This window comes from Culex quinquefasciatus, chromosome 1 (assembly GCF_015732765.1).
Source record: "Culex quinquefasciatus strain JHB chromosome 1, VPISU_Cqui_1.0_pri_paternal, whole genome shotgun sequence".
In the NCBI taxonomy this organism is placed as follows: domain Eukaryota; kingdom Metazoa; phylum Arthropoda; class Insecta; order Diptera; family Culicidae; genus Culex; species Culex quinquefasciatus.
The window spans coordinates 8,298,712-8,420,607 of record NC_051861.1 but is presented as its reverse complement, the minus strand read 5'-3'; the positions used below and the strand labels follow the sequence as shown (position 1 = coordinate 8,420,607).

The 121,896-nt window shown below is 38.0% G+C and overlaps 6 protein-coding genes across 6 annotated transcripts in view; 3 read left to right on the top strand and 3 right to left on the bottom strand.

The window, feature by feature from the left end:
* The first annotated feature begins 379 nt into the window (after positions 1–379).
* LOC6036521 lies at positions 380–82,995 on the top strand. Its single transcript, XM_038248223.1, has 2 exons — positions 380–475; positions 77,905–82,995. Exon 2 carries the CDS (start codon positions 77,927–77,929, stop codon positions 82,235–82,237), a length of 4,311 nt encoding a protein of 1,436 aa, XP_038104151.1. The 5' UTR covers positions 380–475; positions 77,905–77,926; the 3' UTR covers positions 82,238–82,995.
* Positions 82,996–86,193: 3,198 nt separating this feature from the next.
* On the top strand, positions 86,194–89,037 carry LOC119765306. The gene has a single exon (XM_038248927.1). It carries the CDS (start codon positions 86,194–86,196, stop codon positions 89,035–89,037), a length of 2,844 nt encoding a protein of 947 aa, XP_038104855.1.
* Positions 89,038–92,378: 3,341 nt separating this feature from the next.
* LOC6036520 (coiled-coil domain-containing protein 124) lies at positions 92,379–93,339 on the bottom strand. Its single transcript, XM_001846513.2, has 2 exons — positions 93,033–93,339; positions 92,379–92,971 (listed from the first exon to the last, which is right to left on the bottom strand). The coding sequence occupies exons 1-2, from the start codon at positions 93,186–93,188 to the stop codon at positions 92,492–92,494; spliced, it is 636 nt and encodes a 211-aa protein (XP_001846565.2). The 5' UTR covers positions 93,189–93,339; the 3' UTR covers positions 92,379–92,491.
* Positions 93,340–97,680: 4,341 nt separating this feature from the next.
* Positions 97,681–98,935, top strand: LOC6036519 (pre-mRNA-splicing factor 18). Its single transcript, XM_001846512.2, is given in 3 exon segments — positions 97,681–97,845; positions 97,905–98,375; positions 98,378–98,935. Coding segments are annotated over 3 exon segments (1,041 nt in total). The 5' UTR covers positions 97,681–97,782; the 3' UTR covers positions 98,885–98,935.
* Positions 98,936–99,040: 105 nt separating this feature from the next.
* Positions 99,041–100,209, bottom strand: LOC6036518 (pyrroline-5-carboxylate reductase). The gene has a single exon (XM_001846511.2). The coding sequence runs from the start codon at positions 99,972–99,974 to the stop codon at positions 99,108–99,110; it is 867 nt and encodes a 288-aa protein (XP_001846563.2). The 5' UTR covers positions 99,975–100,209; the 3' UTR covers positions 99,041–99,107.
* A 3,077-nt stretch (positions 100,210–103,286) lies between these two features.
* LOC6036517 (cadherin-99C) overlaps positions 103,287–121,896 on the bottom strand; it is a 198,336-nt gene continuing 179,726 nt past the window's right edge. Inside the window, exons 8-13 of the mRNA XM_038250705.1 lie at positions 106,195–109,481; positions 105,839–106,135; positions 105,528–105,778; positions 105,204–105,450; positions 104,929–105,147; positions 103,287–104,313 (exon numbers count right to left, since the gene is read on the bottom strand). Coding sequence (XP_038106633.1) covers positions 104,154–104,313; positions 104,929–105,147; positions 105,204–105,450; positions 105,528–105,778; positions 105,839–106,135; positions 106,195–109,481 — 4,461 coding nt within the window. The 3' untranslated portion in view covers positions 103,287–104,153. The remainder of the gene's footprint in view (positions 104,314–104,928; positions 105,148–105,203; positions 105,451–105,527; positions 105,779–105,838; positions 106,136–106,194; positions 109,482–121,896) is intronic.

Below are 121,896 nucleotides of genomic sequence, written 5' to 3'. Positions count from 1 at the left end.
AAAATTTAATTAAGGTGAAATCGGCGCGCGCGCAATCGGAAAGAATCAGCAATTAGCCAAATTTTGACACTCGCGCGTGTGTTTGTGCGCGCCCCTCCAAAATTGACAAAGTTGGCGTTGGCGACATTCCTGACGGAAAGTGACAGCGCGCGTCCGCGCGACACAAACAGGAAGTGCGGTGTGACAGAAGGGAGATGACAAGGTGATCATCCAAGGAGGAAGGTCTACTAGTGAAAGCCAATCAATCGCTCGCTCGCAAGCGCTCGTGAAGGAGAAAGAAATCGAAAACAGTTGACCGAGAAAAGCGGCAAACAGGTTCGTCGTCGCCAGATGACAAATTGAAGTCTCTGGGGCTCTCTGGTCCAGGCAACAACAACAACAACAACAACAAACGCAAGCTTTTTCGCAGAAGAGAGGTGCGCACACGCACACTTGACGCACGCGTGCTGGGAGCAAAGGGAAGCACCTTGAAAAGGTAAGTCGGCGATTGGAATGCAAATAATATATTTTCACACACACATATATACAAAAGGATCACACACATAGGCGTTTATGCTTAAAAATTGATAAGCAGGTGAGATGACGATCAGTTTTAGAAATCCGGCAACTCTCTTGTCATAAATTTGTGTGTCATCAAAGTAAGCCGATGAGAGGGTCTTTCTTTCTTTCTTTTTACCTCGCTTCCCTTTTTGGTGTGGTACCTACCTTGTAATCTCTTCCGTTGAATTAATTTGAATTGAATGTCGCTGGCCAAATTTGGGAAATCGATTCGAGGTGGCCAAGACGAGTTAGGTTGACGGAAATATTGTTTAAATTGAAAATTGATTAATGTTGCCTACTTATTGTATAAAAAATGTTTTGCTGTTTGTTTATTGAAATTCTGATTGAAAAAATCTCTAAATTTAAAACTCTTTTAAGAAGTTGTTCATATAACTTTTTTTTTTGTTTTATTGATCTTGTATTTTAATACAAGATCAATAAAACAAAGAAAAATCATCCCTAATTTTTTTATATTAAAAAAAGAATTAGATCGATTTTAACAATCAAAATGAGTTTATGAGTTTATTTATCCTTGTTCAATTTTTTTCATACATGTTTGGACGTTGATATATGATATTTCTTGGTAATAATTCTGGATGGCCATCTCTAGAAAAACCGGTAAAACCAGAAATATATTATTTTACTTTAGTCAAAATTAAAATAAAATCTCTCAAATAATAAAACAGGTTTTTTGTGTCTGTACGAATATTATTCCATTTTTTTTATTTAATAATTCGGGAAAACTATGTTTGACACTGTGTAGTAGAGTTAAGTAGCTTGGCTTTGGATTGTCTTCTATTGTATTTCTCATGATACAGTGGACTCTCTGGCTGTTGATCTTCTCGATATCAATATTGCTCCAGCTGTCAATATTTTTCAGTCCCTTCCAATAGATTGGATTTGGCGATTGTCTACGCTCCATACGATTAAAAACCATGTTTGATCATTTTTTTTACAAGTTAAGTCATTTTTAAACTGGGTCGCGAAGTTTTTTTTTTTGAATTTAATTAAACATCCATTTTAAATTCTTTGCGGTTGTACAAAGTGTCATTATACTCAGCAAAATAAGCTTTATGAAGAATAATATCACCAATTTATGCTAATTAATTTTAGGACCCAATTGTCCACGAAAGTGGGAGGGGAGTTGAGTATTCCAAAAAAAAAAGCGTCCACGTGGCTTATGGATGGTCCCTAACTACACTAATAATAATTTTTGGAGCACACTTTGAAGAATATTCGCATATTATATCTCGTGTTAGTTTTAAAAAGGTCCTAAGTGCCAACTGTGATCGAAACCGTTTTCAGACCAGTTCTTGATCAATTTACAAATTTTCAAAATCAAAAATGTTTTGTACTACACGCCCATTAATTACTCTTTACAGAAAACAATAAAAAATTGATTTTTTTTCTGAGAAAAAAAATCAAATAAATGTCGGAGGTCGCGATGGCTGAAACGATGTATTGTATACTTATCAGAAATATGTATTTTCATCTTCTCTGCCTAAACTGTGCAGTTTAATCATTTAAAATAATTTTTTTTTCCAAATGTTCTAATAGCTTTGCACATTATTTTCTAAAACAAGATAAAGTTTTTATGATCTTGAAATTGGAAAACATCGTGGGCATGGAGATGGAAAATTCTTTAAATCCTTTGAGTTTAAAAAAATCTTTTGGAAGAAATGAAAAAATATAACAAAACATACCTGCACCAAATTGCATCTATTTTATTGCATGTATTTAAAAAGTATTTTTATTCGTACATCAGCTTGAAACACATTGTAATTTGATTTAAATAAACACCTGAAAGAATCTACAAATCTCTGCTATTTATTTAATAGTCAAACACCAATTAATAATGAATACTCCGTAGTAATTTTTCAAATTAATTTCCTATGTACATAGGACCTTTTGACAAATAAAGTGAGATTTATTCTGAAATTGTAGTGAGGCCGTTGGATATTTTGTGAAGTTTATGTCTCTAACTTTTGAGGACTTTTGAGAAAAAATAGGTACACGGAAAAAAAATGGAAATTATTGCATCAACTTTGTTTTCATAAAAACACAATTTCCCAAAATATGTTTTTATTTTCGAGATTTTTTGATATGTTTTAGGGGACAAAAACCCGCAACTTTTGAGCCATAGAGAAACATGGCGAAAAATCTTCCACCAAGTTATAATTTTTTGAAAAAATAGTGATTTTTGGATTAAATTGAAATTTCATGAAAAACAAATTTTTGCAATTCCGTCGTGAAACTACTTACTTTTCCTGTCATTCTTGAACGACGAAATGGCCTACTTTTCTGTACCAAAAATAACAGAATCGAATAGCAACACTTTTCACAATAAATGCTGAAAAGTTCTACTTTTCAGCACTGAAATGGGTGCTGAAAAGTTGAACTTTTCAGCACTTTTTCAAAAAGCAACACTTTTCAATTTTTTTTAGATTTAAACGATTTATTGACAAAATGCATGAAAATTTTTCTTAAAATTTCACTCAATTGGTGTTTTTCGGAATTGCAAAAAATGTTGTATGGAACTCGTTGCAAAACTTGATTTTTTCAGCACTCTTCGTATTTATCCAACTCGGTGAACCTCGTTGGATAAATGTACGACTCGTGCTGTAAAAGTCCTATTTTTGCAACTTGTTGCATAAACTACTATGGACGTATTTTTAAATGTGAAATTGAATTTCCAATCGAAAAGTAATTCACTTTTTTTATAAAGGGCTCCGTTTTCAAGAAATAGCCACCGAAAGTTTGATTTTAGTGAAATATTTGCAGGTTTTTGATTTTTAAAAATAGTTGCCATGAGTGACCATTCCAATTTTTTTTGAAGGTTCTCAGAAAATTTGCTATAAAATTGTCTAAGAGACATTGAACATTGGACCTCGGGTAGCTGAGATATCTAAAAAAGAAAAAAAAGAAGAAACACGAAAATTTCAGTTTTCTAATTCTTACCCCAAAAAACCCACAATTTTCTAATGTCAATATCTCAGCAAATAATTTTCGATCTTAAAATTTTTCGATCTTTTCAAAAAAAAATACTTTCCTATATTTTGAATCAAGACTAACATTTGAAAAGGGCGTAATATTGAATGTTTGGCCCTTTTGAAATGTTAGTCTTGATTCAAAAATTTGGAAAGTATTTTTAGGAAATTGAGTTTTTGTAAATAAAATGGTAATAAAAATCTGCATATTTTTTTCCGTGTACCTATTTTTTTCTCAATAGTCCTCAACAATACCTACAACTTTGTCAAAGACACCAAATGGATCAGAAAATAAGTTACAGCTGTTTGAATATTTACGTACCATTTTTGTTAGGACAGCTGCCAAAATTGTATGGAGAATGACACAAAATAGCTTCTTTGGTCATAGGAAAGGCTCCTACAAAATTTGAGCCAAATCAAATAATACAAAAAATAAAAATAAACGAAATCAGGCAATTTTGATGAGAATTGCTCAGAATCAAGAAACATTCAAGACTGATTTTTGCTAATAAAAACAGCTTTGGAACTAGTGACATTTGAAAAACATTAATTGAAATAAAAAAAAGTATTTGTAAATAATGAACTAAGAATTCCAGTTTTAGCAGAATTTTTTTAAACTTGTAAAGATATTTGGAAATCCTGGCAATTCCTTAAAAAAAATATTAAACAATTAAATCCAATCACTAATAGCTGTAAATTATGCTTGATTTTTTTAAAACATTAGACTGTTAAAAATGGGGTGAACGCGTTAACCCGTTCTGTACACTTAAATTATGTTTTCACGAGTTTAAATCAAAAGGCAAACAATAAGAATGTTTTACTCATATCAATAATGTTTTATTGGAAACTATATTTATGATTTGAGCACTAAAATATATTTCATCATTTTTGAAAAAGTTTATTTTTGTGTTTGAAATTTTTTTTCGCCCCCTCCGAGGTCGAGGTCAAGGTGCCATCCATAATTGAAGTAGCTTTGTTCGAGGATTGTACAACTCAACTCGAGTCCCAATTTCCTTTACCCCAAATAATTGAATTCTGAAAAAAAATCAGCTAAACTGCAAATCCCTTCACTCCCTTTTTGCAAAAGTGTCATATTTCCGGTGGCCAATCCGACATCGGCCTACCAACCATAATCCAACGAGTTGACCCACTTTGTTGACCAAACCACATTCGTTCGTACTTGGGGCTATAGGCCACACAGAGGCTAGTACGTACTAATAAACGTTTCCACCTTTTTGTGGGTGATAATAAAAGCCACCGAGGTTTCGCATCGCCCGTGTTGGAAAGAAAGCTTTGCCTTTTTTATTTTTTTGCTTTGATTTGATTTGTTTTATGTTAGCTTTTTCTCTCCGATCACAATCTCATACGACCGCAGGAGTGAGGCTAATCAAAACTTTTTTGCGATTAAATCAAATTCATAAAGTTTGATTTACATTGTATTTTTTTCTATTTGAGCTTTTGTGGAAATGTTTCCAACATGAATCACAATTTAGGAAAACGCACCGTCACAGCTTAGGAATTTGGCGTCGAGACGTCTCGTTAGGCGCGAAAGTCCTCCACGCGTAAAGAAGTAATTTGTCAACGAGATTTCATGAAAAAAAGGAGGTTTCGTAACCACCGATTTGACGCATGGGTTAAATTGAATTAACAATGCGTCATTTCGAGCAGCGTCGGATGTGAGATTTGTGGGAGTTTAACTTTGACACAAGGTTTTTAAGCAATATGTTCCGTCATTACTGCTTTATTATTGTTGTTTGTGCCAAGTGTTTGTTTATTTATTTAGATTGAACAAAAAGGCTCTTTTCTCTTTGATAGTTTATCTGAGATCTATCAATAATTCAACTAAATAATAATTTAAGCAGAGATTACATCCATTTTTGCCCAGTCATTATCAGCTTCCAGCAATCTTATCTCATTGCAAAAAATCTCAACACGTTGTGCAACTTCAACAACCGGAACAAATTTGGCACCGAAGGGGGTCCCTCAAGTCCTTGAACTGCCGCACCCCAAAACCATTTCGTTTGGAACATTCCGCGAAACGGAGTGAAACCCCGAATGTTTGAAAAGGCCACTACACCACCACCATCAGAGTGGACACATTTTTCGACCATCTGTTCCTCTCCTCTGGGCGACCACCGCCGAAAAAGGCCGGCTGGATCGCTGGAATGCCATTTCTCCTTAACCCTTGATTGCAATTTGTTACGTTATATTTGCATGCAGTTTTGAATAATTTTTCAAAAAATTAAATTATAAACGTTTTCAACCAATCTTAAAACAAAACAATAAAATAACCAAAATATGGAAAGCGTCGAGGGTTAACGACTGTTCAGCTTCCCTCATCATCATCAGCATCGATGGTGGTGGCTTAAGGGGCCGTTTTTTTTAAGGCGGAAAGAGTGACCAACGCGACGACGCACGACAGACACTGAGGAACACCTGAAGTCACACTCTTGTGCGAGCACACACACACACACACCGGCCACTACTTTCTCTTAATTCCGATGCGATGATTAATAAATAAACATATATGCGCAAGCCGCGAAACTTGAGACAGACCTCGCCTCACCTCCGTCCGACGCTGGGGTTCAGAGCGGAGGTCCAACGAACCACCGACTGGAGGAATTTGAGAATTATAAAATATGCGCAGTAGGCCGCAACCGTGACACGAATGCCGGCAAACAACGCAACACCAAGTGCAAATCCGCGTAGAGCCAGCGCACGAGCCGGAATTCTGGCTGATTGTGTGGGGGGGCGAATCGCATCAGCTGAGTCTGAGTCGATGTCTGTCAGCTGATTCATTCGATTAGCAATGCTGCCAGTTATATACTTCAAACTGAGGGCCTCGTGGCGTGGTGGTTAGCGGCTTCGGCTGCCGATCCCTAAGTTGCTATGGGGCGTGGGTTCGATTCCCGCCTTATCCTCCTGGCCTTCTATCAGATAGGGAAGTAAAACGTCGGTCCATTTGCGTAAAAGAGGTTTTGGGTAACTCACCACACATAACCTTCGGACGCCTAGAAATGAGCAGAAACTAGCAACAGAGCCCACAAAACAACCGGAGGTCGTTAAAGTCGATTGCTTTGCTTTTTTACTTCAAACTATATAAGGAAGTATATAAGAAAATACATTATACTAATATAAATCACCAAAAAATCAGGATCAACTCGGATCGCTTTGAACCTTTCGACAAAGTTGTGAGAAATTAAATTTCCTACAAGATTCTCACACTTGGACAATTTTGAGTATCCCTGATGTCGATTTTTTTTATTGTCTCCCTATTGTGCACCCAAAAAGTTCAAGATTATTTGAAGTTTGACATGCAACTCCGAAAACTTATTGTTCTTTTTTTGCTTTTCGTTTAATGGCTTATCACAAACTTCAATTATTTTTAGGAAATGTTCTTAACATAACTTCTTTTGGCAGTGCAAATCAAGAAGTTTTTCTATGGAGACTAGGTAAAAAATTCAGCAAACAAGTATAATGAAAAACACTTCCTAACATTTTTTTATTTGAAATAAATCTATGCATTAAAAAAACAATAAATTTCAGTATGTGCTTGAATCAGAAATCTTGTATATTTACTACACCCTCAAGAGATGTCAAAAAGAGAGTTCCGGATTCGATATCAAGGATCTACATTTTTCAGTTAAACAAAATTTATCTTCGATGTGGAAAGTTTCTGGAGAATTGAGGGATAAAAATTTGAAAAAAAATCCAAATTAAAAAAATGAAGCATTTAAATTTCTACGACAAAAATAAAAGCTTTAGTATAATTAAAAACTTGATTTATAATTATACAGTTAAAATATCATTTACTCTTTACTACAACCCTGCCTCATGACAGGCTTCATTCAATGGAATCTTTAAAAAAAATCATTTTGCAATCAATTTAATAACTTTCAAAACTAACTTAATCCACCTATGTGGTTGGAGCCTTCCTCACTTATTACCAACGATGGCTGATATGATGGAATTGTACAAAATTTTCATCTATTTTTAAGATCCGGAATAAAAAAGTACATAAATATCACTTAAGTGGCCATATCTCGAGACAGGGTTGCCAGATCTTTAATGTTTTAGACTCGTTGGAAAGGTCTTTTGATAACCCAACCAACGATGGGTTGGATGGTGGATCCGAACATAGTTTACATACATTTAAGTGAGATCCGGCTTCCAAAAAGTACATCAATATCACTTAAGTGGGCATATCTCGAGACAGGGTTGCCAGATCTTCAATGTTTTGAACTCTTTGGAAAGGTTTTTTGATAACCTAACTAACGATGGGTCGGATGGTGGATCCGGACATAGTTTACATACATTTAAGTGAGATCCGGCTTCCAAAAAGTACATCAATATCACTTAAGTGGGCATATCTCGAGACAGGTTGCCAGATCTTCAATGTTTTAGGCTCATTGAAAGGTCTTTTGATAACCAACCAACGATGGGTCGGATGATGGACCCGACATAGTTTACATACATTTAAGTGTGATCATATATGTGAAAACACATTTTTATACATAACTTTTGAACTACTAATCGAAACTTCAATCTGTATAAAACTCGATCTATGGGACCCTAAACCAAGTCGAATGCAACAGGTTTGGTAAAATGGTTCAGCAGTGCCGAGAAACATGAGCAGTTTGTTGGTCACATACATACATACACACACACACACACACACATACACACAGACATTTGTTCAGTTTTCGATTCTGAGTCGATATGTATACATGAAGGTGGGTCTACGACGTTTTGCCTTCCTCACTGAGGTAAGGCTATAATCCTGCTCTAAAAATGAACTTCGTATAAAAACGTCGTAGACTTACCTTCATGTATACATATCGACTCAGAATCGAAAACTGAACAAATGTCTGTGTGTATGTGTGTGTGTATGTGTGTGTGTATGTGTGTGTGTATGTATGTATGTGACCAACAAACTAGCTCATGTTTCTCGGCACTGGCTGAACCGATTTGACCTGAACTTGTTGCATTTGACTTGGTTTAGGGTCCCATAGATCGAGTTTTATACGGATTGAAGTTTCGATAAGTAGTTCAAAAGTTATGTATAAAAATGTGTTTTCACATATATTTGATCTCACTTAACTGTATGTAAACTATGTCCGGATCCATCATCCGACCCATCGTTGGTTAGGTTATCAAAAACCTTTCCAACGAGTCCAAAACATTGAAGATCTGGCAACCCTGTCTCGAGATATGGCCCTTAAGTGATATTGATGTACTTTTTGAAGCCGGATCTCACTTAAATGTATGTAAACTATGTCCGGATCCACCATCCGACCTATTGTTGGTTAGCTTATCAAAAGACCTTTCCAACGAGTCCAAAACATTGAAAATCTGGCAACCCTGTCTCGAGATATGGCCTCTTAAGTGATATTGATGTACTTTTTTTAAGCCGGATCTCACTTAAATGTATGTAAACTATGTCCGGCATCACTATCCGACCCAACGTTGGTTAGGTTATCAAAAGACCTTTCCAATGAGCCCAAAACATTGAAGATCTGGCAACCCTGTCTCGAGATATGGCCACTTAAGTGACATTTATGTACTTTTCTGAAGCCGGATCTCACTTAAATGTATGTAAACTTTGTTCGGATCCATCATCCGACCCATCGTTGATTAGATTATCAAAAGACCTTTCCAACAAGTCTAAAACATTGAAGATCTGGCAACCCTGTCTCGAGATATGGCCCCATAAGTGATATTGATGTACTTTTTTGAAGCCGGATCTCACTTAAATGTATGTAAACTATGTCCGGATCCACCATCCGACCCATTGTTGGTTAGGTTATCAAAATACCTTTCCAACGAGTCTAAAACATTGAAGATCTGGCAACCCTGTCTCGAGATATGGCCACTTAAGTGATATTGATATACTTTTTTGAAGTCGGATCTCACTTAAATGTATGTAAACTATGTCCGGATGCACCATCCGACCCATCGTTGGTTAGGTTATCAAAAAACCTTTCCAACGATCCCAAAACATTGAAGATCTGGCAACCCTGTCTCGAGATATGGCCAATTAAGTGATACCGATGTACTTTTTTGAAGCCGGATCTAAAAAATAGATGAAACTTGTGTACAGCCATTGTTGTGAGGAAGGCTCCAACCACATAGGTGGATTAAGTTAGTTTTTATGCAAAGTTCATTTTTAGAGCAGGATTATAGCCTGAGGAAGGCAAAACGGATAAAAAACAAGAACTAGTGTCTAAAGTTTTTTTTGCAATTCCGTCGTGAAACTACTTACTTTTCCTGTCATTCTTGAACGACGAAACAGCCTACTTTTCTCTACCAAAAATAACAGAATCGAATAGCACCCCGTTTCAAAACAAATGCTGAAAAGTTCTACTTTTCAGCACTGAAATGGATGCTGAAAAGTTGAACATTTCAGCACTTGTTAGGAAAAGTAATACTTTTCAACATTTTTTTGATTTAAACGATTCATTGACTAAATGCATGGACATTTGACCTATAATTCTGTTCAATGAGTGTTTTTTTTCGGAATTGCAAAAAATGTTGTATAAAACTCGTTGCAAAACTAGATTTTTTCATCACTCGTCGTATTTATCCAACTCGGTGAACCTCGTTGGATAAATGTACGACTCGTGCTGAAAAAATCTTCTTTTTGCAACTTGTTGCATAAACTACTATTTTTGCGTTTTTTTAAGTCCTATAAACAACTTTTTTTTCTTCTCGGGTGTTTTTAAAACCACCTTGAGGTTAGGGTATTCAAAAACACCCAACAAGCAAAAAAACTGATTATAAGACCTTTAACAAAACTCCAGAAGTCTTCAATTTTTTAAAAATATTTTCTGTTATGTTTGACATCTTTTTAAATGTCGAACCAATTTATGGCCTTGTTATTATAAACAACATTTATTCATTATTCAAGTTTTTTTTTCATGTTTCACAAGTTTTGGCTATACTAAATCAAAAATATGAATCTGGATTAAATAAAAATATAACGAAAAAAATCACCTAGACCGATGTTTCGTGCAAAGCGATGCAAACTCAATTTAAAAAAAAAATAATTCAAATCAAATGCTTGTTACGTCATTATAGTTATGCTATTATCAAAAATACCAAAATATCAATGAGTTTATGAACATATTTATTGATCATAAACTAAATTTTGTAACTTTGTTGAAATATTAAAATGTTTTTATTTGATTCAAAACGCTCCATTATGTGTTCTACAGTTTAAATATCAGGGTAATTCTCCGCCAACTCACACAGCAGTTGCCCCGACCCCTCTTCGATTTGCGTGAAACTTTGTCCTAAGGGGTAACTTTTGTCCCTGATCACGAATCCGAGGTCCGTTTTTTGATATCTCGTGACGGAGAGCGGTACGACCCCTTCCATTTTTGAACATGCGAAAAAAGAGGTGTTTTTCAATAATTTGCAGCCTGAAACGGTGATGAGATAGAAATTTGGTGTCAAAGAGACTTTTATGTAAAATTAGACGCCCGATTTGATGGCGTACTCAGAATTCCGAAAAAACGTATTTTTCATCGAAAAAAACACTAAAAAAGTTTTAAAAATTCTCCCATTTTCCGTTACTCGACTGTAAAAAATTTTGGAACATGTCATTTTATGGGAAATTTAATGTACTTTTCGAATCTACATTGTCCCAGAAGGGTCATTTTTTCATTTAGAACAAAATTTTTCATTTTAAAATTTCGTGTTTTTTCTAACTTTGCAGGGTTATTTTTAGAGTGTTCTACAAAGTTGTAGAGCAGATAATTACAAAATTTTAATATATATACATAAGGGTTTGCTTATAAACATCACAAGTTATCACGATTTTACGAAAAAGTTTTAAAAAGTTGGTCGTCATCGATCATGGCTGTTCATGGTCACCCGCGACAGACACGGACGACGAAACAAAGAGAAACGCAAAAAGTAACTTTTTCAAAACTTTTTTTCGTAAAATCGCGATAACTTGTGATGTTTATAAGCAACCCCCTTATGTCTATATATCAAAATTTTTGTAATTGTCTGCTCTACAACTTTGTAGAATATTGTTACACTCTAAAAAATAACCCTGCAAAGTTAGAAAAAACACGAAATTTTAAAATGAAAAATTTTGTTCTAAATGAAAAAATGACCCTTCTGGGACAATGTAGATTCGAAAAGTACATTAAATTTCCCATAAAATGACATGTTCCAAAATTTTTTACAGTCGAGTAACGGAAAATGGGAGAATTTTTAAAACTTTTTTTGTGTTTTTTTCGATGAAAAATACGTTTTTTCGGAATTCTGAGTACGCCATCAAATCGGGCGTCTAATTTTACATAAAAGTCCCTTTGACACCAAATTTCTATCTCATCACCGTTTCAGGCTGCAAATTATTGAAAACACCTCTTTTTCGCATGTTCAAAATGGAAGGGGTCGTACCGCCCCTCCGTCACGAGATATCAAAAAACGGACCTCGGATTCGTGATCAGGGACAAAAGTTACCCCTTAGGACAAAGTTTCACGCAAATCGAAGAGGGGTCGGGGCAACTTTTCCCGATTTCGTGTGAGTTGGTAGAGAATTACCCATCAATTATTTTTTTTATGCCCTCTGATTTTTCGGGAACATTTTGAAGAGACAAAAACTTGAAATAAAAACGTAAATGTTATTTGCTTAAAATAAATAAATTATCGAAACAAAAAGTATTCATTGAAATTTCTCATTTGGTCATAGCTTGAAATAGAGTTGCCAGAGCTTTAAGACTCGTAGAAAAGCTCTCTCGATTACCTAACAAACCTCAGTGCGAAAAGTTGTTTTGTTTTCCTCATTTGGGTAAGGAAAACAGTAGTTTTCTTCTTTTTAACAGTAGTTTTTTTGCTAGAAATTGATTGATTATGGTTTTCTTCAAAAAGAATCAGTTTTACTACAAGGTGCATGCAACATTTTTGCACTGTTTTTTTTTTTTTTGGTGATGAAAAGTAGGCAATTTTGTCACCATATAGTCACAAGAAAAACTCAGAATCAAAAACATATTAAATGTAAAAATTAACTTTAGCTCTGTTTACTGTTTGAGAAAAGGTTTTAATATTTGTTAAAAAAAACATCCCCTGCGATCTATAAAATAACCTTCACGCTTCAGTTCCGTAAACAAGCAAGATATATTTTCTTGTTCAAAATAAATAACACTACACACAAGAAAAGGAAACAACACAGCGAGCCTTTCAAGATCACTAACCCGTCCCAAGCAGGCTCGCCTCAAATTGAATTGTTCCAACTAAACTGTTCGAACTGATGGGGTAAAATCAATCTCAAATCGCAAATCAATCAAACACAATCGAGTGGAAAGCCCAAAAACAAACCCAACCTCCGCCTGTACAGGGTGTATAACCATCGGTTTGGCTTTGGAAGGTAATAAAAACACATGATCAGATCAGACCTACCCACCATAGACAATAGAGTGTAGTGTGGTGTGTGTATGGTAATCGATTCGAAATGTGTGCGAGGTTCGTCTTCTTCCGCCCGTCGAGGGGAGATGAAGTCATTTCCCGATGACGACGCCAAAACGGACGATGGGCAAAACTATTCTTTCTTCTTTTCTCACCCACCGCCGATCGATAGCCCCCACGATTTGGCTAAATTCCAGGAAATAATGTGGTAATCATAAATTTTACTTTCACAAGAAAAAAAAAACAACTTTCGCTGATCGTCGTCGTCGGCTTTGTGGCGTCACACCCACAGTCCCAAGTGCCAGCTACAAAAGAAGAAAGGGAGAGAAAGATGATGATGCTGCGCGACAGTGTGGGGTATTGCTCGTTGCTCGTGCTATTGTTTTGCCGCGTCGCCGAAGCCCGCCGATGAACCCTCGCAAAATGCGCGCGCATAACTAATCGTTTGAGCTTGGGGTTGCGACGCGCGAAGATTTTTGTGTTTTGTTTTGCTCTTTCTAATGGCGATTACGCGCGGTGGCGGTGGAACAAACAATAAAACAACAAAAAAAAGCCGGGCCCTTTTTTCACTCTCTCGGAACGGAGGAAAGTCACGTGGTTCGTGGAGGATTGCCGACTCTGGTGAGAAAAGAGGTGTTCTGTGTGTTGGCTTTGGAAGAAAATGCAATGTTTGTAGCTTAAATGAACATGGAGACAGAAAAGTTCAGTGCCAAGCGCACGACAAGCCGAAGTAAGTTTCGTTTTCGTTTTTTTTTTGTTTGTTTCTGTCATACGATCGTTTTCGTTTTTCCTACACCCACAGGAAAGAAATGCCGCAGAAACCGTCATCCATTGAATACAATACTTGCTACTGGGCAATTCACGAAAACCGGATTTTGAACTTATTTTTGTTGTTTGAGCTGAAACTTTTTGAAAAAGTAAGGCGTTTAGTCCACACATCTCGGCAAGGAATTTTCTGGGCGACTTGTTGTCTTCAGCAAAATTGTTGTTTATGATGAGGACATAAGAAAAAAAGCTACACTCTTAAAAAAAAGCAATTTTTAAGTGCGCTTTTTGCAACACAAAGTGCTGTTCCCAAACACGAGATTCAATAATCAATTTTTGTAGTGGACCACACAAGCTAAATTTTAAATATTTTACTTTTTTAAAGATAAAACGTACCGTTTTCAAAATACAACGATTAAAAAGGTCATTTAAGGTAGTTTTTTTTTTTCAAATAATATTGAAATTTTGAGATTATTTTTATTTAAAGGATTGATAAATGCTGGGATTTTACCTTTTAAAAATTAACAATAGGGGCAATAGTTGTCGAGTTATCTTCATTTGAAAAATGATGTCTTATTGGAAAACACCTAAATATCGATTTTTTATTTCATTTTTTATTTCTTTCAATGTAACTATTAGTCCGATTTGCAAAGTTCCATTACACAACAATTAAAAAAATAGCGATAAACATAATTTTATAGAAATTTAATATACTTTTGGAATCTGCAATGCCCCAGATACACCTCTCTATTATTATTTTAGCAATTCAGTCGTGAAACTATTTACTTTTCCTGTCATTCTTGAACGACGAAATGGCTTACTGTTCTGTGTGTGTGTGTGTGTGTGTGCAACCAACCAAACGGGACCACGCGGTCGCTTCTTACAAATTGAGTTGTTTCCATGTATTTTATTTTTTAGATCTACATTCTATACATGCAAATAACTCGCATAGGCATTTGGATGGTGTTAGCTCTGCCGAGCTTCGGTGACCCATTTCTACGCTGGCTAGCCGAGCGCGAGGTCCCTCAGCTTGAGTCGACAAGCCCCGCCCTGAAGAACGTTTGCATCAATCGGATTCAAACGTTATTTAGAACTTCCGAACCCTTGTCAAATGGACAAGGACCCAGCGCGTATATAGTAACAGTAACAGTATTCCTAATTCCAATCATAGCCTACCAGGTCGCGATGGCCTAGCGGTTAGCATTTTTGCTTACCAATCCAAAGGACGGGGGATCGAACCCCGACTCGAGCGACTTTGGTTTTTCGTTCATGTTCAGAGTTTCAAGATTTATATTTCCTATACTTTCTAGTTGGGAGCAGATGGGAATTGAACCCAGGACCATTCGCTTACAAAGCGAACACCGTAACCAGTCAGCCACGGCCGCTCCTACGACGAAATGGCTTACTGTTCTGTACCAAAAATAACAAAATCGAAAAGCAACACTTTTCAAAATAAATGCTGAAAAGTTCTACTTTTCAAAACAAATGCTGAAAAGTTGAACTTTTCAGCATTTGTTTTGAAAAGAAATACTTTTTATTTTTTTTATTTGAACGATTTATTGACAAACTACATGTACATTTGACTTTTAATTCAACTAAAATGGTGTTTTTCGGAATTGCAAAAAATGTTGTATGAAACTCGTTGCAAAACTGAGCAATTCTCTACCAAAACCGGATATGGATTTTATTTGTATTTTTTTATTTGGCTCAAACTTTGTGGGGGCCTTCTCTATGACCAAATAAACTATTTTGTGTGATTGGTTCATCCATACAGGTCTCCATACAATTTTGGCTGCTGTCCATAAAAAATGGTATGTAAATATTCAAACAGCTGTAACTTTTGAGTGAATTTTCTGATCAATTTGGTGTCTTCAGCGAAGTTGTAGGTATTGTTGAGGACTTTTTAGAAAAAATAGGTACACTGAAAAAATTGCAGGTTTTTTAATCAACTTTTTTTTCACTAAAACTCAATTTCCCAAAATACGTATTTTTTGATTTTCGAGATTTTTTTTTATTTGTTTTAGGGGGCAAAAATCCGCAACTTTTGAGCCATGGTCAAAAAATCTGCCGCCGAGTTATGAATTTTTGAAAAAATAGTGATTTTTGGAAAAAATCGAAGTTTCATGAAAAACAAGTTTGACATTATCTTTTAATGCAAAATTGAATTTGCAATCGAAAAGTATTTTACAGATTTTTTGATAAAGGGCTCCATTTTCAATATATAGCCACCGAAAGTTTGATTTTAGCGAAATATTTGCAGTTTTTCAATTTTTAAAAATAGTGACCATGAGTGACCAGTTCTAAAAATATTTTTTTTGAAAAGTTCAGAATTTGCTATAAAATTGTCTAAGAGACAATGAAGATTGGACCTAGGGTTGCTGAGATAGAGCCGCTTCAAGAAAAAGAAAAACGAAAATTGAAGTTTTCTTTATCTCACCAAAACAACCCACAATTTTCTAATGGCCATATCTCAGCAAATAATGGTCCGATTTTCAATGTTAATGCATGAAAAATTCGTGAAATTTTCCGATCTTTTCGAAAAAAAATTAAATCAAGACTAGCATTTTAAATGGGCGTAATATTCAATGTTTGGCCCTGATTTTTTGAGTTTTAGCGAAAAAAAAGTTGATAAAAAAATATGCAATTTTTTTTTTCCGTGTACCTATTTTTTCTCAAAAGTCCTCAACAATACCTACAACTTTGCCGGTTGGTGTCTCCTGATCAGAAAATTCACTCAAAAGTTACAGCCATTTGAATATTTACATACCATTTATGTATGGACAGCAGCCAAAATTGTATGGATACTTGTATGGGTGAACCAATGAAGCAAAATAGTAGAAAGTAGAACTTTTCAGCATTTATTTTGAAAAGTGTTGCTATTCGATTCTGTTATTTTTGGTACAGAAAAGTAGGCTATTTCGTCGTTCAAGAATGACAGGAAAAGTAAATAGTTTCACGACGGAATTGCAAAAACTACTTTTTTAATTTTGCATGGTTACATATTAAATATAACAATTTTCTACCAAGTTCTAAATCTGGCCAAACCCATTTTTTGTATGTCTACATATAGGATTGATAGAATCCTTCACGAGTTATCAGAAATATGCGGGAAAGTTTTTTGACAAAATTTAGATTTTTGTGAAATTTAGTGTTTCAAATATTTTATTCTTTCTGAAAGTTCGGCAAATTTTGCATAACAATGAATCTCTGTACTTTGTTGTGGTTCTGGGTTCTAGGCATTGCTAGAATATGAGTAATTATTATGAAAAAGCTGAAAAAGATTCAGTTTGTTCCTTTATTTTGGAAATTATCAATGGCACGAAAAAGTGTTTGAGTAGCTCAAAAAGTGGAATGGGTGTGCATGGTTGCTTAAAATTATTCCATGGCATTTATACCCGAAATTTACAACTTTATTCTTTGGCAGGATGTTCATTCAAATTTAATTCTCTCGATTAGAACGTGTTCAGGGATCCCAAAAATATCATACTAAGTCAAAACTGAAGCGTTTACTGGTATCAATTCAAAAGATTATGAGTTGTGATTTGTTGAATAATTGTTTCAAAAAGCGTAAATAACTAATTATTTTCAAATAATATTGTAACCCTTTAAAAAATGAGATTGGGGAAAATTTGCACCAGAAAATATTCCTAAAAAAAACTAAAATTTCTCTAAGATTTCAATGCATCCGTCAGCTCACCAAAATGGCCCGCGGATTTAATTGGACTTGGCGCATGCAGCGATGAAGATCGTATCATTTAATTTATACAAATTCCTGCCAAATCGCGCGGTCGTTTTTCATCTCGCTTTGTCGTCTGCGGGTAAAATTCAACTCTGGCGCCGTAAAGCTTTTTTTCATTCCATGAGAGTGACTCGGTAGCAGCAACAGTTGATACGCTACTGCCATATGCTGCCTCAGGCAGGGCGATGCAATTGAACAGGAAACTTTGAGTTGAACTGAGCTTGAAAGTGAAAACAACACGACCGAGTACGGGTTGTGACCAGAGTGCAGCACGTTTCTACCCAGACATGCATCCGCTCTAACTCCTCTTTTAGAAGAACTTGTTTGGCATTTCACGTAGAAGATACCCAGCATGTTGTGCCAGTGATTAGAATACGCTAATTACGCTTGTCTTTTAGGCTCCCGAAGACCCTGAGAGATTATTTTGAAACCCAATCGAGATATAGGTTAAGAACTCTTAATTGCACTCAAAGAGCTTTTAAGAAGTTCTTCTTGAGAGCTTAAGAGAACATTTACATGTAAATATAGCTAAAATCGGATTTTCCAATGAACCAATGTTTTGTACACATTATTCAAGCCAAAAACAAGAGATTTTTACCTAGCAACAAGCATAACATTGCTTTAAACGAAAATGGTAGAAATTCTACCTATCCATGATGCACTTTTGAACTTGAGGGAAAATGTAACAATTTCAATTTGAAATATTTGGATTTATTTGGTTATTAATTAAACTCCACTGCTAAATAAAAGTGTTTTTTGCGATTAACCACGCAAAATCTTGACAAAACGGTCCATTTGTTTTCTTTTTACATTTTTTTGAGTCCGTCAGCTTAATCTCCAACCACAAAACAGAGTGAGAGTTGTTGTCGCGGGTTTTGGCGGATGCGGATATACTTTTACATTACAAGTACTTTTCACCTTTTTAAGACTTCGAAAAAAAAAACACACACAAGTCGAGTCGAGTCGAAGACTTGGACAACGGCGACCACACCAAACCGCCAGCGCCAGCGCTGCCTCGTCATATGGTTTGAACTTCGCGTAGGTCGTTTCGTTGGCCACCAAAACAAAAAGTGGGTCAGCACGACCGAGTGCGTGATGAAATTTGAGTCATCGTTAATATTTTTTTTTTTTTTTCGCTTCGTTTTGTTGTCACCCCAACCTGTGTTTTTTCGATGAGAGAGTTTGGGTTTTTTTTCTGGTGAGATTCCTTGACATTGACATCGCAGTGGGAAAGGTGAGGATATTTTAGCTTAGAAAGTTTTTTCCTCGATTGATTTTTTTTAAATGTATAGTTTTTTTTCGATTTTTGATTTTCCAATTTCTAATTTTTATACAGCCTATACTCGATTATCCGAAGCTTTAAAAAAATACCTAACATTTCAATGTTTTCCAAAAAAACCCATATTTTCAAAAAAATATATATTGGTGGCACCATTTTTTGTCCATACTTCTCTATGGATCAAAAGTTGCGATTTCAAAATATTTCATATAAAAAATACCATAAATAAAAAATAATATGGATCTTGGAAAGTTTGATTATTGTGAAAAAGTTAATTGCAAATTAAAATACTAAATGCATTTTTTTTCTATGCAATGGGACCTTTAAAAAAAGTACGCTAACTTGATTCTACTAGAAATGAAAGTTTTGACATTTTTCCTCATAGACCGAAAAATTACTGAAGCAAAAAAAACTATTATTAAATTCATTTAAAAAGTTAATTTTAGGAAACAAAATATTACAATAAATTTCATCGTGAAATTGCGAAATTATTTTTTGGATTCATAAATTAAAATTTACGGCAAAACTTTTTTTAAAATTAAACATAGTTCGAACCATCAAACTAACATTTTGAGTATTTATGGTATCTTTTCAAATGTTTGGCTTGATGTTGTGTTACTAAGCTAAGATCTTATTTTAATAGCTTCTTATCAAAAGTTCTCAAATGTTCTAATACCAATAGGGTCCTAAAGCTATATCTAAATTTTTATGTACAACGGTAAAAAACTCGATTAAAAATCTTTTTCTGATCACTTTTTTTATTTTACTGCAAAACAAATAATTGACAAGACAACATTTTTTCGATAGATCAACTACGGTCCTCTTGGAACAAGCAGTCAAGTAGGACCTTTTCTGCCAAGAAGGGCCGCGAAGTTAATTTTTAAAAATTGATTTAAACATCCATTTTATATTATATGCGGTCGTACTAAGTATCATTGTACTCAGAAAAATAAGCTTTATCGTTGTGAACAATTATATCAAAAATTTAAGCTAAATTTTAGGACCCAATTCAGATTTGATTATCTGAAATCCTTGCAAGATAGTCACTTCGGATAATCGAACCACGATTTCTATGTCTTATGATGAGTCGTTGAGCTCAAAAATTACCACGAAAATGCTCTCAAGTGAAATGGGACTTGGTATTTCAAGACGGCGGCCTATATGGCAGTTTATTTGATATTTGATTATCCAAAGTTCTATTATTCGAAGGTTTTTTAAAAGCTTAGAATATTCTAATCATGAACAATTTTTTCATATTTTCTTTTTCTCCGTTAATCAAATTTGAGTGGTTCATTGTCTGTACCAGTGCTTACGAAATTTCAACTTTGTTTGTGATAAGAGACAGAACACTCCAATCGTCTTCACCAAGCCAACCTGATTTTGACATTCTACTTTTGTTCGTTTTACACACAAACGAATGAGTGCCACGCAAAGTCACTCACACAATTATTGACATCCCTCTAGAAAAACACTCACTCAGAGAACGGCCGTTTGACATTCTACCGAGATTCCAGTCATCTCTCCAATAATCGCAATCGTATGACTTCTGTCACCGTGCAGCAAACACAAGGAAATAGAAGCAGACGTTATCAAGTCAAAATTCCGATCGAAGCATTGAACATTTTTGGTCGGTTTTTAGAGCATTTCCTTGAATTTTATCCGAAATTATTCTGAAGTCGATCAAGAACATCTTGACTTTTAAATATTAAATATGATTTTGCTTTCCAAAATTTCTTCAAAGACCTTCGGATAATCAAACTTTGTATTATCGAGCCTTCGGATTTTTTAGTCTATGCTTGGGAAACAATTCGGTCAGCCAAGGTCACACGTGCACTCCTCATAAAAAATCTCTGCAATGCAAACACAACCTAAAAAGGCGGCTTCAATTTCATGTTCACACGTGTTTGCGAGTCCAGTGGCACATTTTAGTGCGCACACTTGACCACAAAACACAGCACGCGTGTGCTTTTGGCCATCCACGAGAGTTGGCCATTATGGCAACACTGCCTCAAGTGCCAGCGAGAGAGAGCAAGCTCGAGCTTATCACTGCTCTCGAAAAGGGATCCCGTTACCGTGGCCGCTGGGGCACATCGTGCGGTGGCCACGGCCGACTCCGGAAGGCGTTTTGCGGTGGACGTTTGAAGCGCGATGCACCGTTTATTTTCTTTTCACGCGATGTGTCCGACGACGGAAGATCATTATGGAAAAAAAAAGTGGGAAATTATTAGGCCAAATCATAAACTTTTGTATTTAGTTCGAACACTGCTCGGGGGAGGTGGTGTGTGTGTGTTTGTATGTATGTGTGTGTTATGGTGCGTGTGCACACTTCATTTGTGACGGAGGATGCGTGTCAATAAATTGGAAACGATACCATAAAGTGTAACTGAAAAATGGGGTCAAATGGTTAACAAATTCAATATTTATATTTGTAGCAATGCTAAATTATTGTAATAACCAAAACATTTTTCCCTTCCCCTTTTTTACAGGTAAGCTCAAAACTCATCCCACCTTAGGCTATGCCGTAACGCAGTAAGTGTTTCATCAGCAATATTTCATGTGTCATTAGATACATCTGTTACGTGCACCGTACAGCCCGTCCGTAAAGATTGTCAACCTCTCAATCCCGCACACTTTAGCGGCCAATGTCCTCCCCCTTTCTGGCGAAAGATGTCCAAGCCCGGTGAGGCACAATTAGATTCACATTAATGAAAAAGCCACCACCGGGCATCGGTCACAGCTTCTTCGTCGTAACTTTCCACACCGTCCACACAGCCGAAGATCCGTTCACTTCTGCTTCTGCATATAATTAAAGACAATCAATTTCCCACGTGGATGGTTGTCACCCCTTTCTCTGGCTCTTGGTTGAAGGAAGAAGTGTTGTGATGACGGTTGTTTGATTATAACAATCAATAATTTAAAAAATAACAACATTGTACCGATGAAATCTACGATTTCAAATTAAACAACTGTCTGTTACCCTTCTTAAAGGGCTTTAATCCAAATATTTGCCAAAATCATTACTCATCTTTTTTTTGCTGATTTTGTCAAACAGCACATTTTTGGTGTCAAACACAAAAATCGTGTAATGTTACCCAAAAAATTAGTAAATGTAAATCTTTTGCCATGTAAATCAAACTTTATTCCTGATGTTATTAAAACTATCAAATTTATCAAAATCGGAAATAAGGCGAACTTTTGGAAATGTTGTGATTCTCAACTAAACTGATGTCAAAATACTTTTTTTTTGTAAAATTGCTCGCTCGAGGGAATTTTCTCAATATTTCATATTAAAAAATAGGTTTTTAAAAGCTAGACAAACACGGACATTTAAAAAAAGAATGACTGCGATTATTTTAAAAAAAGTTACCTACAAATGTCTTTAATTTGAAAACGGTGCACCTTATCAAAATTTCACTAATGTTTTTTTATGCAAATTTAAGGCCGATGCAAATATTTAAAAAAGTTTTTGTCCCTCGGCCCAGGCCGAGGTCAAGGGGGAGGGGGGGGGGGGGGGCAAAAAAAAAAAAATATAAAAATTTAAATAACAAGCCATAGTCTTCACATTTAAATGAAAAAAAGTGTTTTAAAATGCATTTTACACTAGTTGAGTTGTTTTGCAATCATTAGTTTTCAAAAAATCTAAGATCTGACAAAAACATAAATTGTATCGAAAAAAAAGATTTTGCATCGAAAATTTTCAAAAAATCTTAGGATTTTTTAATGAACCCAAACATGCTAAAAATGATTTTAAACGCAGGAGAATGTATTTTAATTTGATTTCAGTTGGTTGCACTTGAATTTTCATTGAAATTTTGAAGTTTATTGTAAAAATATTTTTTTTTGCCCCCTGATTTTTCGGACCAATTTTGAAGACGGGGTGACAAAAACTTTTAAAAATATTTGTACCAGCCTAATGCATTATTTTTTGCCAGTTCTGGAAATTTCTGAAAAGTTGGCATTTGATATCCTCTAAAACATATCAGAAAATAAAAAAAAATTTGCAAATCAAAATTTAGTAACTAAAAGTGAAATTAAAAATCTCCCATTTTTTTTTACCGTGTACCATTTTTTTGCAGTGTACTCCTTATCCCATACCTACAAGTTTGCCGAATATGTACACCAAATCGATCAAGAATTCCTTCAAAAGATAAAAATTTTTGATTTTTCATATATCATTTGTATGGACAGCTGCCACTTTTGTATGGATAATTATGGACAAACTAATTATGCAAAATGGCTTATTTGAGTACCGAAGTCCCCAAAAAAGTTTAAATCTCACAGAAAGTGCTCAGTAATTATGCAGTAACATTTTCTTTTTTTTTATTAGCTTATTTTTGATAAATACATTTAGAAATTAAAAAATCAGGTAAAAACAGAATATAATTGTTTCCTAAATTTCAACTGTTAAAACTGATGAAATTTAAGGGGTTCGAATTCTCGGCATGATATTTACAAGTTTTCCACGTTTACAGTGTTTCAACAAATGCAGATCACACAGTTTCAAAAGTTTTGACGTTGTAAGCAAGTTACAAAAGATGGCTGACAGTGTTCCAACTGAGTGATAGAAAAAGCTATCATTTGGTGATCTCTGCACCAAAACATCAGAGAGTATAGCGACCGTCACTATAGCTTGTGAGATCTCTTCTTGTGTCTCGTGATTCCCAGCGATGGCATTCTCTCTCTATCATTCTTCCCCTTATCCTCGACTATGTGCTCTCACGATGGCGATTAGGAGCCGACCACGCATGACGTCCCGTCAAACTGTTCTTGTGAAACTGGTTTTGTTTCGGTCTTTGTGGTGATCATGAAAGCGGAAATGAGTGAGAAAAGGAGAATGTCAAACGCGATTGTGTAACGTTCGGCACTGAGAATATCAATACGGAAAGAAGAGCAGTTGCATTTGGGATATGTGTTTTCAGGCTCGATAATTGTAGTTGCTGAGAGCTGATAGTTTGATACTTTTACAACACTGAAGGCGTGATTTCAAAATTTGGAAATATTTTTTTCAAAGATTTGAGAAAATTTCACACAAATTTCAACCCTCTACAGCCCAATTTGTTTTTTAATTTTTTTCCGTGTTCAGGAGGTCATTTTGAGTAACTTTTGTTCTACGTAAAACTTTACTTCTCTTATTTTATGTTTTTCTTGTTCCATTTTTAGTATTTTAATTTGCATTTATCTTGTTAAGTTTATGTTTGTTTTTGGTAGTATTTGGTCTATTCTACCACCTCTTATCATTACATATTGCTTGTCTAATTTTTCCATGTCTTTAAGTCACTTTTTTCTATTTTTTGCTCGTTTTTCACATTTTCTGCTATAAAATGGCATCATTATTATTTAAATTGTAAAAAATGTGTAGAGGTATAGTCTGGGACCCTAGAAAAATTACTGCATACTTCTTTTATACTTAAAATCTAGGAAACTTAAGTAAAAAACACAGCCAAGGTTGACCCTTAAAAAATGACAATTTTAAAAACATTGGCAAAGTCACATAAAACAAGTAAAACTCCCAACCCATGAATTTTCTAAAATTTCAAGAGTTCTTCTTTTCAATACCTTTTAAAGATCAAACATTGGTTGAAAATGGAGTTTTGCTGATTTTTTAAATCGAAGCCCGTCTAAAGGCGGGGTTGGGTTGTAGAGGATTACCATTACAATTATGATCAATGGTTTCGAAAATATCATCGATTGAAAATTGAGGGTAGAACCTGAAAAATAATCAACAAATCAACAATGCCAAATAAAAAGGCAAATTGTAGAGAATATGATTATATTTTTCAAAGATTTTGAACGATGGACAATATTTAAAAAAAATAAGATTATTTGAATAACTTTACCAAAAAATATATATAATTCAAAAACGGTCAATTTTTTTAAAATTTTACAAAGGTTCTTCACGAGATACAGATTCAGAATGTTTTAATAGCCTTTTTCTATGGACAGCCACCCAATCATGGAGACTTCGAATTAGATGGACAAGGTTTTATACAATTCAAAACATACAAAAATTAAAATTTAGATTTTTTTGACAAAGTACCAGGGAACTGCTTTATTTTTTACTTTTATGAGCGAAGCTCTATAAATTTTTATGAATGAATGTAAAACGTAAGGCAGTGTTGGAATATTTATTTTGTTCAAAAAAAAAAAATGCATGAATTTTTTATTCAATTGTATTTTATGAGACATTCGTTAAACTTTGTTAAAGGTTTATTTTTTCCTTGATTCATACGTTATTCATTTTGTGAGACTTCAAAAATACTAATGGAATCTTTAGGAATGCAGATATGCCGTTTTTATTAGAAGAAGAATCCTATAAATTAATTTCACCATTTCAAAAAACATTAAATTTAGTGAAACATCACAATTTTGAACTTCATAAAACTTTTAAAAAAGCTTGAAATTTCGAATCTAATTCCAACCAAGATTTATGACCATTTGAACAGCTGCCAGCAATGCCAACGATAGCCCCCCAGTGCCATTCATTCCCACGAGAGAGAGAGGCACGAGAGACACACAGAAAAAAGCTCACCAACAATCGGAAGAAGAGTTTCATCACTATTGCACACGGTAGCCCGCCAGCCTTTGCAACGGAGTCGATGACTGATTAACGATTAGGCATTCAATTTCCATTTGTTTGGCGACGGAGCGCTGACGGGATGCACCTGTTAGTTACACCTGGCTGACAATTGACCACCGCACGCCATTCACCGAGAGATGTTTTTTTTACGGCGTCAATCTGTCAACTGGGGACAATTCCGTTGGCACCTGTGGACAGAGGATGGAGCGTCACTTTGATTGAAGGGGATGTTTTATTGATAGCTTTGGGCAATAAATTAATACATTGTTGGTATGAATGTTGAGATAATAAGTATTTGTGGTTTAGAAATTTTTACAGAAAACTAAAATTAAAATAGTTCAAAATTTGTTTTGCTGTTCGGATGCAAAGCACCTTGAAGCAGATGGCATGATGTGATAAAAATGTAAATTTATCGTGAAATGATTCCCTTAATTTACATACCGCAGAAGAAAAAAAATGCATTCCAATTTGCTTTCGCTTTAGTGAGCACCTCATACTGATAATCACATTAAAACTATCGTCTCTATCGCATCCGAATCGCAGATGACTTTTGCATGCAAAAGATCATCGCCGTCTCGCTCAACGAAAGTGAAATTCCCTCCCATCTTCTCACGACTATCAACACAGCTGGTTGGCATCGACTTTTTTTTATCTTCTTCTTCTCCTTCAATTTCATGCTCGTTCCGTCGTCAGTCAGCTGGATGACGAAATTTGTAACCCGTTGTTGATATCACAACCGTTGCTTCATAGCATGTCGTCTTTAGGTTTTCAACTAAATTTATCATGCAAAAAAAGCAAAACGACGAGTGCGTAATGTTGTCGGTCATGTTGATGCTGTGTCGATGTTGTTCAACAACATGCCGGTGGCTTCTGCTGTTGAGCAGTTCTCTAGGATTTCGGTCATTCGATTTTTTTTGTATTTTTTAATCCGACTGAAACTTTTTTGGTGCCTTCGGTATGCCCAAAGAAGCCATTTTGCATCATTAGTTTGTCCAAACATTCAATATTACGCCCTTTTAAAATGTTTGTCTTGATTTGAAAATTCCAAAAATATTTTTTTCGAAAAGATCGGAAAATTTCACAATTGTTTCATATATTAACATTGAAAATCGGACCATTAGTTGCTGAGATATTGACGATAGAAAATGGTGGGTTGTTTGGGTGAAACTTAGAAAACATCAATTTTCCTGTTTTTAAACCTTTGCATTGCAATATCTCAGCAACTAAAGGTCGTATCAACATAGTCCGAATAAGCAAAATATAGAGAATTTTCTCAGCTTTTCAAAAATATTTTTTTCAAAACTGGGCAAACATGTGCACTAATTTAAAAATGAAAAACTGCGACTATTTTCAAAAAGTCACTTAAATATGGCTATAACTTGAAAACGGTGCACTTTATCAAAATTTTAGTAAAGTACTTTTTGATTGCAAATTTGATTTTACATCGAAAAATGAAGTTGAAAAATTTTACGACCAAAATTTCGATTTTTGAAAAATCAGTATTGATTAAAAATTCATAACTCGGTCAGTGATTTTTGCACAACCTGGAAATTTCTGAAAAGTTGGCATTTTATGTCTCTAAAACATATCAAAAAATAAAAAAATTAAAAATAGTGTTTTTGTAAATCAAGTTTTAGTGATAAAAGTTAAATAAAAAATCACCAAATTTTTTTACCGTGTATTATTTTTTCCAGTGTAGTCCGTATCCATACCTACAACTTTGCCGAAGACACCAAATCGATCAAAAATTCCTTCAAAAGATACAGATTTTGAATTTTCATACATCATTTTTGTATGGACAGCTGCCGAATTTGTATGGAAAATTATATGGACAAACTAATGATGCAAAATGGCTTCTTTGGGCATACCGAAGGCACCAAAAAAGTTTCAGCCGGATTAAAAAATACAAAAATTAAAATTGAAGAAAAAAGACCGATTTCGTAGAGAATTGCTCTGTTGTTTTTGTTGTTGTGAATAAACTTTGTGCTGCGTCATCGGAGTTTACGGTTGTTTTGAGAGGGAAGCTGTTTGTCTCAATCTTTTTCTATCCCAAAGACAAGGGTCCTGATTTTCGGCTCAATGATCAATCGCTCTTCGCCGATCAAATCGCCTGAATCAATCAATCGTGAGCTACACTGAAAAAAACCAATTCTCGAAATCGTGAATTTAATTCACGAATGCGAGAACCACGAAGGAATATATTCACGTTTATGGTGCAAATGCACCATACTCAAGAATAAATTCCTTCGTGGTTCTCACATTCGTGAACTTAATTCACGATTACGAGAATTGATTTTTTTCTGTGTACCACGATTCGCAAGCAGCCAGCGATTCGGCCGATCGCTTCACAAATCGTTTCAAACCAGAGAGTGAGAGGGAGAGCAGAAGAGAGAGAGAGAGTATTCAGTAGTTGTTTTTGTGGTAGTGATAAACGTCAGGAATTCATCAGAGCAGGTTTGCATCGCTTCCGATTTGAAATCACGAGTGAAGAGCCAATAAGGTCCCTTTTCACATTTTACACAAGAATTCAACATTGCATGGCAATGGTAAGGTTGCTTGTCAGGGTGGTTTACGTAACAAAGCGGCGTGATTGTTGTTTGAATCATTGAAAATTCCTTCAATGTTTCTCGACTGTATCACTGAAATTGAATGATTGCCTTCTCACCATACAAAGAAAAAAAAAAACCAACCAAAAACCTTTCAAGAAGCAATTTTCGAACCATTTCGTTCACACCATCGCCAAAAATACCATAATTATCCTTCATAATCACTTCACCTCGCTCAACAGAAGCCCTTTAATCGATCCACCCCAGCCCCCACCAAGTCAATCAACCCTGATCAAGAACCCCCGCGCACACACACACACTCGCGAGTGAACTCCGCGTAATCTTGCAATCACCGTTTCATTGCGATTGCGCAACACGCGGTGAAATAATCGCCAAAATCGAACACGGTTCACGCGAAAGAGATGCCATTGCAGGTTTCACTTTCAATCAAACACCAAAAAAAAAACCCCCAACATCAGCCTGCCAGCCAGCTTCTTGTCTTTGCCTCAAAGCGACCATTCAAAAAGCCTCTCTTCTGCGTTGAAATCAAAAGTTTTCAAGTCTACGCACCACCCCTCCCCCCTCCCTCTGGTCCAAAACCATCAATTGTAGGAAAGAAAGGGTGGAAAAGAAAGAAAACGAAAAAAAAGTAACACCATCATCTCAATTACACGTGGTTTTTTTTTCGTTGGGTGGAATGGGTGGATAATTTTTCGGCTATTTTCATTGTCAAATTACCGCCAGCTCGTTGGTGGTGGTGAGGTTCCGAGCCCCGGAAAGAGGTTCTCCCTCTCTTTTACATTCCACGACGAGTAGCAGCCCAACAGCAGACGAAAGCGTCATCGACCGGGTAATTGCCACACAATAACAACAGCAACAGCTGAGAGCCTTTGCAGGGTCTTGTAAGTGGGAAGTTTACGGGAGGAATAATCTATCTAGATTAAAATTTTCAAAAAGTCCTGTGCATAGGAAACCCATGACTCATAGGTTGTTTTGAAAATTTAAGAAATGTGAAGTTCTAGAAAAAAAATACATTGTAATACTTGCTCTCAAATAATCCCAATTTGTTTCATGCAATTTTGTAAATTACAAAAATAATTGCAAAAAGCAGATCTAAAAAGCAGAAAAAAAGAACATAAAAAATGATTCATACCGTCATCAAGGGTGACATTGGGTTTAGGGGGTGAGATTGGATCATACAAATTCCAGCATTTTTGTATCAATTTGACTCATTATTCAACTTGACTCATTATTCATACCATCAGATGGGATAGTCAGATCTTCATATTTCAGGGCACTTATCTGCTTACAACTTGTGATAGGGTAGTCAAATCTCCAATTCAATTTGTGCTCGTTGGAAAGGGTTTTTAATTACCTATCCAAAGATAGGTCGCATGATAGATCCGGACAACGTTTTCATCAAAATATTTGAGATCCGGCCTCCGAAAGGTGCATTAATATCACTTAACCCTCTTACGCCCATGGTTACTCCAGAGCACCACTTATTTTTGGATTCAAAATTAATTTTTTCTGCAACCATTCATTTTTTCAACCTGCATAAGTTAATGTATAATTTTAACTAATGACCATTAAAATTTCTTGGTCGATCCAGTTACGAGTAATGTGGAAAAACGTAAAAAATCTCGATTTTGCTCTGGGCGGGAAGGGGTTAAGTGCTTATAACTTTTGATAGGGTTATCAGATCTTCAATGTTTTGGTCGCTTTGGAAAGGTCTTTAGAATACCTTTCTGAAATGAAAATGTATTTTATTACAAAAAAAAACAAACCATTCTTTCAATCTTCGACTTCAGGACCCAAAAACGGATCGAATGAGATCAAAACGGACAAAATCGGTTCAGCCAATGTCGAGATAACCGAGTGACAATTTTTTTTATCAACATTCCACCACACACACAGACATTTGATTCTGAGTGGGTCTAGGAGGTCTAATTGAGAAGTTCATTTTTCGAGTGATTTTATAGCCTTCCCTCAGTAAGGCGAGGAAGGCAAAAACATTCAATTCTTTTTAAAAATTTGACAGCAATAGGAAAACGCAAAACCAGCCTAAATAGTGGGAACTGGTCAAAACGTGCTGAAAAATGATGATTGCATTTTGAATTGTTTTAAATTTAAAGTTTTTTTGAAATTCTACTCTATGCAACGTGTTGCAAAAAGAAGACTTTTTCAGCACGAGTCGTAGCAAAGTTCAAATTCTCAGTACCCATTTCTATTGAAAGGTATTAATTTTCCATTCTGTTATTTTCGGTAGAGAAAAGTCGCTCGAGAATTACAGGAAAAGTAAGTAGTTTAAGGACGGAACTGCAAAAAAATAAGTTATTTGCATGTTACTTCGAGCACATTTTTTAATTATTGCCATTAGACTGTCTCAAATATTTTTGAAAAAATGCTAAAATTTTCTATAAACTTTAACATAATGCATTTTATCAAAAAAAAAAAAACAAAGTAAAGAAGTTTTAGATTGCAAATTTGATTCAAAACTGAAATTATTTTTTCGGGGTAAGATTTATTTTTTTCAAAAAAAAAACAAATATGGCTGGTACAAATTTCATTTAAAGTTTTTGTCTCTCAGCCTGGTCATCGTCATGGAGGCAAAAAAAAACTAAATTTCACATTAACATTTTCACATCCTATTTTACTAAATTTTGAAGCAAAATCGGACCCAAAGCGCTTAACAATTTATTACATCTATTCCACTAACGAAGATTTGCAAACATCAATGAATTTTTGAAAACATTTTTTACTAAAGTTTATGTCTTTCTCCAATCTATGGGTACCAAAAATTCAAATTTTCGTAAGTCCATAAGTATCCTATTTTATTAATGTTTTAAAAAAATTACAATCAATTGAATAAGCTTTTTCCAAGCTTTTTCGAAGAAAATTTATATTTTCAGTGATATTTTTTGTCTCTTGATGTTTCTAAGAATATTTGAAGAGGGGGGTTGGGGGCAAACAATTTGAAATAGAATGTTTAATGGAAATTTGAAATCCAGGATCATTTTTCAGCATATTTCTCATCAAAGCCAACAATTTCGCTGAGGACACCAAATCGAAATGTAACCCCTTGACCAAACGGTATTAATTGTTTGGCCTTGACTTTTTTCCTGCAATTCTATCGTAAAATTACTTACTTTTCCTGTCATTCTCTAGCGACGAAACTTTTCTCTGCTAAAAATAACAGCATCAGTTTTGAAAAGTATTACTTTTCAAAATTTTGTATTGACGAAATACATGGACAATTGACGTATAATTTTCGTGTTTTTTTTTCGGAAATGCAAAAAATGTTGCATGGAACTCGTTGCAGAACTAGATTTTTCAGCACTCGTCGTTTGTATTCAACTCGGTGAATAATAATATACACGATGGATGATGAAAAAAAAACGAGTTAAGTAACGAGTTCCATGCAACACTCTTCTTTGTTTTACTCGGAAATCACTCTTTGAGCATAACCATTGCAATTCCGTTGTGAAATTACTTACTTTTCCTGTCATTCTTGAATTAATAAATAGACAGCCAGAAAATCGGTTTTGGAATAGTAGTTGCAAAAAGAGGATTTTTTCAGCACGAGTCGTACATTTATCCAACGAGGTTTACCGAGTTGGATAAATACGACGAGTGCTGAAAAATCAAGTTTTGCAAAGAGTTCCATACAACATTTTTTACAATTCCAAAAAACACACACTGAGTTAAATTTTATGTCAAATTTTCATGTTTTTTTTTCAATAAATCGTTTAAATAAAAAAAAGTTGAAAAGTGTTACTTTTCGAAACAAGTGCGGAAAAGTTCAACTTTTCAGCACCCAATTGAGTGCTGAAAAGTAGAACTTTTCAGCATTTATTTTGAAAAGTGTTGCTATTCGATTCTGTTATTTTTGGTACAGAAAAGTAGGCTATTTCGTCGTTCAAGAATTACAGGAAAAGTAAGTAGTTTCACGACGGAATTGCAAAAAGTACTTTTCGGAATCCATTCGAATGCTGAAATGTTCATTGAACTGGTTTTTACTAAATTTTTTTGATGGATTGCGTTTGTTCACATAAACCTAAATTAAATTGAATAATAAATGTTGGATTCGAGCCCTTAACCAGTCGATTTCAAGGCAATTTCATGAATATTATAAAAACTTTGTTTAAATTGCATTAGAATTTTCTGATAAATTTGGTTGATAATTCGAAAAAATCTTTAATTTCAGCAAAACAATGTGAATTGAAATCATCTGGAAATTTTAGATACAGATTTTTATGTAACATTAATCGGCACAGCTGTTTTTGTAAGAAACTATATCTTAAAATTAGAAACATGCAAATCCAAATTCAAGTTTCATTAAAAGTAAATAATTTCCGGGAAACGAAAAAATTTCAGCAAATTTCCGGGGAAATCCCGTGAACGAGAAATATTTTTTATCAAAGATATGGCAAAAAAGACATATTTATCATAAAAACAAATAAGAAACCAGGAAAATCTGCTTCGATATCTACCGTTGCTCCTGCTCATTATTCATCGCGACATTTTGTTTTTTGTTTCTAAAATATACCGCTTATTCCACCGACCATCAGCACTGCAAATCGGTAACGCGTCCGAGTCCGTCCGTTTGTCCAGTGGGGAGAGAAACGGTTCTTTGAATGCGCTTTACGACGTGCATGATAATTTCCAGCCTAGCTTGCTATGTTGAAACATGCTCCCAACATCGTGTCGCTCGTTTGTATGTCAGACAAAAAGACCTGATTTGAGCAATTGCTCTCTCTGTGTGCATGTGAATAGAGCAATAAAATGGGCGGAATGGGCGGGGAAAATGCTGGTTGAGCAAAAATTCGGGAATGGGGTAATTTGACAAGCTTGGAACAATTTTGTATTTTTTATTTGAAACATTTTCTGAATGATTTTCACTATCTAAAAAAAATCTTTTCTGATATTTTATTTGGTGGTTAACATTTTGACAAACTACCCTAAACTAGAAGAAGTGGCCGCACGGTAAACGGCAATGATATTTTCAATTCCCGACCCACTATTTAAGCGCAAATTGCCGACCGTTTGTGCGATAAAACGCGAGAGGTGGAGGTGAGGTTGGCACCTTAACACTTCTCGGAGCTGTTTTTTTGCTGCTGCCGCTACTACTGCTACATTGTTTTACTTTTATTGGAGGCCATTTTTGCGCGTTCCACCCGTTAGTTTTGCGTTCAATTCTCCATTGCTAATGAGAAGAAGGGGGCAGATTATTTGACATGTTTAGACATGGTTTAAGAGGGCATGTCCACTTTGAGCAGGAGTATAAAAGTAAAAGTGATGTTTTGCATTTTTTTATATGGTATCGTTAAAATATCTCAGTTAGTGGGTGAGCAGTGACTGCAAATGGGTCATTTTTTCTAGTTTATAGGAAAGTTCCCTTTTCAGTTAAAGTCATGTTTCAAATGCATCAAAATAAATCTGAAAAAAAACAACCATAACGCGACTACGTAACAGAGAAAGTAACTTAAAGTGTCCGGCCAAAACAACCACTCAAAAAACCCCCTCAAAAAAGCAGACAAAGTTTCGATTGTTTCGCCAAGTGTCGCGCGCTTGTGGACCCTTGAAAAATCGCCATTTCCAGCGTGCTTTATTTTTTTTTTTCGACCATTTTCTCTTCTTCGATGGGGCCCTACTGCGGCTAAGACGACACGCTCGTAAATCATGTCTCTATCGATAGGGCAAACGAACCGTAATGGGTCCAATAAAAATTATAAGCAAAATTATTATGTCCGGCCACGGTCGCTGGGGAAGGAGGGTTCGTCGCTTGACGCTTTCTCTGCGTGACCAAGTCGCGCGCCGGGGCGTTTGTTGTTGTCGTTTGGGCTATTGTGAGTCCGCACTAGTTGGGGCCATTTTTCGATCGTCGTGATGTACTGAAGCGGTTTTGGATTTGTGGGTATTTTGCTTGTTTTATAGGCGAGGTTAATTGAAAATTTAATTGAATTTTGGACGTGAAATGCATCAAAACCATGAAACGTGACTAAAAAATCAGTTTGATTAGTTATGTAACTACTGACGAACTTTCACTGAGCAGAATACTTTGAATTCGAAATCATATTTGGAAAATTTTGCACACAATTATTGCGCAATTTTCACTTACTTGCCTTTTGCACAATATTATTGATATCGATCGCATAGTTGCGACTGTCTCTTTCTCAAAGTGTCTATTTTATTTTAGTGCAAAAAAACTAATAAGACAAAATTTGACGTTAGTTCAACTATGGTCCCGATGGAACGAGCTGTCAAAAATATGATTTAAAATTTAAAATATTTTGCCACACAATTTTCAATAAGTTTGTGATGTGATAGCTTTGAAAAAATCCTTCTTTATAAATATGAATGAATAACAAAATTTGTTGATAATTAAACATTAAGCTGACCAAATCTGTAAAACAAATTTTCAACTTCAGCTCACTTCAGAAAATAAAAACACTTCTCGAATTTGCTTTTCCATTTCTTACGCGTGATAAACATAACCTCAAAAACTAGTTTCCCCCTTGAATGATACACTCAGAGGCAGAGTTTCCACTTTTCGGAGCATTTGTAGTGTCTGTCTGCTGCTTCGCTCCGTGCATCAAAAGTGTTACTCAACTGTTTGCTTAAATTCTTCTTTGGGTCTACGTACACTTGATTTGAGTGGTTTTTTTAAATGTAGAAAAATGACGTCATGTTAGAAACACCAAAAAAAATGAAATTATAAACAATCAGTACTCGATCATCCAACTTCAAAATATCTGATTGAAAACATGACCAAATTATAGAACATAGTTTTATTCCTCTATTTTTGAAATTAACTAAATCCAGATTACATTTTTTATCGAATTTCGATTTGTTTCAAAAAATTGACATTTTTGTTGAATTCTCGGTCCGACTGGATTATCCAAAGTCTTCGCAGAAATTCAGCTTCAGATAATCGAAGCAAAAATAACATTTAATTTGTATTACTGATTTTTTGCAAAGCATGCAAGATTGATTTTTTTGCCTTCCTCGCGTTACTGAGGAAAGCTATAAAATCACTCGAAAAATGAACTTCTCAATTAGACCTCCTAGTCTGTGTGTGTGGTGGGATGTTAATCAAAAATTGTCACTCGATTATCTCGACATTGGCGTCATTCGATCCGTCGTGGGGTCCCATAAGTCGCTATTAAACATTATACAGTTTAGTTAAGTGCTTCAAAAATTAGCTTAGTTTAGCTTAGCTTGGTTGACCGTACTCTAGCCGAGCATAAAGCTCGCAATAGCTAGGTTGGCGCCGATAAGGAAAATAAATGCGTCAGGAATGTGCCGAATGACACATCACAACTCATTTGTCCTTTTGGTCGACTCCTCACGATCAACGGGGGAGGTGGGGAGGAATTTGATGATTGGATACCCTATAGAGATGCCTAAGAACTTAGACGACCTCCAAGATATCCGGATTTGGAAAGGGATACTTCACCGACGAATGAAGTAGTGGGCATTGGTTGATAAATATTATGAACATGAAAATGCAGTAATATAATAAGATATAAATTAGAACGCTCTCACCAAATTCAGTTCCAGGATCATCCAACCAGCTCCCGACTGCGATGTAAACCTCTTCCGTAGTACATTCCAAAAGCACTGCACTTATGATGCCATTATTCAATTATACTAACCAATCACCCCATGCACACAAACAGTGACACAAAAGAGACGAAAATTATCACGAAAAAAACAGGACTGCGCGTCCCCAGAAGCACTACACTTATCTTTAGTTAAGTACTTCAAAAATTATGCTAAAAAACGATTTTAACAAAAGTCCGGAAGGTTGTAAAAGGGTGGTTTTGTAAGAAACCCGTCATGCCGTCATTAGACATTTTCAGAAAGGTATTTAAAAGACCTTTCCAACGCGTCCAAGACATTGAAGATCTGACAAATCTATGAAAAGTTATAATCACTTAAGTGTTATTTACGCACTTTTTGCAATTTAGATAGCACCCTTTTAATGTGAGGAAGGCGCTAACCACCGAAGGGTGGATTAAGTAACGTTTTTATTTTGAAATTGATTACCAAACCATTCCGAACACTTTGCATAAATAATAAGTATAGCATTGCATTTAAACATAGTGGAAAAATACTTGAATTTCTTTGAAATAAGTTCATGTTTATCTAATTATATCTAATCAACTAATGGAAATTGATTTGTGATCATTTTCTATAAAAAAAATAATGGTCTTCGCTAAAAATTTTGAAAAACTAGAGAAAAAAAAATTACAAGAAATTCTTTGAAAAGTTGTATTTTTTTTTTTTCAAATATTTTGCGATTAATAAAAAAAAGTTTTTTTTTTTCAACTACCGAAATTTGATTTCTATACAATTCTGCAACATTTCTGAACATTTTCCATCAACCAAAAGTATGGGTCAAGTCACCGCTGTGAATTTCGAGATAATGAAGGAATATTCGAAAAATACGTGAGTTTGAAATACGCGATTTTTCTCAGAATTATTCACTGAATCAATATTTATTTGTGCTAAAATATTTTTTCAATTACTAGAAATTGATTTATTCATATTTTTGAACATTTTCCGTCTGTAAAAACTACAGGTCTTTGCTTTGAATTTTGAGATATTAAATAAATACTGGAAAAATACTTGAATTTCTTTCAAAAAAATAGATTTCATTACAATATTTTGAACTGAATGATTTTTTTTGCAATTCCGTCGTGAAACTACTTACTTTTCCGGTAACGACGAAACAACCTACCAAAAATAACAGAATCTAATGGAAACACTTTTCAAAACCAATGCTGAAAAGCTCTACTTTTTGCAATTCCGTCGTGAAACTACTTACTTTTCCTGTCATTCTTGAACGACGAAATAGCCTACTTTTCTGTACCAAAAATAACAGAATCGATTAGTAACACTTTTCAAAATAAATGCTGAAAAGTTCTACTTTTCAGCACTCAAATGGGTGCTGAAAAGTTGAACTTTTCAGCACTTGTTTCGAAAAGTAACAATTTTCAACATTTTTTTGATTTAAACGATTTATTGACAAAATACATGAAAATTTAACATAAAACTTCACTCAGTGTGTGTTTTTTGCAATTGCAAAAAATGTTGTATGGAACTCGTTGCAAAACTTGATTTTTTCAGCACTCGTTGAACCTCGTTGGATAAATGTACGACTCGTGCTGAAAAAATCCTCTTTTTGCAACTTGTTGCATAAACTACTATTCTGAACATTCGTGAACCTTTTCCATAAAAAAGTGTATAGGCCATCGGTTTGAATTTTATGATATTGGAGGAATATTTAAAAAAAACTAGAATTTCATTGAATTACTTAAATTTTTTGCAATATTTTGCACTGAATAAGAATTTTTATGTTATGTACATTTCGGAACATTTTCCATCAATAACAAGTTTAAAATATCCGTGATATGATCATCCGAAAGTTCTATGGATAGTTTTGGTTGATCGAATATAATCTAAAAAAAAATCCAATATGATCTCAAAAATATTTGTTCTTGTATTGAGACAATCATTTGAAGCTTATTTTGCTTATTTCATTTTTGTTTGTTTTGTTTTTTTTTTTTTTGGATTAGAATTAACTTTCCACTGCCCACCTCGACAAAAGGTGTGATGATTGAGCTCTTGACGCTTCTCCAAGCGCAGCACCGCTCGGTTAGGACGATTTCCGCGCCACGTGGTTTGGAATTTTAATGACTTAAATTATGGATCCTAGTTGCTAATAACAGTGCACAGCTCTTTATTTGCAAGGAATTTAAGTTGAGTCTCACGTACTTGGGCTCTCTCGGAGCTATAATTTAGAGCTGCAACATGCAAACATTTAGTTCACCACATCTCCTTCGCGATGAAGTGATTTTAACCACACGTTTTCGAGAATGCATTCCAACAATTGAAATGTACGGTGAAAGTGAAATTAAGTTTTAAGTTTGTAAATTTGCTTTTCAAAATATAAAAATTACTTTTCTCATTTCCAAAAAAAAACGAAACTTCTGGTTCCGGGTTCGTCACTTACCCATTCGTTGCGTTCACTTTTATTTGCTTTGGCTTCATTCAGCAAGCAAACCAGCCCGCACCAGCACTCACAGGAAAGGAAACTTGTCCAACTGGGAAGTGCCCGAAAATGGCAGCCACGGCGAGCAGCAGTGTGCAACTGGGGTGCATTACTTTTATGCTTTTGTTGATTTTGCTTCTTTTAGAATCAAAAACGACGAACGTTTCCTAGGGGTGGACAGCTGGGAAAGAGAAATTCTCAAATTTATTTTGGTGCTTCTTGAAAAAAGAGATATTTGAACCAGATTTTTTAGACTTTGAAATATTTAGATTTTGATAAAATCTAAATTGAACGTTTCCGCTCCCCTCCGGAAGCTGCCGGGACCACCCTAGTCGACCTTGCCCTCGCCGCCACAAGTGAAAGAATTCAATTCAAGCGAAATGGAAAGCAAAACCGGATCAACCTCTTGGTCGTCGTCGTCGTCGTAGGGCTGTGACTCGTTTATGGTTGGACCATGGTCTGCCGGTTGAGACTCTCCGTCGCACGATCATATTTCGCCCGTTTGAATCTCTTATCGTCGTCATGCACACATGCAACCTGCTGCTGCTGCGGCGTCGGATCACTCAAACGTAAAGCGGCCAAATTAGGTCAAACAAGAAGTCAATTTCTTTTTTTGCTCCCTCTCTTTTTCCCTTTTCTCACTCTCTTTCTGCAAAACTTCCTTCCAGTCAGCGACTGCGACGAAGACGGCTTAGTGTAAGCTACTATACTTAGTTACAGCGCTTAGCACTACTGACCAGATGAAAACAAGCGAGTCATTAGAGCAAGACGGCTTCTTCACTTACCTCTTCTTCATCTTCTTCATAGGATGTGAGGGAAAAAAATAAGCTCGTATTAAGCTCGCAACGAAAAGGAAGCCGAGGCTATATTTATAGTTTGTGTATCAGCATTTAATGATAATAACTGTAGCACAAAACTGTGAGTATACTTTCGTTTATTCTGCGCACACTTGCTGGTTGTAGTTGTGGTTGTGAGGGTTAGGTTCGTGGAATGTAGCTCATTAGCCTTGATCTCCCTGCTGTGAGGAAAATGATTTTTAATACCAGAGCAAAACATCGCAAGGTTTTGCGCGTGTTTCTGTTGTAATCATTAACATTTATTAAAATGTGGTGAAATTGTGTAATTTGATGCTTGTGATAAAGTAATTTCACTTTTATGGGATGAATTAACTTTCAACTTGTCATGGTAGACGAACCATAACATGAAAAGGGAATCTAGAAGAATTCCTATGTTATCTTAAAAAAAAAACAACCATATCAAAACTTCCCCTCAATTTGTTCTCGACGTTCTTCACATTATTCCACTTCACAACATTCTTCATTCTCAACCCAGTTCAGTTTTCACTTTCCTCACTCAGCATAATTACCAACGATGATGATGCTCACTTCTCCAGCAAGGTCGTTGACCAACAATATCAGCCAGTAGAGATCTCCTCCTCCTCCTCCTCCTCGTCGTACTCACGTAACACTACAAGCATTTCAACAACCTCTTCCCATCATCATCATCCCAGTCCAAGTTCTCCAGACATCGTCATCGTAAGTCTCCCGGTTACACGATTCCCTGGGAAACAACTTTCACTCTTTCGACAATCTCGTCGAGGGTTCGTCTCCTATCCCTCCCCGTTCAGTCAACGAAGTCGTCGTCGTCGTCGTTGGTGTAATAAAAGCAATGCGGCAGAACCAGACCCGAGGTTCCCGGAGCTAGCCGGTTTTGGAGTGTGGTACAATTATCAAGTCGTTGAGAGGTATCCCCCCTTTCTTCAAGTGACTCTGGAACGAATGGGTTACCTTCGGAACGAAGCCTGTGTGGATCGGGAAGGCTTGATAAACTGGTCTATCCCCCTTTGTGGAGTGGCTTTCGCTTTCGGTTTTCAATGTAGTTGTACAATCTGGAGATGCGTCGTTTTGTGTGAGGTGAAGATGGGATGCATCTAGAACAGGTTTCTTAGTTTAAACAGGAAAGAAGAAGAACACAGAAAATGATGCAATCCATCAATATTAAAAAGCATAAATTGAAAATTTCAATAATTTGAATCAATAGTTGCTAGAAGTTTTTTTTAAGAGTTCATTAGCAAATTTTTGTTTGTAAATTGTCTTAATCTTTTTTCCACCTTGTGATTTAACATTTCGTTTGAAAAAAAATCATTAAGCAACAAGCTGATTGATCGTTTAGAATACTTACATTAAGTTTAAACTCTTTAACCAACAAACGCGTGGAAAACCAGATTGCATACTTAAATCTATGTTTTCCGCTCTCTTGGTATTGAAAAAGTTTATGGGAAGGAACCCTCATTTTAATGAATATCATGTTTTAAATAATTATATTTAAATGTCTTCAGAAAGTGAGTGTTGACAAATTTTACTTTTAAATCCATTGAAATTATGATGATAGTTTTTTCATTATGATAAAAGGCATTTTTGCCTTCCTCATTTTACTGAGGAAAGGCTATAAAATCACTCGAAAAATGAACTTCTTAATTCGACCTCGTAGACCTACCTTCACGTATACCTATCCACTCAGAATCAAATTCTGAGCAAATGTCTGTGCGTGTGTATGTCTGTAAGTCCGTGCACCGAAAAAAATGCACTCGATTATCTCCGGACTGGCTGAACCGATTTGGGCCATTCTGGTCTCATTCGATCCGTCTTAGGGTCCCACAAGACCTATATTAACTATTATGAAGTTTTGTTAAGTACTTCAAAAGTTATGCTAAAAAACGATTCTGGCTAAAGTTTGAAAGATTGTAAAAAGGGTGGTTTTTGTAAGAAAACCCGCCTGATCATACATTTTAGAAAGGTTTCTGAAAGACCTTTCTAATGAGCCCAAAACATTGAAGATCTGATAACCCTATCAAAAGTTATGAGCACTTTAGTGTCATTTGTACACATTTTAGAGGCCGGATCTCAAATATGTTGATGAAAAAGTTGTTCGGATCTATCCGGAGATCTGGGTCCCGGGATTTTGTTGATTTGAAACTCCCGGGAAAAATGAACAGATATATTTTTTACTGCCTTAAGGCTTAAAAAAGTTTTAAGTAATATAACTATTGGAAGTGAACAATTTTCATGAAACAGCCCCGTAGGTGTTGTTCTAATATTACGTCCAATGAATTTTGGGATTCTAGACCCCATACTTCATGTAGATATGTTGTAAGAAGTAAAATTTAGATAAAATTTGTAGGTTTGACATTTTTACTACAGAAACAAATATGTACATAATTGTGAGGAAGGCACCAACCGCCATCGGTGGATTAAGTAACGCTTTTTCACAAAAAAAAAAACATTTAGGTTAAAAATGAGCATTTTCTTTTGGCTGAATCTTTGTGGGTACTTTCTAAAGGACTACAGAGGCCATTTAGCATAAGTGGTTTCCTCATGCAAACCTTCACACAATTCTGACAGTTGTCCAAACAAAAATGCTATAAAAATATTCGAAAATCGTTTTCTTGAAATCTAGTTTTTTTAGAAATTTGGTGTCATTTGTAAAAGAAGTAACTAATAAATAAATTTCAGTTACAAATTACAAATTTACTTTAAATAATTATGCAAAATAATCATTTGAAACAAAAACATGTTTAAGATGACTGAAAATGCCATCTTATAACTAAAAATTCATTTTACAGTGTTGCAAATTTATACCAAAAAAAATCCTGTTTTTTCTCAAATGGCTTCATTTTAAGATATCAAAAAAAATTGAATAAATAAGCACGTTTTAGTTTCGATACCGTTGTACCGTTTTCAAGATATAACAAACCTGCTAATGAAATATTATATCAAAAAGTTTCTACACTGTAGAAGTCATCAACAAGCTTGACCAAGTCTAAAAAATTACAAAGAGATAGGTAAATTAATTTCTGTAAATTTGCTTTAAAAGCATAGTGTAGATCGCAAAATTAAGTGGAAAATTGATTTTTCGAAAACTGGCGAAGTTTTGCCGTTTTGGTGTCTTCAGAAGAGTTGTTCCTAATGGAAAGGGGCAACTCTTGGTTTGGTTGAAAATTAGGGTGGTTCGCGATTAGAGTGATTTTCAAAATCTAACTTTTCAGAAATATTTTTGAGAATTTTTTTGTCTTATTGAAAGTTGCTCAGCTTGCCAATCCAAGCAACTTTGTCAAAGAATAAGTTATTTTTTTCTAGCAATCTACGTTTTCTACGACTAAATTTTAAGAAAGCATCGGAACGAATCTTCCAAAATCAGTTTTTTAACGTAAAAATTCAGGGCAAAGTTTAAGAACAAGATGGACGGGCGTGTTTGAGAAATGTCGTGTGTCGGGCGACTTTGTTTCGATTGCGATTTTAAGTGCGAATTTAAAGGATTGGTTCGACTTTATTGGCGGCATTCGGTCGGCCGTGAAAAGTTTGTCGCGAGAGTGATGGAGTTTACGCGTTTTCTGGATTATTGTCGTGTTTTGATCGGTTTATTTTGCGGTCGGTGGTGGCGTTTCTGGCCATTTTTTTATTTTCTATCTTGCTTGCGCCGTCGTGAGTGAGAGCGAAAGCGTTGTGTTAGTGTGACCTGAGCTGAACACCGGTGTTCTACTTGCATGCATGTGTTTTGAAAGGTTGTTAGTGCGTTGACAGCCCCGGTTGAGTGAGATGGTGTTGGTCAGCCGATGACTCCCCTTTACCACCGCGTTGTGTTGGAGGAAGAGAGTGAGGGTGTTTTCATTAGCTGCCTGGCGGACGCAAGAAGTGAACTTCTTTGGACGCGATCCGCGGCGATCGGCTCGGGAAGCGAGAGACAACGACGCAGGCTGGAGAGTGCAACTGGCGAGAGCAGAGCCCAAGCTGTTCCACCTGCTGCTAAGGGGAAGTTTGAAGAAGGGAGCTACTGCCAGAGGAGCGCAGGAAACTGACGATCAGTACTGTTTGTCGTGCGAGGGAAGAGCTCGCGAAGATCAATCTCTCAGCGATGCCTGTCGTTTCATCATCCTGAAAACTTGCCTTAGGGGTTATTCAAATATTTCATTCAGAGTATTTCGAGATTTCTGAACCACCCTCCCTTCTGTTACGCACTTTTCCTATCTTTAACATGGCCTTCACAATCTGCAAACCCCCTTCCCTCCCTTTATTCATGGACTTAATTTGTGAACAACCCCTTACAGTGCTTCCAGATTGTATCCTTTTCAGAGAATTCAAAAAATGTTTCATGGTTGATTTTTTTCCCGCGTTTCTTATTTCCATTTATTCTTCTCTTCTTTATAGTTATTTCTTCTGGAACTATCAAACTTCTCTTTAAATCTTTTATCTCAATTTTTCTTACTATTATTTCTTACAATCTCTACATTTCTTCTAATCAAAAAAATGCTGTGCTGTACTCTACCTTATTTCAATTAATAACGTATAATTTTTCAGCTAATAATGAAGGTAATTCACTATATAAAATATTACTATTGATTATATTCATTGATTATATTTACTTTATATCATTACACTAAACAAACCTTACATAACACCAATGCAACTATAAATCGGAGCGTTTGGTACGGTATGTCCACGCATCCCTCCTCCCCTGTAGATTCTGTGAAATGTGATCCGTTCACAGAATCCTCTCTGCGGTAAACACAACGTAGTAGGGCTGGCCGCTTTAATTTTTGTTTTACATTTTCGGGTGTTCTCGGATGTACTGCAATTATTAATATTGACAAGAAAAGTGCTTGGGGCGTAATCTAATCACAAGACTTTCCAGCATGCTTTCATCGGACTGGCTACGTTTGTGTTAGATTAGATTAGATTAGATTAGTAAAAATTCAGGGCAAAGTTTAAGAGAAAAGTGATGTTAGGGACACTTTTAGAGCTGAGCAATTTTCTACGAAACGGCATTTTTTCTTTAATTTTAATTTTTGTATTTTTTAATCCGGCTGAAACTTTTTTGGTGCCTTCGGTATGTTCAAAGAAGCCATTTTGCATCATTAGTTTGTCCATATAATTTTCCATGCAAATTTGGCAGCTTTCCATACAAAAATGATGTATGAAAATTCAAAAACCTGTATCTTTTGATGGATTTTTTTGATCGATTTGGTGTTTTCGGCAAAGTTGTGGGTATGGATACGGACTACACTGAAAAAAAATGATACACGGTTAAAAAAATTGGTGATTTTTTATTTAACTTTTTGTCACTAAAACTTGATTTGCAAAAAAACACAATTTTTATTTTTGATATGATTTAGAGGACATAAAATGAACACTTTTCAGAAATTTCCAGGTTGTGCAAAAAATCATTGACCGAGTTATGATTTTTTTAATATTGGTCGCAAAAATTTTTCAACTTCATTTTTCGACCTAAAATCAAATTTGCAATCAAAAAGTACTTAAGTGAATTATTGATAAAGTGCACCGTTTTCAAGTTAAATCTATTTTAAGGTGTCAATAGAAATGGTAGATTTGTAGACTAAAACTACACCAATTTGCATCCAGCATCGAAGAAGTAAAACTGGAAGCATTCGCTCCGCTCTGCACTGAATCCATGGCTTACCTTGACCCATTTGTTCAAACGATCCCGCGCCGCCGTTCCGCTCGATCTCATCATCAACGAGTCTTCTCGGTTTTCTTCTCTTCACCACGCGGCGCAGCCCACTTGGATGGATGGAAACAGGTGGAATTTCTCCAGGAGAGCCCGCGCTCGTTCGCTCGCGGTTGTGGATCGTAACCAAATGAACGCAGCGAGGAATGGGATATGAAGTAAAAACTAATGATGGAAAATATGTGGGGAACTCGGTCTCGGTTGGTTCATTGACTGAAGCTGGACTGGACAGCACGAGCAAGAATGGAACGTTTCTTTGGGTTATTGGGTGAACATCGAGGTGATTTGGTTGAGGGAGGAATGAAATGTTTTGTTTTTTTTTTAAGGTTGAAATTTTTTTCTGTGGTTCCAGAACATTTATAAATTTAGATAACGCTAACTAGAACGTTTTTTTTTTAATTGTAAATTTTATTTTTAGTATACCATTCACAGTTCTATTAATAATGAGTTTTTTTTCTCTTTTATAGGTAAAACACGTGAATTCTTGGAATCAACATTATATTTTTATAAAAGAGTGAGTAGAATAAAAATTTGCCTGCAAATATGGAAATATTGCTAAGCAAACTCAAGAAACTTGATCACTATATTTAATCTGCCAAAATTCGATAAACCCCAGAAAAAAAGCTCTGTAATCAATTCTCTTTGCTTAACTGATAACCATGAGTGTGCATAAGCTAAAAAGTAATCTTCGTCCAAAACAACGATACCAACTCGAGTAGTTTCTTCTACAACTCACCTCATCACTTCTATGAGCTTGATGAAATGGAGAAAAAAAAAGTGCGTTGGAGCCAAAAATCGTGCGGCTTTTCGCGTAAAACTGTTACCGACCAGCGAGCCGCGATAATTATAACCTATAAAAGTCCGTAAATTAACGATTACACAAAGTATTCTCTTCGTTTCGAACAACTTTTCGCACCTCGTGAAAAATTAAGAAAAACACATAAAGCAGCGGAAAATTGAGCCGGCGTGGGTGGTCCAGTTGGTGTCGGTTATCGTGGATGCTGTGACTACGAAACTGGTGGTAAAAAACTACAATAACACCTCACCTGTACTCGTTAGATTGACGGTACAGAGGTGTGGCGCCAACACATGGTGTTATTACGCAAGTGATCTACATATTGGCGCGAACAATGGATTTTTGAGGCGAAATTTGATTCAATGACGTGCTTTGTAACTTCATTTGTTGAGAAAAAAAATAGTTTTTTTTAATTCAATATTGATTGTTTTGAACAAGATTATTTGTTTCAAAATAGTTAAAACTAATTTAACTTTTTATACAACATTATCGATCAAAGAAATAAACATCTAAAAGTTTAAAAAAAATGTACTAATTTTTTTTACATTTGTAATCTTTAAGACTACAGTCCAGACTCAATTATCCGAAGCCTCGATTATCCAAAGTTTCGATTATCCAAAGTTCGAATATCCGTAGGTTTGTATGGGACTTCGGATGATTGAATCAAGAATGAAAAAAATCGTATTTTTTTCAATTTCTTACTTAAAACGTCATATTCGATTTCTATGTCTATTTCTTAGTCAAATTTGAATGGTTTTGGATTGCCTGTAAAAAAAATGCATTTTTTTACAATATTTCATCATCGCCATTTTGGCCTCCATCTTGAGGATGATGAGGATGAAATAGAAATCCAATGCCTTTAAACGCGTTTGATAAAAAAAATCCATACCTGACACATTCTTTAAAAGTATCTTATTGGGAAGAATTTATCAATACTGTAAATGTTATTTTGTGGATATTTTTAAGCTTCTAAACAAAAGGGGTTAAGATGTAAAATAGAAAAGGTAAATTTGTTTTCGACTTTGGATTTTATTTTAAACAATAGCGAATCCTAATTTTTAAAAGTTTGCCCAAAATTAGAGTTAAGAGTTATTTTTTAAAGAAATTATCTGTGCACACTTCTAAAAAATAATAGTACAATACAAAATAAGTACAATATTGTCCAATTTTGCTTAGAATATTTATGAATAAAACATGGGTTTTTATTTAATAAAACCACGAGCATAAATTAAAACAGGAACAGTTCATTTATTTTCATCGTTCAGTTTATTTCACAAACTGAAAATAAATATTTTTTTGAATTCTTTTTTTTTTGCTTTTTAATGATAATGATTTTTGGTAAACATTTAATCTAAGATTAAGATATTTGATTTTTTTTCTAAATTCAAGGGGGGGATGAAGGTCTTGAAAATTAGTCAAAGGGAGAATGGAACGATAAAGGTTGAGAACCACTGGTCTGTATGATACAGTGCAGACTCAAATTTGCGATGTTCTCACCAAAATTTCATTACGACAAAAGTTCAGAAGACATTATGTCAAAATGTCAATAGCTCGAATGTGGACAAAATTCCTTTCTCTCTGGATTTTTGAGAATTTCTGTATTGTTTCTATAATTTCGGTACATCTAAGAACACCCGAAAATTTATTACATAAATTAATGAGGCCAGCCCAACTGCAGAATCTTTACTGCAGAGAGGATTCCGAGAACGAAACACATTGCACAGAATCTACAGGGGAGGGAGGATACGTGGACATACCGTACCAAACGCACCTCTTTCGCTTCTTCTGAAAGTTTTTTCATGAGAAAAAGACTGACTTCTAGCATATTTTTTTTTGTCAATTTGCTGTTCTTTCACACAAAGCTATCATTTATTGTTATATTTTGAAAAGTTTTAACTTTTTTTATATCAAGAACAGTTCATTAGCCAGTTTAGTGGGAAATTGTCATTATTATGTTTATAATTTGGAACAAGAGCAGTTCTTTAAATAGAATAGTTAAATGAAATTGCGGAACTGCTTGAAATTTGATCACTGCCAATACATAACAATATATTTTCTTATTTAAGTCTCATAAATGTGGAAAAGCCAGTAATAAATTTTCACTCAAACCAGCAATAAAATGTAAACGATTGCCACAGTTACGACATGTTCTGTCTGTAGCTTATGATCGAAATCAGTCCGATAGATGAAATCTGAATTACATAAACTGCACAAGAAACCACCCTACAACAATTGTCCACTTTGCAGAACTGACCCAACACCGCCACCACCGTGTGTGATTAGGGCCACAACATTCCGTCAATCTTCGTGGAGAATTACGTGAGCCACTTGGCCACAACTTGACCTGGCCCAAAGACCCCCATCATCAGCGCGGTTGCAGTCTTATTTATCTATTATCTGCAATGATTGGCACAATTTCGCACCCCGATGCATGGTCCACTTTTGCATCAATCTGTGCTATTGTCAGATATTTCTTGACACCCATCGTCACTTTTACTCGTTACCTGGTGCAGCACTAAAATTATGTGTCCATAAAAGACGACACACACACACGTGTCTCATTGTTTGCTTTTGGTGGAAACAGTATGTTGGAGTTAGTTTGGAAAATATCAATTTTACTTTTTTTTTTATCTTATTTTTAATTTTTTTTTTCAACTTCAAATAAAATTGTATTAAAGTTACAAAATTACACCACCCTACAAATTTTGCAACAAAAAAAACGCCTTTCATCATCGTCACTCATTTGAGCCAGTTGAGTGCATTAGTGGGTTGCAAATCTGCTTTCCTCACTCTTCTCACTGCAGTAGCAGAAGAGAAAAATAAAGTCGCCACCACCAGTAATGAGGAAATGTTGGGGCACATTTCCTAGGCCTTTTGTCCGTTCGCGGCGCGGTGTACCTCTTAAAATTATCTCACCGTGATGTCGTGGCTCTTTGGAAGAGAATGATCTGAGAAGTGAAGCCAAATTGTGTTGCATTTCGGATGACCTCTGCTCAGAAGAGGTTAATTAGTGGGAACAAATGTGTGGGCATTCGTTGCGAAATGAAGGGGTTTTTTTTGGGAATTTTAAACCGGGATCAAGGTGAAATCAGTTTGTACCATCTTTTGGTTAATTAGTTCCTGTGTCGCTTTTTTAAGAAAAAAATATCTGTGGGGTCAGTTTAAGTTGTCTTTAGCGGGAAGATGCATTCATTTTAAGATATAATTTGTCGATCTACTTTGAAATAAGAAAAAATAACAACATTCAATTTGAAACTGAACTTAATGAAAGAATAAAATTATCTCAATTATCAAAAGTACTTTATCTTAAATTAAAAAGTAAAATTATAATTCCATGACCAAATTTACAACAATTTTACTAAACCAGGCATTCTTGAAACCCGAACATTTCCATGTTTGTGCAAATTTTACAGAATTGTCTAGCATTTGTTTCTTCTTAATATTTTTCAAAAAAAAAAATTGGAACAGGCCCACAGTTTTAGTTTTTCAACTGGAAAAAAATATTAAACAATTTTGCAACATTATTTTTGTTCAGATATGAAAGAAATAAAAATTTATAATATATGGATGATTTGTAATCATAGAATTTTAAATTATTTTTCCAATATTTTTTAAGTGTTAAAACTAGACTCGTGATTAAGACATTTCAATGCCTCTGTGCTCTCTTATGCTTACTAGATAGAATCGACAAAATTCCAGTTTTAATAAAAAATAAAAAAAAAACTTTAATTTCAAATTTAAAGCCTTTTTTCAAAACTTTTAAACAATAAGTATCACTTAAAGCTTTTTAAGGGAAGAGTGGGGAGACTTGGTCCCTTTTTTTGTATCGTACATAACTCTGTCAATTTCTCACAAAACCATAAAATTTTTGCTAAATTGAAAGCTTGAGGTGGTAGAAGGTGTCCTTCACTTTTGGGGCAATGACTGTCTATGATGGTTCTAGATTCAGGGTCCAGAAATAGTAAATTGAAATGAAAAAATATTAAAAATAAAAAAAAAACAAATTATTCGCTCTACAGCATTGCCTTGGCGTTCTCGATTGCAAGATTCCTACTCGAAACTAGGTGTCCGAAGGCTTGATTGTTGAGGCAATAGCAAACCTCTTTTTACACCTAAGCTTCCATCCACCCCGGGATTCGAACTGACGACCTTTGGATTGTGAGACGAGCTATCGACCTATACCTTTAGGTTAGACCGGGGCCAACATTTTCTTCCCCATCCGACGGAAGGCGTGGTCAGACAAATCTCGTCTCGAAAATGCCACCGGGACCGTCTGGGATCAAACCCAAGCCGACTGGGTGAGAGGCAACCACGCTTACCCCTACACCACGGTCCCGGAAAAAAAATAATCACGATATGTAAAACGCTTCTACAAACAATACAAAGAAACCATTTTTGGATTAATACATTCTTATTCAAAATTTGAATGTTTTTCTAAAACAAACATGGCCGCCAAGTGGCCGATCGGGAATGATGCCTTCCAGAGCATTAAACATCCAACAATGTTTGACTGATAAATGTATTTCATCAGATGAACTGTTCGAATTATGCCGAGTGTTATAAACAAATATTTTAAACCGACGTTTTCAAAATGTTAGGGTAACTTGATCCCCTTTCAACATTTTGAAGAAATCTTTAGCAAAATGTTTATCATTCATCCAAACTTTTAATTTTTTATGAGTTACAGCAATTTCACATAAAACTTGTACGTTTGTGTTCAAAATATATCAAATTTAGTAGGTAAAATAATTAAAAACTTAAAATATTCTTTATTAGACCAAACTAGAGCATGTTTACAAAAGCTGGTAATTTTTATTTACTAAAAAAAATTAAATATGGTTCAAACTGCAGTAAGTTATGTACAACTATACTAAAGGAAACTATGTACGAAAACCCAGCCCAATTAATTAAACTTGAGGCTGACTACAGTGACTGCAAAAATGCAGGTATCAAGTCTCCCTAAACGCATTTATTTGTACAATTGATTGTAAAAATATGACGATAAATGCGTATGGGTTTTGGAGTTGATAACTTTATCAAACAATTCGTGTACAAAAAATATTTTTTTTCAATAAATTTTGAGTGTTTTCTACACATATCAAAAGAAAGAAAATAGATCTCTTGGAGGTTTTTGCAGCACTTTTAAGAAAAATGTGTGTAACTCAATCCGAATATTTTTTTTTTCATTTTTTTATTTGTTTTCTACAATGAGTGAATTTCGCACAACTTTCTAGAACAAAGCTAATTTTTTAACCCACATACTGACGAGATACAAGCATGGGATCAAGTCTACCCGCTCTCCCCTACATTATTACATTTACGCTTATTGCAAAATATCAATTAATTCATGATATTTGCTTTATATATTGGTTTTGTTTTTATTTGGCAGAATCTTTTTGGGGTCTTTCCTAGGAGCAAAGTAAGCATTTTGAATCATTGTTTCTTGTATACAAGTCTCCATATAAATTTGTGCAGCTTTCCATACAAAAAATGGTGCGTAAATATTTGAAAAGCTGTATATTGGAAAAGAATCTGCTGAAAAATAGTTACAATCTAAAAAAATCACCCATTTTTATAACTTGTTTCCTCAAAAAGTGGAATTCACAAAAAAAAATATTGTTTTTACCAAAATTTAAAAAAGACATCTAAAGCTGGTACAAAGATTATTTAAAGTTTTGTCCCCCCTTCAAAGTTGGCCCAAAAATCAGGGGTAAATTTTCAAACTTCAAATTTCTATGGGAATTTACGTAAAATCAGCTGAAATCAATTTAAAATGCGTTTCCCTGCGTTCGGAATTACTTTAAGCATGTTTGAGCTGATTTAAAAATCTTTTAAATTTTTGAAATTTTTCGATTTTTAAGTTTTTTTTTTTGCTAAAATTTTTGTTTTTGTCAAATCTTTCATTTCTTTTTTTGAAAATTAATGATTGCAAAACAACTGAACTAGTGTAAAATGCATTTTAAAATACTTGTTCCGTGCAAATGTAGAAACTATGGCTTGTTATTTCAATATTTATATTTTTTTATGATACCATTTTCATTAAGGTTGTAAAAAAATGCGTAGAGGGATAGTTTTGGAGCTATTCCAAAATTACTGCATAAAATATTGAAATAGTTATCCATGACACAGCCAAAGTTGACTCCTGGTAAAAATTACATTTTTAAACATTGACAAAATTGCATAAAACAAGCCAAAACTCCATCCTTGGTATTTTCTGAAATTTTAAAACTATTTCTTTCCAATGCTTTTAGAAGATTCAAAAATTAGTAGAAATTAGTTTTTCAGCTAATTTTAAAATCGAATACCGCCTAGAGGCAGGTTGGGTGGTAGAGGGTTAATTTAATTTCAATTTATCATTCCTCATTATTGTTTTATATTTTTATGTTGAAGAAATTAAACATTTAGAAACTTGAAAAGACTATTTAAATTTGAGTGTTTTTTTTTAATGTGAAAAGATGTCATGGTATTTAATTGCAATCGACAAAGATATTAAAAACAAATTTTAAGCAATAAATATAGAAATAAATGAAATAAACACATTTTTGAAAGCAATCTTTGTATTTCTTTCTTAAACTCAAAATATTTCAATCATATGTATATGCAAAACTAGTTTATTACTTTGTTAACTACAGTGGACTCTCTCGTTGTCGATATTAAAGGGACCGGCAAGAGCGGGAGTTATCAAATAATAGAACGAAAAATAAAAGCAAACTATTTGAAGGGACTGAAATATTTATTGACCGCTGGAGCAATATTGATGTCGAGAAGATCGACAACCAGAGAGTCCACTGTAAAAAGAACCTTAGAAAAATAATTTTATGAGAAAAAAATGCTCACGTTTTCAACTTTTATCAAACATTTCTTCCAGCCACTGCTTTGGCAAAATCAGAACTAGTCCGCAGGGCCAAAAGGTTGAGAAACCCTGATCTAAATCAATTGAAAATTGACTTGTTTGTATAATTATTTTCGGGTTTTAGGTCTTAACGAACAAAAACAATATTTTCATAAAAAAAACTCTTTCCATTAAATTTGGTGTCAACAAACCCCAATAAAACAAAATTTCCAATCCATCCAATTGCCATTCCGCGGCACAATTGAACCAATTGATGAATTGCCATGCCGTGCCGGCTTCAACCTCCTTTTTTTCTGTTGCAGCAGACTTGGATGGCTCTTGTGTTACGAGTCTAATTAATTAATTTAGCATACTTGCCAGAGAGTTACATCTCTGCGCCAAACCACAAAACCAAACCAGAGCACCAGCCACAAACATCGTTTGCCGACCGGCTCCATAGAGCCGCGATATGGTTTGATGATGATGAATTTGGCTGCTGCTGTTTGCGTGAGATTCCTCATTATTCCCCCACGATGATCCAGCAGAATTGAGTAATAATTGCTAATTAGTGTTTAGATGCGTCGATTTTCTCCTCTGCAATTTAAGCTATTTAATTATTTTTTAATTCGAGAAAAGTTCTTTTTTGGCGATTGTAACAAGATTAATATTCACCTCACAATCGAACTAGTCACCTAGAATCCCGAAAAGAGCAATCAAATGCCGGCTAATTTCTAATTTGGGACACACCTTTCCCGTCCCAAAAACCGACGGACAGAACTGGGTGCGACTATGCAAATTCTCACCGGCGGTGACATCCCCTCGCCCAGCTCAACCCAACGGAACATCGCAACAAGGAAAAAGGTGAATAAAGTTTATTCACCTACATTTTATGCTGATGGACAGCACCACCGCAAATTCCACTTACCCGGCTCTGTCCGTTGGCGTGGATGGATGGCGTTGACCATTCGCCCCAAGCGCGCGCGCGCGTAGATCTTTTGATTGTTGTTTTTGCTCACCTGCTTCACCCGTCGTTGGTGGGGTGAGGTGGCGGGGAACATCATTTCTCCAAACTTAGGGTGGGTGAACCTAGTTTGGTCGGGGGTGTAATTTCATCATTACTTTAGAGTTTTTTTTTCTAAATTTCAAGTTTCTTCAAATTTATTGAACTTGTAAAAACTTGTTGGACAACATTATTAGGACACAAATTTTGATTTTGATTATAAAATGAAATTAATCTTGTTTAAGAATGTGTTCTTGACCAAGGAAATGGTTCATGGTCACCAGAACATCTCTGTTTTCCGAAGTTTTCCGGAACCATATCAAAAATCTTTTTGCTGCAGTATTTTTCTTTTTCTTTTTTTCTTTTTTCTACCAGCCAAGTGAAACTTGAAGCATAAGAATTCGTAAAGAATTTGTCGAGATGAGAACCTGCAATAATGGCCATTTACATAGCTTGACCAAATTAGGTCATGGGAGTACTTTTGATTTTGGTAACATTCTACAGAATGAGAGAAATCGTTTCTCACTCTTCAGCAAAATTGTTCCCTGGAAAACGAACTATTAACTTTTAAAGTTTTAGACAAATCCATAAATCTTCAAGAGACTTAAAAATAACAAAAAAAAATAACAAATACACATGTCTAATCCGGATTAAATTTTAAAGCCGGAGCTACGTTATGAACAACAAAATAAAATTCAAACATGTTTTGAGCTGAAAATATCTTTTAATGCATATTTTTGAGGAGGCTATATTTTAAATTTTGTACAAACATTTTGTTTGTCTAAGGCTACCAACTGTAAGGATTTTTGCCTTACTGTATGGATTTTCGACCCACTTCTGGGATTTTCTACAGGTCGGATTTTTGTACGGATTTTTTCATGTAATACGGGTTTTTTACGAAGTTTTTTGGTACAGGGTGCCAATGTTTTTGCTGGCTAGACATTTACATATAACTGTCAGCTTTATTTTAATTTGACGTTTTTATAGTTTTCTGAGTCTGCACAGTTAACTTTCTACAACCCAACCCCGCCTCTAGACGGGCTTCGATTTGAAAATTCGTAAAAAAAATAATTTTTCAACCAATTTTTGATCTTTTAAAAGTATTGAAAAGAAGAACTCTTAAAATTTTAGTAAATTTTTATGTTTGGAGGTTTTACTTCTTTTATGTGACTTTGTCAATGTTTTTAAAAATGTAATTTGGTTGGCCACTAACTTTGGCTGTGTTTTTTTACTAACATTTCCTATATTTTAAGTAAACAGAAGTATGCAGTTATTTTTTTATGTTATTTAAATGATAATTGTGCAATTCTATAGCAGAATATGTGAACAACAATCAAAAGAATGTAAAAGTGACTGTAAAAACATGAAAAAATAGATAGGCAAAATTTAATAATAGTAGGTGGTAGAATAGTCCAAATAATACCAAAAACAAACATAAACTAAACAAGATAAATGCAAATAAAAATACAAAAACATAAACAAGAGAAACATAAAACAAGAGAAGTAAAGTTTTTCGTAGAACAAAAGTGGCTCTAAATGACCTCCTGATCAAGGGAAAAATAAAAAAAATCGAAAAAGATTGGGCAGTAGAGGGTTAAAAATTGATCTTTTCAAATTCCTTACAACACAAAGGCCGAACCCTTTCGAGTCCAGTTAGTTGAAATAATTTTCCTGTTGATCAAAAACTTGTGAATTTCTGTGAAAATCTAAATTATGTTTTCGAGAAAAATAGTCAGAACGATATTATTTGTAAAAGCCAACTTGACAATTTGGAAATTTTTAAAAATTTAACCAAATATTGGGAGAAAATAATGATAAGATTTTGAGGGTCAGTTTAACTTTAAAATAAACCTTATAAAAACAGGTTTTTGATGGTTTTTGGCAATTTCTATATGACAGACTTGATTTTTCAGTATCGAAAATATTTTTACCGGAAAGCTCGTCCAATTTCCCATACGTTTGTCTATGACCACATTTCAAATGGATGTATGGGCTTAAGCTAATTACATTGCTCATAACAGAACTGATCCTTACAGTTGGTAGCCTTAGACATTTTATTTTTTCAGTGTAGTATAGTAACTTGGATAGTAAATTAGCTAAAATCATCAAAAAAACGAGTTTTTTTGAAAAGTGGTCAAAGACAATCTAATGGAAAATGGGACGGCTTTCGGGTAAAAATATTTTCGAGACTGAAAAATCAAGTCTGTCATATCGAAATTGTCAAAAACCATAAAAAACTATTTTTTCAACATTTTTATTTTTAAAACCGCTGTAAATTCACAAGGATTGCACTTAGGCCAATGGTCAATATAGAGACTTTTATGTAAAATTGTCTGGAGAATCGACTCTAGTGTTCGGTTTTTGAAAATTTTGATGTTGTAAACGTAAATGATTTTCGTATTTTTTTAGGTAAGTTGCTCCATCCTGCATTTTTCGTGAGTCTTTTTGTAACATCTTAGGCTATTTTCACAAAAAATTTTGAATGAAAAAAAATCGTGAGCTTGAGGTGACTTTTAAACTTAAAAATCAAAAAATCTCATAAAAGTGTAGTTTTTTTTTCTTTTAGTGTATTTTTTCGGAAAGCCCGTCAAATTTCCTACAAGTTTGTCTTTGACCGCTTTTTGATACGATGCAACGGCTTCAAGATACAGCAATATTTAAATTACGAAATACAAAAATATTTAAAACACTGACGCCCTTCTCAAATGTCATTATCTAGTGAAACTGGCTCCATATACACAAAAATGGCTTATATAAGCGTAGGATAACATGTCTACAAAGTTTCATTGAAATCGGAGAGGGTCGGGTACAACCGATTCCTTATTTGACATGGAATTGCTCAACAATTTGTAAACAGTATTTGCTCAACCATCATTGGATCATATCGACTAAGTGAGCAGTTCTCTACGGAATCGGTCTTTTTTCTTTAATTTTAATTTTTGTATTTTTTAATCCGACTGAAACTTTTTTGGTGCCTTCGGTATGCTCAAAGAAGCCATTTTGCATCATTAGTTTGTCCATATAATTTTTCATACAAATTTGGCAGCTGGCCATACAAAAATGATGTATGAAAATTCAAAAATCTGTATCTTTTGAAGAAATTTTTTGATCGATTTGGTATCTTCGGCAAAGTTGTAGGTATGTATATGGACTACACTAAAAAAATGCTACACGGTAAAAAAACTTTGGTGATTTTTAATTTAACTTTTTGTCACTTGATTTGCAAAAAAACACTATTTTTATTTATTTTTGTTAAGTTTTAGAGGACATGAAATGCCAACTTTTCAGAAATTTCTAGAATGGGCAAAAAATCTTTGACCGAGTTATGATTTTTTGAACCAATACAGGTTTTTTTCAAAAAATCGAATATTGGTCGCAAAAATTTTTCAACTTCATTTTTCGATGTAAAATCGAATTTGCAAATCTTTGGGCATACCGAAGGCACCAAAAAAGTTTCAGCCGGATTAAAAAATACTAAAAAAAATCGAATGACCGAAATCTCAGAGAATTGCTCAATTGTACGAATTTTTGCTTAGCAAGAGTTGGTAGCCTTATGGGCATAAAACCATTGCTCAGAGTTTTATTTCTCATAAAAATCATTTTTCTGAGAGTTTAATTAATAAACACGATTTTTTTATATTTCCAATTACTTATCTACACCAAATTTGAAAAATAAAATATTCAAAAATGTTAAGTTTTTTTAAGCGAATTGTTTCAATTCTGGTTATCTTCTATGAAACGTTTTTTTTTCACATTTTTATTCATTAAAATCATCAAAACCACCTTAATAACAAAACTAACAATTAAAATTTATGTAGTTCTGATGTTTTTAAAAACGTTGTGCATATCTTCACAGGACAAAAAGCACTGTCAAATAACTTGTAAGGCTTAAAAATATCCGTATGTCAATTTGCGTAAAAAAGCAGGTATTTTTTTTGTTTCCTAGCCGACATCACAGTTATTTTAAACGTGAAACTTTTGCACTTTGATTTCCGTTCATGAAGATATGAGAAAGAGATTTTTTTTTGCAAAAGGCAACCATTTTCAAAAATCGATAATAACTAAAACATTTTTTTTCATCGGGTCAGGATTAAAGGAGAGGCAAAACTTAATTTTGTGCTCAATTTTTTTTTTAAGAAAAACGCTTTTTTTCAGAAATGCTTTTGTCAAAAATTAGCTAAATATCAATAAATTCATGAAGATGTACGAATATGTATCTTATTCTGAACTTCAAAATTTGTTTATAAGCATAAAAAAGTCTGATTTAATTAAAACCTAAAAAATTACTTTTCACAATACTGTTCAGAATTTTTATTGAATCATTAGTTTCAATTTATTCATTTCTTTTTTTCATTTGAGTACAGAGCAAAACAATATTTCTTATATTAAGAAGGAAGAACTTTCTTGAAATAAAAAAAAAGTATATGAAATTTATATAATACATTTTTTTTTTTATTTTTAAAAAGGATAATAAAAGATTGTTTTTACAACTCACTGCGGCTTTCACAAGTTTGACTGAACTGATCTGAAATAGTCAAATTTAAATATACTTTTTGGTCCCTTATTTTTGAGACAGATGACGTTTTCAAAAGGAAGCGAAATCCATTTTTTAAATGCAACCGTTTTTTCGTTTTTTCACCAATTAAAAAAATTGTTTGTCCCCACCTTCAATACTGTTTGAAAACAAAATTAAAGATTCCAAAATAGGTGCACCTACCTTAAATATATACCATATAATACAAGTTTATATAAGTCCGCGGACGAACGCCGGACCTGGTCCGCGCATTTAGTTCAAGCGCACACAGGGTGATTATCGTTATCCAGCAGACGCGCCGAGCGCGCTTGCGTATCAAGTTCAACCAAGTAACAGGATACCGATCATTAGCCTACGCGAAGAGATCCGACGGATGGACGGCCGGACAGTGTCAGTGGCCTGTCTGGTGTTTGGTGTTTGTTCCGGTGATTTGAGGAGAATCTGTGACCGATTCGAAGCCTTTTTTTTTGCTTTTATTTTACATACATTTTGTAAAATTTAAATTTGACAAATTTTGTGCCATTTTCAGATGGATCCAAAAATCAAACTTGTTAAAAAGAAGATTTTAAACAAATTTCGCAACCTTGCCACATTAAGTTTGACACTCAAACCATTTCACCCCCATTTCATTCTCGTTGGAAAGTTCGTCGCCTGTCCGCCCATATCTCGGCCGTCGAAATCGCTTGTTTCTACCAGCCGCTCGTTTCATCAAACACCTTTGCGTGAAATCAATGTCACTTCTCTCTGGCGTCGTCACTCGTGTGTGTCGAATATGCTAATTAAGTAGTAGCCACACAGCAGCAAACCTTAATACACTGAACTTTTTATTTATTTACTTTTTTTTTGGAACGCCGCGACACCGCGAATCAAATAACATAGCGGTAAATATGAAATCGTCTCGCGGCGTTCCAATCGATGTGGTGGTGGCGGCGGCGGTTTTGGGGGTCTGAAAATATTTTTCATTTGTTTAACCTGTTAGGGAATCGAAAAAAAAAACCGTGAAAAGAGTTTGTGATGGGAGGAAATAGTGGGAAAGAGTTTATAGTGGGTATCGATTTTAGCAAAAAATAAAAACAATGTTAGTTTTAGCTATATTCTGAATGTAAAACTGCTCAACTTCATTAAACCAAGGCAAATTGGAATGTCTTGTATAAAATAATTTCAACAAATGACGATTCTCCCCTATAAAATTGACACATTTCGATTTCGGTTTGGGCGGCGGAAGTTGTCCCACTTTTCCGGCCACAATGCCAAACCTTCGTCGTCGTCGTCGTCCGGTTATCCGAAAGCGGCGGTGCATTGACGGAGATTGATCTGGAAAGTGGCGATGATTTAATTTGGAAAGTGAAAGCCGATAAAATTCTCGCGTGTGGTTGTTTTTTTTTATGCGGTGAATTTTGAATATAAACATTCGTGACGATTAGCGACGACGAGATGGAAAGCGATCTCCGTCGAAATTGGAAGTTGTTAAAATTTAGTAGCGTAAAATAGAGCCGTTTAGCGCCTTTCGGAGTCAGTTTGAATCTAGCGTCAAGTTCAACTTTGGTACTACCAACCGGGTTACCAATATGTCGAATTTTCAATTTTAATGATAAGGCTAAGAAAATTATAATTTTCATTCGAAAGCAGAGTTATTCTCTACCCGAGCAGACGGTAATAACAAGATTCATGCCATTTCAATAACAAATACTGTTAAAATAACATAATCCTTTTTTGCATAAGAGTTTCATAACAGTTTATGTTATCATTACAAAATTTGTTATTGGTCTGACGTTGGTTGAAGGCCAAAATAAATTGGGAATTATTTTTTTTATTATGGAAAAATACCGCCAACTGGTATTGGGATGATCGGATTAGTTGTTAAAATAACAAAAGATTTGTTCGAAGAATAACTAAAATGTCATATATCATAACGACGAATAACAAATCTTGTTATAAATAACACAAAATGTTATTGGCCTAGTATTTTCAAATATCAAAAATGTTATTCCCAAGTTATACCCGTCTGCTCGGGTACATTTTTCGCAAATCAATTTTTGTTTGTATTTTTTCTATTTTGGTCACACTTTGTGCTTGCATTCACTAAGCTGGAAAAAACAGTTTTCCACACAAGTGCAAACAATTTTGCATGTTGATCATACAAAATGGGTATGTGAATGATCGAAAATCTTTAATGTCTCCGCCAAAGTTGTATGTTATGATTTTGGCTTTCCAGAAAAATAATATGACGGAAAAAAACTACTGATTTTGATATTTCACTAAAACTTAATTTCCCAAAATATCAAATTCTTTTGAATATTAAGGTTTTTTTAATGTTTAATGGGTTACATACATGTAGGAAATCACAAAATATCATATTACAGAATGATATTTTGTTTGGTACGAAATGCTTAATTTTCAAGTTGTAGGCATTTTTTGTTTAACATTTTTAGAAAATATGTTTTGAGATACAGCTTCTTAAACAATAAAATTAGTCGAAAATGAAATTTCCTCGGTGTCTCAATTTGTATGTCTCTAGTTTGATTTTCAATGTTAAAATTGAACACATTATTATTTTTTTTCACTTCAAAATATTACCGAAATTTTAGTAACAAGCCTTACATTGGTAAATGTCTGAAATAAGTTATGCTTGATATTATTTTTATTGAAAATTTATTTTCTTAGCATTGAAAATCAAAACAATAGTTTTCGAGATTCTGAGGCAGTTGGAAAATAAGGGCTAATTAGGTGAAACTGAGGAATACTCATTCTCAGGGGCGCCGACTCTGTGGGGGCACGGTACTTTTGCCCCCTAAAATTTGGCTGGGGGGGGCAGCCCATACATTGTGCCCCCCCAGAAATTTTGGAAGAAAAATATTCTTATAAAAATCACAGAAATAATTTAAAATAATATCTGAAACTTAAATGGAACAATGTTTGTACACACGGATAGTATTGTTGTAAGCGAATCCGTAAAACAGTTCAAAAACATTTGTTGTTTTCGAAATCGCTGAAATTTTTTGAACAAAATCGTTTACAATTTTCTGGATTTACATGCATTTTTTCTAAATCGACAACATTGTATCTTTACCACTGTGCTCTCTAGGCAAATCAGTAAGCTTAGTACAAGAGCACAGAGGCATCGGTAAATGTTTTGAGAGATGTCGTCAACATAGATTTAACGGATTTGCTCATAAGATTTCTATCTGTGCATGTTGTTTCAAAAACAAAACCAATGTACTTTTTCCATAGCACTTCATCTACAATCAAACTTACGCAAACTCTTGCGAAAACAATCATCATGTTTTCAAACACAACATTCTGCGATTTGCCATTGTAGATCAGGATTTAGCGAATATAAACTGACACTTTTCAAAATGGTCATTTGTTGTCTGCTTTACATTTACGAAAATGCTGGTAAATTCGATAATTTTTTGGGTAATTTTAGAAACGATTTGAAAAGATGTCAATACATTCGTTAATCGCTAACAGTTCTATACAATTTTAGCCGAAAAATACAATTGTTTCAAAAAAAGTAAATTACTAGCTTTACAGAGAAACAGACAAATTAAAACCTAATCTGAGACAACTCCACATTATAATCTTAAAAAAACACAAGTGAATCGCCTTTTGCAATTCATGATCGAAAAAATAAATAAATAAAAAGGCTATAAAAATTTTAACTGCTCCCTCAAATCAGGGAGTAGAGAATAATACTAAAAATAAAATAAAAATCAGGAAATCAGAATTATTGAGTATTGGGAATCCATTTTAAAACTTAAATTATTAAATTCTTAAAAAATTAATTGATGAAGTCCTAAATTCTTAAAAAAAAGATTTATTATATTTTTGATTTTTTTAAACATTGAATTTTATTGTTATTTCTAAATTTCTGGTTTTTTTTAGTCTTTTTTTATTTCTTAACATTTTCAAGCCACGTGTTTTTTTCAACCCTACGATTTTTTTAAACTATTAATTTTATTTTTATTTTGGAATGTTGAATTTTGTGTAGAATATGCCTATGAGAAAGAATCGCCTTCCAAACATATAAAAATCCCCCAATTAACATTCTCAATCACGTTTTCATAAATTATCGTTTTCTAAAAAAAAATGATTCCGGATGATAAAAAAATCGTAATAAAATTATTAAAATTCGTGATATACAAGAAACTTTAACATCTAATCGCAACTCTTACCTATCGATTTCGGAAAACAACCGTGCCCCCAACATTTTGGACTAGTCGGCGCCCCTGCTCATTTTAATAAAAAAAATTAAGAGGCTATAGCTTAGCTAACAGCAGTCGAATCAACTATGTCTAAAAAGGATAAATGAATTTTATACTGAAAAAAGTTAAAATTTTCGTATTTTTCGTTTTTTTTTTATTTATAATAGCTTATAATAATCCTAATCTCAAGTTCAAAAGATGCCTTCTTTGTTAAAAATAAAATTTGAAAATTTAAAAAAAAAATTTTTTTTGAGAATTTAACCATTTAAAGACACAAAATGAAATAATTTCAAAAGCAAGGCCTAAATCTATAGTGCTAAATTTGAGCCCAAAATTTGGCTTTGAAGGTTTTTTTTTTCAAAATAAAAATTTTTCCTCGCTTAAAAAAAAGTTTAAAAAAATGTTTGTGCATGGAAAAGAAAAGGTGCCTTGAACTATTTCAAAAAACTTAAATGAAAAAAATACGTGTACCTGAAAGTATTTTTCGCGGATTTCCTGAGAAATTTCACATAAAATACAAAAAAAAAAATGTGAACAAGTCACTATCACAATTCACTATAAAGATAAACCTTTAATAGTAGTTTATGCAACAAGTTGCAAAAAGAGGATTTTTTCAGCACGAGTCGTACATTTATCCAACGAAGTTCACCGAGTTGGATAAATACGAAGAGTGCTGAAAAAATCAAGTTTTGCAACGAGTTCCATACAACATTTTTTGCAATTCCAAAAAACACACACTGAGTGAAATTTTATGTCAAACTTTCATGTATTTTGACAATAAATCGTTTAAATCAAAAAAATGTTGAAAAGTGTTACTTTTCGAAACAAGTGCTGAAAAGTTCAACTTTTCAGCACCCATTTGAGTGCTGAAAAGTAGAACTTTTCAGCATTATTTTGAAAAGTGTTGCTATTCGATTCTGTTATTTTTGGTACAGAAAAGTAGGCTATTTCGTCGTTCAAGAATGACAGGAAAAGTAAGTAGTATCACGACGGAATTGCAAAAAAAATATTTGGGCCACGTGCGTGAAAAAACAAATTGCGAAAAAAAGGCAAAATTCATGACTACTTGACTTCAAATATCCAGAGAAAGTGTGTAATTTTACCTCGAAAAATAAGTAGATTCACCACTATTCCAGTATTTTGACACATTTTCTCAGTCCAAATTGCGGTAACATTACATCACTTTAAAAATGTTTACCATGTAATACAAATTTACAGATCGCTGGCAAGTTTCAGTATGATTTATCACGATATTTAGATTGATTGCTTTTCTGTTAAAACAAAACGAATAATGTACCATTTTTTGTTGAACAAATTATAATTTTATGTCATCAAACTGACTGTTTTACACCATATTATTCAACATCTTATCAACAAACATCTAAGCGCAGAGAAAAGCCACTTCCCAACATTCCAAACATTTCACAACATTACGCTTCAATGACCCAACCCTTAACGATCAGGAAATGAAATCTAAATTAATCGCTAAAAATAGAGAAAATAAAATATTTGCGCTCAACCAAACAACACAACCACAACCATGTAAATTTCAATTTGCATGCACTCTCGTAATTTTCCACCAACATTTTTTTTTTTTTTGCTACCTCTTAATCTGCAATCACCAAGCCCCCAAGTTCCTCATTTCCTTGGTCAGACTTAACAGTAGTGGCAGCAGCAGCAAAAAAAAAGCTCAAGCTTACACAGTACAAACACACAATTCGCGCATTGTTTGTGCTGTGGTGTGAGCCGCGCCACAACTTCCTTAGTCTCTCTTTAGTTGATTCAGACGTCTGCGCGCGATTTCGTCAGTTCCGTTCGCTCCGACCACCCTTTTTTTCTCCTAATGAAGATATTAAGGCGAATGGTCCACGGCAGCTGCAGCAGTAACACGGTGATTGAATCGAATTTGAATGCGCTTTTCTCACGCCTTAGTACAACCGACTAACAATCGTCGACTAAGGGCGTCGTTTTTTTTTTTTATTTCGTTGCTTCATGCTGATGTGGTCATAATAATTGAGTTGAGCGATGTAAAGTGATACTTTGAGGCGCGTCGACTGAATTGGTGCGTTTTGAGCCTTAAGAGAGCCATTGCATCATTGGGTTAGTAATCGAGGGCCGGAACATGGGTTTTATTGTAATTAAACCGACGATTAAAGGTGGTTGGCTGCGCTGGGTGGGATTGAATTGTGTGTGATGTTGCATTTGCCTCTCGAATCGGAAGTGGGTCTCGTAATTTCTCACACGCATTGATCGGTGCTGGGCACGGTGTAAAATTGTATAACCCCAAGGGGTTAGTAATACAACAAACTATGTAACCGGGTAAACAGTGTTGTGTAACACTACATGTTTCAAAAACTATAGTTCATTGAGCATTGAACACTTTCAGATAGGGCTGTTGCAAATAATTGCAAAATATATGAGCACAAAAAATCAACTACATAGGAGCAACTCTTTATGAAATCGGCCGATTTCGACCATTTTTATTTTTTGTATTTTTTTATATGACTTAAACTTTGTGGGGACGTTCCCTATGACCAAATAAGGCTGGTACAAATATTTTTAAAAGTTTTTGTCACCCCCCCCCCCCCCTTCAAAATTGGCCCGAAAAATCAGGGGGAAAAAAAAATATTTTTACAATAAACTTCAAAATTTCAATGAAAATTCAAGTGCAACCAGCTGAAATCAAATTAAAATACATTCTCCTGCGTTTAAAATCATTTTTTGAAAATTTTCGATGCAAAATCTTTTTTTTCGATACGATTTTTGTTTTTGTCAGATCTTAGGTTTTTTGAAAACTAATGATTGCAAAACAACTGAACTAGTGTAAAATGCATTTTAAAACACTTTTTTTCATTTAAATGTGAAGACCAGGGCTGTGGAGTTGGAGTCGGAGTCGGAGCCGGAGTCGGTGGAGTCGGGTCTTTTTGGGGACCTGGAGTCGGAGTCGGAGTCGGAGTCGTCAAAACTCGAACAGCTGGAGTCGGAGTCGGAGCCGGAGTCGGCTAAATTTTAAGAGCTGGAGTCGGAGTCGGAGTCGGAGCCGAAGATTTCTGATAACCCGGAGTCGGAGTCGGAGTCGGAGTTATCTTAAATTCAACAAAAACTGTGTTTTTTTATTGTTCAGTATTTACTATATAACAGCTTGATTTACAAAACTTCTTATGTTTTTAATTGTTTTTTACGTCGCATGCAATGCGTCGCCATTTTTTCATTTATTTTAAGAGATTTATCAGATGCCATTATGTTTTTGAAGCTTTTTATTGTTATTGGAAAGCTCTAATTGTGTTATTTCACTATAATCACTAAATGACAACCTCTTACCCAAATATGTAGTATCATAATTAAAAAAATATATAAAAAATATTGGTTATGTAGTCAGACATATCTAACTGATTCTTGACTGCTTCCTTTTGCCTATATTTATGTGCCCTTCCAATTCAAATTTGACCAAATTTCATTCAGTTCTTTCTGAAAAAAGAACACACACAGCCATCTTTTACCCCGATAGCGAATGTCTTGGAGGTTTTAAGTTAAATCATTTTTTAGGAAAAAAATTACGAGGTACATAAAAAGATTACAAATAGTAATTACTGTTTTTGGAAATCGAAAAAGAGTCACTGACAGTTTAAATTTTGTAACAAAAAATCAACGAAAATAACAATCTCTTACTTGGAACTCAATATGCGCATTTTGTTTATAACTGAGTACAAGAAAATCAAAGTGTTGCATTTAAAATAATTGAAACTAACAAAAAATATCAAAAGAAGTTGCAACTAATTTTGAAATAATCATTGAATATTGATGTTGATGTTGATATTAGGTAAACTATTTTGATATCGTTGCAAATTATCGTTGAACAAATCTCAAGACTTCAGTACAAAAATTAACTAATAAAAAAATGTATAGAAGAAAATGTAGGATTTTAATTTATTTTTCAAATATTACTAAAAAAACGAAATCAAAATATTATCAACCCATAAGAATTTTCTCATACTTTATGTCCCACGCCAATATGACGGAAGGTGATAATCATTGCAAATCAATGTACCTTAAAAAAATGAAATACTTGTGACCTAGAAGATATTTTACTTGTGGATATTTGTTTTTATTACATTTTAAGTTTTTTCATACATTTTGATGGAGGCGCAAGATCATTCATAAAGCTTCGTTTTAGGTGAAGATTCACGAAGTATCGTGCGCCTTCTTTTTAATGTATATTAATTTTTAAAATTAAAATAAATTAAAAAATTCCAGGGTAAATATTTGCCTTGTCACAGATATTTGAAAAGGACCTCTTAAGCGTCTTTTCCACGAAGAAATTGTTCAGATACATTGATTTGCAATAATAATCTCCTTCAGCCATGGCGTGATGTCCATGTACGTCTTAAAAAAAAATCGTTTAAAATTGTCATTTAAAAAACAAGGCGCCTGTCACTGTGCTTCTTATAAATGTCAGCCTCAAAAAGAGCAAATTGAATTTTAATGTTCAATAGATGAATTATTCATGCAAAAATAACAATTTAATATTTAAATTTATAAGCATTGAATACATTATTTGCAATTTTTAGGTTAAGCAAATAATTCCAAATTTATTTACAAAACTGTTCTTCTCAAAATGCCTCTAAAACTGAAAATATTTTTCGATTTCTGTTTCTATAACGCATAAAACTTGTAACCTAGAAACTTTTTTTTCGTTTTGTGATTCGAACTTATTATTTTTGAGAAAAACATGACGCTTAGAGAGTATTTAAATAATTTTATTTATCAATGTTTCAAAAATAATTAACTAATAAAAGTTGACTAACTTTTGAAACATTTAAAAATATGTGGAGTCGGAGTCGGAGTCGGAGCCAACCATTTATTGAAAGCTGGAATCGGAGTCGGAGTCGGAGTCGGCTAAAGTTGGTAGGCCGGAGTCGGAGTCGGAGTCGGAGCCAACCATTTGTTGAAAGCCGGAGTCGGAGTCGGAGTCGGCTAGTCTGAGAAAGCCGGAGTCGGAGTCGGAGTCGGAGTCGTTTAAAATATGACCCGACTCCGCAGCCCTGGTGAAGACTATGGCTTGTTATTTAAATTTTTAAATTTTTTTATTTTTTTGCCCCCCGTTGACCTCGGCCAGGGCCGAGGGACAAAAACTTTTTTAAATATTTGCATCGGCCTAAGCTATTTTGCGTCATTGGTTCACCCATACAAGTCTCCATACAATTTTGGCTGCTGTCCATACAAAAATGGTATGTAAATATTCAAAGCTAGAGCGTCCAATTTCCCGGAGTTACAAAATTCCCGGGAAACGGGAAATTTTCAACAAATTTCCCGGGAAATCCCGGGAATTCCCGGGAAATTTGAATTATGACAAAAATTATTCTGATTCTGTTTCTGGTTAATATTTTGCAACAGAATTGTATAGAACGGCATCATTAATGTCCAAAATCAGTGTGAGGATCAATGAATGGCTTGAATGCTTGTAAAAAATCATGAAGCTATGAGAAGATAGTATAAGTTATTTTTATTTTTTATGCTGTTTTTCAAATCGTATCAAATCAACAAAATATTATTATTATTTTTTTGTTAAAAAGTATTTTTTTAATCAAAGTGTTTGGACAGTGAAAATTTATGCCCCACAAAAATAAAATTGCTTTTAAACTTGTCTCAGTGACCATAAAGTTGAAACAAAAAAAAATATCATGTAGAAATAATGTTTCTTATGGCAAATTACTTATTTCAGAACAAGTATTTTCAACTTGTGAACAAATAGATTATCACTGTTTCTTGATACCAAACTCACAGTTTTACAAAAATTGAAGCGAGTTTTTGAAATAATGGTTGGATTCTTTGGGTAAACTTCATAAGATTTTTCATGGTTCCATTTATGGAACGATTTTAGTTATATGGTTAAATGTCCTAATAAATTAATTATATTAAAATAATTTTCATAGCGTAAAATTGGTTGAAATTAAACGATATTTTTTTCATATTTTAAATTTACCGATTATATCTTGAATACTTTTAAACAAATTCTTTTTGAACAAACCTTTTTGAAAAATTTTATCCTATCAATTAAATTTTCATCCAATTTGGTCAAGGTAAACAAAAATGATATTTTCAAATGATATAACAAAAAAAGTCGTTAAAATAAATTGTCGAAAAAAATAGGCAATATTCATGCCATAATAGCGTAATTTGTGTTGCCCAACATATAACCAAACAATATTCCTAGTTGTGAATGCTTTAGGAATAAATATTATCTGAATTAAAACTTGGCATGAAATTAACAGACATAGTTCAATATGAACATTAAATTGAAATGAATAAAATCAAATAAGGTTCTCTAATTATTAGTGCCAAAAAGGTAGGAAAATGTATACTTCCATTTGTATTTCGGGAATTCCCGGGAAATTTGCAAATTTCCCGGGAAACGGGAAATATTTTTTTCCGGGAAATCCCGGGAATTCCCGGGAATTTTTTTCCCGGGACGGGAAATTGAACGCTCTTCAAACAGCTGTAACTTTTGAGTGATATTTCTGATCAATTTGGTGTCTTCGGCAAAGTTGCAGGTATTGTTGAGGACTTTTGAGAAAAAAAATAGGTACACGGAAAAAAATTGCAGATTTTTTAATCAACTTATTTTTCACTAAAACTCAATTTCCCAAAATACGTATTTTTTTATTTTCGAGATTTTTTTATATGTTTTAGGGGACAAAAATCCGCAACTTTTGAGCCATAGAGAAACATGGTCAAAAAATCTGCCGCCGAGTTATGAATTTAAAAAAAAACTGTTATTTTTGGAAAAAAATCGAAGTTTTATGCAAAAACAAGTTTGACATTATTTTTTAATGCAAGATTGAATTTGCAATCGAAAAGTACTTAACAGATTTTTTGATAAAGGGCTCCGTTTTCAAGATATAGCCACCGAATGTTTGGTTTTAACGAAATATTTGCAGTTTTTCAATTTTTAAAAATAGTGACCATAAGTGACCATTTCTAAAAATATTTTTTTTTAGAAGTTCAGAAAATTTGCTATAAATTTGTCTAAGAGACATTGAAGATTGGACCTCTGGTTGCTGAAATACAGCGGCTTAAAAAAAAAGAAACACGTAAATTGAAGTTTTCTAAGTCTCACCCAATCAGCCCACCATTTTCTAATGACGATATCTCAGCAACTAATGGTCCGATTTTCAATGTTAATACATGAAACATTCGTGAAATATTCCGATCTTTTCGAAAAAAAATATTTTGAAAATTTTTAAATCAAGACTAGCATTTTAAAAGGGCGTAATATTCAATATTTGGCCCTTTTAAAATGTTAGTCTTGATTTAAACATTTTCAAAATATTTTTTTCGAAAAGAACGGAAAATTTCACGAATGTTTCATATATTAACATTGAGAGTCGTGTGGTGTTCGTCGGGGGGATCAGTGTGTGACGTCGCGCGCGAGAATCCGCGAGAAAGTGGTGGAAGATTCTGGAATCATTGAAAAGAAGTTCGCGTCGAGGCCTTGGAAGTTGGGCCATCAGTCGTGTGGTGTTCGTCGGGGGGATCGGTGTGTGACGTCGCGCGCGAGAATCCGCGAGAAAGTGGTGGAAGATTCTGGAATTCATTGAAAAGAAGTTCGCGTCGAGGCCTTGGAAGTTGGGCCATCAGTCGTGTGGTGTTCGTCGGGGGGATCGGTGTGTGACGTCGCGCGCGAGAATCCGCGAGAAAGTTGTGAAGATTTCTGGAATTCATTGAAAAGAAGTTCGCGTCGAGGCCTTGGAAGTTGGGCCATCAGTCGTGTGGTGTTCGTCGGGGGGATCGGTGTGTGACGTCGCGCGCGAGAATCCGCGAGAAAGTGGTGGAAGATTCTGGAACCATTGAAAAGAAGTTCGCGTCGAGGCCTTGGAAGTTGGGCCATCAGTCGTGTGGTGTTCGTCGGGGGGATCGGTGTGTGACGTCGCGCGCGAGAATCCGCGAGAAAGTGGTGGAAGATTCTGGAATCATTGAAAAGAAGTTCGCGTCGAGGCCTTGGAAGTTGGGCCATCAGTCGTGTGGTGTTCGTCGGGGGGATCGGTGTGTGACGTCACGCGCGAGAATCCGCGAGAAAGTTGTGAAGATTTCTGGAATTCATTGAAAAGAAGTTCGCGTCGAGGCCTTGGAAGTTGGGCCATCAGTCGTGTGGTGTTCGTCGGGGGGATCAGTGTGTGACGTCGCGCGCGAGAATCCGCGAGAAAGTGGTGGAAGATTCTGGAATCATTGAAAAGAAGTTCGCGTCGAGGCCTTGGAAGTTGGGCCATCAGTCGTGTGGTGTTCGTCGGGGGGATCGGTGTGTGACGTCGCGCGCGAGAATCCGCGAGAAAGTGGTGGAAGATTCTGGAATCATTGAAAAGAAGTTCGCGTCGAGGCCTTGGAAGTTGGGCCATCAGTCGTGTGGTGTTCGTCGGGGGGATCGGTGTGTGACGTCGCGCGCGAGAATCCGCGAGAAAGTGGTGGAAGATTCTGGAATCATTGAAAAGAAGTTCGGGTCAAGGCCTTGGAAGTTGGGACATTAGTCGTGTGGTGTTCGTCGGGGGGATCGGTGTGTGACGTCACGCGCGAGAATCCGCGAGAAAGTTGTGAAGATTTCTGGAATTCATTGAAAAGAAGTTCGCGTCGAGGCCTTGGAAGTTGGGCCATCAGTCGTGTGGTGTTCGTCGGGGGGATCAGTGTGTGACGTCGCGCGCGAGAATCCGCGAGAAAGTGGTGGAAGATTCTGGAATCATTGAAAAGAAGTTCGCGTCGAGGCCTTGGAAGTTGGGCCATCAGTCGTGTGGTGTTCGTCGGGGGGATCGGTGTGTGACGTCGCGCGCGAGAATCCGCGAGAAAGTGGTGGAGATTTCTGGATTTCATTGAAAAAGAGATTCACGTCGTCGTGTGTATATTCACTTTCATTTAGTTTTGGAAGCCCTTCCCATAGCATCGTTGCTCGGATGGCACGACGGCGGTAGAAGTGAAAAATCGCGATTGAGGAATTGATAAGTCCTTCTCATAGCGTCGTAGCTCGGAAGGCAACGATTATGTTTCCCTGATCTATTTAAAATTGCACGTCGCCGAATAAATCGATAAATACAATAACATTTAATTTTGAAAGTCCTTCCCATAGCATCGTTGCTCGGATGGCACGCCGGCGGTAGAAGTGAAAAATCGCGATTGAGGAATTGATAAGTCCTTCTCATAGCGTCGTAGCTCGGAAGGCAACGATTATGTTTCCCTGATCTATTTAAAATTGCACGTCGCCGAATAAATCGATAAATACAATAACATTTAATTTTGAAAGTCCTTCCCATAGCATCGTTGCTCGGATGGCACGCCGGCGGTAGAAGTGAAAAATCGCGATTGAGGAATTGATAAGTCCTTCTCATAGCGTCGTAGCTCGGAAGGCAACGATTATGTTTCCCTGATCTATTTAAAATTGCACGTCGCCGAATAAATCGATATATACAATAACATTTAATTTTGAAAGTCCTTCCCATAGCACCGTTGCTCGGATGGCACGACGGCGGTAGATGTGAAAAATCGCGATTGAGGAATTGATAAGTCCTTCTCATAGCGTCGTAGCTCAGAAGGCAACGATTATGTTTCCCTGATCTATTTAAAATTGCACGTCGCCGAATAAATCGATAAATACAATAACATTTAATTTTGAAAGTCCTTCCCATAGCATCGTTGCTCGGATGGCACGCCGGCGGTAGAAGTGAAAAATCGCGATTGAGGAATTGATAAGTCCTTCTCATAGCGTCGTAGCTCGGAAGGCAACGATTATGTTTCCCTGATCTATTTAAAATTGCACGTCGCCGAATAAATCGATAAATACAATAACATTTAATTTTGAAAGTCCTTCCCATAGCATCGTTGCTCGGATGGCACGCCGGCGGTAGAAGTGAAAAATCGCGATTGAGGAATTGATAAGTCCTTCTCATAGCGTCGTAGCTCGGAAGGCAACGATTATGTTTCCCTGATCTATTTAAAATTGCACGTCGCCGAATAAATCGATATATACAATAACATTTAATTTTGAAAGTCCTTCCCATAGCACCGTTGCTCGGATGGCACGACGGCGGTAGATGTGAAAAATCGCGATTGAGGAATTGATAAGTCCTTCTCATAGCGTCGTAGCTCAGAAGGCAACGATTATGTTTCCCTGATCTATTTAAAATTGCACGTCGCCGAATAAATCGATAAATACAATAACATTTAATTTTGAAAGTCCTTCCCATAGCATCGTTGCTCGGATGGCACGCCGGCGGTAAGATGTGAAAAGTCCTTCTTATAGCGTCGTAGCTCGGAAGGCAACGATTATGTTTCACTTTCTGGTCATATCATCTACCAAGATGAATCCTGACCTTCCCTTTCCTTCCCCTACTAACACAATTCCCCACTTCCCGTGATGCTTGAAGGAGATGCTGTGGATTCAACGGTCTCATGCGGTGTCAACAGGTATAGAGCGACAAACTCTGTGTCTGATGAGTCTGCAACTTCAACTATCGGACTAACATTCCTACCTTTGTTGAACTGCATCTCCTTGGGGGGGCGCCGGTATTGACTTGAAGCAGAGATCTTCAGGGGTTATACAGTGAGGATGATTAGCTCCCACTAATCATCTGTTGGTTCATTGTGTAACTTCAGCTGATCCGTCAATAACGGAGTAGCAGCTCATTGGCAGTCAACCATGCTCATGCTCATGCTCATGCTCATGCGAATGTTTCATATATTAACATTGAAAATCGGACCATTAATTGCTGAGATATCGTCATTAGAAAAAGGTGGGTTGTTTTGGTGAGATTTAGAAAACATCAATTTTCGTGTTTCTTTTTCTTAAAGCGGCTCTATCTCAGCAACCCGAGGTCCAATCTTCAATGTCTCTTAGACAATTTTATAGCAAATTTTCTGAACTTTAAAAAAAATATTTTTAGAAATGGTCACTCATGGTCACTATTTTTAAAAATTGAAAAACTGCAAATATTTCGCTAAAATGTAATGTCAAACTTGGCGGCAGATTTTTTGACCATGTTTCTCTATGGCTCAAAAGTTGCGGATTTTTGTCCCCTAAAACATATCAAAAAATCTCGAAAATAAAAAAATACGTATTTTGGGAAATGGAGTTTTAGAGAAAAAAAAAGTTGATAAAAAAAATCTGCAAATTTTTTTTCCGTGTACCTATTTTTTCTCAAAAGTCCTCAACAATACCTACAACTTTGCCCAAGACACCAAATTGATCAGAAAATTCACTCAAAAGTTACAGCTGTTTGAATATTTACATACCATTTTTGTATGGACAGCAGCCAAAATTGTATGGAGACTTGTATGGGTGAACCAATGACACAAAATAGCTTATGTGGTCATAGGGAAGGCCCCCACAGTTTGAGTCTAATAAAAAAAAAATAAATAAAAATGGTCGAAATCGGCCGATTTCGTAGAGAGTTGCTCAGTTACGCATTCATATTTTGCAAATTATCAATGAATTTATGCAAATATAAAATTAAAAAAATAGGGGTGGGGGGGGGGATTTAAACAATAAAACTAAATTTCAAGCTTGATTTACAAAAAAATAAAAAGCTAAAAGCGAATTTATGCAAATAAAGCAAATTTATTTTTATTTAAACGTGTCTTCATGTGATTAAAACACATAAATAAATATTAGGCAATGATTTGAATAGTTTACAATCGATTTTACAAGTTTTTTTTTTTTTAAATGTGAATTTTAGTCATTATTTTGAAGGTGACGGGGGGAGGGGGCAAATACTTGAAATAACATTGTCAATGGCCTTTGACATTCAAATTATTGCCTGTAACTAATATTCTCGGAAACACAGAATGTTTTGCAAATGTTTCGTTTTAACAATTTTCAACAACATTTTTTTAAAGCACTCATTTTCAACTATTTTTCTCAAATTTATAAAATATTTGAATTTGTTGTAACTTCTATTTTATAAACCTTCGTCGAAAATTGTATTTAGCAATCATTTAAATTAGGTTTCTTGGGAACGTGCTACAAATGATAAAAACACTTAAAACATGATTTTTGCCTTCCTCACGTTACTGAGGAAAGGCTATAAAATCACTCGAAAAATGAACTTCTCAATTAGACCTCCTAGACCCACCTTCATGTATACCTATCGACTCAGAATCAAATTCTGAGCAAATGTCTGTGTGGGTCCTTTCCAGCGCGTCCAAGACATTGAAGATCTGACATATCTATCAAAAGTTATAAGCACTTAAGTGTTATTTATACGCTTTTTGGAGGCCGGATCTCAGATATGTTCATGAAAACGTTGTCCGGATCTCTTATGCGATCTATCGTTGGATAGGTATTCAAAAGACCTTTCCAAAGCGTCCAAAACATTGAAGAACTGACAACCCTATCAAAAGTTATATGCAATTAAGTGTTATTTACGCACTTTTTGCATTTTGGATAGCACCCTTTAAATGTGAGGAAGGCGCCAACCACATGGGTGGACGTTTTTTTATCATAATTTGCTGATGACATCGAATCGATCGGGAAATTTCTATTCATTTTACACATGTTCATCCATTTCTATGTAAAAAATTACAAGCAAATGTTTAAAAATAGAAATGGCAACGATGTCACTACACAATTAGAGGGTGACGAGCGGGAATTCCCGGGAAATCGACAATTTTTGGACCTCTCGATTCCCGGGAAATTTGGTCGAGAGTACCGGGAAATTTTCTACTTATAAATATCGAAGCAAAATGTTATAAACTAATCAGAAAAACATTTAAAAAATTGAAATGGCTTAGAACATTGGATGTTCAATGTTCAAGTTCGAATAAACTTATGCTTCTCTAATCTTGTTATTTAGAAAGTGTAAATTTTAATTTATCGAAAATTCCAATAACTATAATTGAGAGAAGCCCAAAAAAATGTGGAGCCCAAAATTTATCTTAAAGTAGCAGTTACATCCCAGAAATGAAATACAGTCCAGACTCGATTATCCGAAGTTTCGATTATTCGAAGGTTTGTATGGGACTTCGGATAATCGAATCACAATAAAAAAAAATTTTTTTTTCGTATTTCAACATCAATTTCGAGTTCTGCAACAACACTTTAGTCAAATTTGAATCTTGAATTTAAAAATTTCTTGATAATCTTAGAGTGGTTTGGAGTAGTTTAAAGAATCAAAAATAAGACAGCGAAAATTTTTTTTTGTCGAGATTCGATTATCTGAACTTTTATTTATTCGAAGTAAAATTTTGTTGTTTAAAGTTTTTTTGTTAAATTATTTTTATTTGTTATTTCTAAGAGGGAACACCCTTTTCAATAAGTTCAATTTCCATATCCTCATTAAGTCATTTTGTTTTTCTCATCAACCGATTACAGATACAGATGATTACAGTCGACTCTCTGGTTGTCAATATCCAAGGGACCGTCGAGGAAGAGAATCATCAGTTTACAGAACGATGCAAAATGAAGACTCGATTGAAAATATTGTTTTCTTGATACCCAGCTATGGGAGAGAATTATGGCAACGTCCAACAATCAAAAACGAACTAATGTCAAACACGCTTCAAAGCTTTGTTTCGCAAAGAAAAATGTCTATGCAAGCCATGAGAAAGTGAAATTATTGCCAACTGGAAGAGATTTTTAAAGCAAAAAGAATCCAAGGGACCGTCGAGGAAAAGATCCTTCAAGCAAGAGAAAATATCGAGGAATGAAGAGAATTGAAGTATGCAGATTGAAGGGACTGAAGAATTCATCGAAATATGGAGCAAAATTGATATCGAGAAGATCAACAGCCAGAGAGCCGACTGTATATATAAGAAGAAAAAACTCTAGCATTCTGTAAAGATTGTCTTAGTCTTTGTTAAGGTCCGATATTTGTGAACATTCGCATTTCCTGATAAATGTAAATATTTCTTCAATGAATATTTCCAGTTTACCTTAAAAAGAAAAAAAAACAAGTTCAAATAGTTGTTTTGAGTCGTTATGTATCATATTGCAAAAATATCGATACTGGGAAATTATATATTTGCTATTTTTCAACTTCACGAAAATCTAAACACAAGTTCATGCAACAAGCTTGTGCAACTTTTGAAAAATCACTCAGTGCGAAGTCCCCAAAAGCTCAAAAAACGATCTTGTATTTACAGATTCTAAGAAAAATTCTAAAGGTTGAACTAGTTGAACTGAATTTATTGAAAAGAAACAAATTTATGACCTTTCCTTTTAAAAATATTGGCACTATTGGCATAGTAAAAAAAATCCCGGGTCCCGGGAATTCCCGGGAAATGGCCAAATCCAACTCTCGATTCCCGGGAAATTGAAAATCTCGAGAATCGTCACCCTCTATACACAATAATTTTTCGAAAACATGAAAAAACTCTTACTTAATCGCCTCTAAAAATCTAATTTCGATGATCTCACATCGCCCCACAAAATTTGCATTTCACACTATTACACACACGGTTTACAATGTTGTGATGCTGCTCCTATGATGTATAATAATTACGCACGTATGCCGATCGTATCGGTTGTGCTGTGAAGTCATCACTCGATGACGCGTCGCGACGCCCGAAAGTTGTTTTCTCTTTCGTTTGAAGACGACGAAGCCTCGGGCACGACAATGTTGAAAATTTAAGAAAAAGTTCATTGTTTCCTCCGCCGCGGGAACCGAATGGAAATTAGTTTGTTTTTTTTTTGTTCATGCTTTGTTCCACGAGGCAGAGAGCGAAAGTGAGGGGTTTAGGAGAGGGAGAGGTTGAGGGTTAAGGCGTCGTCAAGTTCAATGTTTCTCGACGGTGTGCAGTTTTCCGAAGGAGAAGAAGTAGAAGAGAAGAGCGGAAAACTTCCCCGCCGTGGAAACAAACAAAATGCAGCGTGGATGTGAAAAAGTGTCAATTTTTAATTATTGTGGTGGAATTGTTGTGAGTGCACACGAATGGAAAACTCGTTGTTATCTCAGGCCATTTTTCGGCGGGTCGATGAACGTGGGCTCGTGTTTTGTTTTTTTTTTCCTTCGTGTACAAAAGTTCAATGATCATCACACTTTGTGGCAATTTACATTTTTAGGGATTGTTTTTGAGTTGTACCCGTAATTGCGTGAAAGTTGGTTATGGACTTAAGTTTAGCTATATTTTCAAATTTGTATCTTTAAAGATTTTTTGACAACGTTCTAAATTAGTTACGAAGATAAAAATGAGCCATCTTAGCTGATAAATTAGATGAACTTTGTGAGAAATAAAACTAACAAAAAAAGGCATTTCAAAATTACCTAAAACTCAAAATAATTAATTCTGCCAAATTTTAAAGATTTTGAAACGCATAACAGTATTTTTTTAAAGATGAGTTTCAACGAATGTGTTAAGCAGATTCCCTCAGAAATCTTTCAACATGTTGAAAATTGACCATTTTAGGAATCTAAACAGTTTGAAGGCGAAGCAACCTCCACAAATCAAATTATTGGTACTTTAATGTTAAAGCTCACGAAACAGCTTTACGATTGAAATCAAATTTAAATGCCAACTGGCGTTAGCTACGAGATGCGTGAGAAAACGCTAATCTTCTTCACATCACAAATCAACGAGTACAAAGTGGTTGTGCCTTCCAAAAGGCGCTAATGAAAATGTCTTAATATCGCGCGCTCTGGTGGTGCTGGTGCACTCTTCTTTTCCGCCTCGTCTACACGGAGAAAAAAGAGTTCCCAAAATTGTGAACAAGCGTTCATGAAATTGAGAACCACGAACAAAGTGTTCAAATTCCATGGTACGTTTTTGAAAATCGTACCATGGAATTGGAACACTTTGTTCGTGGTTCCCAATTTCATGAACGCTTGTTCACGATTTTGGGAACTCTTTTTTCTCCGTGTATGCACTTATTTGCGTTGTTAAAAATTATGAGCACTTCTTTCGTTTCCCCACGCGAACAATAAGAAGCGACTGCTCTTCAATTGATTAGTGACTCGCAGTTAAGTGTCTTTCCGCAGCGCAGATAAGCGCCAAAAACCGCTCATTAGACAAATTGGATCGCGCGCGGCAACTCTGCGGCTTTCGCGATCGACCGTGAAAACGGCCACATTACCGTGATCGGCGTTGTTTTTTACGTAACTAATTTGGCCTTTCTTTGGCTCTTTTGTTGCAGGGTCAGCGACATCTCGTGAGCGATGGGGAAAAGAAATCGGCTCCTGCCGATCGGCGCCATCTGTTGGCTGGTGGCGACGGCAACCTTCGCCAGGGCGTTCAACTTTGACGACGACCTTGAGGATCTGATCGCGGAGGAGTCGACGCTGGACGAGGAGGTGTACGGCGGTGGATCGGTGCTGCCGTCGGCCGTGTTCAACGGGGGTAAGCCGTTTTTGGCGGATCGCGACCCGTCGACCGGGGTCATTGACTTTAGCCACAAGAAGACGATCAACCAGATTGACCTGGACGACAAGACGCTGTACGAGACCAAGGACAGCCACGTGAGCGATACGAAGGACGTCATTTTGACGCAGTCTTCGCCGAATTTTCATGACTTTTTGAACCTTCCGGTTAAGTACACTCCTTCAAAGTTTGTGTACCCGTTGATTTCGAGTTCGTATGCGAACTTGAAGTACCAGGGCAGCAACAAGGTATCGAACCATAAGAATCTGACGGCAGCGATCGCGACAACGACCGTACCGCCCAAGTTCCAGTTTACACGACCGGCTTATACGAACGCACGGTTGAACACGACGCGTCAACAACCGACCACGACAACTTCGGTGTCTTCGGCGTCTACCCGTTACACATATCCGACCACATCGGGACGACCGATCACGACGACGACGACGACAACCACGACTACAACCGAAGTCCCTCCGACGACACTTCCTCCGAAGCAACTCTTCACCCGATACCCCTACAAGAGTACCATCAAGAACAAGTACCTCGAGACGACCAAGAAAAACTTCTTCCCATCGACGCTGTCGATGCCGACGACCACGACCCAGAAACCAACCGCAACCGAACAGCAAACGACCCCAATCCGATCGTCAACGTACTACTCCCCCTCCATCCGACCCTGGACCAACCCTAGCACCTACACGACCACCACCACGAACCAACCCACCATCCCACCCCGACCCGCCCACCCAATCCGCTTCGTCGAAGACGGCGACTACGAAGACGAAGAAGAGGACACCACCCCGAAGATCAACTTCACCATCCCGGCCCTCAAGTACGAAGGCAATCGCCCAGCTCCCTTCCGACCCCTTCCCTCGACCCACGTCCAACTGCTGAACCGCAAGAACGAATCCAGCAACAAGATCGAGTTGCCGAAGAACCCGAACGTGATGTCCCTGTCGGACATCTTCAACTCGATCGGACTGGACGACCAGCAGCGCGAAGATCAGCTGCAGCAGCAACAGCAACAGGAGCAAGAAAATACGATCATCTTCGAAACGACGCTGGCCGCGGCCACAGACCGAACCACTCCGCCGGCGATCGTGCTCATCCAGGACAACCCGCAAAACTCCAACGATCAGTACGTCAAGTACGAGGTACACCAACCGAACGGACATCGTCCGCAGCAACCGCAGGTCGAGGAACAGCAGCAAACCACGCAACAATACCCGCAGCAAGAGGTGCGTTACGAGGTGTATCAACCCAACGGACATCGCCCGCAAGCTCCGTCGCAAGAAGCCGATCTCGGACAGCACTACGTGAAATATGACGTCCAGCAGCCGCAGATCAACATCGTCAAGTACGGACAGGTGCCCAGCATGAACAGCGTGGTGATCAGTCCGAACCAGCATTCGGCGACGTTCGTGCTCGGTTCGCAGCAATCGGTGGGAAGTTCCGCCGATGCGGGACACTTTGTCGGATCGGTTTCGCAGGGCTCGGCTTCGGCTTCCGCCCTGAACGGACATCCTTCCGGCTACCAGATGGGTCAGGTGTTGGACGAGCCCAACGAGCCGACCAACGTGCAGGTCGGAACCTCGGTCAACGTTCAGGTTCAGGTCAAACCGCAGGACATCATCAAGACGACGAGCGTTCGCTTCCCGAGCGAAAGCGATGACAAGTACGAGAATGCGCAGATCATCAGCGGATCGCACAAGAGCGAGGTGTTGCCTCCGAATGGGCACTCCGCTCCGATTGGGTTGGGACCGAACCAGATGGTTGTGTTCCCCAGCAATGACAAGATCGACAACACACTGCACGAGGTGTCCAACCGGATCGTGTTTGATGGATCGAACAATGATGCGCTGAACAAGAACGAACTGGCCGCTGGATTCCCGTCGGAACTTCCGGATGGATTGACCCCTCCGCCTCCGGAGAATGCCCAACTTTCGAAGCGTCCTCGTCCGCCAATGCCTGCCCAGGGACCACCTCCGTTCATGTACAAGGAGATCCAGCGTCGTCCCTTCCCGGGAGATCGCATCCGACCGGCTCTCCAACTGCCCAACATCCTGCCTCAGTTCCGTCCCAACGCCAAGATTTCCCACGGTCATAACCCGTACCACAAGGAGGCCGGTAACTATCGCGTCCCACCTCCAGCAAAGAGTCTCCTCCCGAGCGGTCCTCCAATTCGCAAGGTCTTCACCGAACACCCGTCCTCCTCGCCAACCCTGGCCAATCGCCGCCAGCCGCCAACTGCGAACCGGTTCATGTCCCGCATCAACACCGGACGTCCACAAGCCCCGACCTCGTCAATGGAAGGACCTCCGGAGAACCGTCGCTACTACCGCCTCCCACCTCCAATGCTGAAAGATCGCGTGTTCCACATCAACCCACCAAACCTAAAGCCACCACCGGTTTCCTCTTCCGCGTCCCGATTCGCCGAAAGTTACGCTCCCCCAACCCCAGAAAAGACCGTTCCGCCACCACCTCCGCGTCGTCCGGAAGAACCGGAAACCAACGAGTTCCAGCGCGACCCACCAACCATCCTGAAGGGATCCCTCTCCGAAGACAACATCAACAACAACAAACCCGTCCGACCCAAGCTGGAACCGGTCGTAACGCTGCAGATGCTCCAATCGAAGAAGCAAACCGAATCGCAAAAGATCCACAACCTCCCATCCGGACAGAAGGTCGATCTAGCGCTCGAAGGACACCCGCCGGTATCGAACCCCGCAGTCCAACAGCCCCAGCCAAGCTTCAGCAACGACGGCAAGCAGCCCGTCTACGTAGTCTACCCGGTCAAGAGCACCCCCATGAAGATGGACCCCGCCCAATCCGCGAGCAGCATCGATCCGATCGTCGTGGGTCTCCGCGGAGATCAGTCCCCGCTGCCACCGTCCAAGATCAGCCCCGGCACGGAATACCAGAACACACCCTTCTCGATCGCGTCCCACTTCGAGCAGGAACCGATCCTGATGGCCAAGGACAAGAAGCACCACCAGAAGGTGCACTTCCCGTACAGCTTGGAACGACCAGACCCGCAAGCGATCGCCGAAATTGACGCCAAACGTCAACGCCACGATCAGGCGACGATCGAGAAGAAGCAGGACACGATCTACAACATCGGCGAGGAACCCGTGAGCAAGGAGCAACAACAGCCGGTGGTGGAGGACTCTCCACTGATTTCGAGCAAGCTGCACCGCGTTGCCGAGAGCACGCCGATCGCGATCGCGTACACCCCGACCGAATCCACCTACAAGTACAAGCTGCAAAACTCTCCGTACTACTCGCCGTACGGGGAAACCCAAACCGAGGTGTCCTACCTCAAGATGAACGACTACGACGAGTTTGGCAACCTGGCGCACCGTTACGAACAGAGCTTCCAGGCTCCGTTCCAGGCGAGCATCAGCTTGGATCCCGTCAAGGTGACCAACCCGTACGAAGGATGGGCGGTCGTGACCGGAACTCCACCGCAAGCCCTAATCCAGGAACAATCCCAAGTCCAACAGCAGAACAAGATCGACCGATCGGATGATCACCACTTCGAGGACAGCGAACCCGCTGCGAGCAGCAAGAAGCAAGAAACGACCAACACCGGTGGATTCCAGCCCGAGTTCCAGGGCGGCTTCCGGCCGATCTACGCCGAAGACGTCAAGCTGAGCGAGCTGGCGAATCCCGATCCACAGTCCCGGAACGCGTTCCTACTCGGTGGTGGTGCACAAAGCGAAGAAGAATCAAAGTCGGAGGATTCGCCAGCCCCAACAATTGCGGCGGAACCTGCCGCAAAGAAGCCAGAACCAGCGGTGGCGACGGCGTCGTCGGCGCCGTCTTCCGTTGAAAAGTTCGCCGACGAGCAGGAGGAAAAGCCGCTGTTTGGCGATCTGGAGGCGTTCTTCGACAACCTGACCAAGGACTACGATGACAACACGGAACCGTCCGGGCTGGACGACGACGAGGAGGACTTTGACGAGAGTACGTCCCGCGACGAGAACGGGATCGAGGGACGGAGTGCCAGCTCCGGGGCGGAAGTGACCGAGAAGGTTGAAGCGACGAACGCAGCAAAGGCGGAAGAGGACAGCAGCGCTCAGAGCGAAAAGAAAGGGGAAGAGTGAGTGGTTTGACAGGTGGGGAAATTAGGAAGGTAAAAAGGAATCAACGTTATTTGGTCCAAGTTTGCCATGGGACAAACCTGGATCAAACGATCAAATTCTGACATTGCGAGCGGCGTCGCCGACGGCGCCTGCTGCGATTGAGACGAATAAGGAAGGAAATGCATTTTTTTTTGAGGTTACGTACGACAAAATCTCACATAGTAAAGCTAGATTTTACTAAAGAAAAGAAGTTAAAAGAAATCGCCGTATCTTGAGTATCTAATGTTAAGTGGGAATTTTCTGGGCGCGAACAGCTTCCTCCATTTCTACTTCAATTGAAAGCTTTTCTCAAACTCTTATTCACACACTTTTCTGCAGTTTTACAGTTAATAAATGCAAAAAAGAAGAGAAAATAATATTTGCGTTAAAAAGAAACATACAAGAAGCTAGTCAGCTAAACTTAATATTAGATACTTGATAAACCAATTAACTAATAAATGAAGCAAAACAAGAAGAAAAAGAAAACAAAAAACGCAACTGAAAGAGAAAACCAACCCCCAAACACTCTCTCTATCCCTTTCTCTGTCTGTCCTTTGACATCAACCTGTATAGTTGTTATCATATTTGCTAAATTTAACGTGTAATTTAGGACTGATAATGTGGTAAATGTAATAAAAAGCAGATAACGAAAACGAAGGAAAAAAACGAAAAACAGTATATCGAGTTAAGTTAGCGTAACAATACGAGAATCGCGAATGATTTGAGTGAAATAGCAAGTAGAAAATTCAACTTCTTCAAAGAAAGAAAACAATAAAATACAGAAAGTAACAACAGTTCAGTAAGTAGAGAGGGGGAAAAAAGAGGTTGAAATCGGCAGCAAATTAGCGCGCGCGCGGCACACACTTCTTCTTCTTCACGCTCTCTTCTTGCAGTCTGTCTCACTCACATTCTACTGTTATTCTGGTGATTGATGCTCTCACACGGTGAAATCATCTAAAATGTTAAGTTATTTATTTATTTATTAGCTCCCGACTTCAGTTTTTTTTTGTTTGTGTTGTTACTATCGATATCTGCACACACAAGCAACACGCACACCGCGTTAGAAGCGAAGTTTGAAGATAAGAGTATTTGCTTCCTCAATTAAAGTATTCAAGTGTTATACCTCAAGCTGAAGCAAAGTTTTGATTTTTCTGCGGGAAGCGAGAAAATTGTAAACACGGCGCTGTCAAGGTAAAAATGTAGATTTTAAATATGGTAATGAATAAAGGTAATAAATAAAAAGTTTTCATTGTTTCTTTTTAAATATCACATCTCCAAAAAAAAAGAAAAGGAAGTCTGTTGCAAAACCGAATTTAAAATTCTCACAAATTGCCTCATACGTTATAACAATCACAAATTTCAAATAATTTACTAAAATATTACAGCTACGGCATTTTTTTTTACAAAATGCTTAAATAAACGTTACACAAAGATCCAATTATTTAGTAATTTTTGCCCCTTATTTTAAGAGACATTTAAGAAAGGAAGAGACAATTCATAAATTAACCATTTTGGTTGACCTTAGAAATTACCTTAAAAACAAATTAAAAATATTAAAAACATTCGAAAAGAATAATTTCAATATTATTCGGGTAAATTTTACATACATATAAAGAAAAAAAATAAGTTTTTGAATTTGTTACGTTTGAAATTTTAATAACTTTAAAAAATTTCTAAAATTCATTTAATTTTTTTTTCAGATTAGGCTGGTACAAATTTTATTTAAAGTTTTTGTCTCCACCAATTTAATTATTTTAAATTGGAGTTTTAAAATTTTGGAATTTCAAATTATAAATTTTTCAGATTTCACATTTTTGTTTTTTGCCTTCCTCACCTCACTGAGGCAAGGCTATAAAATCACTCGAAAACTGAACTTCTTAAATATACCTTCTAGATATACCTTCACGTATACCTATCGACTCAGAATCAAATTCTGAACAAATGTCTGTGGGGATGTTTGTAGACATGATTTTTTTTCCCACACGATTTTCTCAGAACTGGCTGAACCGATTTTGGCCGGGTCAGCCTTATTTGATTCGTTTTGAGGTCCCATAAGACCCTATAAAAATTTATTCTGTTTAGTATTTAAAAAGTTATGCTAAGAAAAAGATTTTTGTATCTACAAAATTTTGGTCATTTTGGTCATTTTGGAAATTTTGGTCATTTTGGCCATTTTGGTCATATTAGTCATTTGGTCATTTTGGTCAATTTGGTCAATTCGGTCAATTTAGTCAATTTGGTCAATTTGGTCATTTTTGTCAATTTGGTAAATTTGGTCATTTTTGTCAATTTGGTCAATTTAGTCAATTTAGTCATTTAGGTCATTTCGGTAATTTTGGTCAATTTGGTAATTTTGGTCAATTTGGTAATTTTGGTCAATTTGGTCAATTTGGTCATTTTTGTCAATTTGGTCATTTTGGTCAATTTGGTCATTTTGGTCAATTTGGTCATTTTGGTCAATTTGGTCATTTTTGTCAATTTGGTCAATTTGGTCAATTTGGTCATTTTGGTCATTTTGGTCAATTTGGTTAATTTGGTCAATTTGGTCAATTTAGTCATTTAGGTCATTTCGGTAATTTTGGTCAATTTGGTAATTTTGGTCAATTTGGTAATTTTGGTCAATTTTGTGAAAATCTGGCAACACTGTTACAACCAGAATGTATTGTTTCTAAGCGCTCGTAAACAAATTGTCGAAAGTGGAGTTTTATCGTCTTAGTTCGACCTGAAACCGACTTAAGTTATCGCCGGAGTGGCCGCTGCGACCGTGGGCGTGTTTGCCGACCTCGTCGTTGTGTTACCGGATTTTCTCGGCTGCTGCAAAATCGCCGGTTTGTTTTGGCCAGGACGCGTCACTCGCTGAACATAGACGAGGAAGAGGAAAGTGAGCTGTATCATTCTCACGTCTCACTGCTCGCCACTGCGCCAGAATGATACGCTCTCCAACGACTGACAGCACCACAACAACAGTCAACTCAGCAAAGCGCGGCCGACCGAACGACTCGTTTGGGTCAGACGAACTGATGTCGTTTGCAACGCCCCCACAACCGTCGCAGCCGATGACCCTGGATGCCCTCTTCTCCGCCATGAACAGCAAGTTCGACTTGACGCTACGGAGAATTGAGGAGTCTAACGCCAGCATCGCCACCAAAATCGACACCGTTAAGGCAGAACTCGAGGGAAAGCTGGACGCAGTTACGCGCGAGATTAACAACTTTAAGGGCGAGTGCGCCACAAAGTTCCAGTCGAATGAAGTTGCACTTTCTGGACTTTGCGAGCAGGTCAACGAAATTCGTCAAGAGATGGGCGGCCTTGAGAAACGAGACGAGCTTATTGTGAGCGGTATCCCTTACTTGCCCGAAGAGAACCTGGTGAAGTACTTCAAGGCAATGTGGAAGGAAGTCGGCCTCAGCGAATCCAGCACGCCGTTGATCGACACCCGGCGACTGAAATCCAGTACCAACGGAGACGGAGTGGTCCTGCTTCAGTTTGCCTTGCGGAACAACCGAGACGACTTCTACAGCAACTACCTGAAGAACTGCAACCTGAAACTCTCCCACCTGGGCATCAACTCGACACACCGGATCTACGTCAACGAGAACCTGACCGTTGCGGCTCGGAAACTAAAGGTGGCAGCTCTGCGGCTAAAGAAGGACGGAAGGCTGACGACGGTATACACGAAACTTGGGACCGTCTACGTGAAGCGTGCTGCTGGTGAAGCTGCTGTTGCTGTTCGTTCCGAGGAACACCTTCACCGACTATAGTCGAACTATTAGTTAAGTACTCATTTTTCCGTTCTTTTTTCGTCCACTTAACACAATTTGTTTTTAATATGTTTGTAATTTGTGTGAAATTTTTAACCAAAAACCATCAAGAACATTGTAAAAATTGTCGTAGTTGTAGTTCTGCCCCTCTGTAGACTGCTTTCCGTTCTGTTCGCAATGCCAAGACCGAACCGTACTTCACTGAACATCCCCGGGGCAGTGATGAACGCTGTCCTCCGTTCTGGCAAGCTCAACGTTTGCCTCGGGAACGCCCAAAGTTTGTGTGCCAGAAAGTTTGCAAAACTCGACGAACTGAAAGATCTCCTGCACAGCTCAAAGATTTCGGTGGCTTGTTTTACTGAGTCGTGGCTTTCCCCTAAAACCAGTGACCGAAGATTAGCTATTCCCGGATTTTCTCTCATCCGTAACGACAGGAAGTTTCAACGTGGGGGAGGCCTAGTGGTCTACTGTAAGCACCACATCGGTCGTACCGAAGTTTTCCGCACCGAACTGACAGCAGAATCGGCGGACAAAACAGAGTGCGTTGCGGTTGAGTTGCGTGTTGATGGTGAGAAGATTCTGCTCGTGGTGGTCTACAATCCCCCCAGGAACGATTGCTCGGAGTTTCTGGCTGCGAAACTGTCGGAATTTGGTACTCGGTATGAAAACGTTCTTTTAGTTGGTGACCTTAACACAGATTTGGCAGTACCAAGCACCCTACGAGACCGTTTCACCGAAGTCCTGCAAACCCACGCTCTGTTTTCGGTTGGTGTTGAACCAACCTTCTATCACAACCGAGGCTGCTCGCAATTGGACCTGTTCATAACGAGCTGTGCCGAGAAAGTTTTGTGCTTTAACCAAGTTGGCTTTCCTGCAATGTCGCAACACGATCTCATCTTCGGGTCCCTCGATTTCGACGATAACCCGGCACCGATGATCACTACGTACCGGGACTACGTCAATTTTGATGCAGCAACTGTCGAGAACGCGATTCTTGCCATCCCATGGAGTGACTTCTTTGCAAGCAACGAACCGGATCTACTGGTCAACTTCTTCAACGAACAGGTGAAGCAGGTGCACGATGCGTGTATACCGCTCCGGACAAAGAGAGGCAGTAAAGTATCAAACGCTTGGTTTACAAATGAGGTTCGGACATCGATGTTGGAGCGTGACTTAGCTTATGGCGACTGGAGGAGAGCGCCGAGAGCCTTCAAGGACGAAGCACGCCGCCGTTACAACACGCTGAGGAACAGAACAAACGCGATAGTAGCGGCTGCAAAAGCGCAATTCCTTAATCGACACCTGGACAACCGTACACCGTCGAGAATCCTATGGAATCGCCTCAAAAGCATAGGGGTGGGGAAGGAGCGCACATCACCCACGTGTGACTTTCACCCGGACGCTGTAAACCAAACCTTCCTGTCAAGCTACATCGCTGGTGAACCCGTGCGCAGGAGAACAGGACCTGATAATCCGTACAGTTTTGCTTTCCGACCTGTGCAGCAATGGGAAGTGGTGAATGCTGTGTGGGATATTAGTTCTAACGCTACTGGACTTGACGGACTGCCGATTGCCTTCGTCAAGATCATCCTGCCACTGACCATACAGCAAGTCACACACATCTTCAACAGCATCATCGAGACTTCTACGTTCCCAGTATGCTGGAAGCATGCAAAAATCTTGCCATTGCGGAAAAAGCCTCATCTGAACGCGTTGACCAACCTCAGACCGATTAGCATCCTGTGCGCACTGTCGAAGGCTTTCGAAAAGCTGATGGAACGTCAGATGTCAACGTTCATCGCTGAAAACAACCTCCTTACGGATCATCAAGCCGGATTTCGGAAAGGTCAAAGCATACAAACTGCTGCTGTACGAGTTTACGACGAATTAGCGAAGACGGTGGACAACAGAGGGTCTGCTGTTCTGCTGCTACTCGACTTTTCAAAAGCGTTTGACACGATTCCACATCGCAAGCTGTGTGCCAAACTGGAAGTACAGTTCAACTTCTCTGTTTCTGCGGTCAACCTGGTCAGATCGTACTTGGAAAACCGAACACAGACTGTTTTCTGCGGTGATCAACAGTCTGAAACTGGAGTAGCCACTTCTGGAGTTCCACAAGGATCAGTGTGGGGCCCGCTGTTGTTTTGTTGCCACGTCAATGATCTGCCGACGGCCCTCAAGTTCTGTTCAATCCAGATGTATGCAGATGACGTTCAGCTGTACATCGGTCGTCCTGGGCCCTGCTCCCGTGAAATCATACGCATGATGAACGATGATCTCGCAAGCATAGTGGAATGGTCGCGTCGAAACCAACTGTATGTCAATCAAGCAAAAAGCAACGCGCTGTTCGTGACTGGTCGCCGTAGAGCAGCTGTTCAAGCCAACATGCTGCCACCTGTGGTAATGGATGGGCAGGTAATCAAGTGGACTGAAAGTGCGAGGAATCTCGGCTTCATCTTTCGGGCAGATCTGCAGTGGGACGACCTGATTAAGCAGCAGTGCGGAAAAATTTATGCTAGTCTCCGCACGCTCTACAGTTGTGCTGCTGGTGCTCCGGTTGGGACTCGCCTAAAACTGTTTAAATCGCTGATCCTCCCCCATTTTCTGTTTGGCGAAATCCTACACGTCAATCCGAGTGCAAGTGACATGGACAGACTACGGATATCGCTGAACTGCTGTGTCCGGTTTGTATACGGATTAAACCGTTACGATCACGTAAGTCATCTGCAAGCTAATCTCCTGGGATGCCCGCTGGACCACCTGTACGCCCATCGCTCCTGCATCTTCCTGCACAAGCTGATCAACACGCACTCTCCACCTGCACTGTTCCAGAAGCTGATACCGTTCCGGGGTCGTCGTTTGGCAAACTTGATTATCCCGCGCAACAACACAGCAACCTACGCTAGTTCACTGTTTGTACGAGGCGTGGTAAACTGGAACATGCTGCCAACGGAGGTTAAGCGATCGAGAACGGAAGCAGGTTTTCATGGGAAGTGTCTCGCGTTTTGGAATAGTTTTTAAGTAAAGTTGTATCACTGCGACAAATACGAAAGTAGCAATCAAAAAGGGTTTCCCTTACGCTACTAATAAATAAACAAACAAACAATTTGGTAATTTTGGTCAATTTGGTAATTTTGGTCAATTTGGTCATTTTTGTCAATTTGGTCAATTTGGTCAATTTGGTCATATTGGTCATTTTGGTCATTTTGGTCAATTTGGTCATTTTGGTCAATTTGGTCATTTTGGTCAATTTGGCCAATTTGGTCATTTTGATATTTTGGGCATTTTGGGCATTTTGGTCATTTTGGTCTTTTTGATATTTTGGGCATTTTGGGCATTTTGGTCATTTTGGTCATTTTGGTTAATTTGGTCAATTTATTATTTTGGGCATTTTGGCCAATTTGGTCATTTTGGTCATTTTGGTATTTTGGGCATTTTGGGCATTTTGGCCAATTTGGCCAATTTAGGTCATTTTATTCATTTTGGTAATTTTGGTCAATTTGGTCAATTTGGTCAATTTGGTCAATTTGGTCAATTTGGTCAATTTGGTCAATTTAGTCAATTTGGTCAATTTAGTCATTTTTGTCATTTTGGTCAATTTGGTTATTTTGGTCATTTAGGTCATTTTGGTCAATTTGGTCATTTTGGTCATTTTAGTCAATATGGTCATTTAGGTCATTTTGGTAATTTTGGTCAATTTGGTCAATTTGGTCATTTTTGTCAATTTGGTCATTTTGGTCATTTTGGTCATTTTGGTCAATTTGGTCATTTTGGTCAATTTGGTCATTTTGGTCATTTTGGTCAATTTGGTCAATTTGGTCATTTTGGTCAATTTGGTTAATTTGGTCAATTTGGTCAATTTGGTTAATTTGGTCAATTTGGTCAATTTGGCCAATTTGGTCATTTTGGTCAATTTGGTCATTTTTGTCAATTTGGTCAATTTGGTCAATTTGGTCATATTGGTCATTTTGGTCATTTTGGTCAATTTGGTCATTTTGGTCAATTTGGCCAATTTGGTAATTTTGGTCAATTTGGTAATTTTGGTCAATTTGGTCAATTTAGTCAATTTGGTCAATTTGGTCATTTTTGTCATTTTGGTCAATTTGGTCATTTAGGTCATTTCGGTAATTTTGGTCAATTTGGTAATTTTGGTCAATTTGGTAATTTTCGTCAATTTGGCAATTTTGGTCAATTTGGTCAATTTGGTCAATTTGGTCAATTTGGTCATATTGGTCATTTTGGTCATTTTGGTCAATTTGGTCATTTTGGTCAATTTGGCCAATTTGGTCATTTTGATATTTTGGGCATTTTGGGCATTTTGGTCATTTTGGTCATTTTGGTTAATTTGGTCAATTTATTATTTTGGACATTTTGGCCAATTTGGTCATTTTGGTCATTTTGGTATTTTGGGCATTTTGGGCATTTTGGCCAATTTGGCCAATTTAGGTCATTTTATTCATTTTCATTTTGGTTTTTACATTTTGGTCAATTTGGTCAATTTGGTCAATTTGGTCAATTTGGTCAATTTAGTCAATTTGGTCAATTTGGTCATTTTTGTCATTTTGGTCAATTTGGTCATTTTGGTCATTTAGGTCATTTTGGTCATTTTGGTCAATTTGGTCATTTTGGTCATTTTAGTCAATTTGGTCATTTAGGTCATTTTAGTAATTTTGGTCAATTTGGTAATTTTGGTCAATTTGGTCAATTTGGTAATTTTGGTCAATTTGGTTAATTTGGTCAATTTGGTCAATTTGGTCAATTTGGTCAATTTGGCCAATTTGGTCATTTTGGTCATTTTGGTCAATTTGGTCATTTTGGTCAATTTGGTTAATTTGGTCAATTTGGTCGATTTGGCCAATTTAGTCATTTAGGTCATTTCGGTAATTTTGGTCAATTTGGTCATTTTGGTCATTTTGGTCAATTTGGTCATTTTGGTCAATTTGGTCATTTTGGTCAATTTGGTCATTTTTGTCAATTTGGTCATTTTGGAAATTTTGGTCATTTTGGCCATTTTGGTCGTATTAGTCATTTGGTAATTTTGGTCATTTTGGTCAATTTGGTCAATTTGGTCAATTTGATCAATTTGGTCAATTTAGTTAATTTGGTCAATTTGGTCAATTTGGTCAATTTGGTCAATCTGGTCGATTTGATCAATTTGGTCATTTTTGTCATTTTGGTCAATTTGGTAAATTTTGTCAATTTGGTCATTTTTGTCAATTTGGTCATTTTGGTCAATTTGGTCATTTTGGAAATTTGGTCATTTTTGTCATTTTGGTCATTTTGGTCATTTTGGCCATTTTGGTCATTGTGGTCAATTTGGCCATTTTGGCCATTTTGGTCAATTTGGTCAATTTGATCAATTTGGTCAATTTGGTCATTTTGGTCAATTTGGTCAATTTGGTCATTTTGATCAATTTGGTCAATTTGGTCAATTTGGTCCATTTGATATTTTGGTCAATTTGGTTATTTTGGTCAATTTTGTAAACTTTGTTAATTTTGTAAATTTTGTAAATTTTGTAAATTTTGTAAATTTTGTAAATTTTGTATATTTTGTAAATTTTGTAAATTTTGTAAATTTTGTAATTCCATTTTTTTTTGATTGTTTTAGTTTTGAAATTTAGGGTTTCTGGAATTTTTGAATTGTAAAACTTTTGAAATTTGGAATTTTCAAAATTTAAAAAGTTTTATTTTTATTTTTTGAAATTAAGAATTTCCAAATTTGAAAACATTGGAATTTTGAAATTGTAAACACACTAAGATTTTTTTAACCGAATTCGGTAGTTGAAAAATCGGTAACGATTAGATTAGTAAACCATCTGTCAAAATTAACAAAATTTTACCGAAAATCGGTTGTACGATGAACAATAATGAACTTCATTTTCGAATTTCGGTATGTTTTTATAGAATTCGGTAATTTTTAGTTTTCCGGACTGTTCAGTAGTAAACTTTACATAAAAAAATTTAAGCGTAAAAGTTTGAAATTATATTACTTTTGAGTATTTGAATTTTAAAATTTTATAATTTTGGAATTAACGAATTTTAGAATTTTATAATTTTGAAATTTTAGAATTTAAAAATTTTTGATTTTGAATTTAAGATTTGGTTTAAGAATTTTGTAATTTGAGCGGTCATGAATTTACGAATTTCAGGATTTTAATATTTTTAGGATTTTTCTACAGGACAGAACCAGGCACTCCGGCTTTGAGGTTTGAAAGGCATTTAATCCGCAAAATTATTCTTTTTGAAAATATTCACGCTTTGAAGATTAAGATTAAATGTAAATTCTGCTACATTCTTAAATTATTTTCAATAAAAAGCAGATTAAAATCAATGAATTTCTCAACTAAATGAGAAACAAAATACCACATTACACACGATAGTTTATTTTGAAATTTGATTTCACGATTACTGGGCGATCCGTCCACGTTCTTACCTTAGAATTAAGAGCTCTCTCGGTCTCTTAAGTTCAGTCCTACTACGCCTTCGCCTGGTTGAGCGGATTCTGGGGCGACTTTTGCCAGTCCTTGAAGATCATCTGCTTGAGCTGGGACAATTTGAGCGACGGATGCTCCTGCTTCAGTATCGCCAGCTGTTCCTCCTCGAACGCCTTGTAGGCCGCCTTCATTCGCTTCTCCGGATGTTTATCGTCGCCGCCGTCCTTCACGGCCAGCACGGCCAACGCCTGGTCAATGGTTTGGGCCACCTCGGTGTCGGCCATCACCCGGTTCAGGTTCTCCTCCAGCGGAACGACCTTGGCCGGCACGACTTCAGGCGGGTTGTTGACTGATTCAATGGCTCGGTTTCGCTTCTCAACTTCGGCCTCGATCTGGGAACGGGTCACTTTCTGGACGGAAACCTTCGGCGCAACCTTGATCGAGCTCATTTCCTTCTCCAGCAGCTCCTTGGCTTCCGCCTTTTTGCGGGCTTGCTCCAACTTTTTGCGTTCTTCCTCTTCCTGAAATTAAACAAAACTTTCAAACTTTTTTCCTTCTACAAAATCTCCCCACCGAACTAACCTTTTGTTTCTTTTTCTTGGCCAGCTGTTTGTCGTCGTCCTGCCAGAGGGCATCCTCGGCTGCCTTTGAGGCCTTCTCGTTGGCCACCTTCTTTGCGTCGGCCTTTCGCTCTCGGGCCTCGACGGCCTTCGAGTTGATACCCATCTTTTTCGGCATCGTGACACGTGCGTTTCTTCAAATGGTCACAGAAATTTGGAGATTTGTGTTGATCTTCACGAGGGAATTTTGTAAAAAAAATTGCAATTTTTGCCAAATCGATCCGCTACTTTTTCGTCTTTTTGGTCTCTTTGTTGTGACAGTTGCGTTTCAGGCGAGGACTGTCAAATCGATGCAAATTTGCAACAGTGTAACGAGGGGCGCAACAAGTTGATGATTACAAGAAGTTCTTTAAAATTTCAGCTCCCAGTAAAGGTAAGAACAAGATTGTCCGTCAGGCCTGAAAGCAAACGCAAAATTTTGCGCCTGTCATCATAGCCTGCCAGTCATCGACCATAGAGCTATCTAAGCCCGATCTCACACACACTAGCACACCATTTGTTTTGCTGGCTGGTACAAAATTTAACCTCACTTTTTTGCGTGTACGTACACGCAATACATGCGCACGTAGATAACTCTATTGAACAAAGCAACCCCTGCAGATTGTTCGACTGACAGCTGATGGAAAAATTGAACTGGCACAGCGTTCTGCGTTCACCACTGCGTCGAACGGACAATCTTGTTCTTAGCTTAACTGCCGCCCTAGCTGCCGCCTTGTTTATGAAACCGAACACGCAGAAAAATAAGGCATATTGCGCGTAATCCCGAAAACGACACAAGGCATATCAGCCTCGAAACGACGCGCCGCACTTTCGGCAAATGCGCGCTGTCAAATCCCATACTGGTCGTTTTGTTTGTGATAATCCAGGTTTTTAAGCGAAGATGGCGTTCGAATGGTGAACGTCCCAAATGTCAAAATCGCGCAGTAGCACCAACATTAGAAAATAAAATGTGGCTGTCATACATGACACACTTTTTTCGTAATATTGGTACCACTGCGTGATTTTGACATTTCGGGCGTTCATCATTCGAACGCCATTTTCCCTTAAAAATCTGGATACACTCAAACCCCGATGGTTTGACACCAACTGTTGTCAAACGAACGGGGTCACGTTTTAGTTTGACACCCCTTTTACACGGAGTTCACACACACCACCAAACTTTTGTTTTGATAGTGTGCGTGAGCCCCGTGTAAAAAGTGACAGTTCGACACTTTTTAGTTTGACTTTGACCAACCAACGGGATGAAACTAAAAAAGTGTCAAACGAAAAAGTGACCAAAGTGAGTGTATCCTTCGAATCGCCAGGTATGTTTTTTATTGTACCAAAAGTGCAGAAAATCGTTGGCAACAATGTCTACGGCACATTCTGAAATGCCGCGTGGCGTGTACTTTTGAGAGAAATGGACAATATTTGAATCAACAAAACGTTTTGTTGTTTAGAAAATCAAGATTTTTGTTGAATCAACGCTAAACGTCAAAGCAACTTTTTCTAAACAACAAAAGATTTTAGTGGAATTGAGAAAATCAAGGTTTGTTTCAACGCAAAATCGGCGTTGATTATATTCAACAAAAATTTTGTTGAATCAAACCTTGTACAGGCTGATTCTACAAAATATTTTTCAATTTCAATTCGGTTTTATTGGTGAATAATCAAGATACAATGAGTTATTTTGAAGTGCATAACATAGTTTTGGAGTTCCTTTCAGCTGTGTGTTGCATCTTAATCCATTTTGGAACAATTATTTCTTTAACTAAGGCACTAGCAAGAGTAAGAAAAATTCAAAAAAAACTTACAGAAATTGCAAAGGAAAGGGGATAGAGGAAGAGAAAGCTTATATCTAGATCACAGGTTATTTATCCTTTGTAGATGTGTTTGATCATCAGTTCCCCAAGGGCCAGGAATTGTTCCGCCTTGTTCCGGCAGCTCCGAAACCGTGTCATCATCTCCCCCGCGAGAGCAAAGAACTCCGGCAGGGTGAAGAGATCTTCCCCGGTGACTTCTTGCTGGGCCGCATCGCCGCTACCGGCAGCGACCACGCTGGCGAACGAACGCCCACATCCAGGAGGGATCGCTGGGTTGTCCGCTGGAACCGTACGCTGTCCAGCTGTAGGAACGGCTGCGCTCGTACTTCGCTGAGGATAGTGGGACGCTGCTGCTTTCTTCTTCCTCTTTTCCTGCTCCTCGAGGTAGGCCTTGCGCGCGACGCATCCGCGGTAATTGCCGGTATGGTTGCCGTCACAGTTCGCGCACTTTACGCGTGGCTTGGTTTGTTCTGCCTTGTCCCCAAGTCCGCCTTTCGTGGCAGTGCGCACGCCTCCGAGAGGTGTGACTCACCGCACTTCACGCAGCGGGGCCGGAGGTTGCAGTTCCGCGAGCCGTGGCCGAATTTCTGGCAACGGTGGCATTGCGCTACGTCCGTCGGGTTCTTGGTGTAAAACCGCCAGTTTACCCAAAAACCGTCCAACGTCTTAGTCCGCCGCAGGTCTTGGATCTTGACGGTGCCGCGGTCGAAGTACAACAGGGTATGCGTACCCGTGACTGTTGTCTTTCGCGAGAGCACTTTTATCTCCCGTGGCTTTATTCCGGCGTTCGATAGGTGTCGCTTCAGGTCGGCGATCGGACGGTCTTGGTAACCCTGCAGGACGACCTTAACAGGGGGCTTCTCGGGGTTGAATGTGTAGAAGTTGAAATTGCTACGCTTCAACTCTTCAAACACCAGGTCGAAATTCTTTTTATTCAGTGTGATCACTTGCACTGCCGACTTACCGATTTTCAGACAATATCCGAGGCCTTCCAGCACCTCGTCAACATCGTCCGCCAACGTGTCCAAAACAAAAATTGGTGGTGGTCTTCGTTCCGTCAGAGAATTGTTCTTTTTTGACGTCGGCACTTTTTCCGTGCACGACCATCGTCGTCGTCGTCGTCGGTAGTGCTGCTACCGTCGGTGTTGTTGTTTTCTTTGTCGTCGCTCAGCATCTGGAACTCGTTCCTGATGGGGATGTTGGCGGATGTTGATGTGCCACTGGTCGTGGCACCAGAAGTACCGGAACGGGTTCGCACTGGTGATCTCGGAACATACCCGGGATGTAGTAACTTTTTGTCGATTCCATCTGCGCTCACGCTCCCCTGCGCGATGGCGGCCGACACGGCGTTGGTTTGTTTACCTTTTTGCACACGGCCGGTAGACGAACTTCGCGGGTTTTTCGAGGCCGCACTCGAACTGCCACGGCCACGGCCGGCCTTTGGCATGCTGCAGGAGCAAACTCGTGGGTATTCACAATCAACTACGGCGAAAAAATCCGAAAAAACGATGGAGCACTGAGCACTTGACTGCTGCTTGCTCTCGTGCGTACACGGAGGTGTTCAACAAAATATTTTTCTGCGTGAAATGATCGAAATATTCGATGACGATAAACAAATGGTACGTTCGTTTGATGGCTAGTTCCACACTGAGTGCCGCACTCAGAGCTGTCAAAGTGTTTCTTTGAAGAAACTCGCGCTAGTTCCGCACGAGTTTCGCCGCCATCTTGGAACTGAAGCTCTAGTGCCGCACTCGATATTTTTTCAGTTTCATGCGATTTCCACGCGCACTGACAAATGACGTTCGATTGAACTAAAACTGGCACCGACGAGTGCGGCACTCAGTGCCGCACCGGCTCTTCAAACGAACGTACCAAAAGTGTGCCGACCTTTCTTAAATTGTGAGCATTTTAAATGTCATCTTGCAGCATGCCCAGGTCCCTTTAAAGAATGTTCCTTCCGCGTAGATTCCAAGATTGTCTCAATCTTCCAATCAGTAGATCGTCCATTGCTTATAATCACTTCCGCTTTTCCAGCTGCTCATCCCACCACTTTCCGTTTCCGGCCTCATACACACAATTTTTACGTCCAAAAATATGAGCAAGATAAACGTGACAACTCGCGTGACCACTTGTGTCGAATTTTTTAACAATTTTAACCGAGGTTTTGACACAAAAATATTATTTTTGATTATATCACACATAAAAATATTATGGTAATGACAAAAGTAACTTACTTTGGAATTGAAAAGTGGTTAAAATTTGCTACATTTAAAGTGTTTTTCTTGTTTTGAAAATGAAAACTTTTACTGCTACAGTTTTTGAAAATCTCCTTGCTAACTGATTTAAAAGTTTTAACTTTTAATTCGACTGTATAATTTCTTTCATTTTGTCGTTCTCGTGAAACCGTGTACGTCTAAGTCCAAAATGTAAACCGTATGAAGCAGAAGCTAGTGGAGAAGCGTTAAATACAAAAAAAGTGTTTTTCTAGCATACTGTTTAATTTTTTTTTAAATAAATGTAAAAAACCAAGCACATTTTTCTGAAATTATCCCTGTAGTGCTAAATGTTGTGTATTCTTGCCATAAAAGGTTTCTTTCCAATTGAAAGTAAAATACTGACTCAAGATGGTTTCAAAACACCGAAAAACTGGAAATTTGGAATTGGACCTTTAAAAAACTCCAGATTTTTAAAATACTCCACAAGTGAAGAAAAATATTTAAATGTAATTACACATCATTACTTTGCCTATTTGTTAGCCCCTCGGTGAGAACCGTCCATCTTGAATTACTAAACGCACCCACCTTTTGTTTGGCGTTTCTCCGTCGAATCGAATTTGTTTAATAACATTGTGATTTCAATCGCATAAAACGCCAGAAAATCTTCATAATTTTATCATAAAAATTATTAAAAATGGACATACTGAAAGCGGAAATCGCTCGCAAACGAAAGCTGCTCGAGGAAAAGAAGCTGGTGGTAAGTGTTTCTTAAATAGTCTCGGAATCTCTTTCTAAATTTTGCTGTCCCTCCCGCAGGACACTAACAAAAAGTACTTCAAACGGGGTGAGCTGCTGGCCCAGGAGGAGGACGAGTACCGGGAAAGGTACGGTCAGCAGGCGAGCGGAAGCGGCGCCGCAGAGGCTAGCATCACCGATGGGGACAAATCGCCGACGAAGGATTCCAAGTTTGACTTCCGGAATCTGCCTCGGGCCGAGGTGATCCGGAAGCTTCGTGAGCGCGGCGAACCAATTCTACTGTACGGCGAAAGTGAGGTCGATTCGTGTAACCGGTTGCATCAGCTGGAGATTTCCGCGCCGGAAGTGAATCGGGGATTCCGGAATGATTTCCAGGAGGCGATGGAGCAGGTGGACGAGGCGTTTTTGAACGAGATTTTGACTTCGACCGGGGGCATGAGCAAGGGGAAGAGTTCGAACGAGGACTTTGCGATTGACGATTCGGTTACGTATGAGTCGATTCAGGAGATGGCTGTTAGGTTGGGCAGATCAGGAAGGAGCACGACATGCTGGTGATTACGCTGTTGATTCAATTCTTGCTGAAGATGTGGAACGACCAGCTGAACTCGGGGACGCAGGCGGATCGAACGGCGACCAAGTGGAAGATTGCCAGGGCCACGTTCGAGCAGACGAGGCTGTACCTGAAGCCGTTGCTGCGAAAGCTGCGAAATAAAACCATCCCCGAGGACATCCTGGACAGTTTGACGGATATTACGAAAAGTTTGCTCAAGCGGCACTACATTCAGGCTAGCGATGCGTACCTGACGATGGCCATCGGGAACGCCCCTTGGCCGATCGGTGTGACGATGGTGGGTATTCACGCGCGTACGGGTCGGGAGAAAATTTTCTCGAAGAACGTCGCTCATGTGATGAACGACGAAACGCAGCGGAAGTACATTCAGGGGTTGAAGCGGCTCATGACCAAGATGCAGGAATACTTTCCGACGGATCCGTCCCGGTGCGTGGAGTACGTGAGCAAGAAGGATATGCCGCAGGCTTAAAAGTGTCAGCTAGGTTGGATTATTTCTGGGGTTTGAGCTGATTTTGTCATTTTTAAAAAAATTAAAAGTAATAGAAATAATATGGCTATATATTCTTTGTTGAGAAAATTCCATGATTTGTTGTCTTTCACAATATTTGGATAGATTTAAACAAAGTTTTAATTTAATTCTACATTTTATTCACGGAACAACCACAAAACATTTAACAACACCGCCCAACTTCCTACTGCAACTCTTTTGCCCGGTTGGCGGACTTTTCCACGGCATTCATGAGTGTAGCTCGAAGGCCACCAATCTCAAGCTCGTGCACGCCGTGGATTGTGGCTCCGCCGGGCGAACAAACCTCGTCCTTCAACACGGCCGGATGCTTGCCAGTCTCTAACACCGTCTTAGCCGCTCCCATCACCGTCTGCGCCGCCATCCGGATAGCCTGATCCCGAGCGGCACCCTGCTTCACGGCGCCATCAGCCAGCGCTTCAATAATCTGGTACACGTACGCCGGACCACAACCGGTCAACCCAGTTATGCCGTTAATCTGATCCTCACGAACTTCGTACGCCAGCCCAAGCTGGTTCAGCATAAACTTGATGTCCTCGTAACGATCGCGAACCGTTTTCGGACAATCTACCCCGAATCCCTCGCTGTAGATCGTACAACCGGCACCGACCTGCATCGGCGTGTTGGGCATCGTCCGAACGTGGTTAATTCCCAAGCTGGCGAATTCCGATTTCAACCGGTCAAGCTTCACACCGGCCAGCACCGACACAAGCACCTTTTCACTGCAATCAACCCCAGCCAGTTTGCCCTCGATCGATTTCGCAAACACCGGCAAAATGTGCGGCTTCACGCAGAGGAAGATTATGTCCGCCTTCCGGATCACCTCGGAATTGTCCGTAGTGGCGCTGGTCACCCCGAGCGGAGCCCACCGCTTGCGCAAATTCTCCAGGTTCGTGGCGGACACAATCACCTGGTTGGCCTTCAGGACACCTTGCTTGATCAGTCCGGATCCGATGGCGAAGGCCATGTTACCCGCGCCAATGAAGCCCACCGTCAGGGCGGACAAGTCCCGCGAACCGGTTCCGCTGCTCATTTTGCAAACAAATAATTCACGCAGCACGAGGGAAATTTAATCCACTGCAAAATATTTGCAATGTAGTAAATAAATTGAAGTAGAGACAGGCACGGCAAAGCAGCAGCCAACACGCCCTCCGGAAACGGATTGATAAGAGAGGAACTCGAGGCAAAATAATTCAGGTGGTGTTATCTAATCACAACAAAACTCTGTGAGATAGCAACAAAACGCAACGAATGACTGAAAAACAACAAAACAAGCAAAAACAAATTGACAGGAGCTGAGCGGAGCGACGCTGACCTTGAGTGGGTGGTTCACAGACAAATGAAAAAAAAAAATCCTTATAAAATTAAATATCAATCTTTTTTCTTAAATACATAATTTGCACTTGATATGTTTATAATAATAACCAATTATTGGTTGAAGCCAAATATTTTTTCAAGGCAAATTAAGGGTTTGAGCAAATGTCGTTTTTATGCTGAAATAACCTTTTTGTAAATATTTATTTTGAGTTTACTGCCATTTGAGCAATTTTCTACGAAATAGGTATTTTTTTTAATTTTTGTATTTTTTAATCCAGCTTAAACTTTTTTGGTGCCTTCGGTATGCCCAAAGAAGCCATTTTGCATAATATTGAATGTTTAGCCCTTTCGAAATGTTAGTCTTGATTTAAAAAAATTGAAAATATTATTTTAGGAAAGATCGGAAAATTTGGTGGGTTGTTTGAGTGAGACTTAGAAAACATAAATTTTCCTGTTTTTAGACCTTTGCATGGCAATATCTCAGCAACTAAGGGTCGTATCTTGGTCTTGGTCATATCAGCAAAGTTCAAAAAACAAAACATAGAGAATTGGGTACTAAAGCCCTATGTCAATTTATATGTACAACGGTAAAAACACGAACAAAAACCATTTCTGATCACTTTTTTTCATTTTAATGCAAAAAAAAAATTATGACAAGACAACATTTTTCGATGAATCAACTATGGTCCCCTTGGAATGAGCTGTCAAGTAGGAACCTTCTGTCAAGAAGGACCGCGAGGTTAATTTTTCAAAATTGATTTAAAAATTCATTTTAAACTCTTTGTGGTCGTACAAAGTGTCATTGTACTCAGAAAAATAAGCTTTATCGCTGTAAACAATAATATCAGCAATCTAAGCTTCATTTTAGGACCCAATTTTCCCAGCTTTTTTAAAATATTCTTTTCAATAGTGGGCAAACATGGGCACTAATTTAAAAAAAATATGAATAACTGCGACTATTTTTTTTAGTGGCTATAACTTGAAAACGGTGCACTTAATCAAAATTTCACTTACGTACTTTTTGATTGAAAATTCGATTTTTCATCGAAAAATGATGTTGGAAAATTTTTGCAACCAATATTTCGATTTTTTGAAAAAATCAGTGTTGATTAAAAAATTCATAACTTGGTCAAAGATTTTTTTGCACATTCTAGAAATTTCTGGAAAGTTGTCATTTGATGTAAAAAACATAAAAATTGTGTTTTTTTGGAAATCAAGTTTGAGTGACAAAAAATGAAATAAATCATAAAAAATTTACCGTGTATAATTTTTTTCAGTGTAGTCCTTATTCATAACTTTGCCTAAGACACCAAATCGATCAAAAAATTCGTTCAAAAGACACAGATTTTAAAAATTTCATACATCATTTTTGTATGGACAGCTGCCAAATTTGTATGGAAAATTATATGGACAAACCAATGATGCAAAATGGCTTCTTTGGGCATACCGAAGGCACCAAAAAAGTTTCAGCCGGATTAAAAATCTTTATTCAGAATGTATCAGTAAAAAAACGGGTTTCTTTGTGTTGTTTGTAGAAGCGTTTTACATATAGTGTTTATTTTCTCATTTCAAATTTCTATTTCTGGACCCTGAATTCAGAACCATCATTGACAGTCATTGTCCCAAAAGTGAGACTCCTTCTACGACCTTAATTTGCTGCTTGTATACAAATTCACAATGGCCCATTAATATTGTTTGGCTAGCACAATTTAAACTTAAAACTGATACTTTTTTTTAAAATACATTCCGTAACAATGTTAAATTTTAGGTTTTCGATTTTTTTTGTTTTGAACTATAAATTTTATGGATTGTCAGATTATAACAACAATTTAAATTTTTTAAATTTTAAAACTTTTAAATTCTTGAATTTTTGTGTTAAAAAAATTAATGATTTTTCATATGACTTTTATTTTATTTTGATCAAAAAACTAATCCACTATTTTTTCAAATTGAGCTCTTGGAATCCTGTTTTTTTTTAATTTCAGAATTTAAGGGTACTGTCCAGACTTGATTCACCGAGTCCTCTCGCTAAAAAAATCACTTTGAATACTCGAATAACGGATTTTAAATTTCTTATTTTAAATCGTTGAACTCAAATATAACCCCAATCATTTAATATCAATAGGCTTAGTGATTTTTCACGCTCAAAAATATTGTATTTCATAGAGATTTTAATTCTATAATGTTATAAGTACAGATTATATTTTCTACACTTTATTGAAAATTAATCAACGAAATTTTTATGATTTTCGGCCGTGATATAATTTTTTTTATTTTGCTTTGTTTGTTTTAGTCACGTATGATTTCAAAATTCAGATAAATGAATCAGATGATCAAAAAAAACAGGCAGAGATTCAGAGCAAGACATGCAAGACTTACTTTTCTACGGCAGCTTAGGCGTGCACGATTACATTTTTGCTACCCAATATCTGGTCGACTTTCAGTAAATTCTGGTAACTTAACATGAAAATAACCTATGCATTTTCTGAAAAGTACTAAATCGACGATTTTTTAGTTATTCGATTTTAACTTTATTCAGCACTTTCCTATTTTACTTCAACATTGGCAAACAAGTTTTTATTAAAATTAAAATTCTAAAAACGACAAATACTAAAATTCTGAAGCCCAAGAATTAAAAAATAATAATTCTAAAATTCATCAATTCCAAAAATTTAAATTTTGAAATTTTAAAATTCCTTATTTTCAGAACATTAAATTTTAATCATTCAAACATTTTGTAATTTGAAAATTTTAGATTCCAACCTTCAAAATTGGTCTGAAAAATCAGGGGGCATTTTTTTTGCAAAGCATCCAAATTTCAATGGATATAGAAGTCTAATCAACTGAGAACAATCTAGATTGCCTTTATAAAATTCAACAAATTTAAAATACAGAATTTTAAAATTTAAAATTTAAAATTTTAAAATTCTAAACATAAATTTGATTTGTCTTCAATTTGACAGAAGTTTTTTTTATTAATGTTTGCGTTAAAAAATGGAAATTTCGGATAACATGAAAACGCTCGAGCTTAAATAATCTCATCTCGACGGATTTATTTCAATATTTCTACGACTTTTTACAGCGCTTTTCGAGTAAAATTGCTTTCCCTTACAAAGTAACACATTCACACTTTATTTTTCCTTTTATTCGCACACGATCTCTTCAACTACACATTTTTTTTCTCCGATTCAAACAATTCCAACAAAACGTGGTTGGTTGTGTGGTATGTAAAATTGAGTAACTCTAGCCAGTATTGCTTGTTTTCGTTTGCGTCTCCATTTCCTTACACAAATGGACAGCATAGTTCAGTTCCTGGAGCGATCGCGGTTTGGTTCTTCTCCCTGGCGATGCTCCTGTTGTTAAGTTTAAAGGTCGCGTTTTTTTTGTGTTTTAATATTACCTATCTCAATGACTCGATATGTACAGTTTGGAAAATTTGCTGCCATCTTCCATGTTCTATTTTCCTAGGCGTTTTTCTTCTCTTATTTTTACAGCTTTCTTTACCTTTTTTTCTAGCAGGGTACGGATATAAATAATGTAAATTGTAAGATTACTTCGCAGTTTGTACGAGTCTATCATATAAAGCAGGAGTAGGTTGATTCGTTTGAGAATTGGTTAGCAGTAAACGTAGAAAATGCCACATATCTTTACATAAGAAAATAAGGTTGTAAAATATAAAAAAGGGGACAGGAGAACGAAAGAGTTAAAAAAAAACTAAAATATTGCAGCTAACTAAACTTATTAAAACATAAAAACAACGGCAGGCTAAAAACTTGTAAAAGATATTCACCTAATCCTATCGGCAGTTTGAACTACTCCGTTCATCATCATTTAAAAAATTATCCTCACACTCAAAAATGGCGTCATTCTGTACACGGTGGTTGAACTATTTTTTCTACAGCTCGGTGGTCGTTTCCGCGTCCGAGCGGTCCAGATCGTTCAGGTAGGAGAAGGAAAGCGTAGCGTTGGCGTAGTCCCGCTTGCCGAAGGTCACGTTCTCGTTGGTGGGGCTCGTGTGGTTCAGGTGCTGCTGGGACTGCAGGTCGCCGTTTTGTCTGCGAAGGGGAAAGGAAAAAGAGTTGATTAGATATGGGATATTTTGCCAAGATATGGATAATTCACTTGGTTGAGTTGTTCTAGCATTTTCCAACTGTCGACCGAAATGTCCCAAAGTCCAGTTCAGCATGGAGAGAAGGCAATTTTAGAACTTTATGATCTCCAAACTGTGGCATTGAAGATTAATCGTGTAACTACTGAATTAGTTGACGAAAGTTAGTTAACGTGTTCGGCCCCAATCAAATGATACTCCCAGATTTGCGCATCTGTCAACCAGTGTGCGTGACGGCGCTGCCAACCTGGCAGCGAGAGAAACGTCACAAGGATACAGTGTGGACAAAATTCACTCCCTTTCGAAACGCGAACGAGACACAATTTTGTTTAGATTTCCATACTTTCAAATCAAATCAAACTTTAGTGAAGTCAAAAGTGAAATCGAGCTTTAGTGTGTTTATCACTTAGAAAGAACAAAACACAGTCCATTCGCTAGTGAAGTTGGAAAATTTGTCCCCAACACAGTGTACAGGAGGGGGCGAGAAAGTGGAGCAATTTTGCCTTACAAAGTTTAATTATAAGCTCGAGGATATCACACAAAATCGCCGCCCCTAACTCACCGGATGTGGAACAGTGGATTGCTGACGGGCACGTCCGTGTACCGGTTGTTCCTGCCCAGCGTGTTGGTCACGATCTCCGCGTGGGTCGGCCCACCACCACCGTTTCCGTTGTGGTGACTGTGGTGGTTGTTGATGTTGTTCCGATGGTTCCGGCCGAGCGTGTTGAACGAGTTGTTCTGCGCCATCGACAGGTTGTTCCGGTTCAGGGTGTCGCCGTAGCTGGTGAGAGGAAGAAGGTTAGAAATGGACGCTGAGGTTGGTTGAAGGACACTCACCCATTAATGTAGTTGTTCCGCTCGGATTTTATCCGACCGAGGGTGAGCGTGCCGGGCAGCGTTCCGTTGCTGACGGCGCCCAGCGGGTTCAGGTAGTTGTTGCGGTTCATCTCGAGCGTTCGGTTGAGCGTGTTTTGCCGGTTGTTGATGTTCAGGTTGTTATTGTTCTTGGTGTTGTTGTTGTTGTTACGCTGCAAAGTACCCACAACAGCCGTCGTCGCGTCGGAGTTGGTAGGACTGTTCTGACCTAGAGCGAAAGCGAGACAGTAGCGTCTAAACAAAAGGGCAAAAGGTACAGGGTTAGGGCATCGTCTCAGCACGTACCGTTCTCTTTGTGCGTGATGTAGCTGACGTTGTCCAGGCTGAAGGCATGGTTCTTGGCGCTAAAGTCTAGCTGAAGGTCGTCGCCTTCGTCTAACGGGACGGCCATCGCCAGCACCTGGGTCTCGTACTCTTTGAGACTCGTCTGGTTCTCGGCGGCTTGCGTGGCCTGGGAATTGATGATTACGGGGTCGTAGCGAACCGGACTAGCGGGGGCATTGTACTGGCGCATGCGTTGCTTGAAGTTTTTGTACCTACGAGGGAAATGATCGTCTAGCTCGTCTACATGATCACAAACAACCACAAATACTCACTTTGACCAGGATATGCAGATGTACACAATACCGATGGAGCCGAGGATCAGGATCACCACGGCGACCGCGATCAGCGCGTACGGGAAAACTTCCTCGTTCACACCAACGACGGCCTTCACCTTCTGGATCTGCTGCTTGGGCTCCACCGGACCAAAAATTCCCTGAGCGGTGGCTCGAGCAATACTCGAAGCTTCGTAGTTGATCTGCGACATGACCGCCGGAGCCAAAATGTTGCTACTTACCATGGACGAATTTCGCTCCAGGATCTTCTCCGATTTGGGATCGATCGCGTAGAACCTACAAGATTCGAACAAATTAAAATCTCATTAATTGTTTAAAAAAATGCCACAACTTACCACACATCCGTGGATCCAATCAACTCCTCAACCGTCCCATTCGCATTCAGTATTTTCCGCCTGCTGAACCTCTCAATCCCCGTTATCAACCCGGTAGACTTCTCGTGCAGCAGCTCCTCCAACGCCCGCACGTGTCTCCTCACGTCCTTTGGTGCCGAATCGGAAAACACCAACGTCATCCGATTCACGTCCGAGATCAAGTTCGCCACAACACGCGCCTTCGCCTTATGGACAACCCCAGCCAGCGGATCCCCGTTGTTATCGCGCGCCTCCACGACAAACACCAGCGGCGTCTGCTTTACCGACTGCAGACTCTTCTGCGTTTTGAGCATGCCGTTGTCCTCACCGATCGTGAAGAACGAACTCGGCGAGTCGTCGTTCGGGATTTCGTTGACCCGCTCGTCGTAGATGTGGTACTTGACCTGTCCGAACAACCCAGCGTCCTTGTCCACCGCCTTCACCGTAAGCAGCGGAGTGTCCATATCCGCGTTGGCGTTGATCACCGTGTAGTAGGTGTCGTTTCGTATGCTCTTGCCGTAGTTGGTCGGGAACTGGAACATTGGCACGTTGTCGTTGTCGTCCTGCACGATCACCTTAACCTGGGCAAAGTTCTTGTGCTGGTTCACAAAGTACTTGTTCGATACCAGACGGACCTCCAGGTTATGCGTCGTGGTCGTTTCGTAGTCGAGTTGACCGTTCAGTACCAACCCGCAAGCGTGATCTTCCACTGTAATGCGGAACAGGTTGATGTCGTTACCCTTGATGATCTCACACTTGAAGCCACCGTTGTGCTTGGTAGCTTTCTTCGAGTTGATGATCTGGATCAACTTGATCGTAGCGTTCATTCCGGTAGATTCCGGAACGCTCGTCGTGTAACTGTCGTCACTGAAGGCCAATCCTTGAACCTCCAGATTCACAATACCGCCAGCATCCACTCGTGATTCCGCCGAATCTCCGTTTGGATTCGCCGGGATGTGACTGACGTAGATCGGCAAAGTTGCGACCGAGCTCAGCTGGGGCTCTCCCATATCGTATGCCCTCACATCCACCAAGTACTCCGTGTCGTCCTCCTTGTTCAGCTCGTCCCGAATTCTCACAATCCCAGAGTCCGGATCCACCTGGAAGTACTTCAGAGCCTTCCCCCGACCAACCATCTCGTACCGCACGACATTACCCGGTGATGACCCGTCACCATCAACTGCCGGCATCGATCCAACGATCGCTCCAATCGGCAAATCGTCATTGATGTTAATCGGCTCCGGAATCGACACAAACACCGGCGGAATGTCGTTGCGATCCTCAACCTCGACCATTACCTTGATGTAATCCCCCGGATTGGTTCCGTTGTTCTCCAGCGTTCCCACGATCAGCTCGTGGATCTTATCCTTCTCGTAGTCCAACCCTCGAATCGTCTTGATCAGCCCCGTCTTGGCGTCAATCTTAAACAAATCTCCCGGACCACGCTTCAGCGAGTACGTGATCTCCGGCTTGGTGTCCGGATCGAACGCTCGCACCGTCGTCACCGCCATATCGGGTACGTTCTCCGGAATCTTTACCTCGATCACAGACTCCATGAACCGCGGCACCTCATCTGGGACGTCCCGCACCTTCACGGTCACGCTTGCGGTGCCAAGTCTCGGTTCCGGCGCACCATCCTGCGCCGTCACCACAAATTTGTACTCCTTCTGCTTTTCGTAGTCTAGTTGGGATTTCGTACGAATCTCACCCGTTCGCGAGTTGATCTTGAAGGGTATATCTGACGGGATAGTGTACGTGATTTCGGCGTTCATTCCTTCATCGGCGTCGGTGGCCCGAACCGTCCCGATCACCACGTTGTCCTTGCCTTCGTCGACGGAGAAGACGTAAGGAAGATTGTTTTCGTCAAACTCCGGGTTCTTGTCGTTGATGTCGGTGACCTTGATGTTGACGGTGGCGCTGCTAGCGAGACCTCCATTGTCCTCCGCTCGGATGATCAGCTGGTATCGGGTGAGGTCTTCCCGGTCGAGCTTGCGAATCACGCTGATGACGCCACTTTCCTTACCGATCGAGAACTGTCGCAAGTCGTTCCCGGTGGTGATCGCGTACTTGACCGGGTCACTTTCCGGATCTTCCGCTTTCACCACGATCACGGTGGAGTTGATTTCGGCTCCCTCGCTGACCTGCACGTCGTAGACGGGTTTCACGAACCGCGGGGGTTTCGTGTTCGGTCCGGGGGTTACGGAGACTTCAACGATCGCTTGTGAGGTTAGGCCGCCGATGTCGGCCGCTTGCACAGTGATGCTGTACTGCTCGCCGGCGTTGAGTCGCGATCGTGTCTCGATTTCTCCGGTTTTTGGGTCGACGGTGAACTTGCTTGCGCCGTTGTTGGACACGTGGAAGATGGAGTAGGTTACGACGGCGTTTTCACCGGCGTCATTGTCGGTGGCGGACACTTTGGTGACGAGTCGACGGCCATCACCGGCGGTGAGGGTGACTGGGGCGACCATCGCCAGTTTGGGTGCGTTGTCGTTGACGTCGTTCAGGTGGACGGTCATGCTCATGGGGGCGCTCGCGGCGTTGCCGTTGGCTTCGCGGGCTACCACCTGGAAGCGGTACTTACCCTGGCTGGGAGGATCGCGATCGAGACCCTCTTCGTTGACCTGGAGGATCCCGGCTTTGGAGACCACGAAGGAGGGAGTGGTTACTTCGTAGATGTACTCGACCTGTTCGTCGTCCGAGCCGGCGTCGGCGTCGGTGGTTGTTAGACGGATTGGTTTGCCTTTGGAATCGGTTACGGTCGTTCCGATTGGGGAGTTTTCGTCGACGTAACCTTCGGTTGAGGTTATGTTGATCACCGGTGGGAACGCGTCAACCGGTTTCACGTGGATCGTGAGCTTCGCGGTTGCGAATCGCTTCATTTCGGACACCTCTTCCGCTTTGACACTGATGTCAAACTTTTTCGCCGTCACTGACGAGTCCACCAGTTTGGTCTGCTTCAGCACTCCGGTTTGCGGGTCGATCTCGAAGTAGTCGTCGTAATTGCCGGGAATACCGCTGAGGAACGAGTATCGGATGGGTGCACTGATTGTGTCCAGGTCGACGGCCTGGATCCGTTCTGGAGTCACGGTGAGAACTCCCTGGAGAGTTCCGGCCGGAACGGATGCGCTGTACTCCGGGTTCAAGCAGGCACCGTCCAGCAGGACGCATCCTCGGTAGATGAAGGACGGATCCTGATCGTCGGAGTCGGCAATATCGATCGTCAGCGTGGTCGTTGCTGATAGCCTCTCGGACGCGTTGCGTGCACGATCCTGCAATAAATAAAAAAAAGGGCGAAAGTGAGTTAGATTCTGCAAGTGCGGTGCGCGTACATAACCTCAATGTTTGAACCAGAGGCGAGAAATTTAGAGCAGGTCTACCCGGCGACGTGCCATACAAGGTGATGAATCAAGATAAACATTTTGATTGAAAAATAGTTTTGCTCGAGGCCTCGTTACGCGCGAGAAAGGGAATTTGCCTTTGTTTCACTTTCTATCGACGACGCCGAGTCGACGGAGCGCGCGCACCCCGGGGGACACCATTGAAGTCGGCGCGTAAACGCGGTCACCTCCCGCCGTAGATGGTCAATGGCTTTTGCTATTGTCTACACGGCTGTAACAACGATCCGATCGGGGTTCGAATTCTACGCCGAGAGGCTTGCCGAGAGGTGACTAATGCAAAGTTTTCTACTCCTCGCATTCTAACTCCATTGGAAGAATATCCGTCCCGTCTCCTAACTAGTTCATCAACTCAACCATCAACACACACCCCAGGCAGCCAAATCTGGACGATTTCAACACCCCCTTTTTGCAGCGCAGCGTTCGGTAGCCGCAGAAAAAAAAAAAACCCCGAACGCAAGGCACAACAGCATTTCTGCATTCCTGCGGTGCAACCTGAATGCAAAGTGCTCCAGTTTTCCAACCAGGCCGCCATTCTCCGGGGGCCCTTTTGGCTTCTTCGATGACGACCAGATGGTGGAAAAATGTAGTCCACACCACATAGTGGCTGCTGCTACCTCCGCACAGCCCAGATCTTGCTGGCCATAACAGGGCATGAACTATTTAAACTACGATGTAGCTTAATTGGCCGAAGAGATTGGGCCCCGATCGAAAGCTGCTGCTGCACCGGCTTGGGGGTGTCTTTTGGGGGCGCTGCGCGCACGTTGTTGTTCTGAACAACCCGAACAACGAAAGACCGGTCGGTGCAAGGTACGCGCGGTAGCCACGGGGTTATGCTGGAACGAGCATTCTTGGGCCATGTCGCAGAAATGTGTTGCGCTGATAAAGTGATAACCCCGCGCGCGTGTGTATGTGCGAATTACCGGGGTTTGGAGGTGGCGATTTTGTACTAGATAGTACGGGAGATCCGGATGATGCGATACCAAGTTTGACATGAATTCAAATCAGGACAGAGAAATTTGATTGTTTTAACCAATTTGAAAATCCTGAGTTTAGTTAAACATTGTTGTGAGGAAGCACGTCCCTCGTAAGGCGTCCAAGCAAGCCCCTCGTTTTCTGCGTGCTGTTTGGTATTGTTTTGACAGGTACCCGTGCTGTCGCCTGGCAATCAGTCAGAAGAATCAAAAACAATCTGAGCAACCGGGGGCACGGGTGCAGCTGAGAAAAGACACCGAATCTGTGAAATAATGTGAAATTGTGACATATTAGTGCAATTAATTAGGAAAATATACATTCCTAGTTTTGTAGCGAGTGGAAACTTCGGAAACTGAACTGAACACAGAACAGAACAGTGTTTGACATCCTCCCGCGTCTCAACAAACAGATTACAATTTTTGACAATGTTCTTGGGTCAACTTTGACGTCGTTGTTGGTCAACAAGCCAGAAAATTGCAAGATTTTTTTTTTGAAAGTTTTACGACAAGTTCTCGAGATGGCCGTGACCATTAGGTCAAATAAAAAGACTCGCCGTAACAAATTAAAAACTTAGACTTTTATTCACACGACTAAACGCAATGGCGGTCTAGCTAAGAATGACGCACAAAAGACGAACACGTTAAAATATCACTCCTAGCTTCCGGCGTCGTTCATCTGTCATCTCTCGGATGAGAGCGAAGAGCCCAGCGGCGAAGTTCTGGTAGCGCTGCAGTGCGCCCAGAAACTCAGGTCCGGTTCGTCACAACAGAAAGTGTAAAACTAAAAAGGAAATTATCTTGACACTCAATTTGAATCCGAAATGCTGCAGCATGGCACCAGAAATTAAGTTGTTTTCACGTGACGAAGATCATCATCGTCAGCAACTCTCTTCCCTCCTCATTTTTTGTAGATTTTTTTGTTGCTGTTTGGCACACAACAAGAAACAAACAAAAAAAACCTAAACAACCCAAGATGAACAGTTAGAGAGAGTGTTGTAGCTTGTTTTTTTTGTTTTGCCAACTCCCAGATAAGCAGCACAAGTCCAGAAGAGTTGTAGTTTTGTGAAATTCATTCCTCCTCCGGGCGCGATATCGAAGGAGAGAGTTATGAATAATTCATGAACATCTTCGTTGTTGTCGACCCCAGCGACGATTCCTTTGGGGGGTGCTAATGTCGCGACTCTTCTATGGCGAGTGGAGTCGCCGTGATCGTTGGTTGGCGATGGTAGCCGCGCTCGAATGAATTACCTGGATTAGCATAATGATCTGCAGGCTTGAAGAAAGGGGTGTACAACAAGCTTATTGGTACCGTGAAGTGGTGTGAGGTTGGGCATTTGTTGCTTTTGTTTTATTAAACTCTACATCTTTTCTGTTGATTTCTCGATACGATCTATATGAATTGGGCTAAAATAATTGGTACTAAACAAATCAAATTTAAAAACTAAATATTATGGAATCATTTCAAGAAACCAGGCACCCCCATTGAATCTCCCTTTCTTGGAATGAATCCATGGAGACACCTATAGCTTTTATATCTGAAATTTGTCAAAAAAACATTTTAAGAGCTCATGAGCCTTACCATAAACGAAATCACTTTTACCTACGGTACACCCGACTAAGCCTAATCCAGAGAAGGAGGCCATAGATTAACATCGTCGTATATGCGATAAAAGAGGAGGAGAATCCATCCCTGACGGGGGGCGCCGACCACGCGATTGGGATGCAAAATAGTTTGCACTTTTTGCCTGACTGCTCCAAACTTAATGCCGATCCAACTCTAGAGTTGTGTGTGTGTGTGTTTTGATACGATCATAAAAACACGGTTTATCAGCTGTGAATGAGCGAGTGGGGTTGATCCTCGCTGGGGAGGAGCGGATCGTCTTCATCTTCTTCAGTCTATGGTGAAGACGACGATGATGGGGAGACCCATGTGTGTGACATATGGCCTCGTGCCGAATGGAAAGAGAAAGTTGTAGGCGCGATTTGTGTGAATTTTATGGGAACTTTTATCGATTTGATGGAGCAGGTTTCTTCAAATAAAAAATAAACTCCTGCGGGGATGATACTTGCTGATGAAACTCGATGTGAGATTATTATTTTGCAATAAATTTAATCCAGTACTAGGCAGCTATTACGTTGGCCATGTTAGAGAGGAATCTTCCGCGAAGAATCTCGTGTTTGCAAGTCACGAAGTCATTAACGCTTTAATTGGCGTATTTGAGCGGTAAATCAAATTTTCCCATTAGTTTTGTCTTTCAACGTGTTCGATTAATGTAGGCTGAATGTTCAGCAGTTTATGAGACCACAGACCAGAAGTTGCACAAATGGTCAACATATTTTATTAATCAATATTCCACAAATATTGCACACAGCATAGATCCGGGATGCATGCCCCCCCGTTGATTGGGCACTTGGGTGCACATTTCTCCGCCATTCCGGGTTCCGGCAAATTGCTGTGGGCAATAAAATGGCAAACGCTATGGAATAAATAAATTTAAATCGAACGCCCACCTTCAGTTTAGATATTGGCCAGGAAAATTTCTACTGAAAGTAAAATAAGAATTGAAAGTAAAACATCTGGGAAGAGATTTTTGTCCTGCCTTTTAATTGCATAAATGAGCCATTTTTTATATGTTTAAAATTAATTTAAAATAACGTTAAGAACCGGTATTTATGTGGCTCTTTAAAGATGAAAGTTAAAATTTTTCGTATCAACGTGCTCTCTTTTTCAATTCATGATATATATTGATTGTGATATATATGATTGTGTAAAGCTCCCCAGAAAACCATTTCTAAGCCCAGAAAACCATTTCTTGTAAATATTTATTTCAAGTTTTATTCCCCTTGCTTCTGAGCAATTCTCTACCAAAACCGGAAATGGGTTTTATTTTTTTTTGATTAGGCTAAAAGATTTTGAAAAATAGTGATTTTTGGAAAAAGTCGAAATTATATGCCAAAACTAATTTGACTTAATGAAACATTGAATTTGCAATCAAAAAGTACTTTACAGTTTTTTTAATTAAAGGGCTCTGTTTTCAAGATATAGTCATCGACGGTTTGATTTTAGTGAAATATTTGCAGTTTTTCGATTTTTAAAAATAGTGACCATGGTCTTCAATGTCTCTTAGGCAATTTTATAGCAAATTTTCTGAATTTAAAAAAAATATATTTTCAGAAATGGTCACTCATGGTCACTGTTTTTAAAAATCGAAAAACTGCAAATATTCCACTTAAATCCAACTTTCGGTGGCTATATCTTGAAAACAGAGCCCTTTATCAAAAAATCTGTAAAGTAGGGTAGAGTAGTCATCAATGAGACACGGGGAACAATGATAAAATGGCTCTCACAAGTCGTAGTTTCAACCAATCAGGCTCATATTTGGGGGAAAGGTGTGTCTACTGGGTACACGTCTGCCATAATAGTGGCTATGGATATGGACGCTCCCTTGACAAGTTATTCATAAATGTTTGATTCTGGGGTGTAAAAGTAAATTATGGACAAAAAATATTTTTTCGCTCGTAGGCTGCCATTTACACCAAAACTAATATTTCTTCAAATTTTTTTCGACGTTCCATAGGGATTAAGTTGGGCTACAATGTCCTTTGATTAGATTTGGCCAAAATTTAGAATATACCCAGAATCCAGGGCTGTCTCATTGTTCCCCACTCATTTAAGCCTATTGGTAACAATGAGACACTTTGATTTTTCTTCAATAAACTTTTCAAAATCGATGGAAATCTTTCAAAACATGAATTAAAATGGATTTTTGGCATATTTATAGAGTTTAAACTTCATTTAACCAAAAATACAAAGTTATTTGGTATAAATATATGGATTTTACAAAATTTAAATACTTTTTAGTGTAACTTTTGTTAATGAAAGTTTCATGTTGGCAAAATTGCTCTAAAATGTTCAAGGCAAGTCACCTGCAATGGAACAATACAAAAACATGATGTTTTGCTAGAAAAATGTTGATTTTCGTAGAGTGTCTCATTGTTCCCCAGCTGTCTCATTATTCCTGCCAAGTGCGTCTACAATGAGACAGTTGAATAACTCTGGCTGTAGACGTCAGATCGATCTCATATTTTGGTCAATGTTAGAACACATTAAAAGAAAGATAATGCAACTAAAAGCTCATTAAAAAATGCTGATGAAAAAATTAGAAAAACCGTTGAAAGTTGAAAACCAAAAGTGTCTCATTGATGACTACCCTACCCTACTTTTCGATTGCAAATTCAGTTTTATATAAAAAATTAAGTCAATTTAGTTTTTGCATGTAATTTCGTTTTTTTTCAAAAATCACAATTTTTTAAAAATTCATAACTCGGCGGCAGATTTTTTGACCATGTTTCTCTATGGCTCAAAAGTTGCATATCAAAAAATATCGAAAATAAAAAAATACGTATTTTGGGAAATTGAGTTTTTGTACAAAAAAAGTTGATTAAAAAATCTGATTTTTTTTTCGAGTACCTATTTTTTTCTCAATAGTCCTCAACAATACCTACAACTTTGCCGAAGATAACATAAGATTGATCAGAAAAATCACTCAAAAGTTACAGCTGTTTGAATATTTACGTACCATTTTTGTATGGACAGCAGCCAAAATTGTATGAAGACTTCTCTCTTTCTCTTCTTCAAAATTTCCACGAAAAAAAACAGGGAACAATAGACATATATGCTTAAATTGAATCTTTCAAAGCAAAAACTTGTACATCGATTGTAAACTTTCAGGAAATATTGAAAAACGTTTGTTTTAGTATTTTTAATCATTTTGGAATTTTGGGACGGCACTTCAAAAAAAGACGCAAAACTTTAAGAAAAGTAATATTAAGGTGGCATTACTGTTACAATGTATGAAGCATTTTGTTAAAAAAAGTAAATCGGGTCTTAAAATTAAGCTTAAATTTGTAACATTATTGTTCACAACGAAACATCTTATTTTTCTGAGTACAATGACCCTTTGGTCGATCGCAAAGGATTCAAAATTGTTTTTTAAATCAATTTAAAAAAAATATTAACAGAAATTAGAAAAGGTTCCAATTGACAGCTCGTTCCATGGGGACCATAGTTGATCCATCGGAGAAATGTTGTCTTGTCAATAAAATTTTATGCGCTTAAAATTAAAAAAGCCACTTCCGTGTACGCACGAGAGCAAGCAGCAGTCAAGTGCTCAGTGCTCCATCGTTTTTTCGATTTTTTTCGCCGTAGTTTACCGTGATTAGCCGCGAGTTTGCTCCTGCAGCATGCCAAAGGCCGGCCGTGGCCGTGGCAGTTCGAGTGCGGCCTGGAAAAACCCGCGAAGTTCGTCTACTGGCCGTGTGCAAAAAGGTAAACAAACAAACGCCGTGTCATCCGCCATCGCGCAGGAATCGACAAAAAGTTACTACATCGCGGGTATGTTCCGAGATCACCAGTGCGAACCCGTTCCGGTACTTCCGGTGCCACGACCAGTGGCACATCAACATCCGCCAACATCCCCATCAGGAACGAGTTCCAGATGCTGAGCGACGACGAAGAAAACAACAACACCGACGGTAGCAGCACTACCGACGACGACGACGACGACGATGATGGTCGTGCACGGAAAAAAGTGCCGACGTCAAAAAAGAACAATTCTCCAACGGAACGAAGACCACCTCCAATTTTTGTTTTGGACACGTTGGCGGACGATGTTGACGAGTTGCTGGAAGGCCTCGGATATTGTCTGAAAATCGGTAAGTCGGCAGTGCAAGTGATCACACTGAACAGAAAAGATTTCGACCTGGTGCTCGAAGAACTGAAGCGTAGCAACTTCAACTTCTACACATACGACCCAGAGAAGCCCCCTGTTAAGGTCGTCTTGCAGGGTTACCAAGACCGTCCGATCGCCGACCTGAAGCGACACCTCTCGAACGCCGGAATAAAGCCACGGGAGATAAAAGTGCTCTCGCGAAAGACAACAGTCACAGGTACACACACCCTGTACCTGTTATACTTCGACCGTGGCACCGTCAAGATCCAAGATCTGCGGCGGACTAAGACACTGGACGGTTTTTGGGTAAACTGGCGGTTTTACACCAAGAACCCGACAGACGTAGCGCAATGCCACCGTTGCCAGAAATTCGGCCACGGCTCGCGGATCTGCAACCTCCGGCCCCGCTGCGTGAAGTGCGGTGAGTCACACCTCTCGGAGGCGTGCGCAATGCCACGAAAGGCGGACTTGGGGGAAAACGCAGAACAAACTAAGCCGCGCGTAAAGTGCGCGAACTGTGATGGCAACCATACCGGTAACTACCGCGGATGCGTCGCGCGCAAGGCTTACCTCGAGGAGCAGGAAAAGAGGAAGAAGAAAGCAGCAGCGTCCCACTCTCCTCAGCGAATTACGAGCGCAGCCGTTCCTGCAGTTGGGCAGCGTACGGTTCCAGCGGACAACGTGATGCGGCCCAGCAAGGAGTCACCGGGGAAGATCTCTTTACCCTGCCGGAGTTCTTTGCTCTCGCGGGGGAGATGATGACGCGGTTTCGGAGCTGCCGTAACAAGGCGGAGCAATTTCTGGCCCTCGGGGAGCTGATAATCAAGCACATCTATAATTGATATTATTTTTGTCTGTGATCTAGTTTTAAGCTTTCTCTCTATCTATCCTTTTCCCATTGCACTTTCTGTAAGTTTTTTGAAAACTTTTTCTTACTCTTGTCTATTCCATAGTTATAAGTAATAATTTTTCGATTGAATTACGATGTAAATCACAGCTGAAAGGAACACCAAAACTCTGTTGTGTACCTAAATGAACTCATTGTAAATTGATTATTCACAAATAAAACCGAATTGAATTGAATTGAATTGAATTGAAATTAAAAAAGTGATCAGAAATTGTTTTATTTTGTAAATAAAAGCAGCATTTTTTTTGGTTTGGTGATTAGGGTGGTCCTAGCCGAAATAGAGTGGTCAAAAATTGCATTTTTGTCAATTTTTCGCAAAAACCACGGAAAAATTATGTTTTAAAGCATGGAAACAAGATTTACATTCGACAAACCATTTTTTTCAACGATCTGCTTTTTTAAGGATCATACTAAGAGCCCAACTTATTTCCATTCTGTTGAAACTTGGCTAGCTAAAATTGGTTCGCCCTAGTCGTCAAACAAAATAAAATACAGAACAAATTATTTTAGCCGAGGAACTCCCAGGACAAATTTGATCGAAATCGGAGTCATTTTCATCTCGATACAGCGGACCTGACGTGGATTCGCTTATTCGAGAAACATTTTGTGATATTTTTTTCTTTTGTAATGCAAAAATTTCTATATTTTCTTCAGAATTAAGTAAATTGTTTTGAATTTGACAAAATTTATAATTTTTCACAACAACTCAAATTATTCAAGTGCTTCCAGCACTCTCGCAATTTTGTCTCGCTGGTGTGCTCTTTCAGAAATATACTCTTCTCAATCGCCGAACCTCACACTATGTGTTTGTGCTGCGAAAGCAAATTGCGCAAAAAAAAGCCAGAGGGTACAAATATAATTAATCATTACTGCTACTCTGCGACGGCTAATGATTAAATAACTCATTAATTGAACCTGTTGCTGCGCGGTGAGGAGAGGTGGCCACCTTAACCAATAGGTGTATGAAATTAAATTAATCTCCAGCTTCAATCTGACTTGAGCCCAGCTCGGGCGCGCGTTCAGCGCACTCCTCTGATTTGCGCAAATGTTTTAACCCTGCGCGTTCAAGAGGAGGGGGGTTCAATCGATTGGTCTGATCCTCTGAGAAGCAGCTGGAGGGAGGAGGGGGTGGTACTACTTTTGGCACTTGTTGTTTAGCCACGAGAGTTCTGTTTTTACCGTCGTCGTTGTTTAGTTTCTTCGTCACGATCTTGGCAAGTTGACCTGCAAAAAAACGCGACTTGGCAGCAAAAGTAAAACAGGCAGCAGCAATTGGAGCGATTTGCGGTGGTTTTGGAATGTTGAATGAAGTGAGGAGAAAAAAACAGCCAGTAGAGACAACAAATGGAGCACCCAATCGGTTGATGGTGGAATTTCTGGTTTCTAAACGACGAGCGGCTAAATGGTTTGGCGCAGGAATTTCCACGATCATTCGCGGTAATTGTGACACATTGACAGTTTTCCCAGCCCGAGGCTGATTAGGATTGGTTTAGGCCTAATGATGAGCGAGATTGGACTGGGGGGCTTTGCAATTATGGGATGAAATTAATTCAGAGTGATTTGAAGCATTATTACACAACATCAGAGCGGAAAATGCAGTCCAATTAGTTCAAGATTGAGAATTGAGTCCTAACATTAAGCTTAGATTTCTGATATCATTGTTCACAAAAATAAAGCTTATTTTTCTGAGTAAAATGACCCTTTTTACGACAACAAAAAGTATAACATGGATTTTTAAATCAATTTTTAAAAATTTACCTCACGATCCTTCTTGACAGAAAAGGTTCTACTTGACAGCTCTTTCCAAGGGGACCATAGTTGATCCATCGAAAAAATGTTGTCTTGTCAATTTATTTGTTTGCATTAAAATGAAAAAAAAGTGATCAGGAATGGTTTTTAATCGTGTTTTTTTGCCGTTGTACATAAAAAATTAAATAGGACCCTATTACCTAGAACCTACACTGAAAAAAAAGTACCAATTCCTAAATTTTAGGAATTTTGGCTCCTTTCCTCATTAAGTAATCCTTAAACCCCGATTACTAAATAAGGAAATGAGGCAAAATTCCTAGAATAAAGGAATTTGGTACTATTTTTTTATTTCAGTGTAAGAAACAGTTTTACTCAGCCTTTGTAGTACTTCTACCAAAATCTTTAAGTCATTTAACTGATTTGGAATGAGAAACTCTTAGCTTCAATTTAACGTGTATTTCCAAAAGGTGTCCACGTGGTTTATCCATTGAAAAATTGAATTTGCAATCAATCGGGATAGAAATTGGGATTCAGGCTTTGTATATCATCAAGATTATTGAGAGGAAAATTCAACCTTTTTGAACCACTCAAAACACTTTTTCTTTTCTTAAACAGTCGTTACCATGAATAATACCGTTTATTTATTTGTGATAACGTAGAGGATTACTCGAAGTAATTATGATCCATACTCTGCGTTTATTCATAAACAAAAAATGAACCACGAGGACACTTTTTTGAAAAGTCAGGACCCACACAAGCAGGGTTGCCAGGTCAAAATAGACAAAATCTGGCAGACGAAAATAAGTTAGACTTTGCAATTGAATGAAATTTCAATCTTGAAATGAAAAATCGATTTTGTTTTTTTGTTTTTGTTTTTGTTACCAAAAAGCAAAAGCCAAAAACTTACCATAAAAACCCCCTTCGTCGTATCATAATTGTGTATCATGACCCACTCATAGATCCGGTTAATTGCCTTCTGGCACACCGTCCACGGCGGTCGATTCATCGATTAACCAACGAACGATCAGCGGCGTAAACGAACAAAAAGAGGAAACCCTCTGCTGCATGCAAAACAGCCATTTTCCGCCGCCAACCCAATCAATAATGACCCCTATCGAGGGCACTCCGAACTGAGGATCATCTAAGCGCCTAGGCTTAGGCTAAGCAGCGTTTCCTCCCGTTGGTAGGGTGGTTCACTGCCAAGCGAAAAAAAAATGCAACTTGATACTTTATCTGATTCTGAAAGATTTTCATCACTTTGACGTTGTCGTGCTATCTTGTCGCACGTTGCTTTTTGACGTTCCGGGGAAAACGACTTGAATAAACAAACAAAAAATGGAGCACGCAATGTAAGCAATAACAACTCTGGAGTTTTTTTTTTTAAAAGGTCCAATAAACCAAATTTCTAGTTTTTGCTTTTTGGGTGTTGTTGAAACCGCCTTGAGTCAGGGGTTTTAAAAAACACCCAAAAAGCAAAAACTGAAAATTTGGTTTATTGGACTTTTTCAAAAAAAAAAAAAAAAAAAAAAACTCCAGAAATACGTTTTGTTTGGATGACCATTCTGTGCATTGTCCCGAAGTTTGGTTGAATTTGGTTGCCGGATAATTAAAATCGTTTACGGTGGTTGGGGATGTACTGCCCATGATCGCATAAATGTCCCATATGCATTTTCAACAAGTTGGGAAAACGAGCTTGGAAGTTTATAAAACGTTTTCTCATTAATTGTAAATATACTACCATTATACTGAAAAACCATTCAAAATAGTTCACAAACATGCTCTTGTTTATGCTTTTGATAAGTTTGTTTTGAAATTAGTCTGGACCTGGTATTTGAAAATTTCCTGCATAGTGCATCAATATGTTCGCAAACCAGCCCGATCGCAGCATGCTGTCTAGGTAGCCCCAGTAGTAAACAAAATTTTCAGCAAAAAATGGAGAAAATTTGCATTTTTTAAAAATGATTTAATAAACCATTTGGGAGATTTGTGTGACCGTGAAATGGATGAAAACCCTTCAAGATGGCCAGTCTGTATAATTGCTGAATATATTTAAAAGATTGGAGAATCCGAAAGTTAGGTTCAGGACATAATATTTTGTAGAGGGACTGGTTTTTGAACATTATCACGATAGGACTCATATTTGATAATTTTTCAGATGGGACAAACAAATTTGCCGTTTATTATTGAATTTCTGGAACAAAGTGGTAAATATTATTAGTGAACCTTAAAGTAACAGAACAAACCTGGAGTTTTTTTTGAAAAGGACCAATAAACCAAATTTTCAGTTTTTGCTTTTTGGGTGTTTTTCAATACCCCTAATTCAAGGCGGTCCTAAAAACACCCAAAAAGCAAAAACTGGAAATTTGGTTTATTGGACCTTTTCAAAAAAAAACTCCAGAAACGAAACTATTCCAATGTTTAAGTCAAAATCGACAAAAATACATATAAGCAATTCTCTACCAAAACCGGAAATGGATTTTATTTGTATTTTTTTATTTGGCTCAAACTTTGTGGGGGCCTTCCCTATGACCAAATAAGCTATTTTGTGTCATTGGTTCACCCATACAAGTCTCCATACAATTTTGGCTGCTGTCCATACAAAAATGGTATGTAAATATTCAAACAGCTGTAACTTTTGAGTGAATTTTCTGATCAATTTGGTGTCTTCGGCAAAGTTGTAGGTATTGTTTAGAACTATTGAGAAAAAAATAGGTACACGGAAAAAATTGCAGATTTTTAATCAACTTTTTTTTCTCTAAAACTCCATTTCCCAAAATACGTATTTTTTGATTTTCGAGATTTTTTGATATGTTTTAGGGGACAAAAATCCGCAACTGTTGAGTCATTGAGAAACATGGTCAAAAAATCTGCTGCCGAGTTATGAATATTTGAAAAAATAGTGATTTTTGGAAAACATCAAAGTTTCA

Coding starts and splice junctions, on each gene's coding strand:
- LOC6036521 (XM_038248223.1), top strand. CDS start 77,927: ATGGGGAAAAGAAATCGGCTCCTGCCGATCGGCGCCATCTGTTGGCTG.
- LOC119765306 (XM_038248927.1), top strand. CDS start 86,194: ATGCCAAGACCGAACCGTACTTCACTGAACATCCCCGGGGCAGTGATG.
- LOC6036520 (XM_001846513.2), bottom strand. CDS start 93,188: ATGCCGAAAAAGATGGGTATCAACTCGAAGGCCGTCGAGGCCCGAGAG. Junction 92,972..93,032: donor CCAAGAAAAAGAAACAAAAG/GTTAGTTCGGTG, acceptor GTTTAATTTCAG/GAAGAGGAAGAACGCAAAAA.
- LOC6036518 (XM_001846511.2), bottom strand. CDS start 99,974: ATGAGCAGCGGAACCGGTTCGCGGGACTTGTCCGCCCTGACGGTGGGC.